Raw genomic sequence first — 144,179 nt, 5'->3', positions numbered from 1 at the left:
TTTGACACGTTGCAGCTTTGAGCATTTCCTATAATGGATTCTCATTCATATCAACGTTTTCACAGTTTCGGAGTCCGCCCGTGATTGGCTCTCACCAGGAATAAACCTAAGGAGTCCAACAATTTATTTTCAGAATAAAAATTCATTTTGTGGATTGGACCCAGATGATGGAAAATGGGATGCTTTTTTTCAGTGACAAAGGTATTGAGTGCAGAAGCAGGGATATCATGATGGAAATGCAGAAGCCTCTGGCGAGGGCAGAGCTGGAGTATTGGCTGGACACCAGGTTACAGGAAGGCTGCCACTACCTGGAGTTAGTGCAGAGATGATTTACGAGAATGTTTCCTGGGCTGGACAATTATAGGTGTGTCGAGAGATTGAAGAGGTCTGTGTTTTCTTTTCGTGGATCAGAAAATAATGAGGGTTTGCATGATTGATGTGTACAAAATTGTGAGGGGAATAGATAGACGAGAAGGGAGAGCTCAAAACTCAGGTGTCATAGATTCAAGGTAAGTGGCAGAAAGATTAGAGGCATGAAGAAAAAACTTTGTCGCAGAGGGTAGTGGGAGCCCGTGCTGGTGGTGGAGGCAGAGACCCTAATCCCTTTTAAGATGTACCTCAAGTGCTGAAAGATACTGGGCTGGAGGTCGGGTGCAGTAACATGGAATTAGAAAGGGCACCTAGGTGACGTTTTCGTCGGCCTGGATAACATTAGTTGAACGAACGTCTTCTGAGTTCTATCTTTCATGTGGTTCTATTATTCCATCAATGGGGATTAATCAAATTGCAGGCACAATATCGCAGAATCAGGAACAACTGAGGTTGAGAACCATTACCTGTGCTGACAGCGCAGTAGCGCCTGAGTGTTAGGTTACCAGGAATAACATGGTCCTACCCTTTCCATATCTGACAGATCAGTTATATATCTCTGGAATCTCTCCACGGTGACATTGGTAAAGCCTCAGGATCACACTCCACCTCAGGATTAATGACCCTCAAAATCATACCAAGCACATTGTGGGCTCCTGTCACAATCAAACTAACTCCCCTTCTTCCGATGAGACCCCCTCATGATCAGACCCTGTCATCGATGTGTAATCAGATTGTTATTTATGAGGATTGAAACTCTAAGCACTTATAAAATTGTAAAATGCAAGCTTATACCATGGCTCCCTGAATGTGCACAACATATCTTGTGTAGTTCAAATGCTGTTAGCTGTCATACCTCCTGTCCAAAAGGGTCAAAAGACTGTTCAAATTCAGGAATGGGTGGAAATAATTATTAAATCTCTGGCGATTTTAATGCCCTTTTCATTCCAGAGGGAAGAGGAAAGCGAGCATTAAATTATTATACTTGACTTGATTTACTTTCTGGAACTATTCTTCACCTAAATTCATTGAGGAACATTTGAGTGTTTTCAAAGGGATACGAGACACCATTTGCGTGGCTGTTTGATAGAATTATCCAGTCGGCGGATGTCGTCTAAATCACATGGTGGAATCTAGATTCCTGGCCACCTGTGGTTGAAAAAAAACAAAGGAATGAATCTGCATCTCCCTCTCCACCCCCTTCCAACAGGATCAGAAAAAAGTCCCATCATCAGATTCACTGTGTCACGGGAGTGCCTTTAAGAAATGTTTTGTCTTCTCAAATGGCGGCAGTAATGGTATTGCGTTGCTGTAGATGGGCTATGGCTCTGGTTTCTATTTAGGTTTTGAGCTCGGAGCTGGCTGTGGCTCTGAGTTTTACATTCGGTTTCCACAGTTGGAAGCTGGATTTAGTCAAATAAGGTTTATTTTGTCTCTCTGTCTCAGCATGTTAAAATGTGTCCAGATCAATTGATAATTTAAAAGTGCTGATAACTGGAAATAATTCAAACTTGCTGTTTTTGGTAAAAACGTTTCTCGGTTGAGTGAATGTTGTTATCGAATTGGAACAGTTGAAAGGAAAGTAATTAAGGGTTATGTATAAAGAGTGTTGTAGCTGTGTGGGATATATATTTTTGTAGTTGATGAAGATGCTTACTGTGTGTGTTTATACAAATGTTAACTGAATTGGTAGAATAAAATTTATTTTGTTTAAATGTGCTGAAGGCCTCTGTTGAATAACACCTGAAGAGTAGGCCCTTGTGCTCCCGTAACCAAAATCAATAAACAGTTGTAGGTCAGGTGAACTCCATGATATATTTTGGAGTTTTCTAAACACTGGCTCATAAGAAATTTGGGGCTCGTGGGGTAAAATCTACTATTCGTGATTGGGTTGGCTTAGTCAACTTAAAGTCAGTGAGGGGTGAGCATTTTTGTGTTTGCTTTTCAGGTGTAGTTTTACATCTTAGGTCTGAGTGTGTTGTTGACAATGGCTCTTTTAGAGGCTCAGATATTTTCTGGTGTGGAAAGGATTGCATGCAGGGACGAAACAAATGCTTTTCGATTTCGCAAAAACACTGCAGTTAACATTGCCTGAGCATTGAAAATTGCATAAGATACAGTCAGACTCATTGGAAATGGCAAGTATACAATTGCAGATCAAGCAACTTGAACATGAAAAAGAATTAAAGAAGCTTGAATACGAAATTAGGTTAAAATAAATAATAGCCCGAGCAGAACAAAAACAGAGAGAATGGGAGGTATAGATCAGTAATAATAAAAAGAGACAGAAAGAGATTAGAGAGGTAAAAGAAAAAGGGAGAGAAGAAAGGGAAAAAGAGAGAGATTTTGAACTTTTGAAAATGGCCATGAAAAGTGAAAGGCGGTTTGAGGATAGTGATGAGGATAGTGAGCATGAGCGTCATAGTCAAAGGCTTGCTGGAATCTATTTAAATATGTCCAAGAATTATAATAATGTTCTTAAAAATTGGGACAATTTGTTGAGTTATCTCCCAGAGGAAAAACACACTGACCTGAAAGAGTTATTTATACCACGTGGGCACGTTTGTAGAGATAAATTGGGAAGTACTAAATGGCCATACATGACGAAGATGTGGGTAATGCTGTTCCAATTAAACAACATACATATAGACCTATAAAATTGGCACAGGTTAACAAAGACATTGAAAGTATGTTTACAAATGGCATAAGTGATGTGATGTGGTGATGCCGGCGTTGGACTGGGATGAGCAGAGTAAGAAGTCTTACAACACCAGATTAGAGTCCAACAGGTTTGTTTCAAACACTAGCTTTCGGAGCACTGCTCCTTCCACAGCTAAATGAAAAGGTATGTGCGTTGCAGCCAATGGAGCTCACACATAGTAATTGTGTGTGGACTATAGAAAGGTTAATGCAGTTACAAGAACAGACTCTTATTCTATCCCATGCTTGGAGGATTGCATTGAGAAATTGGGACAATCAGCTTTTATCACCAAATTGGATTTACTTAAACGTTCCTGGCAGGTATCTTTATCCGAAAGGGCGAAGGAGATTTCTGCTTCTGTGACTACAGATGGTATATACCAATTCAAAGTTGTGCCACTTGGCATGAAAAACGCCCCAGCCACATTTCAAAGGTTAACTAACAAAGTTGTTTCAGGATTACCAAATTGTGCCGCATACATCAATGATGTGGTGATTTTTAGTCAGACATGGAAAAAACATTTAAAACATCTGATGGAGTTTTTCGATCGACATCAGGAGGCGGGTTTGATGGTAAACCAAGCCATGGGCTGGTTGAACACAGGGCTAACTCGCTGGCTTTGAAAGCAGACCAAGGCAAAGTTCAATCCCCGTACCAGCCTACCAGAACAGGCGCCGGAATGTGGCGACCAGAAAACAGAACAAAGAAAATACAGCACAGGAACAAACCTCTCAGCCCGATCAGATCCAGAACATTTATCTAAACCTGTCGCCTATTTTCCAAGGACCTACATCCCTCTGTTCCCCGCCCGTTCATATATCTGGCTAGACGTATCATGCCGCCTCTAACACCTGCTCTGCGTAAAAGTTTCCCACGCATATCTCCCTTGAACTTTCCCCCTCTCACCTTGAAATCGTGACCCCTTGTAATTGACTCCCCCACTCTTGGTAAAAGCTTGTTGCAATCCACCCTGTCCATACCTCTCATAACTTCGTAGACCTCAATCAGGTCCCCCTTCAACCCCTGTCTTTCCAACGAAAACAATCCTACTCTACTCAACCTTTCTTCATAGCTAGAACCCTCCAGACCACGCAACATCCCGGTGAACCTCCTCTGCACCTTTCTAAAGCATCCACCACCTTCTGGTTATGTGGCGACCAGAACTGCACGCAGTATTCCAAATGTGGCCTAGCCAAAGTCCTATACATCTGTAACATGACCAGCGACTCTTGTATTCAATACCTGGACCAATGAAGGCAAGCATGCTGTATGCCTTCTTGGCCACTCTATCGACCTGCTTTGCCACCTTCAGGATGCAATGAACCTACGGCCATACTAGTCTGAAGAATCCCGATCACGTCCATCTCGGAAACTAAGCAGACTCCTGCCTGGTTAGTACTTGGATGGTGGACCGCCTGGGAATACCAGGTGCCGTAGGCTTTTAGGCGCTGGTTTAGCACAGGGCAAAATCGCTGGCTTTGAAAGCAGAACAAGGCAAGCCAGCAGCATGGTTCAATTCCCGTACCAGCCTCCCCGAAAAGGCGCCGGAATGTGGCGACTAGGGACTTTTCACAGTAACTTAATTTGAAGCCTACTTGAGACAGTAAGCGATTTCCATTTCATTTCATTTCATTTCAATGGAGAGAAACTCCTAGATCTCTCTGTACATCAAAATTCCCCAGGACTCTTCCATTGACCATATAGTCCGCTCTTCAATTAGATCTTCCAAAATGCATCACCTCGCATATGCCTGGATTGAACTCCATCTGCCATTTCTCTGCCCAACTCTCCAATGTAACTATATTCGGCTGTATTCTCTGAAAGTCCTCCTCGCTATCTGCAACTCAACCTATCGTAGTGTCATCTGCAAACTTGCTAATTAGTCCAGCTATACCTTCCTCCAGATCATTTATGTATGCCACAAACAACAGTGGTCAGAGCACGTATCCCTGTGGAACACCACTAGTCACCATTCTCCATTTTGAGACACTCCCTTCCACCACTTCTCTCTGTCTCCTGTTGCCCATCCAGTTCCTTATCCATCTAGCTAGTACACCCTGAACCCCCTACGACGTCACTTTCTCCATCAACCTGCCATGGGAAACTTTATCAAACGCCTTACTGAAGGCCATGTATATGACATCTACAGCCCTTCCCTCGCCAATTAACTTTGTCACTTTCTCAAATAATTCTATTAGGTTTGTAATACATGACCTTCCCTGCACAAAACCACGCTGCCTATCACTGGTAACCATGATGTGGAGATGCCGGCGTTGGACTGGGGTGAGCACAGTAAGAAGTCTTACAACACCAGGTTAAAGTCCAACAGGTTTATTTCAAACACGAGCTTTCGGAGCACGGCTCCTTCTTCAGGTCCTTCTTCTATCACTGGTAAGTCTATTTTCTTCCAAATGTGAATAGATCCAATCCCTCAGTACATTCTCCAACAGTTTGCCTACCACTAACGGCAAGCTCACAGGTCTATAATTTCCTGGATTATCCCTGCTACCCTTCTTAAACAAAGGGAAAGCATTAGCAATTTCCAGTCCTCCGGGACCTCATCCGTGCTCAACGATGCTGCAAAGACATCTGTTAAAGCCTATTTCGTCCCTCGCTTACTTCAGTAAACTGGAATAGATCCCATCCGTTCCTGGGGACTTGTCCACCTTACTGCCTTTTAGAATACCCAAAACGTCCCCCTTCCTTATGCCGACTTGACCTGGAGTAGTTAACCATCCATCCCCAGCCTCAACACGCGTCATGTCCCTCACCTTGGTGAATACAGATGCAAAGTACGACCAGACGTTTTTTGCAGTAACTTCATTTGAAGCCTACTTGTGACAACAAGCGATTTTCATTTTCAAGTAAATTTGACGAAGCCCAAGTCACGACACAATCAGACAGGGTCGAATGGTCCCAAGCGGTGTGAAAACGAAAGTTATTTGGGAGTTTCCAATACCCTTTACACAACGGAAATAATGCGATTTCTTGGGATGAGCGGATGTTATTGAAAATATGTGTCGTATTATAGGAGTGTGGTTGCTCCACTGATGGACTTGCTGAAGAACCGTCACAAATGTCAGTGGACAGCGGAGAATCAACAGGCATTTGACGGTCTGAAGGCTGTCTTAACCAATTCTCCTGTGTTGGCTACCTCAAATTACGCACAACAATTCGAAGTAGCTGTTGACGCGAGTGAGGTGTAGGTGCTGTGCTCTTGCAAGAAGACGGTGAAGGTATTGGATATTTTTCCAAGAAATTGTATAATCACCAGAGGAAGTATTCAACGATTGAGACGGAGACTTTGAGACTTGTGGTGCCTTTGCAACATTTTCACATTTATGTGACCAGCAAGTGGCCTGAAATAATTATATGTATTGATCATAATCCAATGCATTATCGCGAATGTAATGAAGAGCAGCAGGTTCAATGGTGGAAGATGAACTAAAATGGACCGTATTCTTATGAATGGTTGCCTGTTTTGTTTTTGTTTTATAAAAAGTGTATATTTATTCTCAGCTTTTCTGAAAGGAAAATGAAAAGGTCAAAAATGAAACCATCTTGAAGTTGATGATTTATTTTTCTTCTTGGTGGAGGTGCCATTGGGGTGTCCCCTTAAGAAATGTATTGTCTTCTCAAATGTCTGCAGTGATGTCATGGTGTGGCTGAAGCTGGACGGTGGCTCTGTGTTTTACTTTCGGTTTACACTGTTGGAAGCTGGATTCAGACAAAGAAGGTTTCTTTAGCCTCTCTGCATGTTAAAATGAGTCCAGAGCACTTGACAATTTGAAAGTGCTAACTGTTTTCTGGTAAGAATTCAGGCCTACTGTTTTTGGTAAAAGAGTTTTCCTGGTTTAGTGGATGTTATCAAATTGAAATAATTGGAAGGGAAGTTATTACGTTATATATATATATGTATACAGTGCTGTAGCTGTGTTGGGTATTCATCCTTATAGTTGATAAAGATGCTAACTATGTGTGTTTCGCGAAATATTAACTGAATTCGCAGAATAAACTTTGTTTTTGATTTAAAGTATTTGAGGCCTGGGAATCGGGTCGCATTCCGGAACATTCCCACATTCGTTTCCAAGACCTCCCATCATCATCAGAGACCCTGCGGATGAACACGTACAGCACCCTTCCCCCCCCCCCCCCCACCCCCCCCCCCCCCACCCCCGCCCCAGGATCAATTGAAATGAGAAAAAAAGGAACTAAAAATCACTCATTGTCACAAGTAGGCTTCAAATGAAGTTACTGTGAAAAGCCCATAGTGGCCACATTCCGGCGCCTATTCGGGGAGGCTGGGAGGGGAATTGAACCGTTCTGCTGGCCTGACTAGGTCTGCTTTAAAAGTCAGCTACTTAGCCCTGTGCTAAACAAGCCCCTAATGGTGCGGACGAGTCTCTAACTGTATATCACTGGGGTACTGGTGGGGACGGCTCTGTCACTGTATAAAACTGGGGTACATTACTGGTGGGGACGGGTCTGTCACAGTATAACACATGGGTCCGTACTGATGGGGATGGGTATGTCACTGAATAACACAGGGCTACAGTACTTGTGGGGATGGATCAGCAACTGTATAACACTGGGGTACAGTACTGGTGGGGACGGGTCTGTCACTGCATAACACTTTGGTCCGTACTGGTGGGGATGGGTATGTCACTGCATAACACTGGGGTACAGTACTTGTGGGGATGGGTCAGCAACTGTATAACACTGGGGTACAGTACTGGGGGGACAGGTATGTCAATGTATAACACTGGGGTACACTACTGGTGGAGATGTGTCTACCACTGTATAACACTAGGATGCAGTACTGATGGGGACGAATCTGTCTCTGTATAACACTGGGGTACCATACTGATGAGGACGGGTCTGTCAGTGCAATACACTGGGGTACAGTATTGAAACGAAAAACGAAATGAAAATCGCTTATTTCATAAGTAGGCTTCAAATGAAGTTACTGTGAAAAGCTCCTAGTCGTCACATTCCGGCACCTGTTCAGGGAGGTTGGTACGGGAATTGAACCGTTCTGCTGGCCTGCCTTGGTCTGCTTTCTAAGCCAGCGATTTACATTGTGTGAGACAGTTCGGAAATCAGGTACTTCGACCACCCGTTCAGCTATTAAATCTGAAACTCGTGCGCACCTTCCTTCTGGAATTGTGCTGAATTGTCTGGGAATTCCCTTACCTATTGGGAATCAGGCACCTTGTGCAGACGAGGTGATGGGAAAGCGGTGGAGCACAAACAATGGATCCTCAACACAAGCAACAACCCTAAACACGGCACCCCTCTGGTGCTGCCTGCAACCAGGACCAGCACAGATCATTCCAGAGTAGAGGAGCACTGCTTATGATCTGAAACAGGTCAATTCACGGTTAAATTCAAAAGGCAAAATGAAGAGCAGATCAAACTGCCATTCTGATAGTGGGATGCAGAATAGCAGGGAAAGAAGAACAAAGAACAAAGAACAAAGAAAGGTACAGCACAGGAACAGGCACTTCGATCCTCCAAGCCTGTGCTGACCACTCTGCCCGTCTAAATTAAAATATTCTGCACTTCTGGGGTCCGTAACCCTCTATTCCCATCCTGTTCTTGTATTTGTCAAGATGTCCTTTAAACGTCACTATCGTCCCTGCTTTCACCACCTCCTCCGGCAGCGAGTTCGAGGCACCCACTACACTCTGTGTAAAACACTTGCCACGTAAATCTCCTCTAAACCTTGCCCCTCGCACCTTAAACCTATGCCCCCTAGTAATTCACCCCTCTTCCCTGGGAAAAAGTCTGACTCTCCAATATAATGGGAATCTCAGGCTGACTCCTGCCGCACGAATGGGGGATTCAGCAAAGATGGCATGGAACCTACACCTCCCAGTGGACTCCATCCTCAGCAGCGAAATCGGCGAGTGAATTGTTGGGAGTTCAAAGCGATCGTTGTTTCACCCAAAGGTGGAGTTTTGAATCTTGAAAAATGAAATGGCGGGCGGCATATGCACAATGTTCACATACCCTGAGATTGCACAGGATGAAACTGAGCGCCAGGTGTTGGATTTGGATGAAGAGTGGACCAGGTAACTGAATGGGAGTCAGGAAGGCAAAGGGAGGACCTGCTGGTGAACTTGGCTGGGCGTAATCCAAATAGAAGAGGTTGATGCATTCAGTGGGAATACTGCCGGTCTGGAGGTTAAGGACACATAGAACTTTATCATGGTTCTGGCAGCAAATGGAAGGAGTTAAACACGTAAAAATGGAAAGGGTGTACGCAGGCGCGGGTGTTGTTATTCAGATATGAGTGAATGGAGCTGAAAGGACTTTACAACTATTATTATCCTTTCAGAACATATCCGAGCAGCTGGATGTCGGATAGACAAACCTATCGTTAATTACCCTGAAGCTTTCTTGAAGGGAAGAAATTTCAGAAGAGCTGGTGTGAATGGTATCCTCAGAACAGGTGGAAGGGAGGTTGGGGAATGCTAGATATTGGACAGAATTTGCTGAAAGTGGGGAGCGCAAAAGGATAATCAGTGGAGATGCTGGTGTCACTGAGCTTGTGAGAGCAGTTGGTGAGCATGCAGGTTTCTGAAATGAGGGAGGAGATATTGAGGAAGGGAATGAAAGTGTAAGAAGAGCAATGTGTGAAACGGGAGGTTGGTTGGAATTTATCTACTCAGTTGAAAAAATGTTGTAGTTCAAAGAAAATGAAGGATGTGGCACAAACGGTCATCAGTTTCCAAAGACAAATGTGAACTGGTTAATTGAGGATGATTGGAACAAAAATATATCGACATTTCCCAACACAATGGTAGTTTGGCTCGCTCACAGGAAGACGGCTGAAGCCATGCAATTGGAGTGTGGACTATAGCAATGTTTGCACTCTGGTCAACATTTACCGTATATAACGAGTTCCTTAGATATGGAACAGGACCAGGATCATGCGATTTCGCAGGCCAGAGCAAGTGTGAACGGAGGTACTCCAGTTGGAATGGTGAGTGTGTGAAACTGAACTGAACAATTATAAATGGATTAGTCAGAAATTGCCGCAAGCAGATGGTGGACGGAACCTCATGGAGACAGTGCCTCCTGGTATCTGCATGCAAATGACACTTCTGGCTCTAATTCAGAACAGGAAGGGCGAGGCAGACAAAAATGGAAATAGCCTTCTGTGAGTTTTGAAGAAGAAGATCAGTTGTCTTTGGGACAGCAGAGGCAGAATCAAATGGCAATGATTTAAATTTCGTAGCATGAGAAATATAATGGATAAATATGGAGAGGGGGCTGGTTTAGCACAGTGGACTAAGACAGCTTCCATTGCAATAATGTGTAGTTACTACCTACACAAAATCAAAGCATTTTTGGGCAATTATGTTGAATTCTTGGAATGCGTAATCCGAAACTGTGGTTTAGATTCGAATGATAGGTACAACATATTTCGATTTTATGAAGGCTGTTGGTAAATTCCAATAGAACAGTCATCGAATTACTCCCAGGGCAAGTCGAAGTAGAGCACACATTTGGATGGACAGCGAACTACAAACCGAGAGGAAAAGGGGAGGAGGGATACAAGGTTGTTACTCATGTCCATAGGCGTCGGCAAGTGGCGGCCCAAGGATGTTTGCTGGAATTGTCATTCTCCATTTAAATAAGCGAAATCAGAGCGGAAGTTATAGGTTTAAGTTCACAGTCACATTCACATTGAAAGTGTTCAATTCTGGTGGGCACACGACCAGAAGGATGTCGAGGCTTTAGAGAGGATGCAGAAGAGATTTACCAGGATGTTGCCTGGTATGGAGGGCATTAGCTCTGAGGAGAGGTTGAATAAACTTGGTTTATTCTCACTGCAACGACGGAGGTTGAGAGGCGACCTGATAGACGTCAACAACATTATGAGGAGCAGAGACAGTTGATAGTCAGAGGCATTTCCCCAGGGTAGGGGGGTAAAGTACTTGGGGCATAAATTTAAGCAGCGATTGGCAAGATTTAAAGGAGATGTACGAGGTACTCTTTTTACACAGAGGGCAGTGGGTGCATGGAACTCGCTGCCGGACGAGGTGGTGGAAGCAGGGACGATAGTGACATTTAAGGGGCATCTTGACAAATACATGAATAGGATGGGAATAGAGGGATACGAACCCTGGAAGTGTAGATTTTAGTTTAGACGGGCAGCATGGTCACTATAGGCGTGGAGGTTCGGAGGGCCTGTTCCTGTGCTGGACTTCTCTTTGTTCCTTGTTTTTGTTTTTGAAAGCATATTGATGGCAGATGAATCACGATCAACAGAGATGTATTGTGACCATTCCAATGAAGCTTAGTGTCAGTTGCTTAGTAGTCCCTGGATCGATAATTTTCTCCAATACACAAGGAAATGACGGTGTGAAAGTATTGGAGTCAGAGAATCAGGCTGAACATTAACATAAAATCAAAGCATTCTATTCGGAAATCGACACAAATTAATTGATTTAAAAATCAGATAATAGGTTAAACAACAGTGAAACGTGGTTACTGAATCAACTTAGAGTATACAGGTCACATTCTTTTTAAAATATATCGGATTCATTCAGTCATACAGGTCAGCAGACCGATTCCAAAACTGTGAGAGTGAATTAGTTATTTACCATAAAAACATAAGAATTACGAGCCATTTCCATTTCCTCATCTCCCATTCTTAAGCGTACCTTCTCATCCTCTAAAGGACCAAGGAGATTCAATGAGATCATGGCTGATCTTTTGTGGACTCAGCTCCACTTTCCGGCCCGGAAACCATAACCCTTAATCCCTTTATTATTCAAAAACTATCTATCTTTCTCTTAAAACCATTTAATGAAGTAGCCTCAGCTGCTTTACTGGGCAAGGAATTCCATAGATTCACAACCCTTTGGGTGAAGACGTTCTTCCTAAACTCAATCCTAAATCTACTTCCCCTTATTTTGACACTATGTCCCCTAGTTATGCTTTCACCCACCAGTGGAAACAACCTGCCGACATCTATCCTATCTATTCCCTTCATAATTTTAAATGTTTCTATAAGAGCCCCCCTCACCTTTCTAAATTCCAACGAGTACAGTCCCAGTCTACTCAACCTCTCCTCGTCATCCATCACCAGATCTGGTATTATCCTCGTGAATCTCCGCTGCACACTCTCCAGCGCCAGTACGTCCTTTCTCAGATAAGGAGACCAAAACTGAACACAATCCTCCAGGCGTGGCCTCACTAACACCTTATACAATTGCAGCATAACCGCCCTAGTCTTAAATTTCATCCCTCGAGCAATGAAGGACAAAATTCCATCTGCCTTCTTAATCAACTTTTGCACCTGTAAACTAACTTCTTGCGACATATGCACGAGCACACCCAGGTCTGTCTGCACAGCAGCATTGTTTTAATATTTTATCATTTAAATGATAATCCCATTTGCTGTTATTCATACCAAAATCGATAACGTCACATTTGACAACATTGTATTCCATCTGCCAGACCATAGCCAATTAACTTAATCGATCCAAATCCCTCTGCAGATTTCCTGGATTCTCTGCACTTTGCGCTTTTCCACTCATCTTAGTGTAATCTGCAAAATTGGACGCATTACCCTTGGTCCCCATCTCCAAATCAACCATGTAAATTGTGAACACTTATGGGCCCAACACTGATCCCTGAGTGACACCACTAGCTACTGATTGACAACCAGAGAAACATCCATTAAACCCCATTCTTTGCTTTCTAGTATTAACCAATCCTCTATCCACTTTACCCTTAATGCCATGCATCTTTTTCTGGAAATCCAGATATACCACATCCATTGGCTCCCGTTATCTACTGCACTGGTAATGTCCTCAAAAAATTACACTAAATTAGTTTGGCACGACCTGCCCTTTATGAACCCATGCTCCGTCTGCCCAATGGGATAATTTCTATCCAGATACCTCGCTATTTCTTCCTTGATGATAGATTCCAGCATCTTCCCAACTACCGAAGTTAAGCCCACTAGCATATAATAACGCGCTCTCTGCCTACCTCTTTTTTTAAACAGTGGGGTGACGTTTGCTAATTTCCAATCCGCCGTGACCACCCCAGAGTCTAGTGAAATTTGGTAAATTATCACTGGTGCATTTGCAATTTCCCCAGCCACCTCTATTAGCACTCTGGGATGTATTCCATCAGGGCCAGGAGACCTGTCTACTTATAGCCCCATTAGCTTGCCCATCACTACCTCCTGAGTGATAACAATCCTCGCAGGGCCCTCACCTCTTATAGCCTCATTTCTATAAGTCGCTGGCATGTAAGTTGTGCCTTCCACTGTGAATACTGACCAAAACAACGTGTTTAGTTTCTCAGCCATTTCCTCATCTCCTATTCTTAAGCGTCCCTTCTCATCCTCTAAAGGACCAATATTTACCTTAGCCACTCTTTTTTCTTTTATATATTTGTAGAAACATTTACTATGGGGGCCTCACGGTAGCATGGTGGTTAGCATCAATGCTTCACAGCTCCAGGGTCCCAGGTTCGATTCCCGGCTGGGTCACTGTCTGTGTGGAGTCTGCACGTCCTCCCCGTGTGTGCGTGGGTTTCCTCCGGGTGCTCCGGTTTCCTCCCACAGTCCAAAGATGTGCGGGTTAGGTGGATTGGCCATGCTAAATTGCCCGTAGTGTAAGGTTAATGGGGGGATTGTTGGGTTACGGGTATACGGGTTACGTGGGTTTAAGTAGGGTGATCATTGCTCGGCACAACATCGAGGGCCGAAGGGCCTGTTCTGTGCTGTACTGTTCTATGTTCTATGTTCTATCTGTTGTATATTCTGAGCAAGTTTACTCATAATCTATCCTACTCTTCTTTATAGTTTTTTAGTAGCTTTCTGTTGCCCCCGAAAGATTTCCCCGCCCTCTAGTCTCCCACTAAACTTAGCCACTGGATGCTTTTTCCTTCAATTTGATACTCTCCCTTATTTCCTCAGATATCCATGATCCATTTTCCATCTTTCGACCGTCCTTACATTTTTTGGTATAAACATAGAACATAGAATATAGAACAGTACAGCACAGAACAGGCCCTTCGGCCCTCAATGTTGTGCCGAGCAATGATCACCCTACTCAAACCCACGTATCCCCCTATACCCGTAACCCAACAACCCCCCCTTAACCTTACTTTTTTAGGACACTACGGGCAATTTAGCATGGCCAATCCACCTAACCCGCATATCTTTGGACTGTGGGAGGAAACCGGAGCACCCGGAGGAAACCCACGCACACACGGGGAGGACGTGCAGACTCCACACAGACAGTGACCCAGCCGGGAATCGAACATAGGACCCTGGAGCTGTGAAGCATTTATGCTAACCACCATGCTACCATGCTGCCCTAAACATTTGCTGAGCACTGTGAAAAATCGTTTGGAAGGTTCTCCACTGTTCCTCAGCTGTTCCACCATAAAGTATTTGCTCCCAATCTACCTTAGCTATGTCTTCTCTCATCCCATTATAATCTCCTTTGTTTAAGCACAAAACACGATTATTTGATTTTACCTTCTCACAATCCATTTGTATTTTAAGTTCCACCATATTCTGATCGCTCCTTCCGAGTAGATCCCTAACTATGAGATCATGAATCAATCCTGTCTCATTACACAGGACAAGATCTAGGACCGCTTGTTCCCTCGTAGGTTCCATCACATACTGTTCGAGGAAACTATCGTGGATACGTTCTATAAACTCCTCCTCAAGGCTGCCTTGACCGACCTGGTTAAACCAATTGACATGTAGGTTATATTTCCCCCATGATAACTGCTGTACCATTTCTACATGCAACCATTATTTCTTTGTTTATTGCCTGCCGCACCCATAATGTTACAATTTGGTGGCCTACAGATTACTCCTATCAGTGAATGTTTCGCCTTATTATTCCTGATTTCCACCTAAATGGTTTCAACCTTATACTCCATATCACCGATGTCATCACTTAGAATTGCCCGGATGTCATCCGTCAATCACAGAGCTGCACCTCCTCCCATACCATCCATTCTATCCTTCCGAATAGTTTGATACCGTTGGATATTTAACTCCTAGTTGTGACCATCCTTTAACCATGTTTCAGTAATGGCCACGAAGTCATAGTCATTCACGATTATTTGCGCCATCAACTCATTTACCTTACTCCAAATACTACGAGCAGTCTGGTAAAGTACACTGATGTTGGCTTTTTTTTTTACCTGTTTTGAATCTTAACATCTCGATCAGTAACCTGTCCTAAGTTATATTTCCTCTTAACTTTTCTCGTAATTTTCCTTGTCATTGAACCCATATCTTCATGTAACAACCTGCCGCGTCGCTTGGCATTAATGTTTTACTTCCTGCTTTATTCCTATTAGCATTACTGACTGAGCTCCCCTCCGTCACTGTATCTTGTACTATCGCCCTTTTTGATTTTTGACTGGCTTGCCTGCCTTACACTTTCCCGCTTACTTCCTTCTGCTTCTGTCCCTGTTTTACTACCATCCAACTTCCTGCATCGGTTCCCATCCCCCTGCCACATTAGTTTAAACCCTCCCCAACCGCTATAGCAAACACCCCCCCCCCCCCCCCCCCCCCCAGGACATCGGTTGCAGTCCTGCCCAGGTGCAGACCATCCGGTTTGTACTGGTCCAACCTCCCGCAGAACCGGTTCCAATGGGCTGGGTTAGCACACTGGGCAAAATCGCTGGCTTTTAAAGCAGACCAAGAAAGGCCATCAGCACGGTTCAATTCCCGTACCATCTTCCCAGAACAGGCGCCGGAATGTGGAAACTAGCGACTTTTCACAGTAACTTCATTGAAGCCTACTCGTGACAATAAGCGATTTTCATTTCATTTTATTTCATTTTCAATGCCCCAGGAATTTGAATCCCTCCCTGTTGCACCATCTCTCAAGCCACGCATTCATCCCATCTATCCTGACATTCCTACTCTGACTAGCTCGTGGCACTGTTGGCAATTCTGAGATTACTACCTTTGAGGTCTGACTTTTTACTTTTTAATTTAACTCCTAACTCCCTGAATTCAGCTTCTCCCGTCCAGTTTTTCCTATATCGTTCGTGTCTATGTGCAGCACGACAGCAGGCTGTACACCGCAACCCCCCCCCCCCCCCCTCAAATCCCCTTCAGCCGCTCCGTGACATTCTTGACCCTTGCACCAGGGAGGCAACATACCATCCTGGAGCCTCGATTGCGTCCGCAGAACCGCCTGCCTATTCCCCTTACATTGAGTCCCCTATAACTATAGCCCTACCATTCCTCTTCCTGCTCTGCTGCACAGCAGAGCCAGCCACGGTGCCATGAACCTTTCTGTTGCTGCCTTCCCCTGGTGCGCCATCTCCCTCAACAGTATCCAAAGAGGTACATCTGTTATGCGGGGGATGGTCGCAGGGGAAACCTACACTACCTTCCCACTCTTGCCCTGTCTTTTGGTCACCCATTTTCTAGCTCCCTCAGTAACGTTCACCTGCGGTGTGACCAACTACCTTCGTCGTGCTTCCACGACATCCTCAGCATTGCGGATGCTCCAAAGTGAGTCTATCCGCAGCTGCAGAGCCGTCATGCGGTCTAACAGGAGATGCAACTTAACACACTTCTTGCACGAGAAGGGGCCCGGAACAGTGGACGTGCCCTGAGCTCCCACATTGCACAGGACGAGCATGACACGGGTCTGGAATCTGCCACGTCTTAAACCTCCCCATACACTTCACAATCCCACAGTGATATAATACTCCCCATTTACTGTACAACCTCACACTGATATACGCCTCCCCAATACACTGTACAATCCCACACTGATATAGCCCTCCCCATACACTATACAATCCCACACTGATATTACACCCCACACACTATACAATCCCACACTGATATAACCCTCTCCCAAACACTGTACAATCCCACACTGATATAATGCTCCCCCATACACTGTCCAATCCTACACTGATATAACCCTCTCCCACATGCTGTACAAACTCACACTGATATAAACCTCCCACCATACACTGTACAATCCCACACTGATATAACTCCCCATACACTGCAGCACAGTAGCATTGTGGATAGCACAATTGCTTCACAGCTTCAGTGTCCCAGGTTCGATTCCGGCTTGGGATTAGTCCTCCCGTTGTACAGCTGTGATATTCTCACTAACCAGTGGCGCAACTCCTCCCCCTTTTACATCTCCCTCTTCCCGCCTGAAACATCTAAATCCTGGAACGTTTAGCTGCCAATCCTGTCCTTCCCTCAACCAAGTCTCTGTAATGGCAACATCATAGTTCCAAGAATTAGTCCAAGCTCTAAGTTCATCTGCATTACACGCAATACTTCTTGCATTAAAATATATGCACCTCAGGCAACCATTCCCGCTGTTTTCAGCAACATCTCCCTGTCTGCTCTTTATCAGAGCCATACTAGCCCCATTCCCGAGTTCTCCCTCAATTTTCTCACCTTATGACCTATTGCTCCGGAGCCCAAACCCTGCCATCCCAGATTAGTGTCTGGTGCGGGGGGGGGGGGGGAATAATACATTCTCAAACATTCTCAGACACAGAATGGCATCAGGAACAACCTCACTCAGGTTTACTTCAGTGGATAGAGGCACCTACCAGGGACACCAATGACGGCGAGGACTGTGTAGAATATCTTCCCCATGCCGCTTGAAGTTTCATGCATTTTGAGACTGAAGTGATGCGTCCTCTCGTTCTGTTGGGTTCTATCTGTATTTCAGTCTGAGGTGACACATTTTAAACGCCTTTCATTTATACGCTGTGGAATTGCCACGTGGCTAATTAGGTTCTGAGATGCTTTAATTGTTTTTGCTTTGATGGAACGACATGAATACGAGATTACGACATGACTTCATCTAATTTCTCTGCCTAAATCCAAACTGGCGTAAAGAATCGGCCGAACATAAATTGCGCAGTGATCATCAATAGCGAACATAAATTTGCAATTTTTATCGCTGCCTCAGAATCTTACGCTGCAAACTCCCCTCCCAATCTCTGACATATTTCCTCTTCACCGCGGAACTGTGAAAATCCCTCTGAACTGTCTGGAGAACGGGACACATTCTTCCCCCAATGTTCCGGCCAGATTTGTATCCTGGGTTAAACTGGAACAAAATGATACAGACAGCTAACAGCAGACTATCCTCGAAATGCTCAACAGGGATGAAAGCGGCTCTGGTATGCGAGCAGGATGAAAGGTTTAATTCAATGTCCTTCCATCCGCACAGGTCAATGACAGTTTACCACCTGATTCACAAGCATGAAAATCATCTCCCTCTGTCTGTCCCTCGCTGAAATGCGGCCCTGTGATAGGGTGCTGTTCAAAACATTGCATTGACCCCTTTTCAGGGACCTCACCGCACATTCTAAACACCAAAGATGCTGAATGCCAACAAGGATGGCACTAGGGTTCTCCCAATATCACTCTCACACCCCACCATCACCACCAAGTCCCGTCCCCCGCACCAACACAGGGATACATCGATTATACCTATTTAAACCAAAAATAATATGTGACAGCGACTTATTTCCAGTGTCAGTTCTGATTATACAGCTCCGAGTGGTCTGTCTCTGTGTCACGAGTCACCTGAAGTTGTATCAGAGATGAAGCGCCAATCTGTCTGTGCATTCGTTGCACACATTGACTGTCCACATTCCCACTATAATCGCAGGCGGCACTTTCCACATCAAAATCATTCAAAGAACAAAAAACAAAGAAAAGTACAGCACAGGAACAGGGCCTTCGGCCCTCCCAGCCTACGCCGATCCAGAACATTTATCGAAACCTGTCTTCTATTTTCCAAGGTGAACTTCCCTCTGATGCCGTCCGTTCATATACCTGTCTAGATGCCTCTTAAATGATGCGATCGTGCCCGCCTCTACCAACTCTGCTGGTAAAGTGTTCCAGGCACCCACCACACTCTGCGTAAAACACTTTCCACGCACATCTCCCTTAAAATTTCCCCCTCTCACCTTGAAATCGTGACACCTTGTAACTGACACATCCACTCTTGGAAAAAGCTTGTTGCTATCCACCCTGTCCATACCTCTCATAATTTTGTATACCTCAATCAGGTCCCCTCTCACCCTCCGCCTTTCCAACGAAAAGAATCCTAATCTACTCAACCTTTCTTCATAGCTAGCACCCTCCATACCACGCAACATCCTGGTGAACCTACTCTGCAGCCTCTCCAAAGCATCCACATCCTTCTGGTAATGTGGCGACCAGAACTGCACGCAGTATTCCAAATGTGGCCTAACCAAAGTCCGATACAACTTTAACATGACCTGCCTACTCTTGTACGCAATACCCCGTCCGATGAAGGCAAGCATGCTGTATGCCTTCTTGACCACTCTATCAACCTGCGTTGCCACCTTCAGGGATCAATGGACCTGAAATCCCAGATCTCTCTGTACATCAATTTTCTCCAGGACTCTTCCATTGACCATATAGTCCGCTCTTGAATTTGATCTTCCAAAATGCATCACCTCGCATTTGCCTGGATTGAACTCCATCTGCCATTTCACTGCCCAACTCTCCAATCTATCTATATTCTGCTGTATTCTCTGACAGTCCTCCTCGCTATCTGCAACTCCACCAATCTTAGTATCATCTGCAAACTTGCTAATCAGACCACCTATGCCTTCCTCCAGGTCACTTATGTAGATCACAAACAGCAGTGGACCGAGCACGGATTCCTGTGGAACACCACTAGTCAACCTTCTCCATTTTGAGACACTCCCTTCCACCACTACTCTCTGTCTCCTGTTGCCCAGCAAGTTCTTTATCCATCTAGCTAGTACACCCTGAACCCCATACGACTTCACTTTTTCCATCAACCTGCCATGGGAAACCTTATCAAGCGCCTTACTAAAGTCCATGTATATGTCATCTACAGCCCTTCCCTCTTCAATTAACTTTGTCACTTCCTCAAAGAATTAAATTCCGTGTGTGAAATAATAAATCTCCGTCACAAAACACTAGCAACCCGTCCCAACACGCACACCTCTCGATACCTTGGCCAACAAACGATTGACGAGTGTTTCCTGCTCCTTTGACCATCAACTACCGGTGACAGATATTTCGCTCTTATTGAATCAACTATGTCTCATTCTGCAAGATTGAAAACCGACAGTAAATCTTCAATTTTGTTGTTATTATTGAATGTCACCTGACGATCAGGAAACGGCAAACTTAGCAATACATCAGCGTTGGCATGGATCCGCAACTGTTAGCATTTGATCTGATATGAATCTGAAGATGGCATCAATGATCATCCTTGGTGTCTCCATACCGCCAATGAAGGAATATTGATTGATTCATAGATATACATTCATTGTCACATGTACCGAAGCATAGCGAAAAGTATTTTTCTTCAGCCAAGGCAACGTACACAGTACGTACATAGCAGAAAAATGACTGGTCGACGGAGTACATTGATAAATAGCACCTCAACAAATAGTGATTGGTTACAGTGCAGAACAAGGGGCCAAGCACGAGCAGCATGTTGCCTCATGAATAGTGTTCTTACAGGGAACATATCAGTTCGAGGGGGAGTCGTTGATGAGTCTTGTAGTTTTGGAAGAAGCTGTTCCTATGTATCAATGTGCGGGTCTTCAGACTTCTGTATCTCCTGCCTGATGGAAGGGTCTGGAAGAAGGCAAAGCGTGGGTGTGAGGATTCCCTGTTAATGCTTTCTGCCTTCCTGAGGCAGCGGGAGGTGTAGACATAATCAATGTGGGGGTGGCAAGCTTGAGGGATGCGTTGGGCTGAGTTGACTACGCTCTGAAGTTTCTTGCAATCTTGGGCGGAGCCGTTGCTATACCAGGCTGTGATGCAACCGGAAACGACGCTTTCTATCGCACATCTGTAGAAGTTTGTGAGAGTCGATGCAGACATGCCAAATTTATTTAGCTTCCACAGGAAGTAGAGACGTTGTTGGTCTTTCCTGACTGTTGCATCTACGTGAGTGGACCATGAGAGACGGTTGGGGATGGTGACCCCCAGGACGTACAGCTATCGACCATCTCCATTTCGGAGCCATTGATGTAGATGGGGAGGGGGGAGGGCCAGACGACGCTTCCTGAAGTCGAGGTTAAGGCCTGTGATTTGTCAACGTGAAGTGACGACCATCGATGTATTGGTGGTATTTACTAACTTTTAAAATGAAAATCTGTGCCTCTTTCTCCAACTCAAAGTAATTGGTTTAGGCAATTCTTAAACTCTGTGACGCAACGACGAATAGTCTTTCTTCCACTGAATGTAGAAATTGTGACGGCACCAGACATTGAAGCATCACAATCAAGTTGCAATGGAAATGTGAGTTGAAATCTGCTAACACTTCTGGTTTATTCGTGATTCATTAGCTGATACGTTTACTGTTTCACTCTGTGCTGTCTACTGTCCAACTCCATTCATACCCAATGTGGTATGTAACATTTAGAGCAGGGTTGTCAGATTTGGGAAGAATTTCTCCTATTAGTTAATGAGCTTCATGTTATTACACTTGATGGCCGTCGAATCCAACGTAGCTTCCACCTTCTTCGATGCCTTGTGTAAAGCCTTAATATTGATTACATGGCCTAGATATTGGACTTGCCGTAACGACTGAGGTTGCGAATGAAGACCCAACCTTCTCAACTTTGCATTTCGCCTGAGGTATGGTAATCCTCAGGTTCAATCACTGCCAAGCAGATCTCCATCTCAAAGCAGAAAACAGCACGTTCACCTGTTATTGGATTTATTTTCAATATAAATCACAGGTACCTTTCTGCACATGACGGATCTGGTCCATGGGAGGTTGAAATAACTCAGATGCTGTCGATATTCTAGATAATTACCTATTATAGCGGAAAAAACTATTTATGTGATATCATGATGGCAAGTGGAGGGAATCTTCTCCAACTTTCATTCTCAGATAAGCCTGCTATTGGTCAATTTGCTGAAATCCTGTCCTCCTACTAGGCAAGCCAACAATTCCTCAGTCAATGTATGCCGTACTGAACGGCACACAGAAACAGTAGAACATCGAAACATAGAAAATAGGATCAGGGGAAGGCTATTTGGCCCTTTAATCCTGCTGTGTCATTCATTATGATCATAGCTGATCGTCCAACTCAATCGCCGAATTCCGCTTTCCCCCATGTGCCTTGATACCTGTCGCTCCAAGTGCTGTATCTAATTATTTCTTGGAAACAATTTTTTAAATTTAGAGAACCGAATTAATTTTTTCCAATGACGGGGTAATTTAGCTTGGCCAATCCGCCTATCCTGCACATCGTTGGGCTGTTGGGGCGAAACCCACGCAAACACGGGAGAATGTGCGACCACCAGACGGTCAGTGATCCAGAGTCGTGTTAAAACCTTTGACCTGCGTCGTGAGGAACATTCTTGAAAACTTAAAATGTTTTGCCGTCAACTATGTTGTGTGGTAATGAATTCCACAGGCCGAATACTCTTTGGGTGAAGACATTTCTCGTCATCTCTGTCCGAGATAGTCTACTCTCTATCCTTAGACTTTAACCCCTTGTTCTGGACACATCCTTCCTGCATCAGTCCTGTCCCGGCGTATTAGACTTTTACATGTTTCCTTGAGATCCTCTTCTCATTCTTCTGAATGAGCAAATGCAATCCTAACTGATTCAATCCATCCTATTACATCACTCCCCCATCCAAGGAATCAGTCTGGCACTTACTCTGGAGAATGAACATCCTCCCTGAGATAATGAGGCCAACATTATTCCACCAATGGCCTCACAAAGGTCCTGTATAATTGCCACAAGACGTCCATGCTCTGTTACTCCAATTCACTCACTGTGAATGCCTGCAGACCATTTGACTTCTTTACCGCCTGCTGCACCTGCAAGCTTACATTCAGTGATTGGAGTACGAGGACACAAGGTCTCGTGTTTCGCATCTCCGAATTCATGGCTATTTCGATAATACTCTGCCTTAAGACCATAAGACCATAAGACATAGGAGTGGAAGTAAGGCCATTCGGCCCATCGAGTCCACTCCACCATTCAATCATGGTTGATTTCAACTCCATTTACCCGCGCTCTCCCCATAGCCCTTAATTCCTTGAGAAATCAAGAATTTATCAATTTCTGTCTTAAAGACACTCAATGTCCCGGCCTCCACCGCCCTCTGTGGCAATGAATTCCACAGACCTACCACTCTCTGGCTGAAGAAATTTCTCCTCATCTCTGTTCTAAAGTGACTCCCTTTTATTCTAAGGCTGTGCCCCCGCGTCCTAGTCTCCCCTGCTAATGGAAACAACTTCCCTACGTCCATCCTATCCAAGCCATTCATTATCTTGTACGTTTCTATTAGATCTCCCCTCAACCTCCTAAACTCCAATGAATATAGTCCCACGATCCTCAGACGTTCATCGTATGTTAGGCCTACCATTCCTGGGATCATCCGTGTGAATCTCCGCTGGATCCGCTCCAGTGCCAGTATGTCCTTCCTGAGGTATGGGGCCCACAATTGCTCAGAGTATTCTAAATGGGGCCTAACTAGTGCTTTATAAAGCCTCAGAAGTAGATCCCTGCTTTTATATTCCAAGCCTCTTGAGATAAATGAAAACATTACATTTGCTTTCTTAATTACGGACTCAACCTGCAAGTTTACCTTTAGAGAATCCTGGACTAGGACTCCCAAGTCCCTTTGCACTTTAGCATTATGAATTTTGTCACCGTTTAGAAAATAGTCCATGCCTCTATTCTTTTTTCCAAAGTGCAAGACCTCGCACTTGCCCACGTTGAATTTCATCAGCCACTTCTTGGACCATTCTCCTAAACTGTCTAAATCTTTCTGCAGCCTCCCCACCTCCTCAATACTACCTGCCCCTCCACCTATCTTTGTATCATCGGCAAACTTGGCCAGAATGCCCCCAATCCCGTCATCTAGATCGTTAATATATAAAGAGAACAGCTCTGGCCCCAACACTGAACCCTGCGGGACACCACTTGTCACCGGTTGCCATTCCGAAAAAGAACCTTTTATCCCAACTCTCTGCCTTCTGTCTGACAGCCAATCGTCAATCCATGTTAGTACCTTGCCTCGAATACCATAGGCCCTTATTTTACTCAGCAGTCTCCCGTGAGGCACCTTGTCAAAGGCCTTTTGGAAGTCAAGATAGATAACATCCATTGGCTCTCCTTGGTCTAACCTATTTGTTATCTCTTCAAAGAACTCTAACAGGTTTGTCAGGCACGACCTGCCCTTACTAAATCCATGCTGACTTGTCCTAATCCGACCCTGCACTTCCAAGAATTTAGAAATCTCATCCTTAACGATGGATTCTAGAATTTTGCCAACAACCGAGGTTAGGCTAATTGGCCTATAATTTTCCATCTTTTTTCTTGTTCCCTTCTTGAACAGGGGGGTTACAACAGCGATTTTCCAATCCTCTGGGACTTTCCCTGATTCCAGTGACTTTTGAAAGATCATAACTAACGCCTCCACTATTTCTTCAGCTATCTCCTTTAGAACTCTAGGATGTAGCCCATCTGAGCCCGGAGATTTATCAATTTTCAGACCTTTTAGTTTCTCGAGCACCTTCTCCTTTGTGATGGCAACCATATTCAACTCTGCCCCCTGACTTTCCTGAATTGTTGGAATATTACTCATGTCTTCTACTGTGAAGACTGACGCAAAGTACTTATTAAGTTCCTCAGCTATTTCCTTGTCTCCCATCACTAGATTACCAGCGTCATTTTGGAGTGGCCCAATGTCTACTTTTGCCTCCCGTTTGTTTTTGATGTATTTAAAGAAACTTTTACTATCATTCCTAATGTTACTGGCTAGCCTTCTGGATTTTGCAACCAAAGTGGATATCCTTGCAGTTCTCCACATTATACTGCATCTGCCATTCATTGCTCTCTCCCTCAACGTGTCAAAACTTCAGTTGTTCAGCAGGAGCAGCGAGAACAGTAACCAGGAGGCTGTCGGGAAGGTACGTTCCCCGCTTTAAAAGCATGCCATTCAGGAGAAGCGGCCTTCAGTTGTTCAGTGGTTGCAGCGAGAGCAGTAACCAGATGGTTGTCGGGAAGGTAAGTTTCCTGCTTTAAACACTTACCTTTCAGGAGAAGCAGCGTTTGTTTTTTAATTAACTATTTTTAAAAAGCGTTTTTTTGTTTGTTTGTTTCAGAGCACCAGGAGACCGGAAGTTGGCCGTGGGGATTTCTGGGAAGGTGTGTAATACCTGTATATAATTTGGGCGGTTGGGACGCCTGTCAGTGTCCCTGCTGATTTCACCTGTGGGAAGTGCACCCATCTCCAGCTCCTCATAAACCGTGTTAGGAGCTGGAGCTTGAGTTGGATAAACTTCGGATCATTCGGGAGGCAGAGGTGGTCATAGATAGAAGCTTCAGGGATGTAGTTACTCGCAAGAATCAAGATAGATGCGTGACGGGCTGGGAGGAAACAGTGTGCTGGGATCCTCTGTTTTGTTCGCCTTAGTAACAAGTATACCGCTTTGGATACTGGTCTGGGGACGACTTACCAGGGGTAAGCCATGGGGTACAGGTCTCTGGCACAGAGTATGTCCCTGTTGCTCAGAAGGGAGGGTGGGAGAGTAGAGCATTAGTCATTGGAGACTCCATAGTAAGAGGGATAGATAGGAGTTTTTGTAGGAGTGGTTGGTGTCGCCTCCCAGATGCCAGGGTCCGTGATGTCTCGGGTCGTGTTTTCATGATCCTTAAGGGGAGGGTGGGAGCCCCAAGTCGTGGTCCACATAGGCACCGACGACATAGATAGGAAGAGGCATAGATATGTAAGGCAGGAATTCAGGGAGCCAGGACAAACATAGATATTATCTCTGGGTTGTTACCCGTGCCACGTGCTAGTGAGATGAGAAATAAGGAGAGAGCAGTTGAACACGTTGCTACAGGGATGGTGCAGGAGGGAGGGTTTAAGATAGGTCTTAATTGGGACTCATTCTGGGATAGGTGGGAACTCTGCAAACCGGATGGTCTACACCTAGACCAGAGTGGTACCAATATCCTGGGGGGGGGGGGGGGGGGGGGGATTTGAGAATGCTCTTTGTGAGGGTTTAAGCTAATTCAGCAGGGACTGGGAACCTGATTTGTACCGGCAGGCAGAAAGGTGGTTTAAAGTGTTTCTACATTAACGCCAGGAGCATCTGGAATAAGGTGGGTGAACTTGCAGCATGGGTTGGTACATGGGACTTCGATGGTGTGGCCATTTCTGAGATATGGCTAGAGCAGGAACAGGAATGGTTATTGCAGGTTACGGGGAATAGATTTTCCAGGAAGCTCAGGGAAGATGGTAAAAGAGGGGGAGGGGTGCATTATTTGTCAAGGACAGCAATACGGTGGCAGAAAGGATCTTTGATGAGGTAGTATGGGCTGAGGTTAGAAACAGGAAAGGAGAGGTCACCCTGTTAGGGACTTTCTATAGGCCTCTGAAAAGTTCCAGAAATGTAGAGGAAAGGACTGCAAAGATGATTCTGGGTGGGAGCGAAAGAAACGGTAGAACATAGAACATAGAACATTACAGCGCAGGACAGGCACTTCCGCCCTCAATGTTGCGCCGACCTGTGAAACCCCTATAACGCCCATCTACACTATTCCCTGATCGTCCATATGTCTATCCAATGTCCATTTGAATGCCCTTAGTGTTGACGAGTCCACTACTGTTGCAGGCAGGGCACTCCACGCCTTTACTACTCTCTGAGTAAAGAACCTACCTCTGACTTGTGTCCCATATATATCTCCCTCTCAATTTAAAGCTATGTCCCGTCGTGCTAGCCATCACTATCCGAGGAAAAAGGCTCTCATTCTCCACTCTATCTAGTCCATCTGATCATCCTGTATGCCTCTATTAACTCACCTCTTAAACTTCTTCTCTAACGAAAACAAGCTTAAGTCCCTCAGCCTTTCCTCATAAGATCTTCCCTCCATACCAGGCAACATCCTAGTAAATCTCCTCTGCACCCTTTCCAATGCTTCCACATCCTTCCTATAACGCGGCGACCGGAATTGAACGCAATACTCCAAATGCGGCCGCACCAGAGTTTTGCACAACTGCAACATGACCTCATGGCTCCTAAACACAATCACTCTACCAATAAAAGCTAACATACCGTACGCCTTCTTAACAAACCTCACAACCTGGGTAGCAACTTTCAGGGATCTATGCATATGGACACCGAGATCTCTCTGCTCTTTCACACTACCAAATTGTTACGGGTAGCAGTTATGGAGACATTAACTTTGAAAATATTGACTGTATACGCGACAGATCGAATACTTTAGAAGGTCCGGATGTATGCAAGAGGGTTTCCTGACACAGCATGTAGATAGGCCAACAAGAAGCGAGGCCACATTGGATTTGGCACTGGTTAATGGCACAGGACAGGTGCTAGATTTGTAGGTAGTTGGGCACTTTGGTGATAGTGACCACAATTCAGTTATGTTTACTTTTGCGATGGAAAGAGATATTCCGCAGGGAAAGAGGTATAGCTGAAGGAAAGGCAATTAAGATGTGATGAGACAAGACTTATAATGCATAGGATGCATAAGAAATCTGCAGGGGACAGGCACAATTGAAATGTGAAGCTCGGTAAAGGAGCAGCTACTGCGTGATCTTGACAAGTATGTACCTGTCAGGCAGGGAAGAAGTGGTCGTGCGAGGGAACTGTGGTTTACTAATGTAGTTGAATCACTTGTCAAGAGGAAAAATGAGGCTTGTGTAAAGATGAGACGTGAAGGTTCAGTTAGGGCGCTCGAGAGTTACACGTTAGATAGGAAGGACATCAAGAGAGAGCTAAAAGAGCCAAGAGAGGACATGAGAAGTCTTTGGCAGGTAAGATCAAGGATAACCCTAAAACTTTCCATAGATATGTCAGGAGTAAAATAATGACTAGGGTAAGAGTATGGTCAGTCATGGACAGTAGTGGGAAGTTGTGCGTGGAGTCCGAAGAGTTTGGAGAGGTGCTAAATAAATATTTTTCATCAGTATGCACGCCGCAGGAAAAAGACAATGTTGTCGAGGAGAATACTGAGATACGGACTACTAGACTAGAAGGGCTAGAGATTCATGAAGAGGAGGTGTTTGCAATTCTGGAAAGTGTGAAAATAGATAAGTCCCCTGGGCCAGATGGGATTTATCCTAGGATTCTCTGGGAAGCTGGGAAGGAGATTGCTGAGCCTTTGGCTTTGATCTTTATGTTGTAATTGTCTGAAGGAATAATGCCAGAAGATTGGATGATAATAAATGTTATCCCCTTGTTCAAGGAGGGCAGTAGAGACAACCCTGGTAACAATAGACCAGTGAGCCTTACTTCTGTTGTGGGCAAAGATTTATAATTATTTAGAAATGAATAATTTGATTAGGGCTAGTGAACACGGTTTTGTGAGGGGTAGGTCGTGCCTCACAAACCTTATTGAGTTATTTGAGAAGGTGCCAAACAGGTGGACGAGGGTAACTCAGTTGATGTGGTGTCTATGGATTTCAGTAAAGCGTTTGATGATGTTTCTCACGGTAGGCTATTCCAGAAAATATGGGTTTCAGGGAGCTTTGGCAGTGTGTATCAGAAATTGGCTGACTGTAAAAAGACAGAGGGTGGCGGTTGATGGGAAATTTCAGACTGGATTTCAGTTACTAGTGGTGTTGGGATGGGGGTGCACTGGCAGGGCTGACTGTGGGTGTGTGGGGAGCCAATTTATGATCCAAACTGCTAAATCACCCTGAAACCCATGCCTCCATCTTTTCTGCAATAGGCTACCGTGAGGAACCTTATGAAACGATTTCCTGAAATCCATATACACCACATCAACAAGGATCTGTTTTAGGGTCACTGCTGTTTGTCATTTTTTAAAATGACCTGGAGGAGGGCGTAGAAGGATGGGCGAGTAACTTTGTACTGGTTGGTGAAGGTTTAGATTAGAGGCTGCCTGGACTAACAAATGGACAGCAGTATGAATTTGGGTGAAAAGGTCTGTCATACATAGGTCGTCCTAGTGCTGGGGCGGTAGCCAGGGCATTGTTCCGAGTAATAAAAGATAGCTTTGCTGAATCAGGTAGTTCAAACTTAAGTGGAGCATTTTGAGAGGAGTACGGAGTTAATGCTATAGTATGTACAGTAACATTTGGAATCCATTGTCTGCAAAAGTTCACTAATTCTAAAAAAGCTTGCACCTGCTTGGGCGATGTAGGAAATGGGGTCTGCAGTATAGGAGTAATGCGTTCTTGAGTAAGGGAGCGATCAGTAGCACTTATTAGGACATCCAAAATTTTGACCTGTCGTTGGCCTTTATGAACTTTTAGCGGGCGGGATCACATATCCCCATGAATGAAGACGGATGAGCAGGTAAAAGGTGTCACGCTGGTTAGCGATGAAATCAGGGCTGGCAAGGAGTAAGTCATCAACATATTGGATGATGGTGGAGCTACCAGGAGGTGCTAATGTCGCGAACTGGGAGGGCAAAGCCTGTGAGAAAAGGGTTGGAGAATAAATGAAGCCCTGTGGAAGTCGAGTCCAAGTGTATTGCGTCCCCTTAAATGTAAAGGCAAACAAATACCGTGATTCAGGGGCGAGGGGTATCGCAAAAAAGGCATGTTGCAAATCAACAAGGGTAAAAATAGTCGCTTCCGGGGGGACATTGCTAAGGATTGTCGCTGGATTTGGGACAATAGGATGTAAGGGTTCAACTATCTGATTAATAAGCCGGAGGTCTTGGACTAAACGCTATTCGGATGGTCTTCCTATCTTAGGAACTGGAAGAATCGGGGTATTACAGGGGGATTGGCATGGTATCAGAATTCCATGTTGAAGGAACGATTGAATCATAACCGAGACTCCTTTTTCAGCCTCGGGACGCAAAGGGTACTGTGAAATAGAGGGTAAGGGCATATCAGGTTTGATTCTAATAACAACAGGAGGGACATTAGTGAGACCAACTTCGTGTTCGGAGGCTGCCCATAAATCTGCGGGTAGTTCAGGAGTCGTAGATTGGGTTGAATGATGATGGTGCAGTGTGCCAATGTGGACAAATGGGCGTTTAAAATATTCTAAAGTGCCTGCGGGTAGGGTTTGACTATCATTAAGAAAAGGATCAGCTTGTCCTCGTAGTGCAGCTGCCAGAAATCCCAAGGACTTGGCATTGCAGCCTTCATTGACAGAAAGGGTCACGTGGTGTGACACAAGTCTCGATTGACGCCATAGGCTGCGGGGTAAATCGACAAGAAAGGCAGACCCTTCTTTTGTCTTGGTAAATGCTCTCCAAATCGGGCGAGGTTACTGTATGATCGTAGCAAAGAGTGACATGTGGATTGGGAATATCTAAGGGAGGTGAAAAGTGTGAGGGATCAAAATCAATCGACCACCACTGTGGAGTAGTGAATAGGGGAAAGTTTCGAAGCTGGGCCTGCGGGATAGGTGATACAGTAATGCCGTTATCAAGGCTTGGGTCACTATATTCTCTCATCTGGATTCTATCGGGTGTTTTAAACAGTGGTACTCAGGGTTAACATTAGCTGCCAGCATAGAACACAGAGCAATCAGGCGCAGGCACAGAAGTTATTAAATCTTGCAGCTGGTGACCTCGTATGTGAGACAGTTCTATAAACATACCATTATCAATGCACTGTATTACCGCTCCGAATTTGCAGTGTCTGTTTGCCTAATATGGTCATGTGTCGCTAGTTGAGGTACATCCTTCCTGGAAGAGGGTTATGAGTGCACTTACTTAAGTCAATTTTCAATGTTTGCTATTTACCCAGTTTTCTTGGAAAGAGACATTACTGGATGTTTGTTATTTCTTTTTATTTCAAATGAACTGAACCACCGCCGAGTCTATCTGGACAGCCTGAAACGATCTGAAGTTATTTTAGACAAGAATCCATTGTTAAGTTCCTAACCGTAATCTTGTTTTGACTTTGCTCCCCTTTTTTTCATTTTGGGAGATTTGTTATCCTCAGATATTCCTGGACAAAAACTAATGGAGTGTTTTAGCCCCTTTCTGATCAAGGTGGATAGCCTAACTTGGTTCTTTTCCATATGCGCATTCCGTTTTCAAGACCTGTCAATTCTATACCCAATTTTAATTCTTTATCCTGCCAGCTGGTTAACAAGGAAGCATCCTTCAATTTTCGACAATATTCCCTCCATAGAGCAACTATCTTTTTAGCAGTTGACCCCCTATTATTTTCCTAAATCACTTGTTGAGCTTCTATTACTGTTGATAGGTCTTTAGGTCTTTAGTTTAGCTCACAGGGCTAATCGCTGGCTTTGAAAGCAGACCAAAACAAGCCAGCAGCACGGTTCGATTCCCGTAACAGCCTCTCCGAACAGGCGCCGGAATGTAACGACTAGGGGCTTTTCACAGTAACTTCATTTGAAGCCTACTCATGACAATAAGCGATTTTAATTTCAGTTGTTCACACAGCTTTTGCAGTGCGCTGCCATTTTAAAAAGTTGTATCTAAAGTTTTACCCATTGCACACTTTGTCTGATGCCAGATGATCCTTCCGATTACAATTTTAACAATTGATTAAGGAAATTACGTGTGTGATGTTTTATGTCAGGGTCCGCACGCCTTTTGTCCTGTTTATGTGTTATTAAGCAGAGTTATCCACATCTGCAGGAGATTATAATTTAAATCACGGAGTAATCACGCTCCATGCAAACCAATTAACAGCTCGAAGGTGACACCGTAAAGATTCTATGCCACCCGCCTTACAAAGTTAACGGGAACCTTTTATCGCGAAGGTTTCAGATAATAACAAGGACCATGTTGGCATCGATATCTCTTTACCTCTTTTAAATAATCACAGCTTGAAACATAATTTTTAAAGTCAAAGTCTGAAAAATGAAATATGAATTATTTCCTTCTCTCTCTTATCTATCTCTCTCCCTCTCTACATAACTCTGTCTGTCTTTGGAACTCTTGTTGCTCTTTCTCTTTATCTGCTTACCTCTCCATCTCTGCCTCTCCCTGACTCACTCTCTTTCGCTCTCTCTAACAGTGCCTGTCTCTGACGCTGGCTCTCTCTCTCTCCTTCAATCTCTTCCTCTGTCTCTCTTTCTCTCTCTTGGATTCAGCCCTTGTCCTTGCGGACAAATTTTGAACAAACATTTTTCATTCTCTTTCGAAAACTTTATCTGTGTTATTCCATTTAAGTCAATTTGCACTGATTAATTTTAGAGGCATCAGCTAATCTTAGAGACGTGTATTTTTTCTTTGTCAATTCAAAAAAGACCAACTGTCTGTTGAAATGGTTAATGTTTCCTGCAGAATCTAAGGGGCGGAGAACTTTACGTGATGCCATTTACGTCTTTTCACGCAATCTAAAAACTTATTTATATTTCAATTACTCTTATTTGTAAAGTTACTTTCTTTTAAACTGATATAGTGTGAACTGAACAACTTTGAAAACATTTGCAAGAGGAATTATGAATGTTTTGCCATTAGTTTAAAAACAATTCGAGTACGCATTTTGTTGTCCTTCAGAAGAACCACTTGTTATCATAATAAGGCCAGTACAACATTCCAAGCAGTAGTTAGTTAACATCATCTGACCTACTAAATTTCATTCAAAAACAATGTTAAACTTTAGTCATTATTGCCAGCATGCTTCTAAATCGGTAACTCATTAACTTCACTTCTATAATTCCCTTATTGTGGATCTTTTAATCAACACCCTTTAGTCAATTATCATGTTTTCCGTAGAGAAGGGTTGTTCGATATTTACGGCTTGCGTCTGTGACCGAGTGCGTGTCGCTAAGGGGGATACGTTCGCAGGAGTTTGGGATCAGAAGTGGGAGTCAGGACTTGGGAAAGTGGAATTGTAAGATCGGGGAGCGCAAAATGAGGGTGGGGTCCAGGGTTCAAATTCTCCTCGTCTTCCGTATCGCTTGAATAGGGGAACATCGGCATGCCAGAGCAACTGGGAGGATCCTCCTTTCCTATAATCTTATTGGCCAGTCCTACTTTTCTGCTAACAGGAGGTTTGTTATTGCCAGATTGCTCTTTATCATTTTGACTGTTTTCTATCCCAAAGCTCACATTACAATTTTAAAGTCTTCCAATCTTTCAATTTACCGTTCACACACTCATTAATATCTCTTTTGCGGGCGTTATCTCTCCAACTCATTAATAGTGATTGTTCGTTACGTTAAGTGGACTGTTTTTTTTCCACTGTAAAATTAAACAATTTGAAACCGGCATTTTTTTTTCCAGATTGCTTTTTGTTCTGCATCAATGCTATTGTCAAAGTTCCAAGATCCCTGTGTTACGTAGTGGCCAGATATCGTTACCTAATTTATTGTTTAAAGCAGCGCTGCAGCCAATCTTCGAATATTACGTTCTTGAGAAGGGGTTTCTAAACACATGAAAAATAGAGGGGAATTGCCGCTAGTTTTATCTAAAGTTTGTCTCATAATGTCAATAAAATGTGCCCCAGGCAAAAAAACGCTCAAACAAAATTTTGGCACCAAATCAAATTGGAGGGTCCTTGACCCCAAAAAATTACTGACAGGGTCCCTGACCCCAAAAAATTACTGAGAGGGTCCCTGACCCCAATTTATTGACAGCCTGTATAAATCTGATGCGGATGAAAAACGAGATCAACAAGGTCCCTGACCTGCGGCTAATTACACACAAAAAATGTACTCACAGTCAAATTTAGATTCGAGAACCGTCACCTGTTTAGTTACTTCCGTCAGGGATGAGGGGTCGCAGCACAGATCCGAGAGAGAGAGAGACCAAGGTCAATCTTACCTTGTGCCGGCGCCTGTCTCTTTACTCCGGTCGTGGCCTTGATCACTTTTTCTCAGTCCCTCCTGGAAGCTCACTTCAGGATATTGGATTTTTTCTCGCAGCGCCAAATGTCGTATTCAATATTTTCCCCGCTTCTTGACTGTGGTAGAGAAATTCAAACAGCATTCATTAGGTAAGCAAAACTGAACTTTATTTCCGAATTAGAACTGACTGCTAGCAGTAAATGGCTGAGACTTGAATTCGGAAAACAGTCAATTACAAACTGCTGAGTCCGTTCCAAGTCTGCGATCTCACAGAAGAATAAGATGATTTTTATACATTATAGGATCAAGATAACATGAATACAACTTGGTCAGGAATTTGATCGAAAGTAAAACATAAGTAATAATCGTTACAATGGCGTCACCTTGCTGACCTTTAGGGGACTGGAGTTCCACATCATTATCTTGTCTTTGTTTTAAGAAAGGGAAGAATTTGTTTAGGAACAGGAAGAGATAGTTGTTCAGCTTGTTATGTATTGAGACTGCTTCTAAGTTCAAGCCTTATCTAGACTCTCAGAGTCACCCAGTTCTCAGGACATGCTGTATCTGTGTATTCTCTATCTGTGTCTTAGGTTAAATTCAATTGTACCAAGAAGACTTGACTAGTTTTCCCATCATGCCATTATTTGCTTCACACAATACCACAACAATACAATAAAGGCAGAGGTTGGTTGAACTCCATGATGCATTTTGGGGTTCTGAAGACGGCGCTCCCATAACAATTGTGGGCTCGTGTGGGATAAGTCTATATGTTGGATTTACTTTTGTAAACATTAAGTCAGTGAAGGATTTTTGCTTTTCCGGTGTGGTACTATCGTTTAAGTGGGGAGAGTGTTGTAAACAATGGCTCTTTCAGAGGCGCAGAAGTTTTTGGGAGTGGAGAATGTCACATGCAATACCTTATGGACAGAGACGAAAAGCAGACAGTTAGATTTGGCAAAAACATTTCAGTTAATATTACCAGACAAACTGCGAAAAAACCAGGTAATTATGGCGGTGGTTAAGCATTTAAAGTTGCCTGAGGTAGAGTTTGCCTCATTGGAAATGGAAAAAATTCAGTTGGAAATCAGACATGAAATGGAACATGAGGAATAATTAAAACGGCTTGAATGACAAGACAGAGAGAAGAAAAAGAAAGAAAGAGAGAGAGAGAAAAAAGAAAGAAAGAGAGAGGGGGAAATGAAACGGAGAGAGAAGAAAGGAGAAAAGAACGAATAGACCCTAGCAGAACAGGATATATATAGAGGGAGTTTGAACTTCACAAAATGGCCATGAAACATGATACAATTAAAATTTGCAGTCATAAATGGAAACGTACAGCTGGATGATAGTGATGAGGATAGCGAGAAAGAGCTTCATAGTCGAAGGCTTGGTGGGAATCTATTCAAATATGTCCAAGCATTGCCAAAGTTTGACGAGAAGGAAGTGGAAACCTATTGCATTTCATTTTAGAAGGTAGCTAAACAACTGAAATGGCCACAGGCCAAGTGCGTGTTACTGATTCAAGCAAAGCTGGTATGTAGAGCAAGTAAAGTGTCTGCATCACTGCCGGAGGAGGTATCTGGAACGGATGAAGAGGTGAATAAATCCATCTTAAGTGCATATGAGCTAGTGTCTGAAGCTTACACGCAAAGGTTTAGAAATATAAGGAAAGAATTTGGTCAAACATACATGGAGATGGAAAGCCTCACACAGAGTAGTTTTGATAGGTGGACATGGGCTTTGAAAATAGATCAAAAGTATAAAGCTATCAGAGAAATTATATTTTTGGAGGAGTATAAAAATTCAATTCGTGATGTACTGAGAACTCATGTGGAAGAACAGAGGGAAATAACTGCGAGATTAGCAGCAGAAATGGCAGATGCTTACGAATTAGTTCATAAATCGAAGATTGGTTTCCAACATCAGTTTCAGCCGGTGAGGGATAGAAACTGGGGACATGAGAAATACTCAAGTTGTAAAGGTAAAGGTGATCTGATGGGAGGCAATAAACAGAGTGTTCCTCAGATTAAAACAATAAATCCTGGAAGGTGGAAAAGAGATGAAAAGTTTCAAACGTTTTCACTGTAATAAACTAGGCCTTGTAAAGTCACAGTATTGTTGTTTGAAGAAAAGCACTGGGAAGGCTGATGTGGTAAAACAGGATAAGAGAGTGGGATTTGTTGGACTGGTGAAGGAAAGCCCAAGGGAAGCGAAGGAGATGCAAACGATTGGACAGCCTGTTCAAGAAGTAATTGTTAAGAAAGTGCCAGGTGTCTTTAAATAATTTACTTGTGTGGGTAACCTTTACTCGTGTGTATCAAGTGGAGCAGGGAAAGAAGTCAAAATTTTAAGAGATACAGTGGCTAGTCAATCTTTAATGGTAAGAGATGGTATTATGTAGTTTGGGAAGAATGTTCCCTGAAACGGTGGTGATATGTGCAAATCAGGGTCCGAGGAGTAGCGTTACTTTATATAAGGTAATGTTGGAAAGTCCAGTGAAGAGTGGTGAAGAGGTAGTAGGAGTGATAGAAAAACGATCTTGTCTAGGAATACAGTTTATCTTGGGTAATGATATAGCTGATCGCTGGTGGGCGTGATGCCTTCTGTGGTTGATAAGCCAGTGGGAAATCAGACAACTGAAGGGTTGAAGGACGAATATCCTGGGATTTTCCGGATTTTGTAGCTACCCGGTCGCAAAGTCACAGGTTAAGACAAGAGGAGAAATCAAAGTGAAGATGAAGTTGAAGTGCAATAATCAGAAATGATTTTTGATCAGGTTGTTGAAAAAGAACAAGGGCAGGTGGAAAATGAGGCGGATATTTTTAGCTCAGCAAAAATGGCCGAGTTATACAAACAAAACACACACACAAACAAAAATGCTCCTATTTAACCTGGAATTTTCTCTCATGCTTTCTCTCATTCAGACACACATCGAAGTACACACATAGAACCAGACCTGCTCCTATTGACACATACATCACGCGTTCTCTATTGCACACACACTCAAAAGCACACATACACAAACACACATCCTCCTATTGAGACAGGCATTACGCTTTCTCTATTTCAGACACACAAAAACGCGCATGCTCCTATTGAGAGAGACAGTACGCTTTCTCTCCTTTAAACACATACAAAAGCACAAACAAACAAACACATGCTCCTATTGGGTGAGGCAGCACGCTTTCTCTCTTACACACACAGACAAAAGCACACACACACATACACACAAGTACTCATATTGAGACAGGCCAGACGCTTTCTCTCTTCCAGACACACAAAAGCATACACACACACACACAAACAAACACATACACTCATGCTCCAATTGAGACAAGCAGCAACTATCTCTGTTTGAAACGCACACAAAAGCACACACACACAAACAAACATGCTCAATTGAGACAGGCAGCACGCTTTCTCTATTTCAGACACACAAAAGCACGCACACAAAAACATAAATGCTCCTATTGAGGCAGCCAGCACGCTTTCTCTCTTTGAGACACACAAAAAAACAAACACAGACACATACTCTTATTGAGACACATAGCACGCTTTCTCTCTTTCAGACACACACAAAAGCACACACACACAAACAAATATGCTCAATTCAGACAAGAAGCACGCTTTCTCGCTTTCAGAACACACACATGCTCCAATTGAGACAGGCGGAACGCTTTCTCTATTTCAGACAGGCAAAAACACACACCAAAAAAACACGTCCCTATTTAGCCAGGTAACATACTTTCATTCAGACACACACCAAAGCACACACAGACAACTACACATGCTACTATTGATACATACAGCACGCGTTCTCTTTTGCACACACACAAAAGCAAACATACACAAACACACATGCTCCTATTGAGACAGGCACCGCGCTTTCTCTCTTCCAGACACACACAAAAACACACACACACTCAGCTATTGAGAGAGACAGTACGCTTTCTCTCCTTCAGCCACACACAAACGCAGACACACACAATCAGACGTAATCCTATTGAGACAGGCAGCATGTTTTCCCTATTTCAGAAAGACACAAAAGCCCAGAAACACAAACACCCATCCTCCTATTTAGACAGGCAGCATACTTTCTCTCTTTCAAACACACAAAAAAGAAGACACACTTAAACACACATGTTCCTATTGAGGCAGGCAGCAAGCTAACTCTGTTTCAGACACAGGCAAAAGCACACACACACACAAATACTCCTATTGAGACAGGCAACACGTTTTATCTCTTTAATGCACAAACAAAAGGACAAACACACAAGCACACATGCACCTACTGAAACAAGCAGCACGCTTTCTCTCTTTCAGACAGAAAAATACAAACACACAAACACACAGGCGCCTATTGAGACAGTCAGCACTCTTTCACTCTTTCAGACACACACAAACGCACACACACGCATATATTCCTATTGAGACTGACCGCACGCTTTCTCTCTTTCAGACACACCAAAACACACACAAACACACGCACACGCACACACACACAAACGCATACACACAAGCTCCCATTGAGACAGGCAGCACGCTTTGTCTCGTTCATGCACAAACAAATGGACAAACACAACAGCACACATGCTTCTACTGAGCCAAGCTGTACGCTTTCTCTCTTCCAGGCACACACAAAAGCACACAGACGCAAGCACACATACTTCTACTGAAACAGGCAGCACACGTTCTCTCCTTCAGACAAGAAGAACACCCACACACAAACACACTGAGTCAAGCAGCACGCTTTCTCTGTATCAGACCACACAAAAGTACACACACACACACATGCTCCTATTGAGACAGGCCGCATGCTTTCGCTCTCAGACACACACACAAGACACACAAACAAACACAGATGCTCCTATTGAGACAGGCAGCAAGCTTTCTTTCTTTCAGGCACACAAACGCACACACACAAACATACATGCTCCTATTGAGACAGGCAGCATGTTTTCTCTCTTTCAGACACTCAAAAGCCCACACACACAAATAAACATAATCCTACTGAGATAACCAGTACGCTTTCTCAATTTCACACACACACAAAAGCACACACACACACACATAAACTAACACACATGGTCCGATTAAGACAGGCAGAACGCTGTCTCTATTTAAAATCCAGACAAAAGCACACACACACACAAACCCACATTTTCCTACTGAGACATGCAGCACGCTTTCTTTATTTCAGACGCACAAAAACACAGTCACACAAACACACATGTTCCTAGAGAGACAGGCGCATTTTTTCTCTATTTCAGACACATCTAAGCACACACACATGCTCCTATTATCACAGGTGGCACGCTTTCTCTATTTTGGACACACAGAAGCACACGCACACACACACACACACACACACACACACACACACATGCTCCTATTGAGACAGGCCGCATGCTTTCTCACTTTCAGACACATCCAGAAGCACACACACAAAAACACATATTCTCTTATTTAGACAGGCAGCAAATGTTCTCTCTTTCAGACACACAGAAAAATACACACACACACGCATGCTCCTATTGACAGGCAGCACGATTTCTCCCTTCCAGACACACAAAAGCACACACACACATGCTCCTATTGAGACCAGCTTTCTCTCTTTCAGACACACACACCGATATAAAGACCTTCTGACGCACACACACACACACAAAGTAAGAGACACTTTCTGACAAACTCATAGCATATCTCTGCCTTAATCTTTCTCTCTCTGTCTCTTAGACAACATGTGGAGACGGCGGTATTGGACTGTGGTGTGCTCAGTAAGAAGTCTTACAACATCAAGTTAATTTCCAACAGGTTTGCTTGGACACACCAGCTTTCGGACCGCAGCACCTTCATCAGCTGAGAGTCTCTCTGAGACACACGCAGAGATTGTTTGACTCATTCTATCGCAACCTTCCATTCTCCAGCAGACACATATGCAGAAATAGAACATTTCACTATCTCTCTCCCCACTTCTTCTCTCTCTGTATCTTCCCTTCTATCTCTCTCTCTGTCTCTCAATCTCTCTTTTTCTCTCTCTCACTGACTCGCTCACTCGGTCTCTCCGACTCACACACACCTCTTTCTGACACACAGGTATATTCTCACTGAACCTTTCTCTCAAATGCCTCTCGCTCAGACACACACACACAGCTCTTTCGGAAACACACGTATACTCACACTGAACCTCTCTCTGAAATATCTCGCTCAGACACACGCACAGAGTTCTTTCTGACATACATATACTCTCACTGAACGGCTGACTCAAATGTTTCACGCTCACACACAAACAGACAGGGCTATTTCTGACACACACATATACTCTCACTGAACCTCTCTCTCAAATATTTACATACTGCTCTAAAAGTAACTATCCTGAATGCTCCTTTCAAACTCTGCTCCATCTACGCCTCCAACACTACACGAATCCCATTCAATGTTGGGGAAGTTAAAATCTCCCATCACAACCACCCTATTGCTCCTACATTTTTCTATAATCTGTCTGCATATTTGTACCTCTAGTTCCTGCTCGCGTTTAGGAGGCCTGTAGTCAAGTCCCAACAATGTTACTGCACCCTTCCTATTTCTCAGCTCCACCCATATTGCCTCAGTGCTCGAATCCTCCATTGTGCCCTCCTTAATAACAGCTATGATATCATCTCTGACGAGTAATGCAACTCCTCCACCCCTTCTACCTCCCTCTCTATCCCTCCTGAAGCATCTATACCCTGGGATATTCAGTTGCCAGTCCCGCCCTTCCCTCTACCAAGTCTAAGTAATACCAATAGCATCATATTCCCAGGTACTGATCCAAGCACTAAGTTCATCTGCCTTACCTGCTACACTTCTCGCATTAAAACAAATGCACCTCAGACCACCTTTGCGTTCATCATCTCTTCTCTGTCTACTCTTCCCCTTAGTCACATTGAGTTTATTGTCTCGTACCTTACTGGCTTTAGTTGCTGCTTCTTTACTGACCTCTAACTTCCTAATCTGGTTCCCATCCCCCTGCCTCATTAGTTGAAAACCTCCCCAACAGTGTTAGCAAAAGCACCCCTAGGACATTGGTTCCAGTCCTGCCCAGGTGTAGACCATCCGGTTTGTAATGGTCCCACCGACCCCAGAACCTGTTCCAATGTCCCAAAACTCTGAACCCCTCCCTCCTGCACCATCTCTCAAGCCACGTATTCATTCTGACTACTCTTGAATTTCTACTCTGACTGTCCCGTGGCACTGGTAGTAATCCTGAGTTTACTACCTTTGAGGTCCAACTTATCTCCTAACTCCCTAAATTCTGATTGTAGGACCTCATCCCTTTTTTTCCCTTTCCGGAGGATTACATTGAGAAAGTGGGACAATCAGCTTTTATTTCCCAACTGGATATACGTCAAGATTACTGCCACGTACCGTTATCCAAAAGGGAAAAGGAGATTTCAGCTTTTGTGACCATATGGCACATACAAATTCAAAGTTATGCCATTTGGCATGAAAAACGCCCCAACCACATATAAACGGTTAACTAACAATGTTGTTTCAGGATTACCCAATTGTGCGGTGTACTTCGTCGATCTGGTAAATTTCAGCCAGACACGAAAGAACATTCAAAACATCTACTGCAGTTATTCGATCGACTTCAGGAGGAGGTAAGCCTAGCCAAAAGTGAATTTGGAAAAGCCCAAGTGACTTTCCTTGGCCATATAATCGGGCAGGGTCGAATGGTCACACGCAATGTGAAACTAACAGATATTGGGGTTCCCGATACCCTCGACGGGAAGGAATGAGGTTTCTTGGTATGAGTGGATTTTACCAGAAATCTGTACCAATTTTTTGCAGCGTGGTTTCTTGTTCAAAGAGTCTATCAATCGAAAAGGATTTCAGTTGGAGGAAGAAGAATAAAAATGGACTATATTGTTATGCCTCTTTGCGTATGTTGTTTTTATGAGACGAAAACGTACATTTACTCTGTGCATTTCTTAAAGGACAGTGAAAGGTTGAAAGATTAAACCATCTTGAAGTTGATGGTTTATTTTTTTTTCTTCGGGGATGTGTCATTTGAGAGTACCTATATGAAATGGGTGTTTAAGAAATGTACCTTTAAAACTGCGTGTTTATAAGTGATGTCAGATTCTGTGTGGAGCTGGGCTGTCTGTCAGCTTTTTTTACTTTCCATTTAGGCAGTTTGCTGAATGGTGTGCTTTAGCTTCGTTTTCAGAGCTGGATAGATGCAGTCACAGCCAGGCGGGGTATTAGTCTGTCTCTGTGTAATCTAAAGACTGTAAATCGACCCTTTGGTTATTTTAAACGAATAAATGCCCTCACAAGGGACTTTAACCTGATGTGCTTCTGTTTAAAGATTTTTTCAATACTTATGGATGTTAAAAGGACAATTTAAGGATTACTTAGTGTTGTATTCATTGGGGGTTGTATTTGAATTAATGGTTGCTAAGACGTTCACTGTATGTTTTAAAAGGTTAACTTGAGTTCATAGAATAAACATTATTTTGCTTTAAAAAAACTTTACGTTTTATGCAGTACCACCATGTAGAGTGGGCCGTGTGCCCCCATACCACAATCAATTAAAAGTTGTGGATAACAGGTGAACTCCATGATACACTTTGGGGTTCGCTAAACCCTGGCCCATAACAGGTCGAGCAAGGCTAAATGTATCCATCTTCGAGGCCGAACATGGTTAAATGAAGATGTCATCGAGGCCGAGCATAGCTCAATTTTAAACATCTGAGGCAGAGCATGGATACATTTAAAGTTCTTCGAAGCAGACCATGGCTAAATTTTAAACGAAGTAGAGGCTGAGACTGGCTAAATTATTAATATCTTCGCGGCCGAGTATGTAGAAATATTCAACATCTAAGAGGCCGAACATAGTTACATTTTATACACCTTCGAGGTCGTACATGGCTAAACTTAAACATCTTCGACTAGGAGCACAGAAAAATTTTCAACATCTTAGAGGCCAAGCAGGAAAAATTTTAAATATTTTCGAGATAGAGAATGTAGAAATATTGAACATTTAAGAGGCCGGGCATTGCTTAATATTAGACATATTCCTGGCCGTTCCTGGCTAAGTTTGCAACATTTTCAAGGCAGAAGATGGCTAAATTTTTAACAGCTTCGAGACCGAGCATGGCTAAGTTTTAAACGTTTTGGGGGGAGGGGGGGGGGCAAGCATGGCTAAATTTTAAACGTTTTGGAGGCAGAGAATGGCTAAAGTTTCATCGTCTTGGACGTTGAGCATGGCAACATTTTAAACATCTTTCAGGCCGAGTATGTGTAAATATTGAACATCTTCGTGGCCTAGCGTGGCTAAATTTTAATCTTTTTAAAGATAGTTCATCGCTGAAATGTAAACATCTTCGAGACAGAGCATGTCTAACTTTTAAACATCTTTGAGACCGAGCATGTCTTAATTTTAAACAACTACGAGGCCAGGCATGGCTAAATTATAAACGTCTTAGGGGCCAAAATTGGCTAATGTTGAAAGGTCTTGCTGCCGAGTATGTGTAAATATTGAACATCTTCGAGGCCGAGCATGGCTAAATTTTAAACATCTTCAAGGCCGAAAACAGCTAAATATTAAAAGTTGCAGAGGCCGAGCATGGTGAATTTACAAACATCTTAAAGGCAGTGCATGGATAAAATATAAACATCTTTGGTGCCGAAAATGACGACATTTTAAAAATCAGGAAGAATTGGCAGAATTTTTCCTAATAATGTTTTTTTTTATAAATCTATCATGGCCAAACCACCTACCCTGCACATCTTTGGGTGTTGATGATGAAACCGACGCAAACACGAGGAGAATGTCCAAAGTCCACATGGAAAGTGACCCAGAACCGAGATCAAACATGGGTCGTCGGTGTGGAGAGGCAGCAGTGCTAACCCGCTGCACCACCGTGCTGCCCTGCATGGTTGAATTTTAAACATCTTAGAGAACAGTGTCCTGGAGAACATCTTAGAGAACAGCCTACTTAAACGGTGCCCTACAGTAAACAGTCTATTTTCATAGTGGCCTACAGTAAACAGTCCATTTAAACATCACCCTTCAGTAAACTTAGTCTATTAACACAGTGCCCGACAGGAAAACGTCTATTGAAACAGTGCGCTACAGTAAACAGAGACTATAAAAACAGTCCTCCTGTAAATAGTCTATTTAAACAGTGCCCTACAGTGAAGTCTATTTAAACAGTGGCCTAAAGTAAACAGAGTCTATTGAAACAGCACCCTCCAGTAAACTTAGTCTATCTAGACAGAACCCTCCAGCAAACTTAGTCTATTTAAACAGTGCCCTACAGTAAACAGTCTATTTAAACAGTGCCCGATAGTAATCACGGGAGTGTTTAAACTTGTATGGCAGGGTGTGGGTATCCGAGCAATAGGTCAGAAGGCGAAAACATAGAACATAGAACAGTACAGAACAGGCCCTTCGGCCCTCGATGTTGTGCCGAGCAATGATCACCCCTACTCAAACCCACGTATCCACCCTATACCCGTAACCTAACAACCCCCCCCCCCCCACTTAACCTTAATTCTTAGGACACTACGGGCAATTTAGCATGGCCAATCCACCTAACCCGCACATCTTTGGACTGTGGGAGGAAACCGGAGCACCTGGAGGAAACCCACGCACACACGGGGAGGACGTGCAGACTCCGCACAGACAGTGACCCAGCCGGGAATCGAACTTGGGACCCTGGAGCTGTGAAGCATTTATGCTAACCACCATGCTACCGTGTTGCTCCTGCTACCGTGCTGCCCCAAAACATTGAGGGAAAACTCGCGAATAGGGCCAGTATGGCACTGGGGAAGAGCAAATAGGGAGATCTTCATGCAGACAGCGGGACTGGTGGCCTGAAGTGCATATGTTTTAATGCAAAATGTATAACGGTTAAGGCAGATGAACTTAGTGCGTGGATTAATACTTGAAACTATGACGTTGGTGCAGTTACATAGAGCTGTTTGAGGGAAAGACAGGATTGACAGCCAAAGGTTCCATAATTTCGATCTATCAGGCGGGATCGAGGGGGATGTAAAATGGTGGAGTTGCGCTCCTGGTTACAGAGAATATCACAGCTGTACGACGGGAGGACACCTCAGAGAGCAGCGAGCCTACATGCGTCGAGATCAGGAATAAGAAGGGTGCAATCATAATGTTGGAGGTTTGCTACAGGCCTCCCAAAAGCGAGCGGGAGATAGAGGAGCAGATAGTCAGGCTAATTTTGTAAAGGACTAAAAGCAACAGAGTTGTTGTGATGGGAGACTTCAACTTCCCCAATATTGATTGGGACTCACTTAGTGCGAGGGCCTTGGACGGTGCAGACATCCTAACGAGCATCCGGGAGGGCTTCTTAAAACAATATGTAGATAGTCCAACTAGGGAAGGTGCTGTACTGGACCTGGTATTGGAATGAGCCCGGTCAGGTGGTAGAAGTTTCAGTCGGCGAGCATTTGGTGAATAGTGATCACAACTCATTAAGATTTAAACTTGGTGATAAGGATACGAATGGAAGGCTAATTATAACAATATTAGGCGGGACCTGAAGAACCTAGATTGGGGGCGGAAGTTTGAGGGTAAATCAACATCTCACATGTGTGAGGCTTTCAAATGGCAGTTGAAAGGAATTCAGGACACGAATGTTCCTGTGCGGAAGAAGGAGATAACTAGAGATAATGTCGGCCTCGTCAAAAAGTAAGGTGGGCATTTGTCAGTGCTAGAAGGCTGGGAACAGACGAAGCCTGAGTGGAATACAAGGAAAATAGGAAGGAACTTAAGCATAAGAACATAAGAACATAAGAACTAGGAGCAGGAGTAGGCCAACTGGCCCCTCGAGCCTGCTCCGCCATTCAATTAGATCATGGCTGATCTTGTGTGGACTCAGCTCCACTTTCCGGCCCGAACACCATAACCCTTAATCCCTTTATTCTTCAAAAAACTATCTATCTTTACCTTAAAAACATGTAATGAAGGAGCCTCAACTGCTTCACTGGGCAAGGAATTCCATAGATTCACAACCCTTTGGGTGAAGAAGTTCCTCCTAAACTCAGTCCTAAATCTACTTCCCCTTATTTTGAGGCTATGCCCCCTAGTTCTGCTGTCACCCGCCAGTGGAAACAACCTGCCCGCATCTATCCTATCTATTCCCTTCATAATTTTAAATGTTTCTATAAGATCCCCCCTCATCCTTCTAAATTCCAACGAGTACAGTCCCAGTCTACTCAACCTCTCCTCATAATCCAACCCCTTCAGCTCTGGGATTAACCTAGTGAATCTCCTCTGCACACCCTCCAGCGCCAGTACGTCCTTTCTCAAGTAAGGAGACCAAAAGCAAGGAGTCAGGAGGGCTGAAAGGGGTCACAAAAAGCCAATGGCAAATTGGGTTAAGGAAAATCCCAAGGCTTTTTACACGTACATTAAAAGCAACTGGGTTGCCAGGGAAAGGGTTGGCCCACTGAAGGACAGGTAAGGGAAGCTATGTGTGGAGCCAGTGAAAATGGGCGAGGTACTAAATGAATACTTTGCATCAGAATTCACCAAAGAGAAGGAATTGGTGGATGTTGAGTCTGGAAAAGGGTGTGTAGATAGCCTGGGTCACATTTAGATACAAAACGTTGAGGTGTTGGGTGCCATGAAAAACGTTGAGATAGATAAGTCCCCAGGACCTGATGGTATCTACCAACAGAATACGTCAGTGGTAGGGAAATTACTGGAGAGAATTATTCGAGACAGAATCTACCCCCATTTGGAAGCAAATGGACCTCTTCGCGAAATGCAACACGGTTTTGTGAAGGGGAGGTAGTTTCTCACTAACTTTTCTTTTCTTTTTTTAAATAAATTTAGATTACCCAATTATTTTTTCCTATTAAGGGGCAATTTAGCGTGACCAATCAACCTATCTGCACATTTTTGGGTTGTGGGGGCGAAACCCACACAGACACGGGGAGAATGTGGAAGCCAAACGGACAGTGACCCAGAGCCGGGATCGAAACTGGGACCTCAGCACCGTGCGGCAGCTGTGCTAACCACTAGGCCACCGTCCTGCCCGTTTCTCACAAACTTGATAGAGTTTTTCGAAGAGGTCACAAAGATGATTGATGCAGGTAGGGCAGTGGATGCTGTCTGTATGGACTTCAGTAAGGTCTTTGACAAGGTCCCTCACGGCATTCTATTACATAAGGTGAAGTCAAACGGGATCAGAGGTGAGCTGGAAAGATGGACAGAACTGCGATATCATAGATAGCAGAGTGTAGCAATGGAAGGGTGCTTTTCTGATTGGAGGGCTGTGACAAGTGGTGTTCCGCAAGGATCACTGCTGGGGACTGTTCACGAGGAGGGTGAATTAGTCAGTGCAGGAGCTGTTCACAGGGAGGGGAAATTAGTCAGGGTCGGGGCTGTTCACATGAGGGGGGATTAGTCAGTGTCGGGTCTGTTCAGAGGGAGGGGACGTTAATCAGTGCACGTGCTGTTCAGATTGGATGGATAATTAATTGTTGACTCTTTCAAACGAAAACGAACGATTTTACAAAGCGAGGCACTGGGGTGCGGTTCCTGTTACATTATCCTTTTCTTCAACCAAGTGAGGTTGGTGAATAAGGAAGTGAAGACAGCACATTCCTCCGCCCCACGGAGTAGCACACAATTGGGGCCCTGTTTGGGAATTGACATTTCAGGGGACCGCTTCCCGATCATATGAGAGCGGTGAAATGTAGAAACCGTACAAAGTAAATGGTACTTCGATAAAAACAGCAAGAGCAGAAAGATAGTCGATGAATAATGGATCCTTGTGAGACAATATAGAATTCAGTATCATGCAATCAACTCTATTGATAATGGAATAGAGAACAAGAGAAAATAGGTTAATTTCAACCTGTAAAATTCCGTGCAGGAATATTTTGTCCACTTCCGGACGCCACTGCTCTAGAAGGATTTAAAAGTATTGTGTGAGCACAGCAAGGATTCACCAGAGATGTGATGGCGTTTTCCAGATCACAGGTGTTCAGGAGGATATGGGGAGAAAGGGTTCCCATTGGTGAAAAGATTGAGACAGAGCAGCTCTGGATTAAAGGATTGAGTAAATGAAGCAATGATGATATAAACTCGGACTTTTTCAAAGAGCGGGTGGTGAGGATGGGGAATCCACTGCCTGAGTGTGTGGTGATGACTGGTTCAATAGGAAGAATACGCTGATGTGAAAGTGAATCCAGTGCAGTAATATACAAAGATCAAGAACAAAGAAAAGTACAGCACAGGATCAGACCGTTCTGCTCTCCAAGCCTGCGCCGACCATGCTGCCCGTCGAAACTAAAATATTCTATACTAACTGGGTCCGTATCCCTCTATTCCCATCCCATTCATGTATTTGTCAAGATTCCCCTTGAACATTACTATCGTCCCTTCTTCCACCACCTCCTTCAGCAGCGAGTCCCAGGGACCCACTACCCTCTGTGTGAAAAACTTACCTCGTACATCTCGTCTGAACCTTGCCACTCGCACTTTAATCCTATGTCCCCGAGTAATTGGCGACTCTACCCACTCTACTCTGTCTATGCCCCTTATGATGTTGTGGACCTTTATCAGGTGGCCCCTCAACCTCCTTCGTTCCAGTGAGATTACTAGTATGTGTCAATCAATACCCTGCGCATTGATTGTAGCCCATCAAACTAAACTGTACTTTTTTGGATTCCCTTGTGCCCTAGCAAGTTTATCTTTGCTCTCCCATCCTGAATGACTTATTTTGCTTTCTGTATATATCTGTGTGTGACCCCCTACTGAACCTGCACACTGTGACCCATTCCCGTAGCCAATCTAGTTGGCACAACCAGGAAAAGCCTCAGCAAACCCGCCTAAATGTTGTAGATTTCATTCCGATTCCGGTGCCACTCATCCGAGATTTAAAGGTGGAGTCTGACCCAGGAACGGAATCAGTGGGAAACTAATCCCTACCCGCCTACACCATCTCTGTAGCAACCACTCATATGCTATACCCCCTTCATCCAATCCTCGCTGTCAAGGATCTGGAGACATTAACCTCTGACGTCATTCTTTTCAATTTGCTCCGAAAACCGTAAATTCATGATGCAGGATCTCGTCCATTTTTCTATCTCTGTCTTTGGTACCAATGTAACCCACGACCTCTGTCTGTTCCCACTCCCCCTTCAGTATGGCCTGCAAGGGTTTGCCGACATTAATGACGCTGGCACCAGTCAGGCCAAATGCGAACCTGGACTCAGAGATACGGCAGCACAAACGCTCATTGCACTTCTCACAGCGCAATGACATTGTTCCTCGTGCATTCCACAGATTAAAAGTCGTTCCCAGCGTTTTCAAAACAGAAAAACTGTCCTTGAATGACATGCATGATGCTTCTTTCCTAATCTGCTGATTACCCCTCATTATGACTGGTGGTGCCAAATTTTTACAATATACATTAATGATCTGGAAGAAGGTAGTGAACGCACTGTTGCTAAGTTTGCACATGATACAAAGACCTTTAGAGGGACAGGTAGTATTGAGGAAGCAACGGGGCTGCAGAAGGACAGGCAAGGAGACTGGGCAATGAACTGACAAATGAAATACAATCTGGAAAAGTGTGAGGTTATGCACTTTGGAAGGAGTAATTCATGCATGGACTATTTTCTAAAAGGGGAAATAGTTCGTAAAACAAAACCACAAAGGGACTTGCGAGTCCCTGTTCACGATTCTGTTAAAGTTAACGTGCAGGTTCAGTGGACAGTTGAGAATGCGAATGCAACGTTAGCATTCATGTCAAGTGGGCTCGAATACAAGACCAGGGAAGTATTTCTGAGACTCTACAAGGCTCTGTCCAGACCCCTTCTTAATCTCTTCTTATTCAACTCTCAATTCGACTAGAATGTGCAAATGTAACTGTATAAAAGTGAGGATGAGGAAGATCGTAACAGACTCCACGGGGCGGGGGAGACGGAGGGACGTCAGCTAAGGTTTAATGTCTGGTAGTATAACGTGATGGATTTTGTTTGACAGACTCAAAAGAGGCATCATAATGCTAAAGTTGCCAATTTAAACTGTTTTCACACAAAAGCGTGATGTTTATTTGGCAACAACGCAATTAACATTACGAGAGGTATTCGTACATAGCCGACTATTCATCCCTTTCAGTGTAATGTCCAATTGTAAACACCAGATTTTATGTCCAACATTAATATATTTCAGTTAATACCACAGATCCATTGTGAAAGTACTTTGCCAGGAAATAATTCAGAGACTTTGAATGTTTCCCATGAATGAAGCGCTGAAGATGGAAAAAGGATATAATTTCATAGATTATCATAGAATTTACAGTGCAGAAGAAGGCCATTCGGCCCATCGAGTCTGCAACGGCTCTTGGAAAGAGCACCCTTCCCAAGGTTAACACCTCCACCCTATCCCCATAACCCAGTAACCCCACACTAAGGGCAATTTCGGACATTAAGGGCAATTTACCATGGCCAATCCACCTAACCTGCACATCTTTGGACTGTGGGAGGAAGCCGGAGCACTCGGAGGAATCCCACGCACACATGGGGAGGATGTGCAGACTCCGCACAGACAGTGCCCCAAGCCGGGAAACGAACCTGGGACCCTGGAGCTGTGAAGCAATTGTGGTATCCACAATGCTACCGTGCTGCCCAAAGGAATATTGTAGGATAAGGAAGATAATCAATATGAAATCGATTATCAGGGAAAATATGCGAAGGCACAGGTAGTGTTGAGGAACCAGGGTTCGACAGAACGTCTTGAACAGGCTAGCAGGCGGGCAAACAAGTAACAGATTGAATAAATGGGGAAAAGTGTGAGGTCATGCACTTTGGTCGGAGGAATGAAGGAATAGACTATTTTCTAAATGGAGAAATGCTGAGAAAATGAGAGGCACATGTCCCAGCCGAAGATCATCTTAACAGATTCAGTCAGTAGTTAGGAAGGCAAATGCAATGTTAGCATTAATATTCAGAGGTTAGAATACAAGAGCAGTGATGTACTTCTGTGCCTGTATAAGGTTATGGTCAGACCCCATTAGTATTGTGAGCAGTTTGGGGCCCAGTATCTTAGGCAGGGTGTGTTCGTCTTGGAAGCAATCCAGAGGAGGTTCTGAAGAATGATCGCTGGAATGGAGAGTCTGCCGTCTGGTGCAGTTGGGGACTTTGGATCTGTACTCGTTGGAGTCTAGATGGATGAGGGGGATTTTATTGAAACTTACAGAATACCCAGAGTCCTGGATAGAGTGAACGTTGAGGGGATTTTTCCACTGGTCGGAAAAACTAGAACCCGAGGATAAACTATCAGACTAAAGTGACGATATTATAAAACTTCGACGACGAGGCATTTCTTCAGCCAGAGGGTGGTGAATCTAGAACTCTTTGCCGCAGAAGGTTGTGGAGGCCAAATCACTGTGTCTTGAAGACATAGATAGATAGGTTATTGATTAAGAAGGAAGTCAAGGGATGTAAGAAAGATAACAACCATGATTGAATGGTGGAGCAGACGCGATGGCGAACGGCCTAATTATGTTCCTATATCCAATGGACTTATGGTCTTATAATATAGATTTGGCGCGTGGGTTCAGGGGGTTGTTAGCTTTATTGCTAGAAACTAAGTCCATTGAACGTTCGGTATCAATGCAAACAGACTTAAGACGATCATTAAATGTATCACAGAGACAAACAGCGGTGATAGGTCATGATGTTGGATGGAATTGTTTGGAGTGTCTGAATCGACTCCATCTTCCTCTGAGCTGACATTTAATACTTATTATTCTGGGTAGGAAATCATTTAATTACACTCAGAAACAATACAGTAATTAAATCTGTCCACCTATTTCCGAAGTTCCTATCTTCGCCATGTTGCAGCACCTGGCCAAATCAATGCACCTTGTTTCGTCCGACCACTCTGATGAATTGTAACTGAGCCGATATAACTGCCCACCTATATCACTTGAAACAACGATTTCGGTGGTCAATATTTTCACTGACCTATATTGGTACTCCCCAGGCGCAAATAAAAACAGAATCAACAATGTTACATTCCAACAAGTTTTTTAAACCTTGCTCTGCCTGACATATCACTGAATCCAGTGCCATCAGCTGGAACCACTAACTGTGTTGTATCAAATCAGTGCCTTGTCCAGGTGTAACACGACGTCCCTGTTTGTGTGCTCACCTTGCTGAGAAACAAAGACCAGCATTCCATTCTGCGCACCTATGACCTGCTCAACTTGCATGCTGGCTTTTAATGTCTGATTCACGGGGAACCACACCTCTCATGAAACTCCTCTGCGCGGCATATTTCTACTGTCATTCTGCGTTTGAAAAATATTGAGGACCCAGCAATGTATAACATCACATTTCCCGACATGATATTCCATTTGCCAAGCCTATGTTCATTCGCCCAATCTGTGTATGTCCCTCTGTAACTCTGTTCCATTCTCACTACTTGTGTCCCAAGTTATTGTAGCGTGAGCAGGGCAGAGCCTATAAGGGATGGGAGAATTAGAGCGACAAACAAATAGCAGTGAATCAAAGAGTGGAGGTAAATTGAAGATGGGGCAAAGCGAGATAGATTTTCTGTAAAAGGGAGACAGAAGAAGAGCGAAAATAAATTTGGACACATGAATGCGGAAGGACCAGAGAAAAATAATCTGGGGAAACAGAAAGGAACAGAGCCGAGGAATCTTTAATAAGAATAAAGACTGTGACCGCGACATGGTGAGTGAGGGGACGATGCGAGGGAATGGGCAATACGTGCCCAGTATTCAAATGCAGAAACGGTGTTGATCGTCCTGGTTTTGAAATAAGCAACATTGTACAGTTAACTATAGCCGTCATCTTTGAGTTTCGAGCCTGATCCTAAGATTGTGATGTAATTCCCAATGAGACTTACAGCGAGAGCGCAGCTGCTGTCAATAAATTGTTTGTTGAGCAACCTGTAAAAAACATCATTTGGGATGGATAGACCTCGCATCACTAAGCATCCAGTTTAATATATATATACAACGTTCATGGTACTTTACTGTGTCAAACACCAGGGGTCAGATCTTCACCAACTCCAGCACGAGTCCTTGATACAGAAAATGCGTTGGACAAACTCTTTCGAGTCTGCAGCTGTGTACTATCCTTTACTCGCAACGGTCGGTGTACCTGGTAAATTACTTTCATTCTTGAAATATTGAACTTGTTTCTGTTTAATTTTCAAAACTGGTCAAATGTGTTGTGTTGCCCTTCAATTTTGAGTTAAACATGGTGATGATTTTTTAACGTTATAGAACATAGAACAGTACAGCACATAACAGGCCCTTCGGCCCTCAATGTTGTGCCGAGCCATGATCACCCCACTCAAACCCACGTATCCACCCTATACCCGTAACCCAACAACATCCCCCTTAACCTTACTTTTATTAGGACACTACGGGCAATTTAGCATGGCCAATCCACCTAACCCGCACATCTTTGGACTGTGGGAGGAAACCGGAGCACCCGGAGGAAACCCACTCACACAGGGGGAAGACGTGCAGACTCCACACAGACAGTGACCCAGCCGGGAATCGACCCTGGGACCTTGGAGCTGTGAAGCATTTATGCTAACCACCATGCTACCCTGCTGCCCTAGTTCTTCAGTTTGAACATGAGAATAACTATCTGATCTGGAAAACTCATTGTAGCTTTTCTCTGAATGCGTCCTTTGTCCGACTGCATTACAGTGCTGATATATTTTTTTTATTCACAGACATTTGTATTTTGATATGTTTGCTTCTGATTGTTTATATTTGTCAGATATTCTGCAACGCCCTTTTCCCCCCTTTGGATTCTCTTACCTCCGACCAGCTTCATGTTTAGTGATGTTTTGCCGTTCAAATGTAGCGCAGCGTTTCCTTTCTGTTCCTTTCTCCTCCTTTCCTATCATCTTTCCAGAGCGGTTGATCAGACAGCTCATTTTTATTATTGATTTGTTCTCTGCCGTTCTGGTCATCATTCTTATTTTCTGTCCCGTCAAACCATTAAACTTGGACATTATCGGCTTTCCAACTCGGCGTCATCCCCAGTTTTAATGTATCCATTGAAACAGTTAATTCAACGCCATCTGAAGTCTCAAACATAGAATTAGAGCTCAGAGCTGACAATCCACAATGTGCGACAACACCAAGCCCTGGATATGCAGCAGATGATCGCAGAACGCCGGGGTTTGGATATCAGTACATGGAACCTCAAATGAACCTGATTGTAGCAGTTGTTCTATATTGAGTGTTGACCAGTTATACAATCACAGAATGATATCATACAATCACAGAGTTTACAGTGCGTAAGGAGGCCGTTCAGCCCATCGAGACTGCACCGGCCCTTGGAAAGAGCACCCCACTTAGCCCGACGCCTCCACACTATCTCCGCAACCCAGTAACCCCTCCTAACCCTTTTTGGACACTAAGGGCACTTTAGCACGGCTAATGCACCTAACCTGTACATCTTTGGACAGTGGAAGGAAACCGGAGCACCTGGATGAAATCCACGCAGACACGGAGAGAGCGTGCAGACTCCGCACAGACAGTGATCCAAGCCGGGAATCTAATCCTTGACGCTGGCGCTGTGACCACTATGCGACCGCGCCGTTCTTTTGGCGTTATCACCAGCACAGATTATAACCTGGCGGTAGCACAGAGCATAGAATATAGAACATTACTGCCCAGTACAGGCACTTCGGCCCTCGTTGTTGCGCCGACCTATGAAACCACTCCAAATCCCATCTCCGCTATTCACTTAACATCCATATGTTTATTCAATGACCATTTAAATGCCCTCAATGTTGGCGAGTCTGCTACTGTTGCAGGAAGGGCATTCCACTCCCTTACTACTTACTACTCTCTGAGGAAACAGTGTTCAAGACTGTTGCTTCACAGCTCCAGGGACCCAGGTTCGATTCCCGGCTTGGATCACTGTCTGTGTGGAGTTTGCATGGTCCCCCCATGTCTACGTGGGTTTCCTCCGGGTGCTGCAATTTACTCCCACAAGTCCCAATATATCTGCCTGTTACATCTGAATTTGACTTTCTGAATTTTCTCTCTGTGTACCGAATCATGTGGCGACTTCCAAAGTAACCTCGTCGCAGTGTTAATGTGCGCCTGCTTGTGACATTATTATTATGACTGGTTTCTATTCTACTTCTCACAGTGAACATCGTTACAATCGTAATCCTCTCTTTCAAAAATTTGGGCCTCTCCAAATGCATCACCCTCTATCTGGTCGCTATGGCGGCAGCCGATCTCATGGTTATTGTCTGGAATGTAATCTTACATCGCATTGCTACAATATATTGGAATAACACATTCCTGCTCCACACTCCCGTTTGCAGATTCATTCTCTTCATGTCTCCCGCTGCAATCGACATTTCTGTTTGGTTGACTGTCTCTTTTACCTTTGACCGCCTGGTGGCCATTTGCTGTCAGAAGCTGAAAACCAAATACTGCACCGAGAAAACTGCTGTTGTTGTTATCACCATTGTTAGCTCGCTGCTCTGTTTGAAGAACATTCCCTGGCCCTTCCTGTATTCCTCTTATTTCAACTAGATGCAGTTGGGGTGCAAGCTGTCCACAAATGTTTTCTTTGAGCCGACTTGGATAGCATATTCTTGGATTGAGCAGCTGCTAACCCCAGTGATTCCATTCGTTCTGATTTTGTTCTTTAATATTGTCACCATCAGACGCATTTTAATAGCCAGTCGCGGTCGAATAAGCCTCCGGCAGCACAGCAGTGACAGGGATGAAAAGGATCCTGAGCTGATGAACCGGAGACGATCCATTGTGTTACTCTTTGCAATATCCAGTAGTTTTATCCTGCTCTGGATGACAACAGTTATATATTTCATATACGTTAGAATTACGACGGCCTTCAAGAGAAGATATCTATTTACTACCTTTCCTAATTTTCAACAGGCTGGGATTATGCTGCAGCTTCTGAGCTCCTGCACCAACACAGCTATTTACACAATAACCCAGAGAAAGTTCAGAAACCTGCTGCTCATTGCGATCAAATATCCCTTTACACTGATAGGGAAATTAGTGACATGTGGGGGAAAACATTACTGAAGACGGAACTCCCATTCTCCTTGTCCTATTTCAAGTTGATTACAATTATCACACAATATTACGAAATCAAATCAGCAGGAGATCAAATAATTTTAACTGATTTTTAAAATAATCTATCTGTTGTAAAAATTAACCAGCATTAAATTGACCAACATCTGCAATCCAATGACTGAAGAAAATACATCCAATACGCGCAGCACACTAAAATATTGTAATCTGTTCATTTGTCAAATTAATTCACAACACTGATAGAAATGTAAAAATCAAATGGGTTCAATTGGTTATTGATGCTTATTTCCAATGAACCATTTTACTAATTAATTCCAGTTGAGGCGCATTCTTCCGTAACCTCTTCACTTATTTATGAGTTTACTTAAAAAATACTCATTATTCAGTATCTCTAATAATTTAATCAATATTCGAAAATTTAAAAACGGAAAATTGATGGTTTCGATTGTCCTGATAACATACCTACACTTCGAACATTTTTTTAATCGATCTGCAACAATGTTCATTACATTTGAAGTCAATGTTTAATTCTAATAATAGAAGGAAGCAGCGAAGGAGGAAATTCAGAGGAGGAGTTGAAACTGGCATGCTGCAATCTGTGTGGGCTGATTTAGAATATGCTTAGAGATTCCAGAAGCCAGATGTAGTAGAGATGGAATTGTAACATTGCCACAGAGAAAAAAACCATCAATTGAATTTTGCTGCAGGGCGAAAACGTGATGGAGATGGAAATGGGGGAGCGTGCTGAACTCCCACGTAGTTATTATTGTGGACCCTAATTTTTAATAACTTCAGGGGGAAGGCAACAATATGTTGCAGTGGAACGGCGGTGGTCAATATCGAATAGTAATAGAGATACATGATTTGGAGTTGGCAAAGCTGTGGGTTCCTTGGTGCTTGAAAAATGCTGTGTGAAGGGAAGAAAATAAGATGGATGTTGCATGAGGAGTGGAGGAATGACAGTGGAGGTATGGAGATGGTTATTGAGTTGGAAGCAGAGGTGCAAAAGTGGAAATTGAAGGCAATTAATCGATGTGGATATAATCGCTCATGTCCGAATTTCAAAGGTTTGGTAGCCGTAAGGGAACGGATTAAGGCATTGCTGTGTGGAGAATGTGCACGAATGGGTGTGGACAGGGGGTGATACGAGGAGCGGTGGAGTGGAAAGCTTTGGTCAACTGTTTTGTGGACAGGATGGCTGATTATTTCGAGGGGTTAATAGACGACTTGAAGTTATGAGACAGAGTGTGTGGGTAGGTAAGGAAGATAACTGACGATGCTGAGGCGCAGTGTGAAGATATGTAGGAGAGAAGAGGTGTGACAACAGAAGGCCAAGGCGGTGAGGGTTTTTGTATCGGACCATGTATGGACTGATTGGATAGATTGCTCTGGCGAGTGTGTGGATGACAGTGGACTAATGGATTTGGGAATAAACGCTGCAGAAGAATTTCAGGAGTTGGTGGTGCACGTATAGAGGTGGTATAAGAGTGAATGAATGTTGTTTGGAGAAGCAGGGTGTAGGTACAGAGGGGTAGGTGTACATATAGAAGTTGTATAGGAGTGAGTGAAAGTTGTTTGGGGAAGCAGGGTGCATGTACAGACGAAGTGTATACGTATAGAGGTGTTACAGGAATGATGGAAATGTGTTAGGAGAGGCAGGGTGTATGACCAGGGGGTGTACGTATAGACGTGGTATTGGTGTGAGTGCAAGTTGTTTGGAGGAGATGGGAGCAGGTACAGACCATGTGTGTACGTAGAGAGGTGATATAGGAGTAAGTGAAAGTTATTTGGAATGGCAGGGTGCAGATATAGGAGGGGTTATGTACGTATTGAGGTGGTATAGGAGTGAGTAAAAGTTGTGTGGAAAGCAGGGTGCATAGAGTCATAGAGGTTTACAGCATGAAAACAGGCCCTTCGGCCCAACTTGTCCATGCCGCCCAGTTTTACCACTAAGCTAGTCTCAATTGCCCGCATTTGCCCCATAACCCTTGATACCCAGCTTTCCCATATAACTGTCTAAATGCTTTTTAAAAGTCAAAATTGTACCAGCCTCTACTACTGCATCTGGCAGCTCGTTCCAGACACTCACCACTCTCTGTGTGAAAAAATTGCCCCTCTGGATCATTTTGAATCTCTCCCCTCGCACCTTAAACCCTCTAGTTTTAAACGTCCCTACCTTTCCAAAAAGATATCGACTATCTACCTTCTCTATGACCCTCATTATTTTATATACATTTATAAGATCACCCCTGAGCCTCCGATATTAAAGGGAAAAAAGTCCCTCTATCCAGATTCTCTTTATAACACAATCCATCTGGAATGGGAACCTTTCATGATTTTGTTCCTTTCTCAGCCCAGTACCACTAAAGTAAATGTATAATCCTAACTGGTTCCCATACTGAGATCAACGAGTGATATTATTCAGTTCGGAAGCATTTGAGGGAGAAAGCAATAGATGGTTACAATGGCAGATTTAAATGAGATAATGTAAGAGGAGGATTTGTTTTAATCGTTCATGGTCCGCGGGCATCGCTGTGCCAGCATGTATTGCCCATCCCTAATTGCCCTTGAGGGGGCAGTTTAGAGTCACCACTTTGCTGTGGGTCTGGAGTCACACGTAGTCCAGACCAGATAAGGACAGCATACTTCCTTTCCTGATGAATATTAGTGAACCTGTTGGGTTTTCACGACACTCATCAATGGTTTCATGGTCATCATTAGACTTATAATTCCAGCTTTATATTGAATTCACATTTCACAACCTGCAGGGGCGGATTTGAACCTGGATCCCCAGAGCATCACTCCGGATCTCTGGTATATTAGTCCTGCGACAATATTGCCATGTCACCGCCTTACATGGCTCATAAACACTGTTGTGGACAGGTTGGACCGAACGGCTCGTTTCTGTGCACTATATCCTATTTAGTCTCTGTTTTGCTGGCAGTAGCCCTCAGTTTGGATGGGACCATCCAGTACATTGGTGTTCTTGACATATATTGGCACAAAGGCACAGACGGGGCTGTGTACGCATAGAGGTTGTATAGGAGTGAGTGACAGTTGTTTGAGGAATGAGGGTGCTGGTATAGACGTTGTAGAGATATATATCGAATACACAGAGATAGCAGCAGGAGCAGAAATCTTGGCCCTTCGAGCCTGTACCGCCGTTCATCACGATCATGGCTGATCATCCAACTCAACAGCCTAATCCTGCTTTCTCCCCATAGCCTTTGACCCTATTCTCCAGCCGCCTATTGCATATATTCAAAGTTTTAGCATCAACTCTTTGTGTGAAGGAATGTGTTCTTGTCTCTGTCCGAAAAGGTTTACCTTGAATCATCAGGCTGCGGCCCCTGGTTCTGGGAACACCAATCATTGGTAACATCGTCGCTGCACTACCCTGTCTAGTCCTATTAGAAATTTATAAGTCTGCATCAGATCCCCCCTCATTCTTCAGAACTCCAGCGAGAACAATCCGAACCTACTCATTCTCTACTCATATGACAGGCCCGCCAGCCCTGGAATCTATCTGGTAAACCTTCGCTGCAATCCTTCGAGTGCAAGAACATCCTTCCCCAGAGAAGGAGGCGAAAACTGCAGACAATGCTCCAAGTGTGGCCTCACCAAGGCCCTAGAGAATTGCAGTAACACATCCCTGATTCTATACTCGGAACCCATTGCAATTAAGGCCAACATACATAGAACATAGAACATAGAACGATACAGCGCAGTACAGGCCCTTCGGCCCTCAATGTTGCACCGACATGGAAAAAAACTAAAGGCCATCTAACCTACACTATGCCCTTATCATCCATATGCTTATCCAATAAACTTTTAAATGCCCTCAATGTTGGCGAGTTCACTACTGTTGCAGGTAGGGCATTCCACGGCCTCACCACTCTTTGCGTAAAAAACCCACCTCTGACCTCTGTCCTATATCTATTACCCCTCAACTTAAGGCTATGTCCCCTCGTGATAGCCACCTCCATCCGCGGGAGAAGGCTCTCGCTGTCCACCCTATCTAACCCTGATCATTTTGTATGCTTTTGTATACCATTCGTCTTCTTTACCGACTGCTGCACCTGCATGCTTGCTTTCAGCGAATGATGCACAGTAATACCCAGGTCCAACTGCACACCGCCATGCCCCAACCATTCAGGTAGTAATGTGCCTTTCTGTTTTTGCTTCCAAAACGAATAACGTCACACTTATCCAAATGCTACTGCTTCTGCCATTGGTTTGCCCACTCGCCCAAAATGTCAAGATCTTGCTGTAGGATCCCTGCATCCTCGCACAACTCACCCTCCCACCTAATTTGGTCTCATCTGCAAACTTTGAGATATAACATTTTGTTCCCGCATTCAAATCATTACTATATATTGTGATTAGCTGGGGTCCCAGCACCGATACCTGTGGAACCACACTGTTTACTGTCTGCCAATATGAAAATGACCCCTTAATCCCTAAACTTTCTTTCCTCTCTGCCAACGAGTTTTCAATCCACCTCAATACACTTCCTCCAAATCCATGCGCTTTAGGGTTGCACAATAATCTCGGATGCGGGACTTTGTCAAACGCCTTCTGAAAGTCTAAATATACCACATCGACTGGCTCCCCCTTCTCGGCTGTACTGGTTACCTCCTCAAAGAATTATAACAGATTTATCAAGCATGATTTTTCCATCATAAATCCATGCTGACTCTCGCTGACACTGACATCCTGACACTGCTTTCTAAATGTTCCGCTATTAAGTCCTGACAATGGATTTTCCCCACTACCGAGGTTAGGCTTACTGGACTATGATTACCCGCTTTCTCTCTAACTCCCTTTTTGAATATCAGAGAGACGTTTCTTTTCCAATCTATTTCTCTTCACATATCTGTAGAAACCGTTAGCGTCAGCCTTTATGTTCCCTGCAAGCTTCCTTTCGCATTGTACTTTCCCCTTCCTAATCAACCCCTTCGTCCTTTTTTGCTGAATTCTAAACATCATCCAATCCTCAGACCTGTTATTTGGCTTGGCCAGCCTGTATGCTTCTTCCTTGTATGGGATACCAATTCGAATTTCCTTTGTAATCCATGGATTGGCCCTCTTACCCCCTTTGCTTTTGGGCTAGACAGGAATGAACAGTTGCTGTTGTTCCTCCATGCGTTCCTTGAATGTTTGCCACTGTCTATCCACTGTCACCCCTTTACGTAACTCGCCTCAATACATCAAGGCAAACACACGCCTCATATCCTCATAGGTCCCATTATTAAGATTCAGCACACTAATATCCTAATCAACTACTTCACTCTCCACTTGATAAAGCATTCTATAATGTAATGGTCGCTCATCCCCAAGGGGTGTCGTAAAGCCAGATTGGCAATGATTCTCTTTTCATTTCACAGTACCCAGTCAGTACGGCCTGCTCTCTAGTTGGTTCCTCCACATATTGTCAAGAAAACCATCCCGCGTTTACGGCATTGTCGCTAATTTGGTTTGCCCAATGCACTAGTGATAATTTACCGAAATTCACTAGACTCTGGGGTGGTCCCGGTGGATTGGAAATTAGCAAACGTGACGCCACTGTTTAAAAAAGGAGGTAGGCAGAAAGCAGGAAATTATAGGCCAGTGAGCTTAACTTCGGTAATAGGGAAGATGCTGGAATCTATCATCAAGGAAGAAATTGCGAGGCATCTGGATAGAAATTGTCCCATTGGGCAGACGCAGCATGGGTTCGTAAAAGGCAGGTCATTCCTAACTAATTTAGTGGATTTTTTTGAGGACATTACCAGTGCAGTAGATAACGGGGAGCCGATGGATGTGGTATATCTGGATTTCCAGAAAGCCTTTGACAAGGTGCCACACAAAAGGTTGCTGCATAAGATAAAGATGCATGGCATTAAGGGTAAAGTAGTAGCATGGATAGAGGATTGGTTTATTAATAGAAAGCAAAGAGTTGGGATAAATGGGTGTTTCTCTGGTTGGCAATCAGTAGCTAGTGGTGTCCCTCAGGGATCCGTGTTGGGCCCACAATTGTTCACAGTTTACATAGATGATTTGGAGTTGGGGACCAAGGGCAATGTGTCCAAGTTTGCAGATGACACTAAGATTAGTGGTAAAGCGAAAAGTGCAGAGGATACTGGAAGTCTGCAGAGGGATTTGGATAGGTTAAGTGAATGGGCTCGGACTGGCAGATGTAATGCAATGTTGACAAATGTGAGGTTATCCATTTTGGTAGGAATAACAGCAAACGGGATTATTATTTAAACAATAAAATATTAAAGCATGCCGCTGTTCAGAGAGACTTGGGTGTGCTAGTGCATAAGTCACAGAAGGTTGGTTTACAAGTGCAACAGGTGATTAAGAAGGCAAATGGAATTTTGTCCTTCATTGCTAGAGGGATGGAGTTTAAGACTAGGGAGGTTATGTTGCAATTGTATAAGGTGTTAGTGCGGCCACACCTGGAGTATTGTGTTCAGTTTTGGTCTCCGTACTTGAGAAGGGACGTACTGGCGCTGGAGGGTGTGCAGAGGAGATTCACTAGGTTAATCCCAGAGCTGAAGGGGCTGGATTATGAGGAGAGGTTGAGTAGACTGGGACTGTACTCGTTGGAATTTAGAAAAATGAGGCGGGATCTTATAGAAACATTTAAAATTATGAAGGGAATAGATAGGATAGATGCGGGCAGGTTGTTTCCACTGGCGGGTGACAGCAGAACTAGGGGACATAGCCTCAAAATAAGGGGAAGTAGATTTAGGACTGAGTTTAGGAGGAACTTCTTCACCCAAAGGGTTGTGAATCTATGGAATTCCTTGCCCAGTGAAGCAGTTGAGGCTCCTTCATTACATGTTTTTAAGGTAAAGGTAGATAGTTTTTTGAAGAATAAAGGGATTAAGGGTTATGGTGTTCGGGCCGGAAAGTGGAGCTGAGTCCACAAAAGATCAGCCATGATCTAATTGAATGGCGGAGCAGGCTCGAGGGGCCAGATGGCCTACTCCTGCTCCTAGTTCTTATATTCTTATGTTCTTATGTTCTTATGTCACGATTAAAATTACTCATGATCACCGATATTCCCTTATTACATGCATCTCGAATGTCTTGTTTAATGCCTTTCCCAAACTCACCAGTGCAGTTTGAGGGTCTGTATATGACACTCTACTAATGTTTGTTGTCCCTTGGCATTTCTCAACTGATACAGATTCCGCATTGACAGAGCTATATACTTTCTCACTATTGTGTTAACTTGAAAATCGCTTATTGTCACGAGTTGCTTCAATGAAGTTAATGTGAAAAGCCCCTAGTCGCCACATTACGGCGCCTGTCCGTGGAGGCTGGTACGAGAATCGAATCGGGCTGCTGGCCTTCTTGGTCTACTTTAAAATCCAGAAATTTAGCCCAGTGAGCTAAACCAGCCCCTAGCTAAACCAGCCCCTGGTTTCATCCTTATCCTTGTCTTTTTAACAATGTTTTTATTGCTCCCAATATTTGTCTCTACTGCCCTCTTTGAATGTTGCCCTTGGTTTCTCCACCTATCACTTATATTGTTCATTTTTCTATCATTTGCTTGTGTCCGTGCTACCTCGTTCTCTTTCTCCTTGTATAGGTTCCCATCCCCCTGTCATATTAGTTTCAACCGTCGCCAACCGCTCTCGGAAATACCCACCCCCTCCCCGTACATCAGTTCCAGACTTGTCCAGGTTTAACCCGTCCGGTTTGTACAGGCCCCAACTCCACCAGAACAGGTCCCAATTCGCCAGAAATCTGAAACCCCCTGACACTTTCTCTTCAGCCACGTGTTCATCCTAAAATTCCTGTCGTTTCTGCTCTGACTAGCACATGGCACCGGTAGTAATCCCGAGATCACTACCTTTAAGTTCGTAGAAAGATTCAGGACAATAGGGAGAGTCTCGGGCAGTGGGATCAGTTTGGGGATTGATACAGCACTATACGGAGAGAGAGGGCCAGTGGGATTATTTTGGGGGATTGATACAGAGCTATGGGGAGAAAGCGGGGCAGTGCGATTAGTTTGGGGATTGATACAGGGCTATGGGGGAGAACGGGGATGTGGGATTACTATGGGGAGTGACACAGGGCGATGGGGAGCGCGGGTCAGTGGGATTAATTTGGGGATTGGTACAGGGCTATGGGAAGAGAGTGGGGCAGCGGGATGAGTTTGCGAATTGATACAGGGTTAAGGTCAAGAGTGAGCCAGTGGGATTATTTTGGGAATTGATACAGGGCTAAGGTGAAGAGCGGGACAGTGGGTTTAGTTTGTGGATTCAGACACGGCTGTGGGGATAGAGCGGGGCAGTGGGATTAGTTTGGGGATTTATAAAGGGCTATGGGGATGGAGTCGAGCAGTGGGATTCGTTTGTGGACTGACACAAGCTTTGGGAAGAAAGCAGTTCCCCCTATGCGGTATGGCACACGCAAGCGTTACCTGGATCCCCAGGTACCGAAACCCTTCCACCTTAAACGGCAGTGCACCCAGGTCTGCCTCTAAATTTACAAATAAAAAAAATGAAGATCTCGGCATGGTGCGTTCAGAGGAAACACCACTTTTTCCGACATTCAATCTATTACCCGAAATGGCCCCACACCTCTCCAATAAGCCCTTCATTCTGCCCGTGCTTTCCAATCGATCCGACACGAACAACAACAGGTCATCGGCGTGCAGCGACTCACGATACTCCCAACCCTCTTCACTTCCTGTACCCCACCCAGCTCAGACCAGAAGTGCCATTTCCAAGGGCTAAAATTGCCATAATAATTAACAGCCGCAACACCAGGCAACCTTGCCTTGCACACATCTGCAGTTCCAAATACACTGAGATCGCCTCATTCACTGGCAAGCTTGACGTCAGGGGCTCATACAACAACCGGAACCACACTACAAGCTTCAACCCAAAGATGGTTTAGCACAGTGGGATAAACAGCTGTCTTACAATGCAGGAGAAAGCCAGCTGCGTGTGTTCAATTCCTGAACCAGCCCCTACAGGCGCCGGAATGTGGCGTCTAGGGGCTTTTCACAGCAATTCGTTTGAAGCCTACATGTGACAATAAGCGATTATTATTAAACCCAAACGTATCATGAATCGGGATCCCGCTTCTGTACCCTCACAAAAGTATCCACATCCATCTGGCGTGCCGACCAGTATTGCATACACTATTCTAAGTGTGACCGAAATAAGGTTCTGTCCAGCTGCGCACAACCTGCGAATTTCAAAACTGAATGCCCCATTCAACGAGCGCAAGGATGGCCGAGGACTTCTTTTCATTTATTTATAAACTTAGAGGACTAATTTTTTCCAATGAAGGGGCAATTTAGCTTGGCCAATCCACCTACCCTGCACATCTTTAGTGTTGTGGGGGGAGATGCGGGGAGAATGTGGAAACTCCACACGGACAGTGACTCATAGACAGGATCGAACCTGGGACCACTGCGCCGTGAGGCAGCAGTGCTAACCACTGCGCCACCGTGGTGCCATATGCCGGAGTTCTTCTTGACAACCTTATCCACCTCGTTGCCACTTCCAGTGAGGTGTTGATGTGTAGGTCCAGATCGCTCTGCTTGTCAATACGCCGAAGCCTTCTGCTATTTACTGTGATAATGATGTGCTGTGCCTGCTAAGGGAGTATTTGTGGGGACATTCTAGAGGAATATTTAATCTGTATGTCACCGAATGTTGCACCTGTCCTGGGAGTGTTTGATGGGGACAGTGCAGAGGGAGCTTTACTCTGTATCTAACTCCGTGCTGTACCTGTCCTGGGAGGTTTGATGGGGACAGTGCAGAGGGAGCTTTCCTCTGTATCTGACCCCGTGCTGAAACGGTCGTGGGAGTGTGTGATGGAGTCAGCGTAGAGGAAGCATAACGCTACATCTAACCACATGCTGTCCTTGTCCTGGAACTGTTTTATAGGGACAGTATAGAGTGAGCTTTACTCAGTATCTAAGCCCGTGCTGTAACTGTCCTGGAAGTCTTTGATGGGGACAGTGTGGAGGGAGCTTTACTCTGTATGTAACAACGTGCTGTCCCTGTCCTGGGAATGTTTAATGGGGACAGTGTAGGGGGAGCTTTACTCTGTATCTAACCCCGTGCTCTACCTGTCCTGGGAGTGTTTGATGGGGACAGTGTAGAGGGAGCTTTACTCTGTATCTAACCCCGTGCTGTACCTGTCCTGGGAGTGATTATTGGGGACAGTGGAGAGGGAGCTTAACTCTGTATCTAACCTTCGTGCTTTCCTGTCCTGGGATTGTTTGATGGGGACAGTGTAGAGAGAACTTTGCCCTGCAACTAACCCTGTGCTGTAACTCGATTGGTAGACTCTCTCGATGTGTTTCTCTGTTTGGTACGTGGAATGGTTGTGAAGGATATCTCTCAAATCCTTAGAAAGTGGTGACAGCACAGTAGAGCAGTGGCTAACGATGCTGCTTGTCGGTCGATAACCCGCGTTCGTTCCCGGCCCCAGGTCACTGTCCATGTGGTGTTTTCACATTAACCCGTATCTACCTGGCCCTTGCTCTTACAATCGAAAAATGTGTAGTGTAAATGAAGGTATACAAAGGAACTTGGAGCCCTGGGTGTCCTTGTCCATAATTCAATGCAGCAATATATTAAAAAGGATAGTGATATATTCACCCGTTATCAGAAGGATAATTTGAGTGCAGGAGTTGTGAAGTGCTGCCTCAATGGTACAGGAAATTCTCACACAGCACATTCGACCGATGTTGGGTCACTGTCTGTGTGGAAGGAGATCCTCATCCCCGTGCCTGCGTGAGATTCTTCCGGGTGCTCCGATTTCTTCACGCAATCGAACGATGTGCAGGTTAGATGGGTTGGCTGTGCTACAAAATTACCCCATCGTGCCACAATGTGCAGATTAAGGGTTTCTGGGGATAGGCGGGACAGTGGGCCTCGGTTTTCTCTTTCCCGGGTTCAGTGCAGACTGGATGGGCAAAATTGACTTTTTCTGTAATGCAGATTTGTTTAATACCACCACCTATGGGGACAGTAGATATGGACAGTACAGAGGTTGCTGCGCTGCATATGCAGAAATATATTAAGAAGACTAATAATATGTTGACCTTCATCGCAATAGGTTTTAAGTTCAGGAGTTGTGAGCCACTGCTTCAATTGTATCTGAGCTTGGTGAGATCACTCCTGGAGCACTGTGACCAGTTTTGGTCCCTTGTCCATAGGAAGGAAATTATTGCGACAGAGGGAACAGAACGAAAGTTTGTATTCTCTGATCCAGAGAGCTATGGAAGATCAGTCATTGAGTATGTTTAAAGCAGGTATTGCCAACCTTCAATATCCGAAAGACATGAAGGGCTATGAGGATAGTGTGGGGATAACGGGATCGAAGAGAATGTTCAGTAATTACCGTATTTTATGGCAGAGCAGCATGGACGGGCTGCATAGCCTATTCCTCTTCCTATGGAACTGCGCAGGGATAGTTTGACGCAAGGGTGTAGATGGAGCTTTACTCGTTACCTAACCCCGGAATGTATCTGTCCCGGGACTGATTGATGGGGACAGTGTAGAGGGAGATTTACTCTGTATCGAACCCCGTACTGTACCTGTCCTGGGAGTGTTTGATGGGGACAGTGTAGAGGGAGCTTTACTCTGTATCTTACCCCGTGCTGTACCTCTCCTGGGACAGTTTGATGGGGATAGTATAGGCTAGATTTACTCTGTATCTAACCTGTCCTGGGAATGTTTGATGGGGACAGTGCAGAGGGAGCTTTCCGCTGTATCTAACCCCATGCTGTACCTGTCCTGGGAGTGTTTGATGGGGACAGTATAGAGGGAGCTTTATTGTGTATCTAACCTCGTGCTGTACCTGTCCTGGGAGTGTTTGATGGGGATAGTATAGGCTAGATTTACTCTGTATCTAACCCCTTACTGTTCCTGACCTGGGCGTGTTTGATGGGGGCAGTGTAGAGGGAGCTTTACTCTGTCTCTGACCCTGTGCGGTGCCTGTCCTGGGAGTGTGTGATGGGCACTGTGCAGATGGACATTTTCTCTGTATCTAACCCCGTGATGTGCCTGTCCTGGGAGTGTTTGATGGGCACAGTGCACGGGGAGATTGTCTCTGTATCTAACCCCGTGCTGTTCCTGTCCTGGGAGTGTTTGATGGGGATAGTATAGGCTAGATTTACTCTGTATCTGACCCCTTCCTGTACCTGTCCTGGGAGTGTTTGATGGGGACAGTATAGAGGGAGCTTTATTGTGTATCTAACCTCGTGCTGTACCTGTCCTGGGAGTGTTTGATGGGGATAGTATAGGCTAGATTTACTCTGTATCTAACCCCTTACTGTTCCTGACCTGGGCGTGTTTGATGGGGGCAGTGTAGAGGGAGCTTTACTCTGTCTCTGACCCTGTGCGGTGCCTGTCCTGGGAGTGTGTGATGGGCACTGTGCAGAGGGACATTTTCTCTGTATCTAACCCCGTGATGTGCCTGTCCTGGGAGTGTTTGATGGGCACAGTGCACGGGGAGATTGTCTCTGTATCTAACCCCGTGCTGTTCCTGTCCTGGGAGTGTTTGATGGGGATAGTATAGGCTAGATTTACTCTGTATCTGACCCCTTCCTGTACCTGTCCTGAGCGTGTTTGATGCGGGCAGTGTAGAGGGAGCTTTACTCTGTCTCTGTCCCTGTGCTGTACCTGTCCTGGGAGTTTTTGATGGGCACTGTGCAGAGGGAGATTTACTCTGTATCTAACCCCGTGCTGTACCTGTCCTGGGAGTGTTTGATTGGGACAGTGCAGAGGGAGCTTTGTACTGTATCTAACCCCGTGCTGTACCTGTCCTGGGAATGTTTGATGGGGACAGTATAGAGGGTGCTTTACTGCGTATCTAACCCCGTGCTGTACCTGTCCTGGGAGTGTTTGATGGGGATAGTATATGATAGATTTACTCTGTATCTAACCCCTTGCTGTCCCTGTCCTGGGCGTCTTTGATGGGGGCAGTGTAGAGGGAGCTTTACTCTGTCTCTGTCCCTGTGCTGCGCCTGTCCTGGGAGTGTTTGATGGGCTCAGTGCAGAGGGAAATTTATTCTGTTTCTAACCCCGTGCTGGACCTGTCCTGGGCGTGTTTGTTATGGACTGTGTAGAGGGAGATTTACTCTGTATCTGACCCTGTGCTGAACCTGTCCTCGGAGTGTTTGATGGGGGCAGTGAAGTTGGAACTTTACTCTGTATCTGACCCTGTGCTGGACCTGTCCTCGGAGTGTTTGATGGGGGCACTGAAGTTGGAACTTTACTCTGTATCTGACCCTGTGCTGGACCTGTCCTGGGCGTGTTTGTTGGGGCTGTGAAGAGGGGGCTTTCCACTGTATCTACTCCTGTACAGTCTTGTGTATGTTCAAGATAACTTCCTTCCTCTCGTGCTTTGTGTCCCTTTCAATAACGCCCAAAATGTTTTAATCTTTATTAACTATTGCCCACCTGTCCTCCCATCTTCAATTATCGTTGCATACATACACTAAGCTATCTCAGTTACTCCCCTTTTAAAATGTTTCCCTTCTATTATATTGTTCCGCCAAATCCTGCCTTACAAAATGCCTGACCAGAGCAAGGAGCAGTGCTCCGAATGCCAGTGGTTTGAATCAAACCTGATGGACTTTAACCTGGTGTTGTAAGGCCAACTGTGCTCACTGAAGTCCAACGCCGGCATCTCCACATCATAACAAGATCTAGATCGTTCATCTGTCAGGAAAAGCAAGCCAATACTGGTCCCTGGGGAACACAACTGCAAACATTCCTCCAGCGTGAAAGTTGTCTATTAACCATTGCTCGCATGTGCATGTGTTCGGCGGTGTATGTGTGTATATGCGTGGGTGGGTATATATGTGTGTTGCTGTGTCTATGTGTGTCTGTTATTGTTTATGTTTGTGTCGGTGTATGTGTGTCTGTGTGTGTGGATGGGTATGTATATGTGTATCTGTGAATCTGTGTGTGTCCGTTTGCGTATGTGTGTCGTATATGTGTATGTGTGTGTGCCCGTCTATGCCAGTTTGTGCGTGTGTGTTTTTATTTTAAAACTATTTAAAACTTCCATGGTGAGAATGGTCGCACAGTTGGTAGTGCCCGCTTCTGGTCGTGTTTTAGACCTTTTCTACGATTATCGGGCGCTTATTTCAATGGAAAAAGGTGCAGGTGTGGTGGAGGAATACGTATCTCCACTGCGGCATAGATTCCTGGACCAGAAGTGGTTTCAGGCGAAAGGAGCCCTGGGATCGAGAAACTTTCCCTGCGACACAGGGGAAGATGGCGGAGGGTAAAGGATCGTCCTTGACATCCCAGAGGTGTATGGAGCGGCTGACGGACCACTTCAAGCGAAACGTTCACCCAGTAGAGGAAAGAGTTTTAGTGCGGAGCTGGCTCAGAGGAGAGCGGGCTTGAACAATGTCAAGGCTGACCTCTTTAAGAACTGGGTGATGTTCGGGATGCTGTACCCGCCTCGCCACTGGGTGACCTGTAATGGTCGTGAATATTATTATGGGTCTCCAGAGGAAGGGATGGAGTTTTTGAAAGTTAATTCCCCAGTAGGAGAAGGAACAATTTGAACTTTGGAGTAACTGTTTGGGGAACTTGGTGCTACCTGTCACACTGCCCGGGGCCCTTGGCGTTTTCCTTTCACAAAAGAACATAAGAACTAAGAGCAGGAGTAGGCCATCTGGTCCCTCGAGCCTGCGCTCCGTTTAATGAGATCATGGCTAATTTTTGTGGACTCAACTCCACTTTCCGGCCCGAACACCATAACCCTTAATCCCTTATTCTTCAAAAAAAACTACCTATCTTCAGATTTAAAATATTTCATGAAGGAGCCTCAACTGCTTCACTGGGAAAGGAATTTCATAGATTCACAACCTTTGGGTGAAGAAGTTCCTCCTAAACTCAGTCTTAAATCTACTTAACCTTATTTTGAGGCTATGCCCCCTAGTTTTTCTTTCACCCGCCAGTGGAAACAACCTGCCCGCATTAATCCTACCTATTCCCTTCATAATTTTAAATGTTTCGATAAGATCCCCCCTCATCCTTCTAAATTCCAACAAGTACAGTCCCAGTCTACTCAACCTCTCCTCATAATCCAACCTTTTCAGATCTGGGATTAACCTAGTGAATCTCCACTGCACACCCTCCAGTTCCGGTGTATCCTTTCTCAAGTAAGGAGACCAAAACTGAACACAATACTCCCGGTGTGGCCTCACTAACACCTTGTACAATTGCAGCATAACCTCACTAGTCTTAAACTCCATCCCTCTTGCAATGAAGGAGAACATTCCATTTGCCGTCTTAATCACCTTTTGCAACTGTAATCCAATTTTCTGTGACTCATACACGAGCACACACAGGTCTCTCTGCACAGCAGCATGATTTAAAATTTTATCATTGAAATAATAATCCCGTTTGCTGTTATTCCTACCAAAATGGATAGCCTCACATTTGTCAACATTGTATTCCATCTGCCAGACGCTAGCCCATTTACTAAACCTATCCAAATCCCTCTGCAGACTTCCAGTATCCTCTGAAATTTTCGATTTATCTTAGTGTCATCTGCAAACTTGGACACATTGCCCTTGGTCCCCAACTCCAAATCATCTATGTAAATTGTGAACAATTGTGGGCCCAACACGGACCTCTGAGGGACACCACTAGCTACTGTGCCAACCAGAGAAACACCCATTAATCCCAACTTTTTGCATTCTATTAATTAACCAAACCTCTATCCATGTTACTACTTTACCCTTAATGCCATGCATCTTTATCTCATGCAGCTTACTTTTGTTTGGCAACTTGTCAAAGGCTTTCTGGAAATCAAGATATACCACATCCATTGGCTCCCCGTTACCTCCCGCACTAGTAATGTCCTCAGAAAATTCTACTAAATTAGTTTGGCACGACCTGCCCTTTATGAACCCATGCTGCGTCTGCCGAATGTGACAATTTCTATCCAGATGCCTCGCTATTTCTTCCTTGATGATTTTCCCTCCCTTCTTTTTGCTTCTTTATTTTTTGAGATCGTTTTGTTTCCCGTATCGGACGGTTCTTGGGGAGGGTGTGAGGGGTTGGTTAGAATGAAATGGGTCGTGGGTAAATGGATTGAGCTCATCTGTTTTTTGTTTCCCTCTCTGGCGGCCGTTGTCCTTTGTTCTTCTGTGGGCTTGAGATTGGGTTGGATTGGATTGGATTTGTTTATTGTCACGTGTACCGAGGTACAGTGAAAAATATTTTTTCTGCAAGCAGCTCAACAGATCATTCAGTACATGGGAAGAAAAGGGAATTAAACAGAATTCAAGAAAATACATGAGAATACATAATAGGGCAACACAATATATACAATGTACTACATAAGCATTGGCATCGGATGAAGCAGACATGGGTGTAGTGTTAATGAGGTTAGTCCATAAGAGGGTCATTTAGGAGTCTGGTGACAGTGGGGAAGAAGCTGTTTTTGAGTCTGTTCGTCCGTGTTCTCAGACTTCTGAATCTCCTGCCCGATGGAAGAAGTTGGAAAAGTGAGTAAGCCGGGTGGGAGGGATCCTTGATTATGCTGCCTGCTTTCCCCCGGCAGCGGGAGGTGTAGATGGAATCAATGGATGGGAGGCAGGTTCGTGTGATGGACTGGGCGGTATTCACGACTCTCTGAAGTTCCTTGCGGTCCTAGGCCGAGCAGTTGCCATACCAGGCTGTGATGCAGCCCGATAGGATGCTCTCTATAGTGCATCTGTAGAAGTTGGTAAGGGTTAATGTGGACATGCCGAATTTCCTTAGTTTCCTGAGGCAGTAAAGGCGCTGTTGTGCTTTCTTGGTGATAGCGTCGACATGAGTGGACCAGGATAGATTTTTGGTGATGTGCACCCCTAGGAATTTGAAACTGCTCACCATCTCCACCTCGGCTCCGTTGATGCTGACAGGGGTGTGTACAGTACTTTGCTTCCTGAAGTCGATGACCAGCTCTTTAGTTTTGCTCGCATTAAGGGAGAGATTGTTGTCGCTGCACCACTCCACTAGGTTCTCTATCTCCCTCCTGCATTCGGACTCGTCGTCATTCGAGATCCGGCCCACTATGGTCGTATCGTCAGCAAACTTGTAGATGGAGTTGGAACCAAGTTTTGCCATGCAGTCGTGTGTGTACAGGGAGTAGAGTAGGGGGCTAAGCACGCAGCCTTGCGGGGCACCGGTATTGAGGACTATTGTGGAGGAGGTGTTGGTGTTCATTCTTACTGACTGTAGTCTGTTGGTCAGAAAGTCAATGATCCAGTTGCAGAGTGGAGAGCCACGTCCTAGGTTTTGGAGCTTTGATATGAGCTTGGCTGGGATTATGGTGTTGAAGGCGGAGCTGTAGTCAATAAATAGGAGTCTGATGTAGGAGTCCTTGCTTTCGAGATGCTCTCGGGATGAGTGTAGGGCCAGGGAAATGGCGTCTGATGTGGACTGGTTGCAACGGTATGCGAATTGAAGTGGGTCAAGGCGTTCCGGGAGTATGGAGGTGATGCGCTTCATGATCAGCCTCTCGAAGCACTTCATTACAACTGACGTCAGGGCCACCGGGCAGTAGTCATTTAGGCACGTTGCCTGGTTCTTCTTTGGTACCGGTATGATGGTGGTCTTCTTGAAGCAGGTGGGGACCTCGGAGTGGAGTAGGGATAGGTTAAAGATGTCTGTGAAAACCTCTGCCAGCTGGTCCGCGCAGGCTCTGAGTGCACGACCAGGGATCCCGTCGCCTTCCGTGTGTTCACTTTCAGGAAGGCCGATCTGACTTCGGAAACTGTGATGGTGGGTATGGGTGAATTATGGGTTGCTGGGACACACGATAGCGGATTGTTGGTTACCTGCTCAAACCGAACATAGAATGCATTAAGTTCATCGGGGAGGGGTGCACTGCTGCCAGAGATACTGCTCGGCTTCGCTTTGTAGCCCGTTATGTTGCGTTGATTGTTTTTTCTCCATCGGTCGTTGAATGTTGATGTCGTTTGCAGCAGGATGGTGTTTGTGTGGGTGCGGGGAGGGGAATCTATGACGGGTATGATGCTGGGTTCCACGGGCGGGGGCTGTCAGGCTAGTTGGGTGCGCTAGCTCACGGAGGTGCAGTGGGGGGGGAGGGGGGAGCAGGTGGTCAGTGTGTTGGTGGGGGTAGGAATTGTTTTTTTGCGGGATCGGCGGGGGAGGGTGGAGACGAGGAGTGACAGCTGACAATGCAGGGGCTTTTGAAATCTTGTACCAGGTGAACCGATGTAGGTGGGCATCCCAGTGCGGGCCTGAGGAGGTGCGGGATGCGGGATGGAGGCTGGTCAAGTGGGGCTATGGTTTATTGGTGGAGGGGGCGGTGTGGTCCGCCAATCAGGTTGATCACATGGAATGTGGGAGTGTTGAATGGGCTGCTGCAGAGAGCTCACGTGTTTGCGCTTTTGAGTGTTTTAAACGCTGATCTGGCATTCTTACTGGAAACGCAACTGAAAATTGGGGATCAAAGTAGGCACAGGGTAGGCTTTGTCGGGACGTTATTGCACTCAAGATTGGATTGGAAAACGAGCAGGGTGGTGGTGCGGAGAATTAAACGGTTCGCTTTTGAAGGTGGGACAAATGTGGCAGAATCCGGGATAAGGTTTGTAATGAGGAGTAGCAAATTGGATGGGATGCATGTGGTGTTGGTGAATGTTTATGCCCCGCAATGGGGCGATGTAGAGTTTATGAGACGGTTGCTGGGGAAGCCCTGGGACCTGGACTCGCCCTGGTTGATAATAGGGAGGAATATTTGAACATTTATTTGACCGAAAATGGGGAGATCGATCCCGAGGAGGGTGTCGGCGTTGCTGAGGGAACAGAGGTGATTTTTTTATGGAGCACGTGGGGAGGAGGATGGCGGGGTGATGGTGGTGGGGGGGGGGGGGGGGGGGGGGGGTTGGCCCCGTGTAGGATATGTCGACCGAGTGCAACGCCTCACATTTATCTCCCATGTGAATAGGGTGCTCTCCCGGATCGACTATTTTGTGTTGGACAGGACGTTATTGGCGGGGGTGGCTGCTGCGGAGTACTCGGCAACTGTGGTTTCGGCTCATGCGCACATTCGGTGGATTTGTTGGTGAATCGCGAGGTGTGGGCTGCGCCGCAGTGGAGGTTGATGTGGGGCTGTTGGCAGATGAGGAGGTTTGTGAGCGGGTTCAGCCTGCTATACGGCGATATATGGAGCTGAACGACACGATTGAGATTTCGGCTGCTGCGCTATGGGAGACACTGAAGGCAGTATTAGGGGGGAATTTATCCCTATCCGGTCGCACAGAGATCAGATGGTGCGGGCGGAGATGGCGAGCTTGGTAGATGAGATCATGCGGGTGGATAGGAGATTTTCGGAGGCCCCGCGGCGGGATTGTTGATCGAGCAACAGAAATTCCAGATAGAGTTTGGAGTGATACCCATGGGCAAGGCAGGAGGGTAATTGAAGAGAGCTGAGGGACGGTCTGTGAATACGGAGGAAAGGCAAGTAGGAAGCAGCCATATCAATTTTAGATGCCGGAGGCAGCGAGGGTGATTGGAAATGTGAAGGCTTTTCAGGGGAAGGGGCATGATACTGGACTCAGTGGGAATACATGGGGTGTTTGAGGATGTTTAAGCGACTGAATGAGTCGTTACCCAAGGTCGGTATGGAGAGAAAGTGGCGTTTTTCAGAGGGATTGGAGTTCCTTAGCGTGGGGGAGGACCTGATGGAGGGAATTTGAGCACTCATTGGCTGGTGGAGGGATTGAGGGTATGGGGGTCATGCAGGGAGGGAAGGCCGGACGGGTTCTCGGTTGAATTTTATCAAACGGATAATTCGGGGCCCCTGCTGTTCAGGACGTTTAATGAGGCGAGGGAGGAGGAGCTGATCCCCCGACGTTATCACGGTCCTAGATTTTAGTAACTTTAAAGGGCGATAAGGATCCGGTGTAGAGCTGGTCCGACAGGCCAGTCTCGCTATTAAATGTGGACGATAAGTTGCTGCCCAAGGCTTTGGCCTCAAGGATTGAGGACTGGGTCCCAGGGGTGATGGGGGGACCAGACGGGGTTTGTTATGGAAAGGAATTTGTCGGCCTACATCAGGCGTTTGCTGAATGATATAATGATGACCCCGGATGGAGGAAGTGTGGAAATGGTGGTCGACATGGTTCCAGTGAAGGTCTTAGATCGGATGGAGTGTGGTAAGTGGAGTGGAGTTGGGTTTGAGCAGTGCTTTATGGACTGGGTCTGCCTGTTTTACCGGGTGGGAGACAGCAGGGAGTGTCCGAACAAACCAGGTGAGTTTGGCATATTTCAGGCTGCACTGAGGAACGAGACGGGGTGCCCAGACTCCCCACTGATATCTGCATTTCCTGCAGTGTCTGTCAATGGCGCTGAGAGGCAACGGACTGGCAGGATGTAGTGCAAGGGAGGGTGGAGCATTAGGTCCCTTTGTACGGGGACAATTTGCTTCCCTACATATCAAACCCTTTGGCAGGTATTGGGGGATTAGAGGAATATCGGCCGAGCTAGGGATATATATTGAATATGGGGAAGAGCGAGGATTTTGGAATTCCAGCGAGTGGGCTGGAGAAGAGGCTGGGGGAGTTGCCGCTTAGAGTGGTGGGGGCGAGCTTTCGTTACTTGCATATTTTGGTGGCGAGGGGGTGGGAACAGCTGCCGAAGCTCAATCTCGCTGGGCTGGTGGTACAGATAAAGGGGGATTTTTGAAGATGGAATGTGCTCCCACTGTCACTGCCGGACCTGTGCTGCAGGTACAGATAGCGGTTCTAACGAGTTTCTATTTGTGTTTGAGGATCTCCCGATCTTAAATTCGAAGATTTTTTTCAGGAGGGTGAATGCACTGATTTTGGGGTTTGTTTGGGCGGGTAAACCCCCGAGGTGAAAATGGTGCTGCGGGAGGTGGTGAGCTAACTCTTCCAAATGTTATAAATTATCATTGGGAGGCGAATACAGCCATGGTTAGGAAGTGCGTAGTGGGGGAAGAGTGGGTTTGGAAGTGGATAGAGCCAGCCTCTTTTATGGGCTCAAGTTTGCAGGCACTGATGATGGCGCCATTACTGTTCTCGCCGGCCAGATACTCCACAGGGTTGGTTATGGTTGCGACCCGGAGTGTGCGAGGACACTTGATTCTGGAAGGGGCCTCGGTTTGGGCACCGATCTGAGGGCGGGCGGTCTGGACTGGGGAGAGGTAGAGATGGTAACAGACGGGGATTGAGCGGTTTGGGAATCCATTTGTTGGAGGCCTTTTATCGAGCTTGAACTAATTCCCTTGTTACATGCGTCACTAATTTCTTGTTTAACGCCGTTCCCAACCTCATCACTGTAGTTTGGGGGTCTATCTGTGACACCGACGAATATGTTTTGTCCCTTGTTATTTCTCAACTATAGCCATACAGATTCCACATTTTCAGAGTTAATATCCTTTCGCACAACTGCATTAATTTCGCATTTAACCAGCAGCGACACACCACAATTTTATGCCTGTCCTTCCTGAATATTGAAATTCCCCTCGCACATTCAGTTCCCATCCCTGTTCCCCCTGCAGCCATGTCTCCGTAATCCCAATACGTCATATACATTGATTTTTATCTGCGCGAATAGTTAATCCACTTCAATGCAAAAGTTCCGTGCATTAAGTCACAGAACCTTCAAGTTTGTCCTTTTCACGAAGTTTTCCTTTCTCGCAATATTTTTCTCTATTAGCCTGTTTGAATTTTGCCTTCGGTTTCTCACATATCACTTTTCTTCTTCACATTTGTACCTTGTGTTTTTGTCCTGACTCCCTTTTTCTGTGCCTCCTGTCATAGGTTCCCACCCCCCTGGCATATTAGTTTAATCCCTCCTCAACCGCTCTAGCAAATAGCTACTTAGGATATCAGTCCCAGTCCTGCCCAGGTGTAACCCGTCCAATTGTTAGAGATCCCACCGTCCCCCGAACTGGTACTAATGCCCCAGAAATCTGAAAGCCTCTAACTGAAACCATCTCTTCAGCCACGTATTCATCCTATATATCCTGTCATTTCTACTCTGACTAGCACGTGGCACAGGGAGTAATCCTGAGATCTCTACCTTTGAGGTCAGATTTCATAACTTCCATCTAATTCCCTGCCCTCTGCTTTTAGGACCTCAAACTTTTTACCCATGTCGTTTAGTGGGACTTGGGTTACGGGGATATGGTGAAGGTCTGGGCTTATGTAGTGTGCTCATTCCAAGGGCTTGCGTAGACTCCATGCACCGACTGGCCTCCTTCGACACCGTAAATTCAATATTCTATGATCACAGATTGCAGACAATACCATGGCTCATTTTCCTTTCACTGTGACGGATCCCAGACTGAATAATGCGTCCTGCCTGTGACTACACGGTACCATGACTAATTCTGCTCCCCAGTTACCAGACCCTACCCTGACTAATTATCCACTATGGTGGTTAATGCCCCCTCCCTGTGAACAGCCCCGACCGTAGTTAATTCCTCCTGCCTGTGAACTTACCATCCCATGACTAATTCCCATCCACTGTGATAAGCCCCTGCACTGACTAATTCTCATTTCCCTTTGAACAGCTCCTACCCTGGCGAATTCCCCTGCCAGTGAACAGCCGCTACCCTGACTAAGTCCCCTGCCAGTGAACAGCCCCTACCCTGCCTAATGTCCCTGCCAGTGAACAGCCCCTACCCTGACTAACTCCCCTGCCAGTGAACAGCCCCTACTCTGACTAATTACCCTGGCAGTGAACAGCCCATACCCTGACTAATTCCCCTCCCTGTGAACAGCACCTACCCTGACTAATGTCCCTGCCAGAGAACAGCCCCCAGCATGACTAATTCCCCTGCCAGTGAGCAGACCTTACCCTGACTAATTTCCCTCCCTGTGAACAGCCCTACACTGAGTAATTCCCCTCCCTGTGAACAGCCCCTACCCTGACTAATTTCCTTCCCTGTGAACAGCCCTACACTGACTAGTTCCCCTGCCAGTGAACAGCCCCTACCCTGACTAATTCCCCTGCCAGTGAACAGCCCCTACCCTGACTAATGCCCCTGCCAGTGAACAGCCCCTACCCTGACTAATTCCCCTGCCAGCGAACAACCCCTACCCTGACTGATTTCCCTCCCTTTGAACAGCCCCTACCCTGACTAATTCCCCTGCCTGTGAACAGCCCCTACCCTGACTAATTCCCCGCCTGTGAACAGCCCCTACCCTGACTAATGCCCCTGCCAGTGAACAGCCCCTACCCTGACTAATTTCCCTGCCAGTGAACAGTCCCTACCCTGACTAATTCCCCTGCCACTGAACAGCCCCTCCCCTGACTAATTCGCCTACCAGTGAACAGACCCTACCCGACTCATTCCCATTTTTGTGAGCAACACTGACACTGACGAATTCCACCCACATCTTTGAACCCCTACAAGTATAGCAGTTCTACGATTTTCAGGCGTTGTTAACTTCTTAGTCAAATTCATACCTTTTCTAGTCAACCAGAACAACAGGTCTTAGAAACTCGATCATAAAATCCACCTCTTTTCAATGGACAGGTGAGCATTAAACAGAGTCGCTTGATTGAAAATCCCAATTAACAGCTGCACCTTTCTGAGCAGCTTTCGATCCAAATAGGAAGACGAAAATTTGACTGATGCGAGTCAGGACAGAATAGGAGCAGTAATGTTGCAAAAAGGCGATAGTTTGTCTTGCGTTTCTGTTGCAAATGCATCTCGTGCGATGACACCAACAGAATGTCGATACTCAAATTGCAAAATACTGCCTTTAACTACTTACTGGCGTATTTGCCCACTCGCTGGTGAGGTCCTCTCGTTTTGGAATGGGATAGTTTTCCCTCATGATGTTCTTGTTGAGATCCTTGGGGTCTATACGTATCCGGAGATCACCTGACGGTATCTTCACAGAAACGCTGGAACTGACTCAGTCAGTCGGTTCAGTGACTCTTGAAATTATTCCTTTTTGTTTCAGCCTTCCCAATTCTAGTTTAAATATTTATCTTAGAGGAACAGAAGTTCTCCGAGGAGAATGCACCAAAGGTTTTTCATCTGTCCTGAACAAGATCGTCTACTTGAATGGAAGTGTACCCGTGTCTTTAAATACATCTGCACTCAAAATCTGTGAATCTATGACAAAATGGTCTCTTTCGAAAGGAGGAATCATTTTCAAGCCTCCTATTAATGGAGAAAATGGGTGAAATGGTCCTTGGTTAATGTCATACATTGTTTTAATGATCTTTGTTTTATTATGGAGACTGTTTAAATGTTCCCTGTTTATTGTTGGACATTGTTTTAATAATGTCAAACATAAATCTTTGTTTTTTTGTGTGAACACTGTTCAAATCATCTCTATTTAATATAAGAAACTGGTTAAATGGCCATTTTTGCGGGGAGAACACTTTAAAATCGGCTCTTTAACGCCGGAACCTTTTTAAATAATCTGTGTTGACTCGAGGTCACTATTTAAATGTTCTCCGTTTAAAATAGATGATGATGCGGTTATGCCGGTGTTGGACTGGGGTGAGCACAGTAAGATGTCTTACAACACCAGGTTAAAGTCCAACAGGTTTGATTCAAACACGAGCTTTCGGAGCGCAGCTCCTTTCTCAGGTGAATGGCGAGGTATGTTCCAGAAACCTGTTGGCATATTGAGGTGCAAGTTTGGTCCCCATGCCTGTTCCATGCATCTGGGTGAAGAATTTGTTGTCAAAGGTGAAGATGTTGTGATCTAGAATGAAGCGGATGAGTTGCAGAATTGTGTCTGGAGATTGGCAGTTGTCGGTGTTGAGGACTGAGGCTGTTGCAGCAATGCCGTCGTCATGGGGGATGCTGGTGTAGAGTGCCGAGACATCCATTGTGACGAGGAATGTTCCTGGTTCAACTGGTTCATGGGTGCTGACTTTCTGTAGGAAGTCTGTCATGTCGCGACGGAAGCTGGGTGTACCTTGTACGATGAGTTTCAAGATGTCCTTGATGTGGCCAGGGAAGGTTCTCACACAGGGTCCCATTGCCTGAAACGATAGGACGGCCTGGTGTGTTGGCCTTGTGTATTTTCGGGAGGCAGTAGAGATCTCCAATGCGGGTATTACGTGGGATGAGAGCACGTAGGGTGCTCTGAAGGTCTGGATCCAAGGTCCTGATCAGTCTGTTGAGTTGGCGGATATGTTCCTTGGTTGGATCTGCGTGTTCCTGGTTGTTGAGTTGTCGGTAAACTTCTTTGCAGTAGTCCGTTCTATTCAGTATAACGGTGGCCTCTCCTTTGTCTGCTGGTTTGATGTCGATGTTGCGGTTGGTTTTGAGAGCACGGATGTCGTTGTGTTGTACTTGGGTGACGTTCGGGGCTGCCTTGTGAATGCGACTGATGAATCTGGCATTGACACGACTTCTGGCGGCTTGAGCATACATGTCGAGTCTAGGGCAGCGGCCTTCCGGAAGGGTCCAATTCGGTTGCTGCACCGCAGATCTCGCAGTCTGCTGTTCTGGTTCATTGGTCGTCTCCTTGGATTCGCTGTCGGCCTCTTGGGGTCTGTGGAAGTATTCCCGGAGCCTCATTCGCCTGATGCATTCCTCCGTGTCTGCCGCGAGAGTGATGGGGTCCATTTTGGTGGTGGTGCAGAAATTGAGCCCTCTGCTGAGGAACATAGAACAGTACAGCACAGAACAGGCCCTTCGGCCCTCGATGTTGTGCCGAGCAATGATCACCCTACTTAAACCCACGTAACCCGTATACCCGTAACCCAACAATCCCCCCATTAACCTTACACTACGGGCAATTTAGCATGGCCAATCCACCTAACCCGCACATCTTTGGACTGTGGGAGGAAACCGGAGCACCCGGAGGAAACCAACGCACACACGGGGAGGACGTGCAGACTCCACACAGACAGTGACCCAGCCGGGAATCGAACCTGGGACCCTGGAGCTGTGAAGCATTGACGCTAACCACCATGCTACCGTGAGTACCGTGAGGACTTCGATTTCGCCTGGTTGAAGGGTGTAGTCCGACAAGTTGACAATAGGTTTCCCTGTATTGTTTTCGTGTGATACTGGGGGAGGCTTGGTTGCTGCTGGTGGTGATGCCGAGTTTCTCAAGATTCCTGTTCTTGGTGTGCATATAGGTGGCATTGTATCGTTGTCTCACCTGTTTGGCGGTGTTACGCAGCTGGTCTGCTGTGTCCTGAGCGCAATTTGAGAATATGGCCTCTATCTTGGTTTCCAGGTTGCGTCGACTACTGTAGAGCTGGTGTACGAGATGTTTGAGGAGTGTGACAGAGGTGCGGCGTTTAATATAGGTCCAGGACACTATTTTGGTTCTCTCTGTTGAGTGAAGGACACGTTTTCAATAATTTATTCTCAATGTAGGACTATATTTATATAGACGCAGTTTAATGTCGGAAACGGTTTAATTGGAGTATTTCATGTGTGACAATGTTTAAATGACCTCACATTGTTTAAGTAGTTTGTATTTAATAACGTACACGGCTTGAATAGTCTCTGTTAAATTCAGGACACTGATTAAATAAACTATTTTTAAAACGTATGTTGGACATTCATTCAAAAGTTTTTTTTAAATTTCTTCATGGGATGTGGAAGTCACAGTCTGTCCCAGAATTTTCAGCCAATCCGAAATGTTGGGACAGTTAAGAGTTAACAACATTGCTGTGGGTCTGAGGTCACATGTGTGCCGGACCAGGAAAATACGGCAGATTTCATCCCGAAAGGACAGTTGTGAACCAGATGGGTTTTTACAATAGGCAATGAATTCCAGTTTCACCATCTGCCATGGTGGGTCTTGAACCTGCGTCCCTGGAGCATTACTTATGGTATCTGAGTCTTTGGTGAACCAGTCCAATGAAAATACCACTGCGCCACCGCCTCCCCTCTTCACCTATCCCTGATACCTGCTGTCACTAAGCGAATGTCGTCCCCATTCTCCCTTTGCCTTCCGCACCCAGTGACAGTCATTCCCAGCTCTCCCAATCCTTTCTAAACACACTGAAAATCTTCCTTCGCCCCTCATTCCCTCCCCACCCATTTAAATAATTGAATTTCCCTTGACTCCTGTCATCACCCCTTTCATGTCCACTGAAACGTTTCCCAGCACCAGCTGAGCTCGCTGGAAATTTCCCTCTCTATTATTCTCCCTCCGACAGTTCAAAATATGCTGTAGTTTTATTAATCCATCTGTGACGGATAAAACCTCCTCCCCTCCAGAGGGAATATCGTTCCGTCCGCTAAAACCTTTCCCAGTCCTCTTATCCCATTTGCGGTAACCTCCAAACCAGCATGATGTCCTGAACCCCTCCATGGCGCTCTGCAACCCTTCACGGTGTCTTGAACCCCTCCATGGCGACTAGAAATCCTTCACGGTGCCCAGAAACCCTCTATGGCGACGAGAGGCCCGTCACGGTGCCCTAAACCCCTCCATGGTGCCAAGAGACATTTCACCGTGCCCTAAAACCCCTCCATGGCGCAACGAAACCCTTCACGGTGTCCTGAACCCCTTCAAGGCGCCAAGAAACCACGGTGCCCTGAACCCCTCCATGGCGCCTACAAACCATGCACGGTGTCTTCATGAAATCTAGAAACGCATAGCGGTGTTCTCAAACCCTACGTGACACCTAGAAACTGGTAAAGGTGGTATGAAACACTCCATGGCTTCGAGGAACCCTTCACGGTGTCCTGAACTCCTGCATCGCGCCTCGAGTTTCGTAACAGTGTCCTAAATCCCTCCATGCCATCTAGAAGCACTTCACGGGGACCTGAACCCCTTCATAGCGGCCTGATACTGTTCACGGCGACTCGAAACCGCTAACGGTGCCCAGAAACATTTTGTGGTGTCCTGAAAACATCCGGGGTGCCCTGAAAAATTTAACAAATCTTAGCACCAACTGAACAGGGGCTAGTTTAGCTCACTGGGCTAAATCGCTGGCTTTTAAAGCAGAGCAAGCAGGCCAGCAGCAATGTTAGATTCCCGTAACATCCTCCCCGAACAGGCGCCGGGATGTGGCGACTAGGGGCTTTTCACAGTAACTTCATTGAAGCCTACTCGTGACAATAAGCGATTTTTCATTTCACTTTCTCCACACTCTGCTCTCCTGCACCATCCCGTGAATTACGTTCTCAGCCTCTGAATCACTTTACCATCCTCTTACTCACCCATTAAATCCCTTCCCTATGTTCGGATTCAATTGCCAAGCTACATGAACATTTGCACGATAAATTTCTATCACTTCCAGACCCCGAGCTCGTTCACCATAACCCAGTATTAATGAGACATCCTTACATGTAAATGGTCAGACAGCTGATATTGTGGAGCTCCTATCTTATCTCAAACCATTTCCACTGACGTCCCCGTGCCTTTATCTGGTATGTACACATCTGTGCCGAGCCTCAATTTAACCCGGACACATTCGCTACAGACAGTCCGATCCTTAGGGTGAACAAGATATGAAGCAGTGATCAGTGAAATAAATGTATTGCTGCTTTTAGGCCATTATCCAGACAGGAGTAATACAAAGTCAAGTGTTAGTGGAGTGAAGTAACCAATTAGCCTGTTTTCCAGGAAAGAAGCTTCTATTCAGTGAGAAAATGGAGATGTCGGGTTGATGGTCGTCCCTCACTGGATCATTCATCTTCACCTTCAATAAGATTTTGACCCATCATCGTTTCGGGAAGGGAGATCGTCAGGTGCCATCTCCTCAGTGATTGGCATGGAGAAACACCCAACCTCTTGATCACTAACCACTAAAAGTAAAAGAAAAGATGATCAAGGAATTATTTACGGATTTTTCAGCCTGATGAAGAACAATGAGAAAACGTAAAGTAGCATCTGTCAGCGTGACTGGGACAAACTTGGCACAGCGCAGCAACATTAAGTTTGTTTTATATAATATTCCACAGTTTACAGCCTCCCACTCCAAGGCTGGAATAAACTCACTTTGTCGCGCCACCTCCTTTCTGTACAAACTCATCCCTCCACCTCCTGGTATGTACCATCTAACTTCTTCCCTTCACCAGGTCTGTATAAACTCGCTCCCTCTGTTAATTCCTGATGCTTTGTTGCCAGTCTGGACTCAATACAATCTGAGATGGATTAGCAGGTATCAATTATTGTTTTATTTCCACCATCTTGCAAGGCTGACTCACTCGTGGAACATTAGAACACACACAGCTGTCTTCTAAAGTTCCCAAACGTTAGTGAGAGCTAAGCCAAAGAAATCACAGCACATATTGATTGAATCACATCGGGATTCGCATACAAGCTTCCCATAGGCCAATGTATACACCTTCTGACCTGGCCATATATCCGGATTGGCTCACTTCGCTTTTTCCCAATCCTGGCCTTTTGTTACACAGCATATTTTTCAACATTCTCTCCACGAGGCAAAGCTCCCCTCCCCCTTCCTAGCCATGCTGTGCTCATCCCTTTGTTCTCTACCTGTGAACTCATTACCCTCAGGGTCCTACTGTCCATCATATTCGTTTGTTCACTTCCTCATTCCCTCCTTTTATCATTTCATGATAACCCATCGGTCCAAGCTGTAGCTATGGTCCCTCAGATAAGAAAACTCGTTGCTGCATTTCTAAATTCTATTGCAGCACCCCATCGTCCGCTGCACCATTGTGAATCGTAACAGCCAAGACTCTCGGGCGGCTATCTGTTCCAGCGCACCGTACATTTCACCCATCACGCATTTAAGGATGGCCAGGCCCACAAATAACTGAACCTGCCCAGGTTCCAACTTGTGGTGCAGTACCCACGCAGAGGGGCAGGGGGCTGTGGTAGGGACTAGAGTCCCGATAGCAATTTGGCGGGGAAATGGGGGTGACATAACATTGGTCGTTGTTCCATTGAAAAATAGTATCCTCACTCCGTGTACATGGTAGAATCACAATCCGTATATTGGTGGAGTAGGGATTCCCCAGTAGCTCAGTTCATCCAGCTTCGGAACACACATTCTGGTCTCCTAGCAATGCATAAAGCCCAAGTCCAAACAGTGATATGAGAGACATTCACCCAGCCACAAAGGAGCTGGAGGCCTGACGTCAGCGGGACACAAGTGGCATTGTAACAGGCACACTGACCGGATGTCAGGGTTATGCGACACTTTGGATCAGTACAAGTGGAGAACAGACATGTTATATTCATTTGCATCTCTACCAGCAAACAGCCGTACCCCTCACTGCTGAAACAATTCTCGCACGACCGGAAATCTCTTTTGGGAGTTAAGGGGCTAGGTATATACGCCCTCCACCGCTGCAGCCTATCATACTGTGAGTGGGAATTATCCCGATGGAGGGGAAGTCAAATAGCTGGTGGGGCCGAACCCGGATCACAAGGAAGCGTAACTTGCTCGGGCGGTGGCTCGGAACTCTGACACTGAGCCACCGTATGGTGAGTTCCCCAAAGCGTTAAGACGGAAAATAACCTAGACACCAATGCGGAGTTTGGGTAGCAGACAACCGGCTCCTGGCCATACATACAGTGATAGATTTATGGGCAGCACGGTAGCATGGTGGTTAGCATAAATGCTTCACAGCTCCAGGGTCCCAGGATCGGTTCCCGGCTGGATCACTGTCTGTGCGGAGTCTGCACGTCCTCCCTGTGTGTGCGTGGGTTTCCTCCGGGTGCTCCGGTTTCCTCCCACAGTCCAAAGATGTGCGGGTTAGGTGGATTGGCCATGCTAAATTGCCCGTAGTGTCCTAAAAAGTAAGGTTAAGGGGGAGTTGTTGGGTTACGGGTATAGGGTGGATACGTGGGTTTGAGTGCGGTGATCATTGCTCGGCACAACATCGAGGGCCGAAGGGCCTGTTCTCTGCTGTACTGTTCTAAATCTAAATCTAAATTGCCCGTAGTGTCCTATAAGTAAGGTTAGGAGGGGGGGGGGGTTGCTGGGTTACGGGTATAGGGTGGATACATGGGTTTGAGTAGGGTGATGATTGCTCGGCACAACATCGAGGGCCGAAGGGCCTGTTCTTGCTGTACTGTTCTAAATTTGGTGGAAGAGATTCATGCTGCCCAGGTTTCCTTCGTTCTGGGTCCGAAGTGAAGTAAGCATACCTCCTGATAACCTGCGTTCTGGTCGTACCTCCCTTCCTACTCCTCCCGTCGTCTTGCTATTCCTCCTCTTTCCCCTACAATCTTTTCCTACCCCCTCCCCCACCCAAGACGGTCTGATTTGACCTTTATGGCACCGGTCTTATCACATCCAAAAGCAAATGTACATTTACTCCAAAATAAGGCAATGTCCATGCAATGTTCCCGTCCCAACGCCAGGACTGATATAAGTGTTTCATGAGCCCTTCATTGTCCTTTAACTTGATAACCTTCCATGAGTCGATACTGTGCCCTCGTACAAGGGGGCATCGGAGAACATCACCTCTGCATAAGTGAAATGTCCTTGTAGTTTGGTCGGGATTACAGGACTGATGGTGTTCCAAGTGAGGCGAAGCCGAAGACAGCACAATCCGTCATGCTCCACTCCTGTAAAACAGCGCTGGCGAAAGGAGGCAGGTTAGTGACTGACCATTGTGTAGTGTTGGAAATGGACGCAAGCTCTCAACCCCTCCAGTTTAACTGCAGTGGGGGTGGTAAGGAGAACTTGGAAGGTCTCCGTTCACTGTGGCTCCAATCCCTTCCGAGTCCAGTTCTTAACCATGACATAACTACCAGGCTGCACTGAAAGCGAGCAATGTAATGGGGACAGTGACAGGTGAGCCGCTCGAACCTGGCTATGGAGTTCCTCGAGGGCGTTAGTGAGGCCTAGAACATAGTTTTTCCTTTCTTTAGTCAGATGGTGAAACTGGACCAATCTGGGAACAGGCAAGTTCCAAGGTGTTCTAATGGGCCTGCCGTAAAAGGTCTCAGCAGGAGAGAGCCAGGCCGATCCTGCAGGTGTGACCCACAGCTGAAAGAGGGCAACGGGGAGCAACTTAAGCCATGTCAGTCCCGTGTCCGCTCTTAATTTAGCCAATTTAGTTTTGAGGGTCTGATTGTGTCTCTCAACCATCCCGGCAGCCTGCGGTCTGTACGCACAGTGTAACTGCTGGCGAATGCCCAACTGGGAGCAGAACTCCTTGTTAATCAGTCCAATAAAATGAGGCCCATTATCAGAACTTAACTGAGCCGGTATTCCGTACATAACACCTTATCATATTTTTAGATCCTCTGGCTCTCCGTCCTCTTCCGTCTGGAGTGATGGTCACCAGCAACGAGATGTCATCTTTGGTGAATAATGATGGGCTAAGCCTATCGGCAGCATCCGAGCCATAGCCAGCGTACAACACATATTAAGGCATCCAATGATTTGAAGTATACAATTATAATAAGAAGTATTATCAATCCATGCATCAGGTAAAACCCCGTGACGGAGCTATGAGAGAACTCTCAACTGAATCCAACAAGATAGATAGCCATCCTCAATGCTACCGTGTTGCCCTTAGGATTTATATCCTTCTTATAGTTGTACTGACTAGCAACTATCCCTCAGCCTTGTCATTCTATGTACATGTCATGATTTGTAAACTGCGCAGGGACATCAATGGTAAATGTATCCATCTCGCAGACCAGTGATGTGCTTTCCTCAAGTCCAATCACCGTTAACCATAGCTGGCGCCGCTCAGGAAGGTAATACAATAGCCATTTCCGGTTGTTCCACTACCTCCAAGGCATCTGACTACCTTGGGGTAGCAGCACCGTAAAAAGCTTCCTCAGGTCCCTTAGAAGCAGCACACAACTCTGTCCATCAGCGACCAAAAGGTCCTTATCCTTCACTGGGGTTTCTTGTTTGTAGGAAGCGTTTTCCGTTTACCATAGTAATGGTAAATTTTGATATCATGCATGCACTGATTATCTTGCTTTATTAATAGCAGGAGCTTCAACCAATCTTGGTTCTATTCCTGACTTCCTGACTCTGACGTCGAACATTGTGCTGCACCATGTTGCCTGCCAGCCCTGGCTTACTTGAGATAATAGCTCAGTTTTCTTCAAACCCCTGTTGCCTGCTATCATTTTACTTACAGCATGGAGTGTATACTTGTCATTATTCGTTTTTTGTTAAACAGCACTCACACACTTGGGACGGTTAACTTTTTGTGGTTCCAACCCAATTGAATTTATACTTAACAGTCCCTAACAACTTACAGGACATTTAATCTGTAATAACTGTTATACTCTACAATGCTATATTGGTTGCTGCATTGGTTACAATTCCCCTCGCGGCAGTAAGCTGCCAATATTCTTAGACTATTGTCATTTACAATACGGGGGTTCATCGTCAGTCGCTGCTGTCTGCCGAGACCCTTAATAACTCCACCGCGTAATACAGCCTTCCTGGAGACTACAGATCACCCATCAGCTAACGTCCCGTTAGAGACGTCTGACCGGAAGTTTGAGTATTCAGTAATTATTTGATATTTTGATTTGTTGCTAACCGGTAAGGTTTTTCTTCCGGGCTCTATCATTTAATTCCCTCAAACATTTAGCCAATTGTATCATTAGTTTTTTTCCATACTGTCTGAAACATTCTTCTGCAGAGTGTTGTTCAGGTTCGTCATCTGTATTATTGTTGCTTCATCTGAAACTGAAATAAACAGGTCAAAGGCGGAGAGGGCCCTATTTCTTGATTTGAATATTTCTATCCTTGCTTGGATATTCCAGAAGTACCAACTCCAGGACTTCCGGATTTCCATTGCCACCATTCCTCTTTTTCTAACTCAGTGATTCAATCAGGTCGAAACTTTCCCTGATACATTTTGGATATTGCTATTGCGTCTACTTCAATGTTTTTAATTCTGATTGTGACAGGATAAGTTGCGAACATAATATTTCCACTGTCTCATCTGTCCTATTGATGCTGCTAACAGGTTTCAGTTCACAGGCATACTGACACCCAGACCCAAACATTAATTTATCCCTTGTCTGAGCGAATTGTGGATATGATCTATCCTATGGCACGGCATCATTGCAGTGATACAGTCTCTAACACTGTTAGGCTCATTTTACGTCCCCAGGTCATCCCAACAGCATAAACTGCGTACTTCCTCACGAATCAATACCCCAACACTGTCACTTGTCCACACGCTTGCACAGCATTTTAGAGTCGCATTTTTGTCGGCCAAATTTCCCATGCAGTAATTGCACGTTTTCATTCATCTACCATCCCACTGGCACTGACACTTCTTGGATTCAAAATCCACCCTGTGATCACAAACGTCAATCATTAAAGTTGACTGATATTTCACAAAACAATCATGGCAAAAATGAATGCCCCAATGCTCCCTGGGGACTGCAGCATCGCCCCATCGCTGTCTTTGCAAATGCATTATCAATTCTCCTGAATACCCAATATCTGACCGCCCCCTAGGTTTCATATGACTACTACCAGTCCACACCATCGGGCTACAGAATGCCCCACAGCCCTGACATGCTGTTTCCTGATGCTCACTGTGAAACATTTAAAACTGAGGGCCATTAATCACCGCCCTTGATCTATCATTCCATACATTTCAACCTTTACTGATTACATTCCTACGCTCATTCCCCATAGGCTGCCGATGGAGTATCACGATTCCTCTGTTATTGTTCAATTTGATCAGATGTTTAAATTCTGACACAATTTATTTTGCTCCAATCGCCATGGTACTCTAATACAATTTTATGTTCACCCAATTTTTTTATGATTTTGTCTTTACCTTTCACAGCCTCGCTGATTACGTTTCCTCTGGTTTTATTCGGCAGTTTCACCCACGCTTCCTCTCTGTCATCAATTGGTTTTAATATCCTATTTTTTCCCGCGCACTCTTAATTTTATTAAATCTTTCCCTGTCATCATCTTCTTAATTCCTGATATTGCAAGTAATTTTCCTAATCTAACTTCAGGACTAACGTTTCTATTGCCTGATACTCCCTCTATAATGTAAGCTCCTTCTGCAATGTAATCCAAAAAGAGGGAAAACAAATCCATAACCTTTGCTGTTTGAAAATCCCCGATCAGTAAATTTGAGGTGTAGTGAGTTTCCAGAGAAAATACTGAAATCTCAATAAATTTGGAACACACCGAACAAACAAAGGAGCACATGGTGGACACCGAGTGCCGAGTCTTCACATTTCAATTTAGATTCCATTGTTCTATTATTCCATAATTAACTTTTTTGCAGCCAAGACGATGCTGAGTTGCAACTAATCATTTTTAAATCCCAATTTATGCATTTTGATTTCGCTTTTTCTTTTCTCCCTGAGAATTATGTTCTAATTAACTCCCGCAATATTAATCATTATTACTGATTTTCTGAAGAACTTTCAAATACTTACCCCGTTTTAAATCTCACTTTAAAACCTCGTAATTCAACTGCGTTTTGCAAAACACAACATTTTAAAAAAAACTAAGAATGCACGAATTGTTATTAAACGGACTCATTCATTCATTGGAGATCTCCATTCAACCAAAAGGAAGTCAAATCCTTATACTTTCATTCATCTCAACCAACCAAACAATACAAATTGGATTTAAAAGAATTAAACCAGAATCTCTGTTTTCTCTGAGAGCTCTCCGACACGCTTCGAAACGTCCCCTTGTCTCTTGTTCCCCCTAGTGGCCATTCATCTCCCAATGCAAGTTTCACTCAAAAAAAACATATCTTCCAACAATAGATGTTAACGTAGCCAATTATATTTGTACGGAATTGAACTGTCCACCAACATTCCATCAGCGGTCTTTTACTGAACTGTTCTGCAACATCACATCAACCTGATAAAGACCATAACCGAATTAAAGTGTAATTTAATATAACCAATTTTAGACAATTCGAATTGTACGGAATTGAACTGTCCGGAAACATCTCATCAGCAGTCTTTACTGAACTGTTTCTGCGACATCCCATCAACCCGTTAAAGACCTTAACCGAATTAAAGTGTAATTCAACGTAACAAATTTTAGCCAATTCTAATTGTACGGAATTGAACTGTCCGCAAACATTTCATCAGCGTTATTTTACTGAACTGTGTCAGCGACATCACATCAACCCTTTAAAGACATTAACCGAATTAAAGTGTAATTTAGTAGAAGCAATTTTTAATTTTCTACTCACATGCAATTGACTGACCAGGCAACATTCCATAAGTCACCAACTTAATTGTTACCTCATTCCAACCCTCAGCCGTACCTGCATGGACTGAAATCAATCCTTCTAATCCACCAGACTGACTTTTAATTTCGCGAGACGATCTTGCCTGATCAAATGCGAGTGATTAGACTGTTAGCAGAATACGACAGAGAGGAAAACCGATATGGCAAGTTTTATCTACTCATATCGTGGTCCCATTTCCTTTTTCCCAGTCCGTGAGCAGTCCAGTTCTGATTTCGCAAATGAAAGGCAAGCATCTAGAGAAATCCTGGGTTTCGGCACCAAATGTTAATTCCTGATTTTTTTTGCCAGTGTGGACTCAATAAAATCTGAGCTGGATTAGCAGGTATCAATTATTGTTTTATTTCCACCATCTTGCAAGTCTGACTCACTCGTGGAACATTAGAACACACACAGCTGTCTTCTAAAGTTCCCAAAAGTTAGTGAGAGCTAAGGCAAAGAAATCACAGCACATATTGATTGGATCACATCAATATTCGCATACAAGCATCCCTTAGGCCAATGTATCCACCTTCTGACCTGGCCATATACCCTGATTGGCTCACTTCGCATTTTCCCAATCCTGGCCTCTTGTTACCCAGCATGCTTTTCACTATTATATCTATGAGGCCAGGCTCCCTTCCCCCTTCCTAGGCATGCTGTGCTTATCCCTTCGTTCTCTGTCTGTGAACTCATTATCCTCAGGTCCTACTGTCCATCATATCCGTTTGTTCACTTCCTCCTGGTCTGCACAAACCCATTCCCTCCACCTCCTGGTCTGTACAAACTCACTCCCTCCCCTGGTATGTACACACAGTCCCACCAGCTCCTGGTCTGTATTGAACTCACTCCTTCCTGCCACCTTCTGGTCTGTACAAACTCACTTCATCCCTCCACCTCCTGGCCTGTACAAGGTTAGCCCCTCCCTCCACCTCCTGGTCTGCACAAACTCACTCCCCCTCCCCTCCAGCTCCTGGTCTGTACGAACTCACTCCATCCCTCCACCTTCTGGTCCATACAAAGTCACTCCATCCCTCCACTTACTAGTGTGAACAAACGCTCTGTCTCCTTCTACCTCCTGATAGGTACAAACTCCCTCACTCCACTTCCTGTTCTGTACAAATTCACTCCCTCTCTACACTTACTGGTCTGTACAAAGATACTCCCTCCTTCCAACTCCTGGTCTGTACAAACTCACTCCGTCTCTCCACCTCCGAGTCTGTACAAAACCATTCCGTGAACCTCTTGGTCTTGCAATCAGACTCCTTCCCTCCACCTCCTGTTCTGTACGATCTCACTCCCTCCCTCCACCCACTGGCTGTGTAGAAATTCATCCTCTCCCTTCCACCCACTCCTTTTCCTGTACAGACTCACACAGCCCTGCCTCCCACACACTGTCTTCTACAGACTCAGCCCCTCAATCCGACTCACTGACCTGCACAGAATCATTTCCCTCCCACTCTATGCTGTAAACTGACCCTCGCCCCCTATTGACCTCCCGACCTCCCATTTCATGCCCTATACAGATTCTGTCTTTCCAAATATCTGATGTCTAAAGACGTCCTCCCTCAAACTTCCTGCCCAATACCCAACCAGTCCCTCATTCCTTTCCTTTACAGACTCCCACCAACCCGCTAGTCTGCGCGGATTCTTTCACTCCCTCTGTCCCACTTCCTGCCATGTTCAATCCTACTCCCTCACTCCCACTCTCCGGTCTGTTGATTTTCTCTCTGAACTGTAGTGAGGCTCTGTGTGTTGCCTCTGGATGGAGAACGCCACCCCCACTATCCAAGAACACAGAGAATAAAACATATTTTTAGAGACATGTTCGCAGCACCTAAAGAATCACACCAGTTTCAGGGATATGGGACGTTTACAACGTCCAACAATATTTGCTCCGAAAAGAGTGCGGTCAATCATTTCACAAAATATCTCACAAAAGAGAAAATTAGATGTGAAGGATGTAGAGTTTCAGTTAACGTTCGTGCAGTGCTGTTGGTGCAGAACAATGCGAGAACCCCAGCTTTACATAGAATAACCACAGCATAACCCATATGTTCCCACTCCGAGGATGAGCTTGACAAGGTAACCATTTGCTGCTTCCTCCAGAACACGACACACGCAGTGCTGAGTTCGATCATTGCAAATACCAATCCTTAAAAATGCAGCAGTCACACAGTGCTGAGCTCTGTGCAATAGACTGGAACATCAATCCAAAAGAATTCAGCGCCCCCGTAGTGCTGAGCTCCACGTACAAGACTGGGACATGTACCCATAACAATGCAGCGCTCTGGCAGTGCTGAGCTCGGTGTCTTGGAGAGGGAAATTGCGACAGCAGTGCAGCGTTCTCACATTGCTATGCTCCAGGTACTGGAATGGGACATCAACCCACACCATTGCAACACTCCCACAGTGGTGTGCTTCATGTACTGGAGTGGAAAATGAACCCACAACAGTGCAGCGTTCCAGCGGTGCTAAGCTTTATGCACTGGAGTGGTCCATGAACCCATAAATGCAGTGTTCCCGTGATGCTGAGCTCCAACCACTGGAGTGAAACATCAAGTGCTGCACTGTTTTTTCTTGATGTTTCACTCCTGTAGTTGGAGTTCAGTATCACGGGAACACTGCATTTGTGGGTTCATGGACCACTCCAGTGCATAAAGCTGAGCACCGCTGGAACGCTGCACTGTTATGGGTTCGTTTTCCACTCCAGTACATGAAGCACAGCACTGTGGGGGTGCTGCAATGGTGTGGGTTGATGTCCCACTCCAGTCCCTGGAGCATAGCAATGTGAGAGCGCTGCACTGCTGTCGCAATTGCCCTCTCCAAGACACCGAGCTCAGCACTGCCAGAGCGCTGGTATTTTTGTTTCTGCTTTATTCCTCCGTGTGATATGGGCATAGTTGGCACGACCAGCATTTGTTTTCCATCCCCTGAAGGTAGTGGTTGCTGAGGGCATTGCAAGACCATTCGAGTTGGTCTGGAGTCACGGTTGGGCCAGCGCGGCTCGGGAGATCAGTGAACCAGTTGTTTTATGAAACGAGCGACAATGGTTTCATGATTCTGAGAAGATTCAAATTCCATCGCCTGCCGTGGTATAATTGGAACTCTGGAGTTACTTTGCGTTTCTAATGAAACCAATAGACGTGTCTGTTTTTTGTGATGTCATTGGAAAATATCTTTGCCTGAATGCTGCCTTATTTGCAAGCATGGAGCCACCAGTAAAACGATACCAACACAGCTGTTCAGCCGAACAATTTAAAGTGATTATCAGCGAATCTCGCGACTGTCCCACCTGGTGTGTGCCTGTTGCTGACAACCTTTTCCGTCGTGAAGGGAGTCGTGCTTCGATTGCACATACACATACACTGACTGTAAAAACGTTCATCAAAACGTCTCTGGATTTGGATTAACTGCCTTTTTGGGAAGGGTAAGAGGACATCTGTTTTTAGAATTCCAATCTCGGTGTTTACACACAGCTAGCCATGTGCAGTTCAGGACATTGTGGACTCTCTTCATGATTGATATTTTATTTCCAGGTTATACCGCCCACCACTCTCTCCCTGGACCATTTGTGAAAATACATCACCTCACATAACTCTGTTTTAAAATCCAGCTTCCTCTTCCCTTTCCATTATGCTGCCCGATGGATATCGTTTGGCAGGTCATTGGCATTCTCCTCGATATTTGCCACATCTTGCTGGCTGTATAGGGTGAGCACCGGCACAGCTGGCTGTGCGGGGAGCACTGGCATTGTGGGCTGTGGGGGGGGGAGAGCACTGGCCGTGCTGGCTGTTGGGGGAGCACGGGCAGAGCTGACTGCGGTGGGGAGCACTGGCATTGTGGGCTGTGGGGGGAGCACTGGCCGTGCTGGCTGTGAGGAGAGCACGGGCAGAGCTGACTGCGGTGGGGAGGGCACTGGCAGTGCTGGCTGTGGGGGAGCACTGGTAGTGCTGGCTGTGCTGATGGGGACTGGCTGTGGGTGGTGTACCGGCATTGCCGGCCGTGTTGGAGCACTGCGGGAGGGGAGTACTCGTAGTGCTGGATTTGCGGGCGAGCACTGGCTGTGCTGGCATTGTAGCTGGGGTACTGGCAGTGCTGGCTGTTCGTGGAATACTGGAAGTGCTGGCTGTGTGAGGGAGCACTGGCAGTGTTGGCTGTGCGAGACGTAGCACTGGCAATGCGGGATGTGGGGGGGGGGGTCACTGGCAGGACTGACTGTGGGGGGAGCACTTGCGGTGCTCGCATTGGCATTGTCGGCTGTGGGAGGTGGATCATTGGCAGTGCTGGCTGTGGGAAGAGCACTGGCAGTGTTGGCTGTGGTGGGGAGCACTGGCACGGCTGGCTGTGGGGGCGGGGCACTGACAGCGTTCTGGGGCGGAGCACTGGCAGTGCTGGCTGAGGGGGGGAAGTACTGGCACCGCTGGCTGTGGGGGGCGGGGGAATGGCTGCGGGAGGAGAACTGGAATTGCTGGCTGTGTGTGAAGCACTGGTAGTGCTGGCTGTGGGAGGGGGAGTACCCGTAGTGCTGGGTATTGGGGCGAGATTGGCAGTGACAGTGTTTTTGAGGCACAGGCCGTGCTGGCTGTTGGTGGAGGGCTGGCAGTGCTGGCTGTGGGTGGAACACTGGCAGTGCTGGCTGTGGTTGGAACACTGGCAGTGCTGTCTGTGTGAGGGAGAACTGGCAGTATTGGCTGTGCGAGTGGTAGCACTAGCAGTGTGGGCTGTGAGTGAGCCCTGGCAGTGCGGGCTGTGGGGATAGCACTGGCATGCGGGGTGTGGGGGGGAGCACTGTCGGGACTGGCTGTGGGCGGGGGCACTGGCAGTGCTAGCTGTGGGAGGGGGAAACCTGACATTGCTGGCTGTGGGAGGGGGAGTACTCGTAGCGGTAGATGTGACAGCGAGCACTGGCAGTGCTGGCAGTGTTGCCGGAGAACTTGCAGTGCTGGCTGTCGGTGGAACACTGGCAGCGCTGGCTGTGGGTTGAACACTGGCAGTGCTGGCTGTGTGAGGGAGCACTGGCAGTGTGGGCTGTGCGAGGGGTAGCACTGGCAGTGCGGGCTGTGGGGGGAGAACTGGTAGGACTGGCTGTGGGGGAGCACAAGCGATGCTGGCTGTGGGGTGGAGAAAGCACTGTCAGTGCTGGCTGTGGGAGGGAGCACTGGCAATGTCGGCTGTCAGAGGTGGTGCACTGGCAGTGCTGGCTGTGGCGGGAGCACTGGCAGTGCTGGGAGTGGGGGACACTGACTGAGCTAGCTGTGGGGGAGCATTGAAAGTGCTGGCTGTGGGGAGGAGCACTGGCAGTGAACGCTGTGGAGGGGAGCACTGGCAGTGCTGGCTGTGTAGTGAGCACTAACAGTGCTGGCTGTGGCGGGCAGCACTGGAACATAAGAACATAAGAACTAGGAGCAGGAGTCGGGGGTCTGGCCATTCGAGCCTGCTGCACCATTCAATGAGATCGGCTGTTTCTTTTGTAGACTCTGCTAAACGTTCTGGCCGGAACAACATAACACATAATCCCTTTATTCTTCAAAAAACTATCTATCTTTACATTAAAACCATTGAATGAAGGTGACTCAACTGCTTCACTGGGCAAGGCGTCACATAGATTCACAACCCTTTGGGTGAAGAAGTTCCTCCTAAACTCAGTCCTAAATCTACTTCCCCTTATTTTGAGGCTATGCCCCCTAATTCTGCTTTCAACCGCCAATGGAAAAAACTGCCCGCATCTATCCTATCTATTCACTTCATAATTTTATATATTTCTATACGATACGCCCTCCCCCCCCCCCCCCCCCCCCCGCATCCTTCTAAATTCCAACGAGTACAGTCCCAGTCTACTCAACCACTCTTCGTAATCGAACATCTTCAGCTCTGGGATTAACCTAGTGAATCTCTTCTGCATACCCTCCAGTGCCAGTACCTCCTTCCTCAAGTAAGGAGACCAAAACTGAGCACAATACTCCAGGTCTGGCCTCACTAACACGTTATATAATTGCAGCAGAACCTCCCTCGTGATAAACTCCATCCCTCTAGCAATGAAGGACAAAAATCCATTTGCCTTCTTAATCACCTCTTGCACCTGTAAACCAACTTCCTGTTACTCATGCATGAGCACACCCAGGTCTCTCTGCATAGCAGCATGCTTTAATATTTTATCATTGAAATAATAATCCAGTTTGCTGTTATTCCTACCAAAATGGATAACCTCATATTTGTCAACATTGTATTCCATCTGCCAGACCCTAGCCCATTCACTTAACCTATCCAAATCCCTCTGCAGACTTCTGGTATCCGCTGCACTTTTCGCTTTACCACTTATCTGAGTGTCATCTGAAAATATGGACACATTGCCCTTGGTCCGCAACTCCAAATCATCTAGGTAAATTGTGAACAATTGTGGGCCGAACACGGATCCCTGAGGGACACCACTAGCTACTGATTGCCAACCAGAGAAACACCCATTAATCCCAACACTTTGCTTTCTATTAATTAACCAATCCTCTATCCATGCTGCTCTGAATACAATGTATATTTATCTGATGCAGCAACCTTTTGTGTGGCACCTTGTCAAAAGCTTTCTGAAAATCCAGGTATACCACATCCATTGGCTGCCCGTTATCTACTGCACTGGTAATGTCCTCAAAAAGTTCCACTAAATTAGTTAGGCACGACATGCCCTTTATGAACCCATGCTGCGTCTGTCCAATGGGACAATTTCTATCCAGATGCCTCGCTGTTTCTTCCTTGATGATAAAGCCAGCAAGCACTGTTGTTTGACAGCGTCAGGGTCGCATGTTCAATTCCCATCGTGGGACAGTCGGTGCCGAATCTGCACGTTATTCCCGTTTCTGCATCAGTTTCCCAGGGCTGCTCCGGTTTTCTTCCACGAGTCCTGACAGATGTGCTGTTATGTAACTTGGACATTGTGAATTCTACATCAGTACACCTGAACAGGCGCAGGAGTATGGCGACTAGGGAACTTTCACAGTACCGTCATTGCAGTTAATGTGAACAGACTTCAGACAATAATAAATAATATTATCAGCTGGTAACGACATTGAAGACTCTCTTTCTCTTTCTTTGCCAGACGATCAAAAAAGCAATCAAGCTGAATATAAGAACATAAGAACATAAGAACTAGGAGCAGGAGTAGGCCATCTGGCCCCTCGAGCCTGCTCCGCCATTCAATTAGATCATGGCTGATCTTTTGTGGACTCAGCTCCAATTTCCGGCCCGAATACCATAACCCTTAATCCCTTTATTCTTCAAAAAACGATCTATCTTTACCTTAAAAACATGTAATGACGGAGCCTCAACTGCTTCACTGGGCAAGGAATTCCATAGATTCACAACCCTTTGGGTGAAGAAGTTCCTCCTAAACTCAGTCCTAAATCTACTTCCCCTTATTTTGAGGCTATGTCCCCTAGTTCTGCTGTCACCCGCCAGTGGAAACAACCTGCCCGCATCTATCCTATCTATTCCCTTCATAATTTTAAATGTTTCTATAAGATCCCCCCTCATCCTTCTAAATTCCAACGAGTACAGTCCCAGTCTACTCAACCTCTCCTCATAATCCAACCCCTTCAGTACTGGGATTAACCTAGTGAATCTCCTCTGCACACCCTCCAGCGCCAGTACGTCCTTTCTCAAGTAAGGAGACCAAAACGGAACACAATACTCCAGGTGTGGCCGCACTAACACTACAATTGCAACATAACCTCCCTAGTCTTAAACTCCATCCCTATAGCAACGAAGGACAAAATTCCATTTGCCTTCTTAATCACCTGTTGCACTTGTAAACCAACCTTCTGTGACTCATGCACTAGCACACCCAAGTCTCTCTGAACAGCGGCACGCTTTAAAATTTTATAGTGTAAATAATAATCCCGTTTGCTGTTATTCCTACCAAAATGGATAACCTCACATTTCTCAACATTGTATTCCATCTGCCAGACCCTAGCCCATTCACTTAACCTATCCAAATCCCTCTGCACACTTCCAGTATCCTCTGCACTTTTCGCTTTACCACTCATCTTAGTGTCATCTGCAAACTTGGACACATTGCCCTTGGTCCCCAACTCCAAATCATCTATGTAAATTGTGAACAATTGTGGGCCCAACACGGATCCCTGAGGGACACCACTAGCTACTGATTGCCAACCAGAGAAACACCCATTTATCCCAACTCTTTGCTTTATATTAATTAACCAATCCTCTATCCATGCTACTACTTTACCCTTAATGCCATGCATCTTTATCTTATATAACATAGAACAGTACAGCACAGAACAGGCCCTTTGGCCCTCGATGTTGTGCCGAGCAATGATCAACCTACATAAACCCACGTAACCCATATACCCTTAACCCAACAATCCCCCCATTAACCTTACACTACGGACAATTTAGCATGGCCAATCCACCTAACCCGCACATCTTTGGACTGTGGTAGGAAACCGGAGCACCCGGAGGAAACCCACGCACACACGGGGAGGACGTGCAGACTCCACACAAGCAGTGACCCAGCCGGGAATCGAACCTGGGACCCTGGAGCTGTGAAGCATTGATGCTAACCACCATGCTACCGTGAGGCCCCGAATCTTATCTTGTGCAGCAAACTTTTGTGTGGCACCTTGTCAAAGGCTTTCTGGAAATCCAGATATACCACATCCATCGGCTCCCCGTTATCTACAGCACTGGTAATGTCCTCAAAAAATTCCACTAAATTAGTTAGGCATGACCTGCCCTTTACGAACCCATGCTGCGTCTGCCCAATGGGACAATTTCTATCCAGATGCCTCGCAATTTCTTCCTTGATGATAGATTCCAGCATCTTCCCTACTACCGAAGTTCAGCTCACTGGCCTATAATTAGCCACACAATGCCTACCTCCTTTTTCGAACAGTAGTGTCACGTTTGCTAATTTCCAATCCACTGGACCACCCCAGAGTCTAGTGAATATTGGTAAATTTTCACTAGTGCCTTTGCATTTTCCTTATCCATCTATTTTAGCACTCTGGGATGCATTCCATCAGGGCCAGGAGACTTGTCCACCTTTACCACTACCACTACCCATCATTACGTCCTTAGTGACAACAATCCTCTCCAGGTCCTCACCTGTCACAGCCCCATTTCTATCAGACACTGGCATGTGAAATGTGTCTTCCACTGTGAAGACTGACACAAAAAACCAGTTGATTTCCTCAGCCATTTCCTCATCTCCCATTATTAAAACTACATTCTCATCCTCTAAAGGACCAATATTTACCTTAACCATTCTTTTTTGTTTTATATATTTATAAAAAGTTTTACTGTCTGTTTTTAGAATCTGAGCAAGTTTACTCTCATAATGTATTTTACTCTTCTTTATTGCTTTTTTAGTAGTTTGCTGTTGCCCCCTAAATAATTCCCAGTCCCCCAGTCTCCCACTAATCTTTGCTACTTTGCATGCTTTTTCCTTCAATTTGATACTCTCCCTTATTTCCTTAGATATTCAGGGTCGATTTTCCCTCTTTCTACCGTCCTTCCTTTTTGTTGGTATAAACCTTTGCTGAGCACTGTTAAAACACGCTTGGTATGTTCTCCACTGATTCTCAACTGATCCCCCATAATGTCTTTGCTCCCAGTCGACCTTAGCTATTTATTCTCTTATCCCATTGAAATCTCCTTTGTTTAAGGACAAAACCATAGTAATTGATTTTACCTTCTCATCCTCCATCTGAGGAGGGAGGGAGCAGAAAAGAAATGGCGGTAAGGGGGGAAAACAAGGAGAAGGGGATCACACCCCAGATCGGCCGGGAAGGGCATCACGGAGGGTCTGTGTGAGAGAGAGGAGAATATTTAGGGAAAGGGGTACTGCGGGGGGAGCAGGGAGGGGGGGGGGGTGGTCGGACACATCGAACTAGACGGCAACGGTTTGTCAATAAAAAATGTAAGAGAAAGCCTTTTTACTGTCTAATAAATGTAAACGAACGGCAATGGACAGAATTATGAAAATGGCAATAACACTATTTTTTTTCAATTAATTTAGAGAGCCTAATTTTTTTTTTTACAATTAAGGGGAAATGGCCAATCCACGTGCCCTGCACATCTTTGGGTGTGGGTATGAAACACAGGCAAACAGGGGAGAATGTGCAAACTCCACATGGGCAGCGACCCAGAGCCGCCGGGATCATACAGTGGTTAGTAGTGCTGCCTCAAAGCTCCAAGGTCCCACGTTCGATTCCCGGCTAGGGTCAGTGTCTGTGCGGAGTCTGCACATTCTCCCCGTGCTTGCTAGCGTTTCGTCCGCGTCATCCTGTTTCCTCCCACATTCCAAAATCGTGCAGGTTGGGTGGGTTGGCCGTGCTAAATCAAAATTGCCCACAGTATCAAATGATGTTCAGGTTCGGTGGGGTGACAACGATGGGGTAGGGGAGTGGGCCAAGGTATTGCCCTCTCTTCAGAGTTTACACTGTCTCTGTCCTTATTGTTTACAACTACAATGCTGCCAATGTGTGAGCACTTTGGAAAACGTTCTATCTTATTATCATCAATCATTACTAAATAAAATCAAACTGAGACAGACATGAGCACACAGACACACACAGACACACACGCACAGATACGGGCAGACACACAGGCACACACTGCAATGAAGTTACTGTAAGCCCCTAGTCGCCACACTCTGGCGCTTGTTCGCGTACATTGAGGGAGAATTCATAATGTCCAATTCAACAAAATGCGCGCTTTGGGGACGCCTGGGCGGAAACCGGAGCACCCGGAGGAAAACCACGCATACACGGGGGAACGTGCAGACTACGTACAGAAAATGGCCCAAGCGCAGGAATCGAACCGAGGCCCCTGGAACTACGAGGCCACCGTGCCACCCATTGTGCTACCGTGTCACTTATGTGCTACCGTGCCGCGTGACGAATGGCACACAGAACCCCCCCCCCCTCCAAGACACACACACGTGTACAAAAAAACACAAACTGACACACGTACACAAACTCATACAGGCTGGGTCAATACATCTTTTAAATGGAGTGCGTTCACATCTCCACCTTCAATTTGGAGGGGTGTATCTGGCGTGTGTGTGACCCAAGTCACTGACTCTGAACATCCTTAGAGCAGCTTGGGACAGACATTTCTAAAACACTTCATAACCTTTGGCTATCACAAACTGTTTCACAGGCAAAGGAGCCCTTTTGAAAAGTGGTAATTTAGGAAACGGACCAGGTATTTTCAGTCAGAGATACCGAGACAGACACAGGATGAGATTGTGCTCTACATGTTTCCGTGCTCTCAATCACACACGCATACACACACGATATGTACAAGAGCAATTATTATGCTGAAGCATTTGATTAAATCACCCCCCCAAACCTAAATTCCTGTGTTCACAGTAAAGATTCATCTCCACTGTCCACCAAACACTCACAATCCAAATACTGTCTGGAGTTAAATACAGATCCAAAACCCCTCTGACCTGTCCAAGGAATTGTTCATTGCAGTTATTTTTTATTTTTTGGACAAGCAGAACTTCAATTGCACAGAATCCCAGGGTGGGTTCTTATTTATTGTATTCATGAGCTCAGTCCTTTACATTCAAACATGAGGTTTATGTTCCGATTACAGGTGGCTGCTTGTCTCTATCTGTGTATTCAATGTTCTTGTAGCTTTTTCACGTGTCCGAAGTATTTGAATAATAGGCCTTGGTTAATCAATCTTTTCTCACAGCACATGCAAGCTGTGACTCTTCAAGGATCTCAGTCTAATATAGTTAACAAACAATTGCATCCTTTGATCTTCCATCCATTTACAACCCGAAATAGATCTCACACATTTCACACATACACGTGTACAGATACATGTGTACTCACACATACACTCCGACAACACACAGTTTCGCTGCATACATTAGACATTTAAGGCAATTTGATAGAATGCTACACATCCTAGTTTGCCAATGACACGAAACATAAAACATGGAAAATTGCAGCGCAATACAGGCCCTTCGGCCCTCGATGTTGCGCCGACCCGTGAAACCACGCTAAAGCACATATACACTATTCCTTCATCATCCATATATCTATCCAATGACCATTTGAATGCCCTTGGTGTTGGCGAGTCTACTACTGTTGCAGGCAGGGCATTCCACGCCCTTTCAACTCTGAGTAAAGAACCTACCTCTGACATCTGTCCTGTATCTATCTCCACTCAATTTAAAGCAATGTCCCCTCGTGCCAGACATCACCATCCGTGTGAAAAGGTTCTCACTGCCCACCCTATCTAATCCTCTGATCATCTTGTATGCCTTTATTAAGTCACCTCTTAATCTTCTTCTCTCTAACGAAAACAACCTCAAGTCGCTTTGCCTTCCCTCATAAGATCTTCCCTCCATACCAGGCAACATTCTGTTAAATCTCCTCTGCACCCTTTCAAATGCTTCCACATTCTTCCTATAATGCGGCCACCAGAATTGCACGCAATACTCCAAATGCGGACACGCCAGAGTTTTGTACAGCTGCAACATGACCTCATGGCTCCGAGACTCAATCCTTCTACCTATAAAAGGTAACACACTATACGCCTTCTTAACAACCCTCTCAGCCTGGGTAGCAATTTTCAGGGATCGATGAACATGGACACCGAGATCTCTCTGCTCATCCACACTACCAATAATCTTTCCATCAGTCCAGTACTCGGTCTTCCTGTTATTACTTCCAAAATGAATCACCTCACACTTTTCTGCATTAAACTCCATCGCCATCTGTCAGCCCAGCTCTGCAGCTTATCTATGTCCCTCTGTAACTTGTAACATCCTTCCGCACTGTCCAGACCTCCGCCCACTCTTCAGTGTCATCTGAAAATGTACTCACCCATCCTTCTGCGGCCTCCTCCAGGTAATTTATAAAAGTTACAAACAGAAGTTGCTCCAAAACCTTGTGGTTCACCACTAGTAACTGGACTCCAGTCTGAACATGCCCCATCAAGCACCATCCTTTGTCTTCTTCCAGCTAGCCAATTTCTGATTCAAACTGCTAAATCACCCTGAATCCCATGCCTCTGTATTCTCTGAAATAGCCTACCGTGGGGAACCCTATCAAACGCTTTACAGAAATCCATATACGCCACATCAACTGCTTTACCCTTATCCACCTGTTTGGTCACCTTCTCAATGAACTCAATAAGGTTTGTGAGGCACGATCTACCCTTCACAAAACCATGTTGACTATCTGAATCAAGTTATTACATTCCAGATGATGTTACATCCTATGTCTAATAACACTATCCAAGACTTTGCCCACAACAGAGATAAGAACCGGTCTATAGTTACCGGGGTTGACTCTACTTTCCTTCTTGAACAATGGAACAACATTTGCTTTCCCCCAGTCTTCTGTCACTATTCCTGGACCCAACGATGACTTAAAGATCAAAGCCAAAGCTCATCAATCTGCTCCTTGGGCTTCCCAGAGAATCCTGGGATAAGTGCCATCCGGCGCAGGAGAATTACCTATTTTCACTCTTTCCAGAATTGCTAACAGCCCCTCCTTATGAAACTCAAGCGCTTCAATCCAGTAGCCTGTATCTCAGTTTTCTCCTCGACATTATTGTCTTTTTCCTGCTTGAATACTGACGAAAAACTTTCATTTAGCACCTCTCCTATCTCCGCGGAATGCACGCACAACTTCCCACTACTGTCCTTGACTGGCACTACTCTTACCCTCGTCATTCTTTTATTCTTGACATATCTATAGAAAGCTTTAGGGTTATCCTTGATCCTACCTGCCAAGGACGTATCTTGTCACCTCGTGGCTCTTCTTTGCTCTCTCTTCAGGTCCATCCTAGCTAACTTGTAACTGTCGAACGTCCTAACTGAAACTTCACGTCTCATCTTTACATAAGCCTCCTTCTTCCTCTTGACAAGTCTTTCAACTACTTTAGTAAACCACGGTTCCCTCGCTCGACTACTTCATCCCTGCGTGACAGGTACATACTTATCAAGGACACGCAGTAGCTGTTCCTTGAACAAGCTCCACATTTCCATTGTGCCCATCCCCTGCAAATTCCCTCCCATCTGATACATCCTAAGTCTTGCCTCATCACATCATAATTGCCGTTCCCCAGATATAACACTTGCCGTGCGGTAGAAACCTACCCCTTCGCACCACAAAATAAACATAATCGAATTGTGGTCTTTATCAACAAAGTGCTCACCTACCTGCAAATCTAACACCTGTCCTGGTTCAGTACCCAGTACCAACCCCATTATGGCCTCGCCTCTCGTTGGCCTATCTACATACTGTGTCAGAAACCCTCCTGCACACATTGGACAAAAACGGACCCATCTAAAGTACTCGAACTATAGCGTTTCCTGTCAATATTTGGAAAGTTAAAGTTCCCAATAACAATTACCCTGTTACTTGCGCTCCTATCCAGAATCATCTTTGCAAACCTTTCCTCTACATCTCTGGAACATTTCGGAGGCCTATAGAAAACCCCTAACAGGGTGACCTCTCCTCTCCTGTTTCTAACCTCAGCCCATACTATCTCAGTAGATGAGTCCTCAACAGTTTCCTCTCAGGAATCGTAATACTGTCGTTGACTACGAATGCCACACCTCCTCTTTGCTTACCACCTTCCCTGAGCTTACTGAAATGTCTAAAACCCGGCAGCTGCAACAACCATTCCTGTCCCTGCTCTGTCCACGTCTCCGAAATGGCCACAGCATCGAAAACCCAGGTACCAACCCATGCCGCACGTTCATCCACCTTATTCTGGATGCTCCTGGCATTGAAGTAGACAAACTATAAATCACCTTCCTGCCTCCAACCTTACTCATTTCCTCACTACTCTCAACATCTTGTGTACTGGAGCCACAATTCACGTTCCCAATCCCCTGCTGAACTAGTTTAAGCCCTCCAAAGAGCATTAGTAACCCCCCCCCCCCCGCCCCAGGATATTGGTACCCCTCTGGACCAGGTGGAGACCATTCCGTTTTTAGAGGTTGTACCCCAGAATGACCCCCAATTTTCCAGGAATCTGAAACCCTCCCTCCTGCACCATCCCTGTAGCCACGTGTTCCACTGCTCTCTCACTGTTCCTTGTCTCGCTATCACTGGCACTGGTAACAACCCAGAGATAATAACTCTGTTTGTCCTAGATCTAAGTTTCCACCCTAGCTCCCTGAATTCCTGCCGTACATCCCTATCCCTTTTGCTACCGATGTCGTTGGTACCTATGTGGACCACTTGGGTCTGCAGCCCTTCCCCATAAGGATCCCGAAAACACGATCCGACACATCGCGGACCTTGGTACCTGCAAGGCAACACACCAACCGGGAGTCTCTCTCATTCCCACAGAATCTCCTATCTATCCCCCTAACTATAGAGTCTCCAATGACTAATGCTCTACTCCTCCCCCCCCCCCCGCTTCTCTTCAGAACATTAGGGACAGACTCTGTGCCAGAGACCTTTACCCCATGGCGTACCCCTGGTACGTACGCCCAACAGTATCCAAAACGGTATACCTGTTAATGAGGGGAACGAGCACAGGGGATCCATGTTTGATTGCTTCCTCCCAGCCACTCTCACCGTCACCCATCTTTCTGTATTCTTCGGAGTAACTACATCCCTGAAACTTCTACCTATGACCTGTCTGCCTCCCGAATTATCCGAAGTTCATCCAGCTCCAGCTCCCTAACACGGTTTCTGAGGAGCTGGAGATGGGTTCACTTCCAACAGATGAAATCGGCAGTGACACTGACCGAGTCCCTCACATCAAACATTGTGCAGGAGGAACATTGTACTGCCTTCCCTGCCACCCCCTCTAGATAAAACAATAAAAAGAAAAGAAGAGCTTACTTGATATTCACTCAACCCCTTAAGTGAGAGGACGTGGGAGGGTGGGGGACACTACAAGAGAAGTGTCTCGGGTTCAGAAATCGGCCAACTTATATACAGGTCCTTACATATCTTCCAAGAAATCCCCAAGGCCGACTTCCTGAAGCTCTCAAGGTAACTTTTTAAACAGGTAAACTTTCCTTCTCGACAGACCCCTGGTCATTGCTGCCGCCGAAAATCTGGAGGTCGCTTCAACTGTAAGGTAAGTTTTTAAAGTTAAACTTACCTTCCCGACAGGTCCCTGGGCACTGCTACCGCCGAAAATCTGGAGACCGCTTCTCCTATAAGGTAAGTTTTTAAAGTTAAACTTGCCGGCCTGTTAGACAATTTCACACGACCAATGCAGCACTAATGGTTTGCGCATCAAGGTATTTTAATTAGTTCGTTAGTCTCCAAAGATATGTGGATTGGCTGGATTGACCATTTTAAAAAGTCTCTTCATGCTCAAGGTTAGCTGGATTCTCCTTCTTAAATTGTCCCTCAGTATCCAAAAAGGTACTGATTACTTTGACTGGCCGTGTTAAAATGTACCTTCGTGTGGGAAACAGAGTAAATGGATTGGACAGATGAAATTGTCCCTTTGTGTTCAAATATGTTCAGGGTAAGTTGATTGGCGATGTTCAATAGTTCCTTCGACTCCAAGAATGTGCAGGTTCGTTAAAATCGCCAGTGATTTCATACCAAACATTTATAAGAAAAATAATCTGAGTGTTAAAGTAAAAAGACGTGGCTATTGATATGGGCATCGATCGAACGTAACACAGATTTCAGAAACGTATAAACACCGAATGAGAGTGCAATTAAATGAGTTCACAAAGCAGCCCAAAGGGTGTGGTGCCCGTCAGGCATAAAGTGTCTAGCTCATGTCCGTGGCTACCGAATGCAGACTTTCGAGTTACACCCGGCCGCGAATATAACCGTGGAAGAGGGGTAGACTGTCTGGTCAGAGGGATAGACTGTCTGGTCAGAGGGATAGACCGTCTGGTCAGAGGGGTAGACTGTCTGGTCAGAGGGATAGACCGTCTGGTCAGAGGGGTAGACTGTCTGGTCAGAGGGATAGACAATCTGGTCAGAGGGGTAGACATTTTGGTAAGATGATTCACTCGGTAGATCGCTGACTAAACCTATAAATGGTGAACTACACCGGGCCCAGGAGCATGTTCACAAGGGGGCTTTCTGCCTTCCCCGCCCCTCTCCGCACTAAATGCCCGCAGATCAGGATCGTAGGGCTCAAATGCAAACAGGTCTCCAACAAAAGATTTGTCAAAAAGCGGGTGCAGCCTATATTACCTAACACAGACATGGTTCACGGACTCCACAAAGCCGCAAAAGTAGCAGGCTTCTTGGGAGTCCGTGAACCCATGCAATGGATGATTGTACGGTACTTCTGTTTACAGCACCCTCCACCCCAGGTCCGCAAGATTGAGAGGAGGACTGCTCTATAGAGGGAGTTCTGGTGTGTGCGTAAGCTGCCGTTGGCAACAAGGCACACCACGACGTGTCCGGGGATAAGGAGGTGAAGGCTTCGATGCAGAGACCTGAACAGGAGGCCCTCCCGCGCTGTGCTCCTGGGGTGTGTCAGGGCGACTCGGTGTTGAGCACGAGGGAGTACACTGACTCACGACAGATGGACATAAAATCATCGTCCCTGGCACCCACTGAGCAGACGTCCTCTTCCGGGCAGCTGCAGTCGAGGCCCGAATCCCTCAACACATTGAGTGTGGCGAATAGCACGGAGCCAGAAACCAGTCCTCCGTCTGCCTCGATCCAATCCCGCGAATAATCTTCATCGATGGCTGCTCTCGGGGTTTATGTGCTAAAGGAACGCGGCAGCACAGACACTCGCTCCTCATGAAACTCTGGTACAATTCAGACAAAGGCTCCGGGATAGAGATTCTGGCGCCTGTCGTCCGAAGCTGGGGCAAGGAGGACGGGTGTTCTCCATTCGACCGCCACCAACAGAGCAAGAGGTCAGGGAGCCATAACCCCCCCCCCCCCACCCCCTCCCCCGTCAGGAGTAATGAAAACAAACACCTCAGTTGTAAAATTGCAACGGTGTTCGGACATTATTGTCAACCTTTTGACTGTTTTGTGCTTCATTTTTTAAATCTCCGTTCATCTGTCTGCTTTGATCTAAAATCATTTCGTCAGCTGCTACAACATTCCTGCGCCCTTAGCGATTCCTGTTTACATTACAGTATTTCGACCTTTGAATCCCCCGATCATGATGGACTAATCCGGAGCGTCCCTTTGGATTCAGTGGCGGAACCTGTGTTGTCAAATCGATAGACTTGACAGTCAGCCAAACGGCATATGTGGCAGTTGCAAACATCTGCTATTGTTTCCTGTGATTGGTTGAGCAAGGTCAAAACTTCAGGAGAGGAAGCGCATCCTGTGAAAAGTTCAATTTTGTTATCAATACTATGGAGGAAGCCAGCAAGCACAGGAGATTCACAGCGTCAGGGTCGCATGTTCAATTCCCATCGTGGGACAGTCGGTGCCGAATCTGCACGTTATTCCCGTTTCTGCATCAGTTTCCCAGGGCTGCTCCGGTTTTCTTCCACGAGTCCTGACAGATGTGCTGTTATGTAACTTGGACATTGTGAATTCTACATCAGTACACCTGAACAGGCGCAGGAGTATGGCGACTAGGGAACTTTCACAGTATCTTCATTGCAGTTAATGTGAACAGACTCCAGACAATAATAAAGAATATTATCAACTGGTAACGACATTAAAGACTCTCTTTCTCTTTCTTTGCCAGACGATCAAAAAAGCAATCAAGCTGAATATAAGAACATAAGAACATAAGAACTAAGAGCAGGAGTAGGCCATCTGGCCCCTCCAGCCTGCTCCGCCATTCAATTAGATCATGGCTGATCTTTTGTGGACTCAGCTCCACTTTCCGGCCCGAACACCATAACCCTGAAACCCTTTATTCTTCAAAAAACTATCTATCTTTACCTTAAAAACATGTAATGAAGGAGCCTCAACTGCTTCACTGGGCAAGGAATTCCATAGATTCACAACCCTTTGGGTGAAGACGTTCGTCCTAAACTCAGTCCTAAATCTACTTCCCCTTACTTTGAGGCTATGTCCCCTAGTTCTGCTGTCACCCGCCAGTCGAAACAACCTGCCCGCATCTATCCTATCTATTCCCTTCATAATTTTAAATGTTTCTATAGATCCCCCCTCATTAGCAAAGGTAAGTGGAAAATCTAATTCTGCTGTTTTTCAGTTAAAAGTGCAGTGTGGAGCTTAGTGTCTGATTGGTTGAAGCTGCCCCCACCCTAATTGCTGAGAGGCAGTTATCTGTCAATCACCTGAGGCCTGTTGAGGCCTGTTTAGGGGCACATTGTATTATTCTCTTTGAAGTTAAGGTTTTTTTTGAGTCATCGGTTAGCTGAGGTCTGTATAAAAGACAGACAGAGAGCGCACACAGTAAGCGAGCACTTTTCCAGGAGACTCATCCGGAGTGAGACTCATACAGAGTGAGGATTGAAACTTGGTAATTTGGTGCAGTGAGGTAATTCGGTACAGAGTGTGAGGAGGTGCTTTTTAACCCTGGTAAGTGACTGGTAAGTAGTCTCTCTTTTTCTTTTCATTGTCTAATTTACTTATTTTTATTTTGAAATTCTAGTTGTTTAAGTTTACCAAGGGTTTAAGACATGGCAGGAGATCCCAGACCCGTGTCATGCTCCTCGTGTGCGATGTGGGAGCTCAGGTACACGCCCATTGTCCCTGGCTCCTTCACGTGCAAGAAGTGTGTTCAGTTGCAGCTCTTGTTAGACCGCTTGACGGCTCTGGAGCTGCGGATGGACTCACTTTGGAGCATCCGCGATGCTGAGGAGGTCGTGGATAGCACGTTTAGCGAGTTGGTCACACCGCAGGTGAAGGTTACTGAGGGAGATAGAAAATGGGTGACCAAAAGAAAGAGCATGAGTAGGAAGGCAGTGCAGGTGTCCCCTGCGGTCATCTCCCTGCAAAACAGATATACCGCTTTGTATACTGTTGAGGGAGATGGCTCACCAGGGGAAGGCAGCAACAGCCAGGTTCATGGCACCGTGGCTGGGTCTGCTGCACAGCAGGGCAGGAAGAAAAATGGCAGGGCGATAGTGATAGGGGACTCGATCGTAAGGGGAATAGACAGGCGGTTCTGTGGACGCAATCGAGACTCCAGGATGGTATGTTGCCTCCCTGGTGCAAGGGTCAAGGATGTCTCGGAGCGGCTGCAGGACATTCTGGGGGGGGGGGGGGGAGGGTGAACAGCCAGCTGTCGTGGTGCACATAGGCACCAACGATATAGGTAAAAAACGGAATGAGGTCCTACAAGCGGAATTCAGGGAGTTAGGAGTTAAACTAAAAAGTAGGACCTCAAAGGTAGTAATCTCAGGATTGATACCAGTGCCACGAGCTAGTCAGAGTAGGAATGTCAGGATAGATAGGATGAATGCGTGGCTCGAGAGATGGTGCAAGAGGGAGGGATTCAACTTCCTGGGGCATTGGGACCGGTTCTGGGGGAGGTGGGACCAGTACAAACCGGACGGTCTGCACTTGGGCAGGACTGGAACCGATGTCCTAGGGGGGGTGTTTGCTAGAGCTGTTGGGGAGGGTTTAAACTAATGTGGCAGGGGGATGGGAACCAATGCTGGAAGTTGGAAGGTAGTAAAACAGGGACAGAAACAAAAGGAAGTAAGGGGAAAAGTGCAAGGCAGAGAAGACATAGTCAGAAATCCATAAGGGCGACAGTACAAGGTACAGTGACTGAGGGGAGCACAGTGGATAGGCCCAGTAATAACAAAAGGAATAAAACTGGTGATGTTAAGATTCAAAACAGAGGTAAAAAAACCAACATAAGTGTACTTTACCTGAATGCTCGTAGTATTCGGAATAAAGAAAATGAGTTGGTGGCACAAATCATCGTAAATGACTATGATTTAGTGGCCATTACTGAAACATGGTTAAAGGATGGTCACGACTGGGAGTTAAATATCCGAGGGTATCAAACAATTCGGAAGGACAGAGTGGATGGTAAGGGAGGTGGTGTTGCTCTGTTATTTAAGGATGACATCCGGGCTATAGTAAGGGATGACATCGGTGCTATGGAGGAAAAGGTTGAATCCATTTGGGTGGAAATCAGGAATAGTAAGGCGAAAAAGTCACTGATAGGAGTAGTCTATCGGCCACCAAATAGTAATGAGATGGTGGGGCAGGCAATAAACAAAGAAATAACTGATGCATGTAGAAATGGTACAGCAGTTATCATGGGGGTTTTTAATCTACATGTCGATTGGTTTAACCAGGTCGGTTAAGGCAACTGTGAGGAGGAGTTTATAGAATGTATCCGCGATAGTTTCCTAGAACAGTATGTAATGGAACCTACGAGGGAACAAGCGGTCCTAGATCTTGTCCTGTGTAATGAGACAGGATTGATTTATGATCTCACAGTTAGGGATCCTCTCGGAAGGAGCGATCACAATATGGTGGAATTTAAAATACAGATGGAGGGGGAGAAAGTAAAATCAAATACTAGTGTTTTGTGTTTAAACAAAGGAGATTACAAGGGGATGAGAGAAGAACTAGCTAATGTAGACTGGGAGCTAAGACTTTATGGTGGAACAGTTGAGGAACAGTGGAGAACCTTCCAAGCGATTTTTCACAGTGCTCAGCAAAGGTTTATACCAACAAAAAGGAAGGACGGAAGAAAGAGGGAAAATCGACCGTGGATATCTAAGGAAATAAGGGAGAGTATCAAATTGAAGGAAAAAGCATATAAAGCGGCAAAGATTGCTGGGAGATTAGAGGACTGGGAAATCGTTAGGGGGCAACAGAAAGCTACTAAAAAAGCTATAAAGAAGAGTAAGATAGAGTATGAGAGTAAACTTGCTCAGAATATAAAAACAGGCAGTAAAAGGTTTTACAAATATATAAGACAAAAAAGAGTGGCTAAGGTAAATATTGGTCCTTTAGAGGATGAGAAGGGAGTTTTAATAATGGGAAATGAGGAAATGGCTGAGGAACTGAACAGGTTTTTAGGGTTGGTCTTCACAGTGGAAGACACAAATAACATGCCAGCGACTGATAGAAATGAGGCTATGACAGGTGAGGACCTTGAGAGGATTGTTATCACTAAGGAGGGAGTGATGGGCAAGCTAATGGGGCTAAAGGTAGACAAGTCTCCTGGCCCTGATGGAATGCATCCCAGAGTGCTAAAAGAGATGGCTAGGGAAATTGCAGATGCACTAGTGATAATTTACCGAAATTCACTAGACTCTGGGGTGGTCCCGGTGGATTGGAAATTAGCAAACGTGACGGCACTGTTTACAAAAGGAGGTAGGCAGAAAGCAGGAAATTATAGGCCAGTGAGTTTAACTTCGGTAATGGGGAAGATGCTGCAATCTATCATCAAGGAAGAAATTACGAGGCATCTGGATAGAAATTGTCCCATTGGGCAGACGCAGCATGGGTTCGTAAAAGGCAGGTCATGCCTAACTAATTTAGTGGAATTTTTTGAGGACATTACCAGTGCAGTAGATAACGGGGAGCCGATGGATGTGGTATATCTGGATTTCCAGAAAGCCTTTGACAAGGTGCCACACAAAAGGTTGCTGCATAAGATAAAGGTGCATGGCATTAAGGGTAAAGTAGTAGCATGGCTAGAGGATTGGTTAATTAATAGAAAGCAAAGAGTTGGGATAAATGGGTGTTTCTCTGGTTGGCAATCAGTAGCTAGTGGTGCCCCTCAGGGATCCGTGTTGGGCCCACAATTGTTCACAATTTACATTGATGATTTGGAGTTGGGGACCAAGGGGAATGTGTCCAAGTTTGCAGATGACACTAAGATGAGTGGTAAAGCGAAAAGTGCAGAGGATACTGGAAGTCTGCAGAGGGATTTGGATAGGTTAAGTGAATGGCTCGGGTCTGGCAGATGGAATACAATGTTGACAAATGTGAGGTTATCCATTTTGGTAGGAATAACAGCAAAAGGGATTATTATTTAAACGATAAAATATTAAAGCATGCCGCTGTTCAGAGAGACTTGGGTGTGCTAGTGCATGAGTCACAGAAGGTTGGTTTACAAGTGCAACAGGTGATTACGAAGGCAAATGGAATTTTGTCCTTCATTGCTAGAGGGATGGAGTTTAAGACTAGGGAGGTTATGTTGCAATTGTATAAGGTGTTGGTGCGGCCACACCTGGAGTATTGTGTTCAGTTTTGGTCTCTTTACTTGAGAAAAGACGTACTGGCGCTGGAGGGTGTGCAGAGGAGATTCACTAGGTTAATCCCAGAGCTGAAGGGGTTGGATTATGAGGAGAGGTTGAGTAGACTGGGACTGTACTCGTTGGAATATAGAAGGATGAGGGGGGATCTTATTGAAACATTTAAAATTATGAAGGGAATAGATAGGATAGATGCGGGCAGGTTGTTTCCACTGGCGGGTGACAGCAGAACTAGGGGACATAGCCTCAAAATAAGGGGAAGTAGATTTAGGACTGAGTTGAGGAGGAACTTCTTCACCCAAAGGGTTGTGAATCTATGGAATTCCTTGCCCAGTGAAGCAGTTGAGGCTCCTTCATTACATGTTTTTAAGGTAAAGATAGATAGTTTTTTGAAGAATAAAGGGATTCAGGGTTATGGTGTTCGGGCCGGAAAGTGGAGCTGAGTCCACAAAAGATCAGCCATGATCTAATTGAATGGCGGAGCAGGCTCGAGGGGCCAGATGGCCTACTCCTGCTCCTAGTTCTTATGTTCTTATGTTCTTATGTTCATCCTTCTCAATTCCAACGAGTACACTCCCAGTCTACTCAACCTCTCCTCATAATCCAACCCCTTCAGCTCTGGGATTAACCTAGTGAATCTCCTCTGCACACCCTCCAGCGCCAGTACGTCCTTTCTCAAGTAAGGAGACCAAAACTGAATACGATACTCCAGGTGTGGCCGCACTAACACTACAATTGCAACATAACCTCCCTAGTCTTAAACTCCATCCCTCTAGCAATGAAGGACAAAATTCCATTTGCCTTCTTAATCACCTGCTGCACTTGTAAACCAACCTTCTGTGACTCATGCACTAGCACACCCAAGTCTCTCTGAACAGCGGCACGCTTTAATATTTTATCGTTTAAATGATAATCCCGTTTGCTGTTATTCCTACCAAATTGGATAACCTCACATTTGTCAACATTGTATTCCATCTGCCAGATCCTAGCCCATTCACTTAACCTATCCAAATCCCTCAGCAGACTTCCAGTATCATCTGCACTTTTCGCTTTACCACTCATCTTAGTGTCATCTGCAAACTTGGACACATTGCCCTTGGTCCCCAACTCCAAATCATCTATGTAAATTGTGAACAATTGTGGGCCCAACACGGATCCCTGAGGGACACCACTAGCTACTGATTGCCAACCAGAGAAACACCCATTTATCCCAACTCTTTGCTTTCTATTAATTAACCAATCCTCTATCCATGCTACTACTTTCCCCTTAATGCCATGCATCTTTATCTTATGCAGCAACCTTTTGTGCGGGTTTTTGCGTGCGTGCTCAGAGAATTGTGGATTCCCTATCGCACAGAAGGAGACCATTCGGTCAATCGAGTGTGCACCGACCGTTTAAAGACCATTCCTCTGTCCAATTCTTGAAACCCTACCCTGAGGGATAATTTAGAATCGCTACAACTGAACTGCAAATCTTCAGACTGTGGGAGTAATGCGCAGCGCCGGAATGAAATCTACACAGACAAGGCGAGAAACAGCGAACTCTACATAGCCAGTTAACCGAGGTGGGAATCGAACCCGGGTTCCTTGTAGATTGAGGCAGCAGTGCTCAGCAATGTGCCACCGTGTCACCCCTATTTTTTAAATAGGTTCTTTTTTTTATAAGTTTAGATTATAACTTAATATTCCCTCAAGTTCATATGAACACACGTGTGCGTCAAGGTAACGTGGGCAGCGACACGGCAAATGGAGCTTAGTCCAGACAAATGTGAGGTAATGCATTTTCCGAGGTTTAACATGGATGGGAAAAATAACGTAAATTGCAAAACACTTAGGAGTATAGAAAGTCTGAGATATCTGGGCATGCAGGTCACAGATCTTTGAAAGTGCAACAGCAATGGTAAAGGTAGTCGAGAAAGCATAAGGATGCATGCCTTCATTGGCCGGAGCATCGAGCATAAAATCTGACAGGTCATGCTTCAGGTGTATAGAAGCTTGGTAAGGCCGTATTCAGAATATTGCGCATAATTCTGGTCGCCAAACTACCAGAAGAATGTGGAGGCGTTGGAGAGGGTGCTTTGAACGATCTTTACCCGGACGTTGTTTGGTCTGCGGGGTGCTATCTCTGCGGAGAGGCTGAATAGATTGGGACTGTTTTCACTCGAACGACGGAGCTCGTGTGTGAACTGATGGAAATGTTCCACTGCAATTTTATATTTCTGTCAGACGAACATGTTGAGGTTACTTCTAATTAAAAGGTTGGGGCTGAATCTAATTTTTCTCAACAGGCAGCTGAGGGGCTGGTTTAGCTCACTAAGCTAAATCGTTGGCTTTTAAAGCAGACCAAGCAGGCCAGCAGCACGGTTCGATTCCCGTACCAGCCTCCCCGGACAGGCGCCGGAATGTGGCGACTAGGGGCTTTTCACAGTAACTTCATTGAAGCCTACTCGTGACAATAAGCGATTTTCATTTTTCATTTTTCATTTCATGTTCAAAGGCCTTTGTCTCTGCAGCCAATGAAATTTCAGGGGCTCCAGTCCTGCGCCATCTCCAGGAATATGGGTCTGTTTGAAATCTTGCTTCAAATAATTAGCTGCAGGAATCTAACATTATGTCACTGAGAGGCAGTCTGTTGGAGGTCATTTAGCTGAAACTGACTCCATTGGGAGAATTCTGCAGTGTATAAGTTGAAACTAAGGACTACCATTAGATTATCCAAACCAACCGATGATTGCAAAACTTTGCGTCCATGGCGGATCGACAAGAGCAAAGACTGCAACTTCAGCAGCAACGATCCAACGCTCACTGCCAATTTTATCATCCCCGTTATTTTGAACCATACCTACACCAGCCCCCTCCCCACCATTTGCCTGTCTTCTGTGCATCTGCGTGGAGCGTAGGACGGGTTTGGCAATAGTTTGATCAGTAGACTATTATTCTCTTGTTTGCATTGCATGTTCCTCTCTTCTATCCTCTTCTCTTCTCTTCTAATAAACATATTTTTTTATTTTGGACTTACAAATGCTGTGCCTGTAAAACATTGGAGAAGTCGCGGTTCGAAGAGCTATGTGAAACACACGCACCATTGATTAATTCAATTGTGTTGGGACCCCAGGGCGTGTGGGGCTAGAATTGACCGTGCAGTCACCACCCAGGGTTTCGTTCCCTGTTGTCTGTCACAAAATAGGTACCAAACCGTTCAGTGATATTGTTCTCTGGCCATCTGAATTGGAGATGACCTTCCGCCATCCTGGGTCTGATCCTTTCATCTCTGATTACACACGACAGTACATTAATTGTTGTTTTTTAAAATTCCAGATGTATTTAATTGAATGTAAATTCCCTATTTGAACTCATTCTTCAGAATTCCAGATCACGGGATTAATAATTCAGCAAAAGTATCACTAGGTTACAATTCCTATGCTATTGGGCCACCAGTCTGGGATTGTTGTTCAGTATCGGGATGTTAGGTTGAGCCCTGTGTGTCAGTCTATGCTGCTGTTGATGATGTTGTGGTACATTGTGTTTCTGAGGCGTGTGTGGCATTGGGTGTGAGATGGGATGTTTCGATGCATTTACTCAAATAGACCAACCAAGGTACTTATGCCTTCTCCAAACTGCTGCCATGATGGTGATGTCATGCTCTGGGCTTTAGGAATCTTCTGCTAGTTCCTTTACAATGTCAGTACGAGGACTTTCTGTCTCCTCTTACTAAATGTAACATATGTAGTGTAACATCTGAACCATAATGGATTATAAACGTTTATACTCTTTGATCCTCACGCCATTGCTCATAGGAGGAGGTGTGCAAAACATAAGATGCATAAAAGCTGATCAAGTAACACACAAATCCACGTAAGAGATAAAATAAATGGGTTTGGCCTCATGATGGTTATGAGAGGGAGTGTGCAGCATAACAAGATGAAGTGCTCCACGCACTAGACCGCTCACTGCGAATGGTTGACGGACGTCAACCGCTGCTTCATCACTCCAATTGCATGATCCACGATGGTCCTGGTGGCTCCATTGCTGTCGCTAAACACATGTCATTTTCACGTGATTGCTTGGCAGTGGGGACTGGTGAGGAGGTGGGGGAATTGGCCAACGTATCGACGGAACGGCCTTTAGCTCTGAGATTTCCCATATGTGCTCCATGTTTTCTGAAGCTGTTTGGAGAGGCTGACAGTTTCAGACTGAAGGTGTGGAGACTGCTGCCAGGACAGTGGCCATTCAGCAACGTGGTGTACTGCACATGGTCACACACCTACTCTACATTACTGGACTGAGATTTCATTCAGTTCCTGTACCGCTGCCTTTTGGAACGTCGACCTGGAAGAGACACATACACCATCATGAATCCCACTATGCTGGGAAGACCAGAGGGCGGTAGCACAGTAGATAGCACCATTGCCCAACAGCGGCAGGGTCCCGAAAGATGTGCTTATTCGGTGAATTGGCCATTCTGAATTCTACCTCCGTGTTCCCGAAAAGGGGTTTTTGAAATTAACTTCGTGCAGTGTTCATGTTAGCCTACTTGTGACAATAAAGACGATTATTATTAAGTTGAGAATTCAGAATGTCCAAATTACCTAATAGTACTTCTTTCTGCACTTCTGGGAGGAAAACGGAGCACCTGGAGGAAATGCACACAGAAACGAGGAGAACTTGCAGACTCCGCATAGAGAGTGACCCAAGCCGGGAATGAATCCTGGACGCTGGAGCTGTGAATTAACAGTGCTAACCACTGTGGCACCGTACCTCCCAAATTGGACCACAATCGCAAATCAAAGATCAACCAATAAATAACAAAGAACAACACAGCAGAGGAACAGGCCTTTCCGCTTCTAAGCCTCTACCGGTCAATGCATCAACGTTTGCTAAACCCTCATCATTTCCAGGTATTTGTCAAGATACCTTTTGAAAGCCGTTAATGTAACTGCATCCGCAACCTCCCCTCGCAACGTGTTCCAGACACTCAACACCACCTGCCTAAAAAACCTGCGTCGCACATCTCCTCTAAACTTTGACCCGCAAACCTTCCCCTTCGTGACTGACCCCTCCACCTTGGGAAAGTGTGCCTGCACATTCACTCAATCCACGCGCCTCATTATCCTGTAGTCCATCTGGTCACCCACTCCGTCTTTCTAATGAAAACAGTCCGAGTCTATTCAGCCTCTCTACATTGATTACACCTGCTGACCAGGCAACATCCTGGTAAACCTCCCCCGCATCCTCTTGAAAGCCTCCACATCCTGCTGGTAGTGTGGCGATTACAATTATGCGTAATATTCAGAGTGCGCCCTTACCAGGGTTCTATACAACTCTGGCATGGCTTGCCAGTTTTTATACTCGATGCCCAGTCGAATGAAGGCATGCATTCCGTCTGATTTCTTGACTCCCTTATCCACTTGTGTTGAGACATTCAAAGACCTGTGGACCTGCATGCCCAGAGCTTTCGGACTTTCTGAATTGCGAAGAGCCTTGCCACGCTATATTTCACCTCTCTGTTAGACCTACCAAAATGCATTACCCCCACACTGCACCACGTGCCACTGTGCGTTATTTGCCACCCACCTGCACCCAGGGATGGGTCACGCACCAATCCCACCACACTTCACACGCCGGCTCCGGCAATACCCCAGGACAACACCATCCACTCACCATCTCGGGCCGCAAAGGAATCATGCGTCTTGTATTGTGTCTTGCAGAACCTTGTGGTGATGGTGTACCCCGCTCAGTACTCCAGCCGCAGCCAGAAACCTCCCCACGAATGCCGACCAGCGGCGAGGACGTTAGCGACTAGGACGGGAGCCCTCGACTCGCATTCCAGGACTCACTGGAGCTCGAGTTGGGGGATGACACATACTTCCAGTCTCAGCTGTCTCCAACACCCTCTCCCAACTCGTACATATTCATCTCGATTGGGAAACCTAGTGGATGTTCCCCAGGAACTATCTAGACTTCGTTGAAGTCTACTCGTGACAATAAGCGATTTTCATTTCATTTAATTTCATTGTACGTACCCACACAAACTGCGGTAAAACAGTTGCGGGTAAAAACACGAGAGGGATGGACTGTCGGAGGGCTGCCGTGCACAGGGACGATCTGCCATCCAGACAGGTTTTTGGCTTCCTGAACAGATGGTTCCATCAATTGTGGAGATGCAGTAGCAGAGACAGGGGAGACATGAAGGGTTGCCATTGAGCATCCAGCACATGTCGGCGCAGCTCAAGGTGCAGTCACAGAGTCAGGAACTACATGAGGGGTTGTCGACGAGCATCCGACACCTGCAGGTACAGTTGGAGCAGGCTAACCGCGCGCATGGGCAGGAGGTGCCACCGACCATGGATGCATTCCAGGCCATCACTGCACGGGTGGCTTCCGCTGCTACAGTTCTTTGGGGCGATATTTTTAACAATGGATCAGCATTGTCAGGCCTGGGGCATTCTGTACAGGCACTGGCTGAGGCCCAGTACAGCGTTTCTGCCTCATAGTCAACCATGTCCTTGAGCCATTTGGACATTGCACCGGGTCTCTTGAACGTGGTCCAGTCACAGCGGGCCGTGGTGTGTACCGTTTATAGCGTGCAGACCTGGCCAAACAAAGAGGGGAATATTGAGCAGGAGCTCCATAAGGTGTCTCGGCATCGTTAAGGATATTGAGCACTGGTGCACCGGTTTTATGCCAGGCACATGGAACTTTGCGACTCACTACCTACCTGAATCCAAGGAAATAGCTTAGTTAACCGTGGAGAAGTTAACGTCTTCATTTTGAAGCCGAATCCTGGGAATAGTGTTCCTTATCCTAGTGAGCCAGGGCCAACGGGCTAATAGATGTTCTGGGGGTGTGGACCTCAATCTTAGCAAGCACCAACTCTGCGTTGAGCATTTGTTAACCACGGTCTTCGTGAAGTATTTTGCTCACAATGTTACTGAAATTGCCGGGGAGGAATGTCAGCAGTTTGACAAAGCAAACGGCTTCCACCACATTGCAACAGCCCCCGTACACCCGGCCTCGGGCGGATTGGCAGTCATGAGGACCAACGGCATCACGACAGAGAGCAGTTCAGCCATTTCGTCAACTGTGAAGAAGCTACCCGAGAGACCATTACACATTACGTTTCCTCACTTATTTTTCTCGTATAACACTGCCCCCTCCACCCCTCAAGCCCCCCCCCCCCCCCCCGCCGCACACTCACAGCCCGCGTCACCCCAGTTCCCACCATTAGAATCACGCCGACTGAGTAATGAACTGTTCATCATTTCTAGACTCACTTCGGCCTCGTTTTCGCCAATTTGGTGGGTTGGCTGCCGGTACAACAGACCTCCCAAAAGAAGCAGCAGGAATCGGTAACAGGAGACGGGTTATTTAAAGTTGGCGATGGGCTCTTGGTCAGCCACTTTGATTCTGTCCCACGTTGGTCATCCAGCAGTATTCTGATGAAATCGGGTCTGTGTCTGGGGAAGGAAATCCCGTTTCACTTGTAGAGAGTCGACATTTTTTCTACTGCCATTCGTGGTGGATAGGAAGACAAACCACCGAGGAAGTATGTCATTCTGGACGATCCACCATTGATATCTGAGGGAGCTGAGCTGGGGTGGGGTGGGGGAGGGCGGGGCGGTGTGGGTGGTGTCGCCGAAGTCGCAGTCCAATCCTCGAGGCACCCTCTTACTGCTGACAACCGCACCATCTATCTGACTATTGGGGAGCCGGTACATCAGTGAGATTGAGCGAGCGTTAGCGTGTCGCCAGCACTGAAAGAGTTGTGTCTCATGCCGACTTGTAACAGTAATTCCGTGACTAAATTATCACTGGAATATTCGAGTCTGGATTTGACAAGGACACATATGACGGTGTATTCTGTAGCTGCCATGAGGCAGAAGTGGAGATGGCAAGTGGGCACGATTGCGAATGGAGAAAACGTCGGGGTATAAATCATTTCAGTGTCCAGTGGAGTATGGAATTTGTGAACAACTGATATCAACCAGAAGGCGGAGTGCAGCCATTAGATAGATATAGGTTGCAGTGACTGGAACTGAAGAAAATAGATACAATCTTTCCAATATTTAAACCGTCAAAGCAATAACACACGTAGCGTACATTATGCGACAAATCAATGGACAGGGAGGCTTACCTGGGACACCAATTATAGCCAGGATGGGAAAGTAACCCAGTTGAATAACCTTCAGTGCGCGGAGGATCCGAAGTGGTAAATGGTTGACAGGAAGATGGTAAAGACCGCGTAATAAACTCCTGTCCATTGTTGAAACGTTCCAGTCGACTGGTCTCGGATTCTGTTCCACTGTTGTAACGTTCCAATATGTGTTCCGCAGATTATGATCCCTTTCTCTCGGTCTTTAAGGGAGCCGCTGATCTCGGTTAGTGTTGGAATCGATGCTCCCACTGTCAGTATGCGATAACACATTGACAGGAATCCTTTATCAGTAAATTAGCGGAAAACTGCAGTGACACAATAAGGTTCCATGGAGACTGACATTAATTACAGTCACTGAACAAACAGGTTCAGTTAACCACTTTTCAAACCGACACTTTTTATATAACCATGAAGGAAAAGATTAACTGGGTGGAGATTAGCTGGATGAGAGTGACTGAGGGATGGATTGTTTGGAAAGGTGCAAACACTGACCGTAATATCCAGGTGACTGGAGAATTATGAATGGCACGTCCTGCTTATATAATGAGACAGGGAAACACGCTGGAGTGACAGAGCAGTCAGTATAATGTTAGTTGTGCTGACGTTTGTGGAGGTCAGTGGCAATATTATTTTTTAGAGAGGAAATTGTGTTATCAGTGGTCTGAAACTGGGCTACCTTTTTGCAAATTCACATATCGTGTTCATAATGTAGTTATGTTTTCAAATATCTCGATGATTGTTAAGGAGAATGGTCTTTCTTGGTATATTACGGTGTCTTGATAGACGGGCGATCACCAGATGGATTATTGAATTAACTTGTTTTTTAAGTAAACAGTATAGACAGTAAATGAGATTAAATCTACCGAGTTACAAGCCTACACGTTCATAATTCTCTTGGAGCAGCAGTTCTTGCTCATTTCATTCCTTAATGGCTTACCCTTTATTCTTAGGATGCCATCGAAGTTCTGGACGTCCCCAATAGCAGGAACATTCTTTCCGCATCTAGCCTGTCTGGTGCCATCAGGATTTTATGTGAGATCCTCTCTGGTTCTTTCAAAATACAGTGAGTACAAGCCCATTTAATCCCATCCTTCTTCATATGGCAGTCCTGCCACTGCGGGATTTGTCTCGTCAACCTCAAAGCAAGAATGTCCTTCCTCAAACTTGGAGACCAAAACGACACACAATACTCAAGTTGTGGCCGGAACAAAGCCCTGCATAACTGCGCAATAGGTTATTAAGGGTCAGGGCAATCTGAGCTGCAAAGTGACTGATGATTGTTGTTACATACTGGACTTGAACGTAAGGACATCTCGATTAGCAGGTCCATTTGTTACAGACTGTTATGAGAGCTGTCAAGACATGTTGGATGCTGTTGGTACTCATGACTTTGGAAATTTTCACGTGTAAAAACAGTCCCGTTATTTGAGACTAGAAATGACGGTGTCAGACGTATATTGAAATGTATACCCGTATGCTCCTTTTATTGGAGCCTGGCGTGGGACCTTACATAGAACATAGAACAGTACAGCACAGAACAGGCCCTTCGGCCCTCAATGTTGTGCCGAGCCATGATCACCCTACTGAAACCCACGTATCCACCCTATACCCGTAACCCAACAACCCCCCCCCCCTAACCTTACTTTTATTAGAACACTACGGCCAATTTAGCATGGCCAATACACCTAACCCGCCCATCTTTGGACTGTGGGAGGAAACAGGAGCACCCGGAGGAAACCCACGCACACAGGGGGAGGACGTGCAGACTCCACACAGACAGTGACCCAGCCCGGAATCGAACCTGGGACCCTGGAGCTGTGAAGCATTTATGCTAACCACCATGCTACCCTGCTGCCCCTAGAAATTTAGAGTACCCAACTTATTTTTTCCAATTAAGGGCAATTTAGTGTGGCCAATGCACCTACCCTGAACATCTTTGGGTTGTGGGGACGAAACCCAAGCAAACATGGGGAGAATGTGCAAACTCCACACGGACACTGATCCAGGGCCGGGATTGAACCTGGGGCCTCGGCGCTGTGAGGCAGCAGTGCTAACCACTGCACCACTGTGCTGCCCACCTTGAATGAAGCAATGGGGGAATTACGTATTCCTGCCTAAATAATTCCAAACAGGTGCTTGTGGTCCGTAACAGCTATGTACTGTCGTCCAGGGAGGTATTGTTCGAACTTCTCCATTGCGAATAGCACGGCCAGTTTTTTGGTGTAGGTTTGTTCAGCACTGGTCAATGTCCTCGCGGAATCGATAATAGGGCTTTCTGCAACATCTTCCACCTACTGGGCCAAAACAGCTCCTATTCCATGAAAGAGAGAGTTCGCAAGTAAATATTATCTGTTTTGATTGGTCAAATTAAAACAAGAGACTTGGATGATTGCCTTGATCATTTTACCTGTTCAAATCCATCTTTCTGATTCTATTTCCAAGACCTCCTCCGGTTTTTCTTGAGTGCTGTGTGTCAGGGTGACGAAAATGTGGACAAATTCGGAAGAAATCAGGGTAATAGTTTACCATTCTCTGCTGCACAGAAGGGTGGCAAAAAAGTGGTAGGAGACAGGCGTTCCTGTGGTTGAAAACGAGACTCCCGATTGGTATGTTGTGTCCTGTGTGCACGGGTCAGGGATGTCTCAGATCGGCTGCAGGTCATACTGAAGGGGAAGGGTGAACAGCCAGTTAACGTGATGCATATAGGCACCAGCGATATGGGTAAAAAAATGCAATGAGGTCCTGCAATCAGAATATAGGGAGTTAGGAGATAAGTTGAAAAGTAGGACCTCAAAGATAGTAATCTCAGAATTCCTATCAGTGCCACGAGACAGGCACAGTAGAAATTCAAGAATAGTCAGAATGAATACGTGGCATGAGAGAGGGTGTAGGAGGTAGGGGTTCAGATTTTTGGGGCATTGGAAACGGTTGTGGGGATGGTGGGACAATTACTAATCAGCTGGTCTACACCTTGGCAGGACTCGAACCAATGTCCTCGGCGGTGCTTTTGTTAACACTCTAGGGGAGGTTTGAAACTAATGTAGCAGAGGGATGGGAACCAGATTAGGAAGTTAGACATCAGGAAAAAGGCAGAAACTAAATCCAGTAAGATACTAGATGGTAAACGCAATGTGACTAAGGGAAAGAGTAGAAGGGGAGAGATGATGAACGCAAAGGGACGGATGTTCTGAGGTGCATTTGCTTTAATGCGAGGTGTAGCACGTAAGGGCTTGGATTAGTACCTAGGAATATGATGTTATTGGTATTACTGAGACTTGTTTGAGGGAAGGGCAGGACTGGCAACTAAATATCCCAGGGTACAGATACTTCAGGAGGGATAGAGAGGGACGAAAAATGGGAGGAGTAAATTACTGGACAGATTTCCTGACAGAAATCCTGCTGATTTCATCTGTGGGAAGTGCACCCAACTCCAGCTCCTCAAAAACTGTGTTAGGGACCTGGAGCTTGAGCTGGATGAACTTCGGATCATTCGGGAGGCAGAGGGGGTCATAGATAGGAGCTTCAGGAAGTAGTTACACCAAAGACTGGAGATAGATGGGTAACTGTAAGAGGGACTGGGAAGAAGCAGTCAGTGCAGGGACCCCCTGCGGTCGTTCCCCTGAGTAACAAGTATACCGTTTTGGATACTTGTGGGGGGGGGGGGCTTACCAGGGGTAAGCCATGGGGTACGGGCCTCTGGCACGGAGTCTGTCCCTGTTGCTCAGAAGGGAAGGGGGGGGGAAGGAGTAGAACATTAGTAATTGGGGACTCAATAGTCAGGGGCACAGATAGGAGATTTTGTGGGAGCGAGAGAAACTCACGTTTGGTATGTTGCCTCCCAGGTGCAATGGTACGTGATGTCTCGGATCGTATTTTCCGGGTCCTTAAGGGGGAGGGGGAGCAGCCCCAAGTCGTAGTCCACATTGGCACGAACGACATAGGTAGGAAAGGGGACAAGGATGTCAGGCAGGCCTTTAGGGAGCTAGGATGGAAGCTCAGAGCGAGAACAAACAGAGTTGTTATCTCTGGGTTGTTGCCCGTGCCACGTGATAGTGAGATGAGGAATAGGGAGAGAGAGCAATTAAACACGTGGCTACAGGGATGGTGCAGGCGGGAGGGATTCAGATTTCTGGATAACTGGGGCTCTTTCTGGGGAAGGTGGGACCTCTACAGACAGGATGGTCTACATCTGAACCCGAGGGGCACCAATATCCTGGGGGGGGGGGAGATTTGTTAGTGCTCTTTGGGGGGGGTTTAAACTAATTCAGCAGGGGCATGGGAACCTGGATTGTAGTTTTGGGGTACGGGAGATTGAGAGTATAGAGGTCAGGAGCACAGATTTGACTTCGCAGGAGGGTGCCAGTGTTCACGTAGGTGGTTTGGAGTGTGTCTACTTCAATGCCAGGAGTATACGAAATAAGGTAGGGGAACTGGCAGCATGTGTTGGTACCTGGGACTTCGATGTTGTGGCCATTTCAGAGACATGGATAGAGCAGAGACAGGAATGGTTGTTGCAGGTTCCGGGGTTTAGGTGTTTTAGTAAGCTCAGAGAAGGGGGCAAAAGAGGGGGAGGTGTGGTGCTGCTAGTCAAGGACAGTATTACGGTGGCGGAAAGGATGCTAGATGGGGACTCTTCTTCCGAGGTAGTATGGGCTGAGGTTAGAAACAGGAAAGGAGAGGTCACCCTGTTGGGAGTTTTCTATAGGCCACCTAATAGTTCTAGGGATGTAGAGGAAAGGATGGCGAAGATGATTCTGGAAAAGAGCGAAAGTAACAGGGTAGTTGTTATGGGAGACTTTAACTTTCCAAATATTGACTGGAAAAGATATAGTTCGAGTACATTAGATGGGTCGTTCTTTGTACAATGTGTGCAGGAGAGTTTCCTGACACGATATGTTGACAGGCCAACAAGAGGCGAGGCCACATTGGATTTGGTTTTGGGTAATGAACCAGGCCAGGTGTTAGATCTGGAGGTAGGTGAGCACTTTGGAAACAGTGACCACAATTCGTTGACCTTTACGTTAGTGATGGAAAGGGATAAGTATACCCCGCAGGGCAAGAGTTATAGCTGGGGGAAGGGCAATTATGATGCCATTAAACATGACTTAGGATGTGTAGGTTGGAGAAGTAGGCTGCAAGGGTTGGGCACACTGGATATAGATATAGATATAGAGAAATACAGCACAGAACAGGCCCTTCGGCCCACGATGTTGCGCCGAACTTTTGTCCTAGGTTAATCATAGAATTTTGGACAATGTTTCATGGCCAATCCACCCAACCTGCACATCTTTGGACTGTGGGAGGAAACCGAAGTACCCGGAGGAAACTCACGCAGTCACGGGGAGGATGTGCAGACTCCACACAGACAGTGACCCAAGTCCAAATCGAACTTGGGACCCTGGAGCTGTGAAGCAATTGTGCTATCCACAATGCTACCGTGCTGCCCTTAAGAAGTTAACCTACACTCCCTTATTCTACCCTAATCCAAGTACCTATCCAATAGCCGCTTGAAGGTCCATACATTTTCCGACTCAACTACTACCACAGGCAGTACATTCCATGCCCCCACTACTCTCTGGGTAAAGAACCTACCTCTGACATCCCCTCTATATCTTCCACCATTTATCTTAAGTTTATGTCCCCTTGTAATGGTGTGTTCCACCCGGGGGAAAAAGTCTCTGACTGTCTACTCTATCTATTCCCCTGATCATCTTATAAACCTCTATCAAGTCGCCCCTCATCCTTCTCCGTTCTAATGAGAAAAGGCCTAGCACCCTCAACCTTTCCTCGTATGACCTACTCTCCATTCCAGGCAACATCCTGGTAAATCTCCTTTGCACCTTTTCCAAAGCTTCCACATCCTTCCTAAAATGAGGTGACCAGAACTGCACACAGTACTCCAAATGTGGCCTGACCAAGGTTTTGTACAGCTGCATCATCACCTCACGGCTCTTAAATTCAATCCGTCTGCTAATGAACGCTAGCACACCATCGGCCTTTTTCACAGCTCTATCCACTTGAGTGGCAACTTTCAAAGAACTATGAACATAGACCCCAAGATCTCTCTGCTCCTCCACATTGCCAAGAACCCTGCCATTAACCCTGTATTCCGCATTCAGAATTGTCCTTCCAAAATGGACAACCTCACACTTGTCAGGGTTAAACTCAATCTGCCACTTCTCAGCCCAGCTCTGCATTCTATCTATGTCTCTTTGAAGCCGACAACAGCCCTCCTCACTATCCACAACTCCACCAATCTTCGTATCATCTGCAAATTTGCTGACCCACCCTTCAACTCCCTCATCCAAGTCGTTAATGAAAATCACAAACAGCAGAGGACCCAGAACTGATCCCTGTACGCCACTGATAACTGGGCTCCAGGCTGAATATATGCCATCCACCACAACTCTCTATCTTCTATCGGTTAGCCAGTTTGTTATCCAACTGGCCAAATTTCCCACTATCCCATGCCTCCTTACGTTCTGCATAAGCCTACCATGGGGAACCTTATCAAATGCCTTACTAAAATCCATGTACACTACATCCACTGCTTTACCTTCATCCACATGCTTGGTCACCTCCTCAAAGAATTCAATAAGACTTGTAAGGCAAGACCTACCCCTCACAAATCCGTGCTGACTATCACTAATCAAGCAATGCCTTTCCAGATGCTCAGAAATCCTATCCCTCAGTACCCTTTCCATTACTTTGCCTACCACCGAAGTAAGACTAACTGGCCTGTAATTCCCAGGGTTATCCCTATTCCCTTTTTGAACAGGGGCACGACATTCGCCACTCTCCAATCCTCTGGTACCACCCCTGTTGACAGCGAGGACGAAAAGATAATTGCCAACGGCTCTGCAATTTCATTTCTTGCTTCCCATAGAATCCTTGGATATATCCCGTCAGGCCCGGGGGACTTGTCTATCCTCAAGTTTTTCAAAACGCGCAACACATCTTCCTTCCTGACAAGTATCTCCTCAAGCTTATCAGTCTGCTTCACGCTGTCCTCTCCAACAATCTGGCCCCTCTCGTTTGTAAATACTGAAGAAAAATACTTGTTCAAGACCTCTCCTATCTCTTCAGACTCAATACACAATCTCCCGCTACTGTCCTTAATCGGACCTACCCTCGCTCTAGTCATTCTCATATTTCTCACATATGTGTAAAAGGCCTTGGGGTTTTCCTTGATCCTACCCGCCAAAGATTTTTCATGCCCTATCTTAGCTCTCCTAATCCCTTTCTTCAGTTCCCTCCTGGCTATCTTGTATCCCTCAGGCGCCCTGTCTGAACCTTGTTTCTTCAGCCTTACATAAGTCTCCTTCTTCCTCTTAACAAGACATTCAACCTCTCTTGTCAACCATGGTTCCCTCACTCGACCATCTCTTCCCTGCCTGACAGGGACATACATATCAAAGACACGCAGTACCTGTTCCTTGAACAAGTTCCACATTTCACTTGTGTCCTTCCCTGACAACCTATGTTCCCAACTTCTGCACTTCAATTCTTGTCTGACAGCAATGTATTTACCCATCCCCCAATTATAAACCTTGCCCTGTTGCTCGCACCTATCCCTCTCCATTACTAAAGTGAAAGTCACAGAATTGTGGTCACTACCTCCAAAATGCTCCCCTACTAACAAATCTATCACCTGCCCTGGTTCATTACCAAGTACTAAATCCAATATGGCCTCCCCTCTGGTCGGACAATCTACATACTGTGTTAGAAAAGCTTCCTGGATACACTGCACAAACACTACCCCATCCAAAATATTTGATCTAAAGAGTTTCCACTCAATGTTTGGGAAGTTGAAGTCGCCCATGACTACTACCCTGTGACTTCTGCACCTTTCCAAAATCTGTGGAGCTTGTTCAAGGAACAGCTATTGCATTTCTTGATAAGTACGTACCAGTCAGGCAGGGAGGAACGGGTAGAGCGAGGGAACCGTGGTTTACCAAAGAAGTGGAATCTCTTGTTAAGAGGAAGAAGGAGGCCAATGTGAAGATGAGGCGTGAGGTTTCAGTTGGGGCGCTTGATTGTTACAAGGAAGCGAGGAAGGATCTAAAGAGAGAGCTGAGACGAGCAAGGAGGGGACATGAGAAGTCTTTGGCAGGTAGGATCAAGGAAAACCCAAAAGCTTTCTATAGGTATATCAGGATTAAAAGAATGACTAGGGTAAGAGTAGGGCCAGTCAAGGACAGTGGTGGGAAGTTGTGTGTGGAGGCTGAGGAGATAAGCGAGATACTAAATGAATACTTTTCGTCAGTATTCACTCAAGAAAAAGATAATATTGTGGAGGAGAATGCTGAGACCCAGGTTGTTAGAATAGATGGCATTGAGGTGCGTAGGGAAGAAGTGTTGGCAATTCTGGACAAGGTGAAAATAGATAAGTCCCCGGGGCCTGATGGGATTTATCCTAGGATTCTCTGGGAAGCCAGGGAAGAGATTTCTGAGCCTTTGGCTTTGATTTTTAGGTCATCATTGGCTACAGGAATAGTGCCAGAGGACTGGAGTGTAGCAAATGTGGTCCCTTTGTTCAAGAAGGGGAGTAGAGATAACCCCGGTAACTATAGGCCGGTGAGCCTAACGTCTGTGGTGGGTAAAATCTTGGAGAGGATTATAAAAGATACGATTTATAATCATCTAGATAGGAATAATATGATTAGGGATAGTCAGCATGGTTTTGTGAAGGGTAGGTCATGCCTCACAAACCTTATCAAGTTCTTTGAGAAGGTGACTGAACAGGTAGACGAGGGTAGAGCAGTTGATGTGGTGTATATGGATTTCAGTAAAGCGTTTGATAAGGTTCCCCACGGTCGGCTATTGCAGAAAATACGGAGGCTGGGGATTGAGGGTGATTTAGAGATGCGAATCAGAAATTGGCTAGTTGAAAGAAGAGAGTGGTAGTTGATGGGAAATGTTCAGAATGGAGTTCAATTACGAGTGGCGTACCACAAGGATCTGTTCTGGGGCCGTTGCTGTTGTCATTTTTATAAATGACCTAGAGGAGGGCGCAGGAGGATGGGTGAGTAAATTTGCAGACGACACTAAAGTCGGTGGAGTTGTAGACAGTGCGGAAGAATGTTGCAGGTTACAGAGGGACATAGATAAGCTGCAGAGCTGGGCTGAGACGTGGCAAATGGAGTTTAATGTGGAGAAGTGTGAGGTGATTCACTTTGGAAAGAATAACAGGAATGCGGAATATTTGGCTAATGGTAAAATTCTTGGTAGTGTGGATGAGCAGAGGGATCTCGGTGTCCATGTACATAGATCCCTGAAAGTTGCCACCCAGGTTGATAGGGTTGTGAAGATGGCCTATGGTGTGTTGGCCTTCATTGGTAGAGGGATTGAGTTCCGGAGCCATGTGGTCATGTTGCAGTTGTACAAAACTCTAGTACGGCCGCATTTGGAATATTGCGTACAGTTCTGGTCGCCTCATTATAGGAAGGACATGGAAGCTTTGGAACGGGTGCAGAGGAGATTTACCAGGATGTTGCCTGGTATGGAGGGAAAATCTTATGAGGAAAGGCTGATGGACTTGAGATTGTTTTCGTTAGAGAGAAGAAGGTTAAGAGGTGACTTAATAGAGGCATACAAAATGATCAGAGGGTTAGATAGGGTGGACAGCGAAAGCCTTCTCCCGCGGATGGAGGTGGCTAGCACGAGGGGACATAGCCTTAAATTGAGGGGTAATTGATATAGTACAGAGGTCAGAGGTGGGTTTTTTACGCAAAGACGGGTGAGGCCGTGGAATGCCCTACCTGCAACAGTAGTGAACTCGCCAACATTGAGGGCATTTAAACGTTTATTGGATAAGCATATGGATGATAAGGGCATATTGTAGGTTAGATGGCCTTTAGTTTTTTTCCATGTCGGTGCAACATCGATGGCCGAAGGGCCTGTACTGTGCTGTATCGTTCTATAAGGGCATAGTGTAGGTTAGATGGCCTTTAGTGTTTTCCATGTCGCTGCAACATTGAGGGCCGAAGGGCCTGTACTGCGCTGTATCGTTCTATGTTCTATGTTCTAGATGATATCACAGCTGTGATTGAGGAGGGCACGATGGAGGATTCGAGCACTGAGGCAATATTCGTAGAGCTAAAATATGAACGGTGCAGTAATATTGCTGGGACATTATTAAATGCCTCCCAAAAGCGAGCGTGAAGTAGAGGTACAACTATGTAGACATAGAACATAGAACATAGAATGATACAGATTATAGAAAAATGTAGGTGGTCGTGATGGGAGATTTTAACTTCCCCAACATTGAATGGGACTCATGCAGTGTTGGAGGCGTAGGTGTAGCAGAATTTGTAAGAAGCATTCAGGATAATGTTTTAGAGCATTATGTAAACAGTCCAACTCAGGAAGGCGCCATACTGGAGCTTGTATTGGGGAATAATCCCGGCCAGGTGTTTGAAGTTTCAGTCGGTGATTACTTAAGCAATAGCGATCACAATTGAATAAGTTTTAGAACACTCAAGGACAAAGACGAGAGTGTACTAAAGGAAGAGTGCTAAATTGGGGAAAGGCCAAGTATAACAAAATTCGGCAGGAGCTAGGGAATATAGATTGGGAACAGCAGTTTAAGGGTAAATCCACATTTGAAAATGTGGCTGTATTTTAAGAAAGGTTATTAGAGCGCAGGACAGACATGTCCCTGTGAAAATGAAGGATAGAAATGGCAAGATTAGGGAACCATGGATGACGGGTAGAATTGTGAGACTAACTGAGATGAAACAGGAAGGTTACAGACGATTGAGGGGACTTAAAACTGATGAAACTTTGGAGGAATAGAGGGAAAGTAGGATAAATCTCAAACGCGCAATAAAGAGGGCTAAAAGTAGTCATAAAATATCTTTGGCTAACAGGGATAAGGAAAATTCCAAAGCAGTTTATTCGTATATAAGGAGTAAAAGGGTAATTAGAGAAAGGATTGGCCCACTCAAAGACAAAAGAGGGAATTTATGCTTGGAGTCAAAGGAAATGGCAAGATTCTTAATGTGTACTTTGCATCTGTATTCACTAAGGAGGGGGTCATGTTGAGGCTAGGGATGGATGTTGAAATACGGGATAAGGAAGGGGGAATTTTGGGGTATTCCAAAAGGCATTAAGTTGGACAATTACCCAGTACCGGATGAGATCTATCACAGGTTACTGAAATAGCTGGGGCTTTAACAGATATCTTTGCAGCATCCTTGAGCACAGGTGAGGTCAGGAAGGACTGGAGAGTTGTTAATGTTGTCCCTTTCTTTAAGAATGGTAGCAGGGATAATCCAGGAAATTGTAGACATGTGAGCTAGACGTCAGTTGGAGAAGATACTGAGGGATATGGTGCATTCACATTTGGAAGAAAATAAACGTATCAGTGATAAGCAGCATGGTTTTGTGCAGTGGTCATGTCTTACAAACCTAATAGAATTATTTGTGGCAGTGTCAAAGTTAATTGATGAGGGATGGGCTGTAGATGCCATTTCCATGGAATTCAGCAAGGCGTTTGATAAAGTTTCCTATGGCAGGTTGATGGAATATTTGAAGTCGTATGGGGTTCAGGGTGTACTAGCTAGATGGTTAAAGAACTGGCTGTGCAACAAGAGAAAGAGAATAGTGTTGGAAGGGTGTGTCTCAAAATGGTGAAAGGTGACTAGTGGTGTTCCACAGGGATCCGTGCTCCTGTTGTTTGTGATATTCATAAATGATCTGGACAATGGTATAGGTGATCTGATTAGCAAGTTTGCAGATGATACTAAGATTGGTGGAGTTGTAGATAGAGAGGAGGACTCTCGTAGAATATAGCAAAATATAGATAGATTGGAGAGTTGGAATGAAAATCGCTTATTGTCACGAGTAGCTTTCAATGAAGTTACTGTGAAAAGCCCCTAGTCGCCACATTCCGGCGCCTGTCTGGGGAAGCTGGTGCGTGAATCAAAACGTGCTGCTGGCCTGCTTGCTCTGCTGTAAAAGCCAGCGATTTAGCCCGTGTGAGCTAAACCAGCCCCTAGCTAAACCAGCCCCAGAGTTGGGAAGAGAAATGGCAGATGGAGTTCAATCCAAGCAAATGCGAGGTGATGTATTTTGGAAGATCTAATTCAAGAGCGGACTATCCGGTCAATTGAATTGTCCTGGGCAAAACTGATGCACAGAGAGATGTGGGAGTCCATTGTACGCTGAAGGTGCCAACGCAGGTCGATAGAGTGGCCAAGAAGGCATACAGCATGCTTGTCTGCATTGGACGGAGTATTGAGTACAAGATTTAGTGAGTCATGTTACAGTTGAATGGGACATTAGTTAGGCTACATTTATATTACTGCGTGCATTTCTGGCCGCCACATTACCAGAAGGATGTGGATGCTTTCGAGAGGGTGTAGAGGAGATTCACCAGGGTGTTGACTGGTATGGAGGGTGCTAGCTATGAAGAAAGCTTGAGTAGGTTAGGATTGTGTTCGTTGGAAAGACGGAGGTTGGGGGGAAGGGGGGGGGGGGGGGACTGATTGAGATCTGCAAATTTCTGAGAGGTATGGACAGGGTTGATAGCAACAAGCTTATTCCAAGAGTGGGGGTCTCAATTACAAGAGGTCACGATTTGAAAGTGAGAGGGGGAAATTTTAAGGGGGAAGTGTGGAAAGTTTTTTATGCAGAGGGTGGTGGGTGCTTGGAACGCTTTGCCAGTGCAGGTGGTAGAGGCGGGCACGATAGCATGATTTAAGATGCATCTGGACAGATCTATGAACGGGCGGGGCACAGAGGGAAGTAGATCCTTTGGAAAATAGGCGACAGGTTTAGATAAAGCATCTGGATCAGCGTAGGCTGGAGCGCAGAAGGGCCTGTTCCTATGCTGTAATTATCTTTGTTCTTTGTTCTTCATTATTAAAAAAACTTGCTTTCTGCTGTTTTCTTGGCGGCAGATGCATCCTTCCTCACTTTGATCTTCGTGTCCAATAGATTCAACACTTTAGTGTCAATCCTGGATCCGAAGAATCTCACTTCCTGAGATTGGAACGGACTTTTCACTTTTCAATTGCTCTGGCCTTCTTTAATCACTTCATGACGTGTTCAGGCGTTGCTGGGTACACCTAGGCTGTGTTCCTGTCATTAGTAGATGGCCTGGACAGACACGCACCTTGCGAAAGTCCTGAAGCAAACATTCCTTCGTGCACTGAAATATCATACATGAAGATGAGACTCCTTTCGAGGCCTTTGGAGACCACCGAGTGGTCTAGGACAGGGTAGTATAAGAGTTTGGAATCCGGCTAAGCTGGCACTGTTCGTGTGGACGGCTGGCACTGCCAGGGTGCCACAGGCAATAAAAGGGTGTGAGGCTGGCAGTGCTGGGGTGCCGGGTGCTAGGTTGGCACGTGTTCGTGCCTGGGGCAGCCTTGACAGGTGGAGGGGTGCTTGGAACGCTTTGCAGTGCAGGTGGTAGAGGCGAGCACGATAGCATTATTTAAGATGCATCTAGACAGATGCATGAACGGGCGGTGCACAGAGGGAAGTAGATCCTTTGGAAAATAGGCGACAGGTTTAGATAAAGCATCCGGATCGGCGCAGGCTGGTGCCTCCACATCATTCTGAGTTCAGGAGGTGCACCCCAAAGAGCGGAGGCATTTAAAGAGGAGGGGAGGTTCGGGGCAGGCGGACAGAATGGCGCCTCGATGTGCCAAAACCCTTGCGGAAATCCCTCTGACTGCAGCCTAGGCGAGTACAATCTACCTGAGTATAAGAAAAATGGCAAAGTGCACTTGTATACGTACGTATTTCAGAGTCGCTAAATTAGATATTCAGCAGATACGCCCGCTGGCGTTTATTGTAACAGATTTCCTGGACGTTGCACCTGATTTTCATTGTTGGTCTGCATGTATCATTTGATGTGGTATACCTGGATTTCCAGAAAGCCTTTGACAAGCTGCCACACAAAAGGTTGCTGCATAAGATAAAGATGCATGGCATTAAGGGTAAAGTAGTAGCATGGATAGAGGATTGATTAATTAAAATAAAGCAAAGAGTGGGGATTAATGGGTGTTTCTCTGGTTAGCAATCAATAATTAGTGGTGCCCGTCAGGGATCGGCGTTGGGTCCACAATTGTTCACAATTTACATAGATGATTTGGAGTTGGGGACCAAGGGCAATGTGTCCAAGTTTGCAGATGACACGACGATGAGTGGTAAAGCCAAAAGTGCAGAGGATACTGGAAGTGTGCAGAGGGATTTGGATAGGTTAAGTGAATGGGCTAGGGTCTGGCAGGTGGAATACAATGTTGCCAAATGAGAGGTTATCCATTTTGGTAGTAGTAACAGCAAACGGGATTATTATTTAAACGATAAAATATTAAAGCTTGCCGCTGAGCAGAGAGACTTGGGTGTGCTAGTGCATGAGTCACAGAAAGTTCGTTTGCAGGTGCAACAGGTGATTAAGAAGGCAAATGGAATTTTGTCCTTCATTGCTGAAGGGGTAGAGTTTAAGACTAGGGAGGTTATGTTGTAATTGTATGAGGTCTTAGTGAGGCCACACATGGAGTATTGTGTTCAGTTTTGGTCTCCTTACTTGGCACTGGAGAATGTGCAGAGGAGATTCACTAGGTCAATCCCAGAGCTGAAGGGGTTGGATTATGAGGAGAGGTTGAGTAGACTGGGACTGAAGGTTGAGGGGGTAACTTATAGAAATATTTTAAATTATGAATTAGATAGGATAGATGCGGGCAGGTTGTTTCCACTGGCGGGTGAAAGCAGAACTAGGGGACATCGCCTCAAAATAAGGGGAATTCGGTTTACTACTGAGTTGAGGAGGAACTTCTTCACCCAAAGGGTTGTGAATCTATGGAATTCCTTGCCCAGTGAAGCAGTTGATGTTCCTTCATTAAATGTTTTTAAGGTAAAGATAGATAGTGTTTTGAAGAATAAAGTGATTAAGAGTTGTGGTGTCCGGGCCGGAAAGTGGAGCTGAGTCCACAAAAGATCAGCCATGATCTCATTGAATGGCGGAGCAGGCTCGAGGGGCCAGATGGCCTAATCCTGCTCCTAGTTCTTATGTTCTTATGTTCTTGTATGAAGCTTGAAGTAACTTACGCCTTCTGCCATTTTTGAGTAAAATTCAGAATTCAGAATAGTAATCATAGGATCCCAACTGTGCAGGTGGAGCTTGCTGGACCCTTGAGTCAGAAGCAACCTCTCAAAAGATCACCCTCCCGAGGTCCACGCTCCCAAACGGTGCCTGGAACCACACCTAATCCTTTAGACAAGAGGCAATGTGTGCTTGCCGGTCCACCTAACCTGCACACCTTTGAACTGTAAGGGGAAGCCGGAACACCGTCAGAAAATGTGTAAATTCAATACAGACAGTCACCCAAATTCGTTGATGGAATCGAGCACGTGTCTCTGGAAATAGGAGGCAGCATTGCTGCCCTCTGTGCCTCCGAGCTGCCCTATTCCTTCACTTCTTGGTTTTCGGTACAGGTCTAATCTGGCTGCATGATTAACAGTTTGTTTGTCGACTCCATCTATTCTGAGGGCTCCATTTGTCACTGGCAAGATTGGAAGCACCCACTTTGAAAACTGAACAAGATAAATGACACCTAAGTCGCCACGTCGCTTGAACTGAACATCAACATTTTCGCTTAAGGCAGAGGCTGTGGTTCTAAAACTTGGATGTGACCTCCAAACGCATATAAATTTTTGCTTGAAGGCCGTGTATCCTGCCTACTTCATTTTGGAAAACAGTCTCATATTCTTGTTCCGTTATTCATGCCTCATTCAATACTTTTAAAGAAACCCAACTAATTTAATAACTTTACGAAATTATTTACTGGTTAATCTATTAGGTGATCGTCAGTATTTGAAGATACTCCAGCAGCAGATTAGATATCAAGTTTCATAATGGAAATGGACAGCTTCTGAAACGGTAATGTTACAATCAAGAAAACGCTGTCTGAAGGCACGGTGCGAGCAGATTCAACAGAACTTTTCACAATGGAACTTGATAAATACTGACAGAGGATTGTTATTATCTTGAACATAGAGAATAATAAAACATGCGAGCTGGATGAGGTCGTTCGTCCCTTCGAGCCTGATTTGCAATTCATTATGACATAGCTGATCATCTAGCTCAATAACCGCATCCCGATATCTCCCCATTTCCATTGATTCCCCTTTGCGCAAAGTGCTTTACCTAACTGCTTCATAAAAACAGACAACGCCTTTTTGACTCAACTATTTCCTCTGCTAACGCATTCCACAGACTTCCCACTCTTTGTGGCAATAAACCTCTACGTATAGCTGTTCTAAAAAGTCCACCCCGTAGCCTCAGACTGTGACCCCTGGTTCAGGACACACCCACCATCGGACACATCCTTCAGGCATCTACCCTTTCCAGACCTTTTAGAATTTTTTAGGTTTCTCAAAGGTCACCGCTCATTCTACTAAACTCCAGCGAATGTAATCCTAACCGATTCAAACTCTCCTCGTACGTCCATACTGCCATCCCAGGAATCAGACTGGCAGCGGATGTCTTGTACATCAGTCACGTCGCACCTGTGCTCCAGGGAAAGCAAACCAATTGTGTCTAAGGTTTCCTCATGAGGCTCCCCGATCATTCCAGGTATCAGTAAAGTGAACCTCCGATTAATTTGTAACCTTGCTTGAATGAGACCGAATGTCTTCCAACATTATTCTGGATGAGTTCTCACCATGGCCCTCTGTAACCTTATTAAATTGTTCAATTTATCTATCAGTAAAGAATGGCAAACCAGCACACCACGTAATTATTAGTCTCACCTACATAGTAACAATTTATGACTAATGGTGGAGGGGAGCAAGATTCCTACCTCATTAAAATATTGTTGTTCTCCATTTCAGGAATACTCTGTTCTTTGATTCATCCAGCAAAGCGATCCACTTAACATTTTCCCATTTATTGCATCATCTTGCTGGTTTATGATTAGCCACTCCACAGATCCATATCCATCTGCAAGCTCTGCTCGTCATAGAATCGCAGAATCAGAGCATCTTAGAATCATAGAACTTACAGTGCAGAAGGAGGTCATTTGACCCATAGAGTCTGCGCTGCTGGTTCTTGCAAAGAGAATCAATTTACGGCCACACCACCCTATCCCGTAATCCAGTAATCCCACGCAAACGTTTTGGAGACGAAGATCAATTTATCATAGCCAGTCCACCGAACCTACACATCTTTGGATAGTGGAAGGAAGCCGGAGCACCCGATGGAAACCTACGCAAACACAGGAAGAAAGTGCAGACTCCGCAGAGTCATTGACCCAGGCCGGAAATCGAACCTGGGCCGTGGTGCTGTGAAGCAACTTTGCTAACCATTGTGCTGCGTGCAGGTCCTCTGAATATACATTCCTGCTTTTGTTTGTGTAGTCTGTAAATTCAGCTAACATACCTTCAATCACTTCATTATAATCATGGATATTAATTCACCAGTGCCTGGGGAAAGCAGGCAACAAAATCATAGACCCCTCCCGCCCGGCTGACTCAGTGTTCCAACATCTTCGATTAGGCAAGAGATAAAATAGTCTGAGAACACGCGCGAACAGACTCAAAAACAGCTTCTTCTCCGCTGTTACCAGGTCCTTAACGACCCTCTTGTGTACTGACCTCATTAACACTACACATTTGTATGCTTCACCCGATGCCGGTGCTATGTAGTTACACTGTGTACCTTGTATTGCCCTATTAAGTATTGTCTTTTATTTCCTTCACTTTTCACGCGCTTAATGATTTGTTGAACTTCTCCCATAAAAATACTTTTCACTGCACTTTGGTACACGTGACAATAAACATAAATCCAAATCCAAATCCACAGACTTTTAATCTCAGAGCCATGTCAATACACATACTGTTAATCTCAGAGCCATTCCAATACACAGACTGTTAATCTCAGAGCCATTCCAATACACAGACTGTTAATCTCAGAGCCATGTCAATACACATACTGTTAATCTCAGAGCCATTCCAATACACATACTGTTAATCTCAGAGCCATGTCAAAACACAGACTGTTAATCACAGAGCCATTCCAATACAGAGACCATTAACCTGAAAGCCATGCCAATCTGTTAATCACTGAGTCATGTCAATATACACACCGTACATCTCAGAGCCATGTCAACACACAGACCGTTAATGCCATAGCCATGTCAATACACAGACCGTCAATCTCAGAGCCATGTCAACACACAGACCGTTAATGTCAGAGCCATGTCAATATACAGGCCGTCGATCCGAGAGTCATGTCAATACACAAAACTTTAATCACATAGCCATGTCAATACACAGACGGTCAATACCAGAGACATGTCAATACCAGAGACATGTCAATACCAGAGACATGTCAATACCAGAGCCATGTGAATACACGGGATGTTAATCCCAGTGCCAGTCAATACACAGACCGTCAATCCCAGAGCCATGTCAATACACAAAATGTTAATCACGGAGCCATGTTACAACAGAGACGGTCAACCTGAGAGCCATGTCAATACACAGACCGTCAATACCAGCGCCATGTCAATACATAGACTGTTACTCTCCGATCCATGTCAATGCATAAACTGTTAATCTCAGAGCCATTTCAATACATAGAATGTTAATCTCAGAGCTATGTTAACACAGAGACCGTCAATCTCAGGACCATCTCAACACACAGGTCGCCAGCTTTAGAAGTTTGTCCATACACAGCCCGTCATCGTCAGAACCATGTAAAAACTCAGACCATCAAGATCAGAGCCATGTCATCACACACACACTTGTGAAGTTCAGAACCATGTCAATCGGCTGGCCATCAAGATGAGTGCACTGGGATCCGCCCGGATATTATTCCAAACACGCATTTTACCTCCCTCCCTGGAATATGTTTGTCCCTCCCAGGATGCCCCCTCCTCAATAATGTTTCAGGCCCCACCACGGGATTTTATTCCCCCCTCAAATATCCCTCCTCAAATAACCCCCCCCCCCCCATCTTACCGCTCTGATACTTCCCACTCTCTGAATCCTCCCCCTGATACCGCGCTCTCTGATGCACCTAATTTATGAGTCCTCACTCTGAAACATTCCTCCTCTGATATTCCATCCTAAATTCAAACCCCTGCTGAACCTATCCCCTCTCAAACTTCTCCTTCTTTCCCTGATACCCTACCCAATGTCCGTTTTAGAACAACCCCCCCCCCCCCCCCCCCACCCCCAGCCCCATCTTGGTGCAGAGATGCTGCGATCCTCCTGCTTCCGCTGATACACACCACAACCTTTTGTGTGTTAACCCCACAAGTATATTCTGGGTGTGTGATGAAAAATGACAGACACTTCGCCGTTCATAGTTATTTTTTTCTTCAGTTATATCGGAGTTTTTCTCGCCGAGAATAAAATCTCTCTTTGCATCGTCCAATCTTCAAAATAAAGGGAGGGGAAAAACGAGGCAAAGCATTATTGAAGTTGATGGGCAGCAAGATCACATGTTTCCTCGCACTCGCTTATATTCACATTCTCAGTTTCATAGAAACTATTTCATTAACCCAACCCCACAATGGCAACACATTTCAAATGAGACTTTATATCGACCAGCACTCATAGTCTGTATAGCCTCTTTCAGAAAATGTCTTTTTCTTCTGTTTAAGGTGCCGCCTCCGCCTGTTTTATGCTTCATTGGAAATAAAGGCAGCAACTGGCTGGTTTAGCTCACCAGGCTAAATCGCTGGCTTTTAAAGCAGACCAAGCAGGCCAGCAGCACGGTTCGATTCCCGTACCAGCCTCCCCGGACAGCCCCCCCCCGCCCCCCCCCCCCCCCCCTAGTCCCCCCCCCCGCAGAAAAATACTTTTCACTGTACTTCGAAACATGTGACAAAAAATCAAATCAAAATCAACATATGGGCATGGTTCACCGCACAGCCGCCGCCCCCATTCTTCCTCACTCCGAAGGAAATACCCATTCATCCAGACTTTTGGCATTCGCCACGAACCCTCCCCTCCATCTCCCCACCCCCGTACGATGGGATTATATTTAGTAACCTCCACATGTTGCTGGAATGCTTACTCCTCCTCACAATCTCGTTTGCTGCTCTGCTACGACCTCCGGAACATTCCCCTCCAAGCACCTCGCCAACACCTTTGCGGGGACCTTCATGTCCATGTCCTGCAGCGAGATGCGCCGATAGGACCCACACTCCTGCCGATCCGTTCCCATCTGGGGAACTGCGGAATCAACGTCTGCGGCAGTAGCCGGAAATACCTCTTCTGAACAGTTTCAAAAGAACAAGGTGTCGGCGGGGCGGTGGAGGAGGAGATGGGCAACTCAGTCGCGAACTGCTCATAAAATGCTATCACCTGTTATACCCCAATAGTACCGACAGCGCCTGCCTCATACCCTACTTCAACACCGGGATATCCACAACATCCAGTGACTGGACCCTCCCCACCCCCATCCCGCTCCTCCGCTCCTGGCCTTCAACACTTCATTTATCTTCTCTGGATCGGACACAGTTTCCTCCCCCTTTCGCCTTCACCTGAAGGATTTCCCTCCACGCTGCGTTTCAGCGCAGCTGGAGGGCCATCATACGTCTGACCTCTCCTCAGTCTTACTGCACCCTCTTTGCCCCCTCTCCAAGATGCATCACCACCCTTCCCATCGCGTCAACCATTCCAACAGCCTATCTTTCCGACAGCCACTGCTTCGTTGGAAGGGGGCAGAGAATACTCCCTCTCCAACTACTGCATCTCATCTAACAATTGTCGCTCAGCTCCCTCCCAGTCCTATTCTCCTCGGGCTTGAGGGAGATAAATCTCACCCCCTCCCGCACCCGGACCACCGCTTTCAATTTTCCCCAGGATGTGGCTGCTGATACTG

General features: G+C 45.7%; 1 long non-coding RNA gene and 1 pseudogene across 1 annotated transcript; one reads left to right on the top strand and one right to left on the bottom strand.

Annotated features, from left to right (window-relative positions):
• Positions 1-4,392: 4,392 nt before the first annotated feature.
• LOC119961242 lies at positions 4,393-4,510 on the top strand (annotated as a pseudogene).
• Positions 4,511-84,401: 79,891 nt separating this feature from the next.
• Positions 84,402-123,557, bottom strand: LOC119961241. The gene is made up of 3 exons (XR_005459624.1): positions 123,308-123,557; positions 108,180-108,234; positions 84,402-84,686 (listed from the first exon to the last, which is right to left on the bottom strand). It is a non-coding gene; the product is annotated as an uncharacterized LOC119961241 (long non-coding RNA).
• Positions 123,558-144,179: the final 20,622 nt, after the last annotated feature.

Source organism: Scyliorhinus canicula, unplaced genomic scaffold (genome assembly GCF_902713615.1).
Source record: "Scyliorhinus canicula unplaced genomic scaffold, sScyCan1.1, whole genome shotgun sequence".
NCBI classification, from domain to species: Eukaryota; Metazoa; Chordata; class Chondrichthyes; order Carcharhiniformes; family Scyliorhinidae; genus Scyliorhinus; species Scyliorhinus canicula.
This window is presented reverse-complemented; position numbering and strand designations above follow the sequence as displayed.